General features: G+C 37.5%; 6 protein-coding genes, 1 non-coding gene and 9 pseudogenes across 9 annotated transcripts in view; 9 read left to right on the forward strand and 7 right to left on the reverse strand.

Moving 5' to 3' along the window:
• Positions 1-8,990: 8,990 nt before the first annotated feature.
• Positions 8,991-11,804, reverse strand: LOC126792746 (proteasome subunit beta type-5-like). Its single transcript, XM_050519213.1, has 8 exons — positions 11,657-11,804; positions 11,388-11,527; positions 11,151-11,280; positions 10,967-11,073; positions 10,274-10,408; positions 10,074-10,177; positions 9,462-9,562; positions 8,991-9,351 (listed from the first exon to the last, which is right to left on the reverse strand). The coding sequence occupies exons 2-8, from the start codon at positions 11,511-11,513 to the stop codon at positions 9,224-9,226; spliced, it is 831 nt and encodes a 276-aa protein (XP_050375170.1). The 5' UTR covers positions 11,514-11,527; positions 11,657-11,804; the 3' UTR covers positions 8,991-9,223.
• Positions 11,805-11,924: 120 nt separating this feature from the next.
• On the reverse strand, positions 11,925-12,007 carry TRNAL-UAA (transfer RNA leucine (anticodon UAA)). The gene has a single exon. It is a non-coding gene; the product is annotated as a tRNA-Leu (tRNA).
• A 7,297-nt stretch (positions 12,008-19,304) lies between these two features.
• LOC126792731 (U-box domain-containing protein 6) lies at positions 19,305-23,947 on the forward strand. Of its 3 annotated transcripts, none has more exons than XM_050519199.1 (6): positions 19,305-19,713; positions 20,007-20,100; positions 20,224-20,409; positions 20,515-20,622; positions 21,036-22,234; positions 22,953-23,947. In XM_050519199.1, the coding sequence occupies exons 2-6, from the start codon at positions 20,050-20,052 to the stop codon at positions 23,743-23,745; spliced, it is 2,337 nt and encodes a 778-aa protein (XP_050375156.1). In that variant the 5' UTR covers positions 19,305-19,713; positions 20,007-20,049; the 3' UTR covers positions 23,746-23,947. The 3 variants fall into 3 exon arrangements, with proteins under 3 accessions (XP_050375156.1, XP_050375155.1, XP_050375157.1); XM_050519198.1 differs by having other exon boundaries at positions 19,305-19,700; XM_050519200.1 differs by lacking the exon at positions 19,305-19,713 and adding an exon at positions 19,743-19,910.
• A 6,533-nt stretch (positions 23,948-30,480) lies between these two features.
• Positions 30,481-31,997, reverse strand: LOC126792741 (AAA-ATPase At3g50940-like; annotated as a pseudogene).
• Positions 31,998-33,050: 1,053 nt separating this feature from the next.
• LOC126792362 (geraniol 8-hydroxylase-like) lies at positions 33,051-34,702 on the forward strand (annotated as a pseudogene).
• A 1,111-nt stretch (positions 34,703-35,813) lies between these two features.
• Positions 35,814-37,507, forward strand: LOC126792363 (geraniol 8-hydroxylase-like). The gene is made up of 2 exons (XM_050518805.1): positions 35,814-36,707; positions 36,884-37,507. The coding sequence occupies exons 1-2, from the start codon at positions 35,814-35,816 to the stop codon at positions 37,505-37,507; spliced, it is 1,518 nt and encodes a 505-aa protein (XP_050374762.1).
• Positions 37,508-39,644: 2,137 nt separating this feature from the next.
• On the forward strand, positions 39,645-44,752 carry LOC126792364 (uncharacterized; annotated as a pseudogene).
• Positions 44,753-45,606: 854 nt separating this feature from the next.
• LOC126792734 (uncharacterized) lies at positions 45,607-47,653 on the forward strand (annotated as a pseudogene).
• Positions 47,654-51,728: 4,075 nt separating this feature from the next.
• On the forward strand, positions 51,729-55,832 carry LOC126792365 (geraniol 8-hydroxylase-like; annotated as a pseudogene).
• Positions 55,833-59,535: 3,703 nt separating this feature from the next.
• LOC126792366 (geraniol 8-hydroxylase-like) lies at positions 59,536-61,236 on the forward strand (annotated as a pseudogene).
• A 2,387-nt stretch (positions 61,237-63,623) lies between these two features.
• LOC126792752 (geraniol 8-hydroxylase-like) lies at positions 63,624-64,200 on the reverse strand. The gene is given in 2 exon segments (XM_050519220.1): positions 63,624-63,869; positions 63,871-64,200. Coding segments are annotated over 2 exon segments (561 nt in total). The 5' UTR covers positions 64,186-64,200.
• A 5,188-nt stretch (positions 64,201-69,388) lies between these two features.
• Positions 69,389-74,622, forward strand: LOC126792367 (geraniol 8-hydroxylase-like; annotated as a pseudogene).
• A 794-nt stretch (positions 74,623-75,416) lies between these two features.
• Positions 75,417-76,797, forward strand: LOC126792368 (geraniol 8-hydroxylase-like; annotated as a pseudogene).
• Positions 76,798-96,083: 19,286 nt separating this feature from the next.
• Positions 96,084-99,162, reverse strand: LOC126792738 (geraniol 8-hydroxylase-like). Its single transcript, XM_050519206.1, has 2 exons — positions 98,266-99,162; positions 96,084-96,695 (listed from the first exon to the last, which is right to left on the reverse strand). Exons 1-2 carry the CDS (start codon positions 99,160-99,162, stop codon positions 96,084-96,086), a joined length of 1,509 nt encoding a protein of 502 aa, XP_050375163.1.
• A 34,137-nt stretch (positions 99,163-133,299) lies between these two features.
• On the reverse strand, positions 133,300-136,095 carry LOC126792370 (cytochrome P450 76T24-like; annotated as a pseudogene).
• An 876-nt stretch (positions 136,096-136,971) lies between these two features.
• The window catches only part of LOC126792371 (geraniol 8-hydroxylase-like), an 8,067-nt gene continuing 859 nt past the window's right edge, over positions 136,972-144,179 (reverse strand). Inside the window, exons 2-3 of the mRNA XM_050518806.1 lie at positions 139,044-139,952; positions 136,972-137,613 (exon numbers count right to left, since the gene is read on the reverse strand). Coding sequence (XP_050374763.1) covers positions 136,972-137,613; positions 139,044-139,952 — 1,551 coding nt within the window. The remainder of the gene's footprint in view (positions 137,614-139,043; positions 139,953-144,179) is intronic.

Here is a 144,179-nt window from a genome sequence, read left to right on the forward strand (position 1 = left end):
GACATTGTTGAACCTAAGTCTTTCAGGGCTGCTGTAGGCAAATCAGAATGGGATCAAGCAATGTTAGAAGAAATTGAAGCTTTACAGAAACAAGGTACATGGTCTCTTGTCCCCTGTCCTAAAGATAGAAATATTGTGGGAAGCAAATGGATTTATAAGATTAAGAAAAATCCAGATGGTACTGTTGCTAGATATAAAGCAAGATTAGTTGCTCAGGGTTTCAGTCAGTCTAAAGGTCTTGATTATGGTGAAACCTTTAGTCCAGTGGTTAGACACAGTACTGTCAGGGTCATTCTTGCTCTTGCTGCGATGAATAGTTGGGAATTAAGACAACTAGATGTTAAAAATGCCTTTTTGCATGGAGATTTGAAAGAAGAAGTTTATATGTCTCAACCACAGGGTTATGTTGATTCTAATCATCCAGATTATGTGTGTCTTTTGAAAAAGTCCTTATATGGTTTGAAGCAAGCTCCAAGAGCATGGAATGAGAAATTCACTAGTTTTCTTCCAAGCTTAGGATTCACCTTTTCTCATTCTGATCCTAGTCTCTTCATTAGACATACTTCAAACGGATTGGTTGCATTATTGTTGTATGTAGATGACATTGTGATCACAGGTTCAGATACCAAAGGTATTGATGAAGTCATTTCTGAGTTGAGCATGGTCTTTGACATGAAAGATTTAGGACAGTTATCATATTTTCTTGGTCTGGAAGTTGTAAATGTTCAGAAAGGGTTGTTTATTAGTCAAACCAAGTATGCCAAAGATTTGCTTCTCAAGACAGGCATGGACACTATTAACTCATGTAACTCTCCTTGTTTGCCTCACTATCAAATGACCAAGGATGAAGGTACTCCTCTGAAGGATCCCTCTATGTACAGGAGTATTGTTGGAGCTCTTCAGTACTTGACGTTCACAAGGCCAGACATAGCCTATGCTGTTAATACTGTATGCCAGTTTATGACACAACCCTCAGATGTACATTTTGCAGCAGTAAAGAGAATATTGCGATACTTGAAAGGATCATTACATAAAGGGTTATTCTACAGTTCATCTGGTGCAAATCAAAACAGTGTTGATGTGAAAGCATTCTGTGATGCAGATTGGGCCGGCGAGGTGATTCAAAAGCGCTCGACTACTGGTTTTGTTGTCTTTATCGGAATGTGCCCAGTTTCCTGGCAATCCAAGAAGCAAGGGTCAGTGTCTAGAAGTTCAACAGAATCAGAATATAGAAGTCTTGCAAACACTGCAGCTGAAGTAAGTTGGATTAGGCATCTTTTATGTGATCTGAAAATTACTATTCCTCATGCTCCAGTTCTCAAATGTGATAATCTCTCAGCCTTGGCCTTAGCATCTAATCCTGTTTTCCATTCAAAGATTAAACATCTGGATAATGATTTTCACTTTGTTCGTGAAAGAGTACAGCGGAATGATCTTTCCCTTCAGTATGTTCCTACCACAGAGCAAACAGCAGATGTTCTAACCAAAGGCTTAGCTTCTCCAATCTTTAAGACTCACTGTATCAATCTCAGGCTAGTAACCCTAGCTGAGATTGAGGAGGGGTGAAAGCAGTACAATACTTTCTGAAATTTTACTAGTTACTGTTAGTTTCTTTTATTTCTACTGTTAGTTCTTGCCAGGTGTACTCTTGTAGAAGAGTTAGCTAGAGCTCAGCTTTCTTTCTTTCGATATAGAGTATATATAGGAAACTATGCTCTCTGTTTTGTTGCTCTGGATAATTGATCAATACAAGTGTTTTCCTCATTACTTTTCTCATCTTCTTCGCTGCAAACCCTAGCCTATCTCTGATGCCATGGCTATCAGGAAATGCCGGTCCATCGGCACGGCGAGGCGTCAGAGTCGCTCCAGTCGGAGAAGGCGGAGGTGGACCGGTCGACGGCGGATTTGAGGGAGAGGAGGGAGAGGCCGTCGGGGGTTAGAGACGTTAAGAGGTCAATGAAGCATGAGAGGAAGAAGAGTAAGAAGAAAAGAGATTGCTTCATTATTGAAATGGGAAGAAGAAGAAGAGTGAATTGAATGAGGGAAAATGAAGGTTTAGGTTGTTTTAATGAGACGCCATTGGGTACAGGTAGTTGGGGTTTTGCTGGTGGAGGAGTGGTATTTATGAGAAAGAGACTACGAGGTTTTTTGATTGGTGGGGTCCATTTCCCGCCAAAAAGAGAGAGGGAGAGGGAGAGGGAGAGGGAGAGGGGAGTGAGAGAAAAGCAATGTTGTATTGAGAAGACTAGGATCCCATCTAGGTGATGGTCTCTGATGAATCATGACATTCCCTTATTTTCTGGACTCTAGCTTGGAACCAACTCTAGAGTCTAGACATGTAACAAGAAGTCAAGAACTGGTTACTTGGAGATGGTGGTGATCGGTTTTATCTTAGTATTTGTCATTTTCACTTATGCGGTACATATTCATGATTTGAACCGCCTATTTCCGAGAGCCAATTTCGAAATATTCTTTAGGCTCGCGGTTTAATATTGAACTGACCGATTCTGAAAGATTCTTTAGGGAAGTGATAATTAAATCGATAACATGTAGGCTATATCGATCACTAGCCAATTTGATTTCATTTTTAGTCGGTATGAGAGAGTTAATATTTCATTACCCATTTACCCCTCCCAAACTAAAAATTATATTGGTACAAAGGGGCATTTACTGGTTAATAGAATATTCATGATTTTTCCAGTTTTTTTTTTTGTAATTACAACGGGGTCTAAAGGACCCAAGAGAGGAGTAATAACAAATTAAGAATCGTAACAAGAGCCAACTCGATCTCCTAGCTCTAGTAGGAGCACACAGATCATCAACGACTCTTTGAGCAGCATGCTCAGTGACGAAATTAGTTTGACTTTAGAGAGCAGGAGGTTGGATGGATGATAAGTTTAAGTGTTTAACTAATACCTAGATTGAAGTCATTGAACCTTCTGGTGACTTTGTGTTTTGGGATTTCTGGTGAATGTCTGCTATAAATTCGTGATCTGATACAATAGTTTAAAGTTGATCAGAAGATATATTGTTTATAGAATGGAGACTTTGTCTGGTACTGTGGTTATATGACTACCACGTAATAGGAATTTTTTGAAACTTAAGTAACTACATTATTAGATCTGGAGCAGAAATAATATATAAAGACAGTCACAGAGTCACTATATATAGCTACTTTGATTTGATTGGTCATCCAAACAGCAGCAACAGGCAGTGTTTTCTTTTACGCTGAAAGCAACAGAGCAGTGGTTACAGTTGAAGCAAGCCACTAGATTAGATTTTATCGGAACTTAATTATTAATTAAATATATTTTTTTATTTAAACTGTTTTTAGTCGTATATAAATATAAGTAGATTATTTATACAAATTATAAATTATTTTAATAGTAATTAAGGTATTAAAAGGAAATAAATTAATGAACTTACTAAAATTATCAAACATAAATAGTTCAAGTTCATAATAAATAAATAACATTTCTAAATATCTTAATAATTTTCAATTTGAACAAAAAATTACAAAATTTATCTACTCATATATATCTACAAACTAAACAGTCAAAATCTGAATATAAGATCAAAAAATTGGTGAATCTCTTTTGGTTTCATTGGAAAAGCTTCCTTTATGGTTTTATAGTCTTGCTGATTTAGTAGGAGTTTCTATGAGTATTGCAATAGGGGTTTCTATGAGTTATAGGAGCAATTGTGGTGCTAAAAACACATTTAATTAACTACATATGTAAAAACGAAATAGCAATTGCACGTTATGTGCTTGTACAATAATAATTTCTACTATTGAAATGCCGTACTCTCGAAGAGGCCCTCAGATTCTGGTTATAGTTATTAGTCAATGTCATGAGCTATAAATTATCAATCAAGGCTTAAGAATTGACAGCAGCCAAACAGAGATAGAGAATTTTACTATCACATAATGAAGAGGAAGCTTAATCACAGTTGTTAGTGCTCAGAATCATGTTTGATTTAACCTAGTGCTGTAAGTCACGTTGATATAGTTTAAGAACTTTATTCCAATTTATAATTTTTGGATGTGAAGAAGGGTGGAGGATCAAAGATGATATATTTTTCTTCATTGGTATGAAATTACTCGGCAGGAACTGGTTCTTTTCCAAGGCATTTCATTCATGCAAATCATGAAAGTCTAATTATTTAAATGTTTAGTGGAAGTTCGTATAATGATTATAACTCATTCTCAAATCTCCATCATGAAAACATGCTTAGAAGCTAACAAAGCAAAAAAAAAAAAAAAAGAGAGATAAATGGAACATGTTTTCTCCAGCTTGTAAATATCGTTCAACTCCCATCTTGTTTCGGTATAGCATCATTTCCAATCCAATGGAATACGTGACGTATTAGAAGTGATTAAGATAATTAAGATGATAATCATAGTTAGTCTATCAATTAATTTTCCAAAACTGGGAGCTCTCAATTAGTCCCTCAGTAGCTTATAATCTTGATGAAGAAGACATCTGGATTCAAGTTATAACCAGGAACATAATTGCTAGGACGGCACAACGGGACAAATCATTTGTTATACAGGATAAACAAATTAAATTGGAACCCAATGCTTTTATTGCTTTGTACTCAAGGGATATTATGTATTGTGCATATAATTGTAAACCCAACCTAATTAGCCTTGGTTGTTCAGTATCGCTCATTATAAGTTCAGAACTGAGGAAAGAGTAGGAAACTAGGACCCATATTCCACAAATTAAAAACTTTATGCCCTCTCGCTCGATTACGTTCTAAAAAAAAACAGCTAGGACAAGCAAACTCGCTTCAAGGACATATATGAAATGCAGAAATACCCAAAGTATTGGCTTCAACGACCTCCCATACTCATGATACTATGATCCTTCTTCTCTTCCATGTTTGGCTTAAATCATATTTCCTCAACCCATGAAGCTACGTAATAGTCTACGGGGTCTAGCAAACCAATGACCTTTCCACTCACCATAGAAGCTTGTTCTGAAGCTTAGACCAATGAAGTATGAAGCTTACACAAATACCAGAAGTTGATCAATGAGGTTCCTCGCGTGTCTGATTTCAGAGACTTTTATATATAATTCCAGTTCCTGGTTTTGGTTGGCGTCAAATCAGCAGCCGTTTAAGTTTCAGCAATGTACTCAACACTCAAAACTAACCATTAGTATCAAAATAAAATTGTTAAATAGCGACAAGTGTTTGCTTATTGTACCGATATTGTCTCAACTTAGTCACCTCACATGTGTTGGGTTTTAATCACAAAAGGCCTCGGTACAATTGGGTATTATCCACCCACTTATAATAATTATTTTATTTGTCACTTCTTACATGTGTTGGGTTTTAATCATAAAAAGCCTCACGTGCAACCTAATTTTTAGATCTGCACGTGACAGATTTACATCTCACACATTAAGACAAAATAAACCAATGTCAAGTAACTAACGACACTTGGTGACCATCCAATCGGAAAACCCTCCGATGACATGATAATGACATTCATCATGGGCTCATGACAAAGTGACACCTAACTCAAACACATGACAGATTGGAATCACGACTGGAGAGGGACTCGCTATGATACCATGTTAAATAGTGACAAAACGTGGCCCGTGGACCAACTATACCGATACTGTCTCAACTTAACCACCTCATAGGTGTTGGGTTTTAATCACAAAATACCTCGATACAATTGGGTATTATCCACCCACTTATAATTTCTCTTTTATTTGTCATTTCTTAGATGTGAGATCTCTCATCTCCAACAAAAATAGCTCGTTTTACAACAAAACAACTAATCCTCATTCAATAAACTCATTCATTACCATCAGTCTGCAGCTCAAGAATCCACCCAACCATTGCTACATTAAACTACTCTGGTTGCTAATCATGCTACATTCCTCACATAAACTACATACTTCAGTAACAAATCAACCAAGCAACACATCACATCACATGACTACAAAAAAATGCTTATAATTAATCTTACTTATGCACCCCCAAATGGTACATATTCTCAGCCTCCTCAAACTTCTTATTCTTCTCATAGTAAAGAGCATACGCCTGGTAGAACAAAGCGTGCTTCGTGCCGATCCCATTCGCCTCCATCGCCCTCAGAAGCTATCTCGGATCCTCCACAAAATCAAACTACTCCCCCAACAAAACACACCAAATTAAATCTAACGGCTAAAAATCATCAATGTGTGTCATTACAATCATGAAATCAACGTGACTATATTTACCAGCTTTAACCAGACTCGGAGGTAACGGGGCTCGTTGTGGTAGCGCTCGTCAGACAAGAAGGTCTGGGCGCATTTCTGCAGGAAGCGGGGGAGCTTTTCTTCTAAAAGCTTCTGCGGGAGTGAGTCTTGAACTCTTGAAGTCTTTGAATCCCTCTGCATCTAACATTTTGGTTTAGAAGTGTTGGATAGAGATAATGGGAAGAACATGAGGGTACCTTAGCCAAGGGAGAAGTGGGTCCTCACCGGAGTAGGATTTGATGTCGGAGATTAATGATGTGAAGAGATCGGTGCTGGCCATCGCGGCGGCGGTGGTGGCGGAAGAGGTGGAGTGAGGTTTTGCTGATTTGAATTTGAATCAGAGGAGCATACAGTCTATTTCAGAGTGAAATACCATAAGCGACGATAAACGCAAGACCGAGGTATCCAAACTGTCTTACAAAAGGGTAGATATGTCTTTTCCTTCATATCAAAAACGTATTTGATTGTTTGTGACTCGGATCGGGACATTTTCGGCGCGGTTCCGAACGTTTCTCTTGGTTGGGAGATATCACACTGTCAAAATAATATCGCTCAAATAGGAGTTGAATAAGATCAGTGACGTTTGTAGAAAGACTATTGTACCCTTGCATTTTTTTATGATGTTGTAGCCACCATGGGGAGCTCTTTGTGGTAATGCGGCCTGCAACCGGCTACTGTTTAATTAGGGTAGAGGTAAATTCTTCTATCTAATTGTTTGACAAAATATGCAACCACTACAAGTGATCTAGTAGTTGTTACGATGGTACCAATATTCGAAATGAGTGTTCTTAAGTCAAAACTTAGGTGCAAAATCACGAAAAAATATTTTTTTTTAAATGAGTAGAGGCTTGTAATATTTGGAATATTGACATCAATACATAATATACTACATGTCTCTTAAGTTTTAACTTATTAGGTATTGATGATGCAAACAACTTTTATTAGACTTTCTATGAGCTCGCTAGAAACACTAAGTGAGTTTCTATTCATACCTCCAAAAACTATATTTAGACATACTTACTCAGTAGATCTTCATTTTGCTTTTTTATATATACTTAAAATATTGTTTAGAACTTCACAGTTTTCCTAAAATGCCCACTATCTATTAATTTATTTCCTACTCTATTTCAAATTCATTTATTATATACAACTCGAAAAATGCATAATAATCACACAAACTATCATTTCGAATTAATTCGATCACTCTTCCACTCGTTTTCTAAATTCATAATAAATTGGTAAACTATATTTTTCATTCATTGATAGTAACATCAACGTATATGAAGGATTTTAACCTTTATTAACGAGGTTTGTTCATCAACGTATATGAAATATTCTAATCTTTAATAAATGAGTTTTATTTTTTTACTCAAATCGAAGTTTATAAGAAATTATAAATAGTTATATAGTTTATACATTAAATCGTCCACATTCAATTTGATGTTTATCAACCACATTAAATGGTTTACTAATGATGTTTATCAAAAAAGAAGGTAATCAATTAAATCATTTAATGTAATTTGATATCCCATTTTAGATTGTTTAGCAATAAATATAAAGGATAATTATCTACATTTGAAATTTATAATAGATAAGTAAAGAATTATTTCCCTTCTTTTATTTTTATTGTTATATGTTTTTTGGTAATTTCATATGCATTGACTAAGTCAAAACTATCTAGGAAAAAGATAGAGGTCCAAGTGTCATTTTGGGAGATATGAATAGAAGCTCCCAAACACTAATTCTTTGAATTTGATAAAAAAAAATTCGAACATCTTAGACCGTTTGTGCACATTTGGTACTCAGAACTACATCAGACCTCTTTATTTTCAAAAACTGTCTCAAACTAATATGGATTGTCTTAAGTTATATTGATATCAACCCATACTAGAAATTGCAAGGGATTAGAGAGCAGTTTGCTTTGCCTATGTTTAGAAGCAATGTGTTATCTAATGATGATAAGTTGAAATACCCACCAGAACACCATCCAAAAAGACCAAGATGAAAATTTGAAGAAGTTATGTAAGCTCATTCAATTTTGTATCTAGTAACACCAAACATGGTAGCAACCAAACTTAAATCCATCAATAATGTATGTTGGGACGAAAATTTATCGATAACGATTGATGATATTGTAGTAAACTAGTAATATAGAAATCCAAATATAAAAACTACATTATTTCCAAAAGAAAATAAATTCACACAAGAAATACAAGCCCAAGAGATGTGCGTGGAGTTCACACAAAGCTAACAGTAAGACTCACAGTGTTAACAGTTAAAAAGTAAAACCCGGCACTGCAGCCTAATCAAAAGTTCAAAACCCACCCTTCTCTCTCCTCCTCCCTATCGCACTCTCTACCATGGCCGATTCCGAAGACCTAAACCCCAAAACCGACCCTGAACACCAACCCTCCTCCAATTCCAACCACAACGGCCACCACGAACCCGACCCGGAGGACCTCAATGACGACGAATTCAAAGACGAGGACGAACCGCCGCCATCGGAGGAGCGCGTGCATACTGCAAAGGCCAGGGTGGAGGGAGTGGTGGCGGATTACCTATAAATCTAATCATTTTGGCTCTGTAAGATTTTCTTGCTTGATTGAATAAAGAGCAATTATCAAACACAAATGTCTCACAAAAAATTATACGGATTGATGGCAGAATAAAAGATAACTTCGTCAACGGGATAAACATGTGAAGTCTCACATGAACACCAACTTTGCGCCATGGTTCAGAAAGCCTATATCCATAAGTGAACATTGCAGTTCCAAGCAAGAGTACAGAAAGGGAACATAATATTTCATGAGACCGAAACAGGATGTAATATTACAAGACGAGCAAATCTAATAACATCATCATCATCATGCTAATTCAGTTGAATAATGAGAAAAATAGCATCCCACTGCCTATGCCTTGCTTTCCTCATATCCCTCAATGGCCGTCGCTTCCATAAGCTAGTCCTCTTAGGCTCCACCTACTTCCACCATTTCTTGTTCCACGGTCTCTGGGGTTACAGGATAGTATGTGTAGTGAAGTTCACCAACATCATCTCCAGAAAGCTTTTTCCACCCATTTGGACCGACATGGTAAACTGATTATGGAGCACAAATTACAAACAGTGAACAGTTGGGTCATGAATGTGCATAGGTGATATATAAACATATAATATATCAAGAAACAGAACATGAATTAAGGGATTACCGCTGGCAACTCCACCACTAGCTCCATCACGGAATGTTGCATGATATATGGCTCTCCTGGCTAACTCAGCAGCTTCTTCAACTGACATATCATAGCGGTACCTGGCATATGCAACCACGGTCAGTAGACATATCATTGGAACTTATTGAGAACATAAACACAATACCAGTAATCAGTTATGATTGATAAAAGCAAACAATGTTACAAAGACGAATGTAAATACAACATCAAGGAAGGGTACATGAATCAATTCATAATCTAGTCAAAGATCCATAAGGCCTCACCTAGAAGCTGAAAAAGGAATCATGACAAGCATATGAAGAAAACCAATCACAAAAGAAATATAGCTTTAGATTCTATTCAAATATCTTCCCAGGGCATCTAAAGTACAGAACTGAATTTCTTTTCCACAAACTTGTAAGACCTTCTCTTACTTAATCATTAGCACTTTGTGTACTTGTTTTTGTTCTTTTTTATGACAAAAAAATTGCTTGTGATTGTACAAATGGACCATTAGGAAGTAAAAATTTGCATTTGCAGAATGTCAATCAATGCAAAAAAAATCCAAATTAAAACAAGAATAAGTAAAAAGAGGGGGTGAGAAATGCACACCCATTATCCAGAACACCATAAGCATATGGTGAACCAGATCCAACTGAAAACCGCATCCCTTTCAACCTTCCTCCCTCACTGTCCACATAATAAAGTCCAGGACCCTGCATCAATAAAGCATACATAATAATTAGATAAATGACTGATTCAGATCAATATAAATGCTTGCAATACTATTTGACAAGATTCAGATCCATTACCGTTTCATCCCACCCAGCTATCATGGTTCCAACAGACAGACCCATGCCACGGTAAGAGTACAGAATGTTGGCCAAGAGCTTAGATGCCCCTGTAACTGAAATTCTACGCTTGTTTGCCAATTCGTGAAGTCGGCACTGAATTATATCAAACAATTGATTATCAGTAATCTATTCAAGAGTAAGAAAACACCAAAATAATCTATTTTACACATTATACTAAACAAAAGTTGAAAGTTGAAATAAATTCTTTGGTAGGTGAACCAAATAGGATGCTTACGAATGCCTATCAGAGAAAGAATGATGTATCGGACATGGCAACCGATGGCTTTTGAAACAATATGATACGAAAAATATCACGATAAAATCACAATATGAAGAAAGTGCAGTGCCTATCAATCTTAAGGAAAAGATACTGCATAGTTATGATCTGATTGCATGCTCCGCTGATACACTCATAATGGTTTAAGCATAACAAAGTAAACAAAGATATGATGCCACCTCAATCATGGGAAACAAAACATGTTTCTACGTGTAACAGGTTGTCACTAGGCCAATAACAAGCAACAGCCATAATAACCATTGTCCGTGTAATAGCAACATTTATGTATATCATCTTCAATTCAACATCAATCCTATCAGAAAATTCTCAAACAAAAACTAATATGTAAATAGAACACAATTTAGGTATAATACCTTAATTCCCAAATTCCTATGCCAAAACTGGCAGTCAGCAGCACCTCCAGCCATAGTTCCAAGCATGTAAGGATTGATCTCGATAATCTTCTTCACAGACTGAGATGCTGCAAAACATAATAACAAACATTACTACATTCACATTCCACATCCCGAAAAATAACCAAAACGCTAAGAGCATTACATATATATCCTCCCATGCTAGCTCGAGAATCGGCAGCCACCATGACGCCGTCCTTGAAGATAAAGGCAAGCGTGGTAGTCCCCTTCTTCGACTTCACCATGTCTCTAGCTTCCTTCTGAAAGCCATCAAACTGAAACAGTACAACAAAACCTCACAATCAGCCAACAAATACCTAAACCAACACCAAACACTAAAAGCCCTAAAATCAAAGCTTCGACCAAGCACAGGGAAACTCACATCATCAGTAATAGGGACCTCGAACGATGGCGGAGCTGAAAACTCGCCGGGAAAACCACCGGAAAACCCACTGCTGTCGCCGAGCAACGGCGCGGTGGTTTGAAGACTACTGAAGTCGAGCTTCATTATCGTAATAGCCTCTGAAAAATCAAGGTAAAAAAATGAAACCCTAGAAAATCAAAATTTACAGTTCGATCTGTTCTATTTCGTAAATGCGTTCGCAAAATCGAAAAGGAATTGAAGTAAAATCGTGAGGTTTGTGAGAGTACCTTGGCGATTGTTTAGCTGCGGAAAACGAAAAGTCGAAAACGATGAGGAACGCAGAGTCTCTTCAAGATCGAGAAGGGGAATTAGAGTGTGGTGTTTTTGTTATGTCTGTTTTTTGGTCCGACTGGTTATGTAGTCTGGGTTGTGTTAACTTGTTCAGGAGGAAAGGGGAGACCAAGTAATGGAGTTGGGCTTTGATTTTGGGTTCTAAAAGTAATTGTATAGCAAAGCCCAATGAGAATTTGAGGAATGAAAAAAAAATGAATAATTTGCTGGCTATGGGGTTCGAACCCATGCGCACTTATGTGCAGCAGATCTTAAGTCTGCCCCCTTAACCTCTCGGGCAAACCAGCTGTTGTTGTCAAATGAGATATGTAATAATATATAAACGTTGTATATGTCATGATGCCGTTGACGGCACGCTGGCTTTAGAACGCCATTGATTGTTGTAGTTTTCATGCAAAGAACGTGGACGTTGCGAACACTTTGAAGCTCACATGCAATTTATGACCCACCAATACATACAATAGATTGGTAACCATGTCTAATATGAAGTAGATTAAAGTTCATATATTATACGAAATTACTCTACCTCATGAGTCCATATAAATATATAATACGAATAAGATTGTTTGATGAGATGGTTATTTCCCACGACTAGGAAACTTGGTTTCGATCGTTTCATGACTTTCATATTCTTCGTAATAGAGTAAGAATCAATGAATAACGAATAGGATTTACATAAGTACACAACATGCATGTAAGATGTTTTAACTTTTCCCAAAACACTTGAGTCTCACATCAATAGCCAAAACAGTTCGCACGAAATGATGTTTAAAACATAATAGTGCGCTAAGAACCCACTTTCTCATTCGAAATGCATGGCATACATGATTACACTTGCTTCAAATTTCAAATCATCGATCACCTTTATATCTAAACATGAACGACGTCATTTCTTGTCAATATCAGGAAAAGTATTGCACCGAAATTAAAGATAAGCTCAATTATGGCAAAAATGAATGCGTGGATGTTCGTGTAGCAAGACACCAGCTGGGTAGCTAGCATGGTTTCGAAATGAATATATAAGCGAATGTGGTCAACCCAATGATCAATCATGTATATATGAATGGGGCATGATATCATTAGGCTGGTCCTGTATCCTAGTGATGATGATGTCTTAATAAGCTGGATATATGATCGATATAAAAGACGTGTGTGGTTTGTGATGATGCGTAGTTTGCACATCTATTCCATCAATCCATGCGCATCCAGCTAGCTCTTAGTACTCGATCTCTTACTGGGTTATAATAAACACCCTTTCATTCTCCCCCTCTAAGTTTCTAACCCTACACACATGTTTCAATTCCGATAGCATTTTACTACCTATGTATCGTCCTAATCACGCGTACATATCGACCTCTGTTTCAATTCTAATATCGGCTATGCATTCCGGATCGGAGTTTGTTCTCAGCTTCACGAAGATGGTATAAGACACCACTATTATGCTTGATATCATGTCGGGGTTTCAACTTTAATTTGATGTACTTAATTATCACTTGAAATCCTTGGGAGTTTTAGCTCGCTAACACGTTTTTCTTGGAGGAAAAACAAGAAAAAGAACCTTCGCATGTTAACGTTTTTATTCTTAGCGCATATTTGAGGTCGTTCATATTACCTCGCAGGGTAAACGAAGTAATAATTAGTCAATAATGATCGCGACAATGATGATCAAAAGCCATAATTATTTTCTGAGTCTGACTAGCAGGGATATGGCATGCATGGCTTAGCTTGGAGGCTTGGTCTTCGTAACAGTTTTGACCCCCAAATTTAGAAGATCGCCCATGCCATGCATATGCCCATAACGGAGGGCAGTATCATTTCGAGGATCTTCCTCAAATTGTCCAATGCTATTTATGTATTCAAGTCCAAAAATATGCAGCCTTGCAGTATTGACCATTTTGATGATACGACCTTGTAGTATTGACTATATATACATATTACTTTCTTCGACAAGATATACATATCATATAGTTCTTGTACATCATATCGCTACATGTAAAAGTCAGCCCTTTAGACGTTCAACATTTCAACATAATGCAGTACATTGTCCATGAACTTCAACCGGCGCATCCCATTCCCATATAGAATAGCTTGGAAAGAATCGACGGAAAATAATTGAAAGTCAAAACAGTGCATGCATATGTATAATTATGTAATGGATACAAGAAAGTTAGATACGTTTATAAAAGTATTGCATATTAATTCTTCATAACGTTATAGAACTGAAACTTTGAATATAAAGTAAGGAAATGCATTGTCCGGCTAATTGATTAGTTCGTTTCTTAAAAATATATTTTGTGAAAGTTTTTCTTGTAATTTTGGGTTGTTTTCATCACCTGCTGAATCTCTCAGCTCTATGATATATATATATATATACACACACACGGAGCTTTTCAGGTAAGGAGGCTCTTATCTTAGTTTAAGTTACAGATTTTCATTTTTGACCAATTTGTCGATCGAGTTTTCACATCTCCACCGTCCAATATCTAGGCTATAACGTATAGATCATCACCACAAAATTTCAACCGATTCCATCACCGTTAAGGTACTCATAACTTCGATTTTCTACTCAAAATATGAACGGTTCAGGTTCAGCAAATTCAATACGTCCATTGGTTTTGATTAGTTTGATACCTTAACTATCATGAAATCGGCTGAAATTTTGTGGATGTGATCTATACATTATAAACTATATATATATATATATATATATATATATATACGGAACTTTTCATGTACGGACCTATATATATATGTGTGTGTATCAATTATTCAATTTTCCAACATCAAAGTATGCTGAATATTCTAAACGAATATCACTCTAATAATAGAGATTGCATCAATGATGTATGTTGTTGGATATGAACCAAAAAAAGACTGAATTATAATGGTGATTCACGGGAAACAAGAACATGTGCTCTCATTTCAGCTCCAACATGCTCAAACCGACCATTTCCTATAGCTCGATCTAAGCATAAATTGAAAACCTTGGACTATATTAACCAGGAAAAAAGAAAATGTTGAATTTTAGCAGAGAAATTCAAACTATATAGATATTATAGGACTATCATGCATGTGCCAGATACAGGGAAGAATTAATGTCAAAGCTACACCCTACATGGTTTGCCCAGCGTATGTACGTACGCTCCTATGTATGTATTCCAGTGCACGGAAGCCCGATTGTATGTATTAAATACTATATATACTACAATATGATACGATCAAGCACGAGTTGGTCTATAATCGTAGAAAGGTGATGTGTTGTACATCATAGGAAGTAAGTACATATATACAAGTGGTTCCACTTGACAAACTGGTAGGGCTATAGCCGAGCCGAAAATCGCTTTCAAATATTACCTAATACATGTGTTAATCATATTGAAGTTTGAGTTGGCAGAGATGGCTAAAGGCCAAGTGTAATTGGGCTGGTTTTGGGTTTAATTCTCACCTTCTTATTTTTGTTTGTTTTTTTTCATTCATATTTATTTCTCCTCCTTCCCAATTATCTCTTTTATATTTTTTAATATATTCATATACTTTACAACTCTGTCTACTATTTTCTATTCATAATTTTATATTTATTTATACTCTCTCCCCATTTTCTTACTATTTTTCTTTAGAATTAATTTAAGTTTACCTCCTTAAACTTTACACCTAAAATCAGTTAACTCCTTAAACTTTTATTTTAATAAGTTCACCTCCTATACTTTCAAAAAAAAAATTCAGATTTTCTTAGTTAAAATCCGATCAAAAACTATCAAGAGAAGGTTTCAAATCATGTATGTAAGACCAAAACAAAATTCCTAATAATTTTACAACAACACTGAAGCTTTAAAATTAGGTCTCATAGCGTAATTATCAATATAATACATATAAAAATCTGAATTTTGTCATTCTTTAATGTCATTTGAAAGTATAGGGGGTTGAACTAATTAAAATAAAAGTTGAAGGGGTGAACTGATTTTAGGTGTAAAGTTTAGAGCATCTCCAACAATTTTGGTATTTTGGAGAAAAAGAGAAATTTTGGAGGATAATGAGTTTAGTTCACTCCAACACATTATGCATCTCATTTTCCAAAATAGATAAATTGATGAGAGAGAATGAGAAATTCTCTAAATTTGCAGTAATCTACAAAATTTTACATAAGCAAAAATATTAAATGCAACACTTTTTCTAATAACTCAACTTATAATAACAACCAATCAAAACAATAAAAAAATTTAAATCATTTATTTCTAACGAGCAAATTAAATAGATCAAATAATTTATGGTTATAAAAATAAGATTATATAATATTTTATTTACTTGTAATAAATGTATAAATACGTAAAATGAAAAAAACTATTGGAGTTTAAGCATATTTTTTTTTAGAGATTTTGGTATTTGTTTATTTATTTTAGATAAATTTTGCTAAAACAGTTGAAGATGCTCTTATGAGAATAAACTGAAATTAATTATTTTATTTAATTATAACATATTCTTTACAAAATTATATAGATATTTAATTTTTTATAAAAAAATGTATGCATAAAACCAGCTTTACCCATTTTTTATTCATGTTTCCGCCACTACGTATATATGTACATCACGATTTTAAGAAACTATGAACATGCAAGCAGAGACGAACAATAAGTTTTCTTTAGTATAACAAACCGTGCTCAACAAAGTATACTATAAAGCTGTTCCAAAATCATGAGATTATATATATTGATATATGATCTATATATGTACTCAATTAATTTGCATCAACCAGATGATCGATATAATAGATTAATTATTAGGTACATATGAGTAACGATTCCTTTTATTGAAGAACTTGAGCACTAAGTTTTGGATTAATTGTGCATATTATTGTACGTAAGAACTGTTCAAGAATTGTTTATGGTTTTCTTCCTATATAATCATAATTTTGATGCCACAATCCTTCTCCTCCTTTGAAAACCTATGTACGTGTACCATTTTTTGGTCAATTGTATTCTTGTAGTTTTTTATATATAGCCTCAAATGTGAAAAAAAAAATATATCAAAAATTCATTATATTATATTTGACTGTTATTTAATTTTAGATCTGGTCAAATACCTAAATTGTTTCATCACAAACATAAAGAAAACCAAAGGCTGTCATATAACTACAGGTCCTTTCAGAAGAAAAAGCAGGAAGACAAATTCTAGTTAGAGGTCAAACAAGAACTACGTACACCACTACACCCTAATTCTTATTCCATTTTATAATTCATGATTAGATTAAGACAACACGATCGTGAAAAAAGAAGGTCTGGTGTGATCTTACAACAAATGACACTGATACTTCTTATCACATACATAATCGATACATTTGACTTCGAAAGATTGTGATATTTCCCATATATCGACGTGTGATCCTCAAAAGGTTTGTTTATCGCTAATTACTCTCAATCAAGGATTCCACGAACAACACGTACATAACTTCATATGATCTGAATCTTAATGCATATTATTAAACAATTGAAGTGATCTGGTGCCAACAATATGCAAAACTATGCTCATTTAACCAAACGGATCCACGTGGTTTTAAATTCATGTATGTCCAGCTTCAAATTTTCAAAAGTTTTTTCAAGAGAGAATTTTCAAAGTTGTTAGTGTGGAGTGTTTGTTCATGCTAAATTTTGCTAGTGAACTATGAAAGTTGAATTCGTTCCATCTAGCTAGGTAAATTGATTTAGATGTATGTACCATACAATACGTTGTCTATAACTACTATAACTATATATATAGTTGATTAGGTAAGCATATAAATTTACCATAGTCTGTCGAACAAAACTACAACAATGAATCACAAAATGTTCATTCTGCACTATTGATTTACTTGTCGCTTTTTTTGGAGTGAGCTTAAGTACAAGTCTAATGTCTTTACGGCTTTACGCCTTCACGGTATAAACTTATACTGTAGCGACTCATTATGGTTTTTTTTTAGCTAGATTATCTGGTCAATCTTTAACGCGAGTCGTGTCAAAATGTGAAAATACGAGATACATGTATTCAGAAAAATAACCCACTGTATGTATTCTTGTGGAATTGTTGGAGAAACTTTTATATGCTACTATAGTATCACGTGACAATGCATAGTAGTTCTCCTTATATGTTATATTTCGACACATGAATTTATTACACTAAAATTATTATGTAACATATTTTTATTATTTGTGAAATTACTTTCATAGGTATTAATGATTTTAAACTTGAATTTCGAGTTTAGAGTTTAGAGTTTAGTATTTAGGGTGTATGGTTTTAGGGTTATGATTTAAAGTTTAGGGTATTAACGTGTAAAGTGTCGGGTGTAGGGTATAAGATTTTAGAAAAAAACTCAAAATAATTTTTAATAAAATAATTTAAATATAATTATTTAATTAAATTTTACGTGTTAAATTGTGATTGAATTAAATTGTGATTGAAACGATAAATACACTGATAATATTAACACATAATGTATAAGAGTTGTGAAAAATTTATCGAATTGTTGATCAAGTAGCCTTGGAGATACCTTTTAAACCCATTTTTACCGCCAATATGGCAATACTAGGCGGAAACCAACTAAATTAGCGCGAATGACGGATCAAACGCAAGAGACAGTTAAATTGGTTGGTGAAAAACAGCACCACGTGGAAAGATTCCAAGCCTACATTGTTTTTATAATCACGCACACTCCCCCTTTCTTGTTCCCGTACTCCTGCACGGAGACATACGCTGCCAATGCGATCACCTCAAGCTCTATTTACGTAACTAACCCCAAACTTCAGGTGGATTATTCACTCTGCCATCCTTGTTAGTGACTAGTGGTTTGATTAAAGTTTCATTTTCAGGGTGCTTAGCTTAATTAGTGTGGAATATGAGTGATTCAATTGCTATCAGATAATTTTTTTTTCCTGAATTATGGGACCAGCAATAATTCAAAACTTTTGGAAGCAGCTAAAGTGCCTATCAATTTTACTGCTAAACACCTTTTTGAAGATAGAAAAGATCAACATGTTATTGTGTTAAACTATTTAGTCTTCGTTGCATGAATATTGATGAACTAATTTGAATTATATAAATAAATTAAACCTATCAGTCATCGATTAAATTCACTGATATTTTGACAAAAAAATTAACTTAATTTCTCACACTGATTTAAATTAAAATTTTGTTTACTCTTTAAAAGGGAATATATTTTATGCAACATCATACTAGATTTAATCAAAGGTGCCAAATGGATATGGATATAAAGTATGCTTACAGTTGTTGGAATGTCATGAAATTGCAACAAGAGAGGAAAAGAAACCTCTTAAAAACCATTTAGTGCTAAGTACACAACAACAGTACAAAACCCGGCACCAAGAAAATTCAAACCCGGTGGCAGCGGGCAATTTCGTCATTCCACCGCATTTTATGACAGATCTGCTTACCGACAAACGGGGAGGTCGGCAACTGTCGGCCGGCGAACCGGGGAGACAAACGCGGCGATAAAAGAAAAACAATAAACAATTCCAAAATATCAGAAAACAATTAAAAAAATCAAAAAAGAAAAACAAATAGGTCTCGATATTTAGCTCGTTAAACAATTTCTTCCTATTACACTCCCCACAAAAATCGGGTCCTATATTCGAAATCCGTAAATGAAATGGGAAAGTACAGATCACCGCAGAAACCCTAGCTCCTCCCTTTCGCGTTGTCGGAAATTCTCGTTTATGAAACCTCCCTAAAAAGTAAAAAGCTTCCACCCAACCCTAATTCACAAGCTTTCCAAATCCGTTACCATTTTCCGTTTCAAAATCGAGCTGTGAAAATAGTCTTGTTTGTTTCGAAAGGGCGAGCAGTTGGAAAACGTCCTTGTTAGTGTGCACGGGGAAGGCTTTTTTGGGGGGTTCTATAATTGCGAGCATCGGTTTTCTATTCACTCGTGGAGCTGGATTTTCCGGGTTCTTGTTTCCCCGACAATGTCATTTTCCGGTGGCGTTTTGTTTTGAGGTTGATATTTGAGGTGTGGATTGTTTTGTTTGATTTAAAATTGGGTGAAATGTCCTAATCGGAGACATGTTTGTTTCTGTTAATCGACATGCTTGAAATGTCGAGATCATGCCGTCTATTTCGTTACGATTGATATTGTATGGTTTGGATCAAGCGTGCTTGACTCATTCAGAAGCTGTGGGAATTGGAGAGAGGCGGTTTTCGATTCCGGTTGATGAGTCAAAACTTGATATGCTGTTGTGTTTTTTGTGTGGAGTTTGTGTTTGCGTTTGCTGATGTTATTTTTAATGTGTTTTCGAAATGCAGGTGTAAAACTTGAGTTGTAGAGTTCCCAAGCCAGCTTGAATCCATGGATATTACGGAGGTCGAAGAGAACTTGTTTGCTGCAAGCGATGCCAAGGTATGGAATTTGTGACTTCTGGTTCTTTGTTTGATGAATTTGTATTCGAACGAGTTCTTGTTCTTGTAGATTGTTGACGAGGGGAGTTGATAGTTGGTTGATTCTGTGTGTTTTCTTGTGTAGTTGCATGGAGAAATGTGCAAGACGCTCTCTGCAATTTATTGCAAAGTAATGTCAATCTTTCCTTCTTTGGAAGCGGCTCGGCCTAGGAGCAAATCCGGCATCCAAGCTTTGTGTTCATTGCATGTAGGGCTTGAAAAGGCTAAGAATGTGCTTCAACACTGCTCAGAATGCAGTAAACTTTACCTGGTAGGTTATCCTCAATATTTTGTAACAACTGTTACTCCCACTCTAAACAGTTATAGCATATGTGCTGTAGTGTGTAGAGTTGCTAAGTTTCTTTTTATGTTTCAGGCTATAACTGGGGATTCTGTGCTTTCAAAATTTGAGAAGGCGAGAATTGCCCTCATGGATAGTCTCAGGCGTGTTGAAGATATTGTCCCTCAATCTATTGGTTGTCAGGTAATTGTTCTTTGAGTTCCATATCATCCGAATTGCAGTCTAGCGCTATGTTTAATTTGAAAATCAGTCAGTAATGTAAATATATATATGGAATTTTTTCATGCCAAACGTCAATAACCTTGGTCTAAACAGTCAAGCTGTTCAACTGACTGTAATGTTATTCTTCTTTGTCAAGCTGTTCAACTAAATTCTTCCTACCATACATACATATACATTGAAATACTTGTTTCTTCTTTATTCATCCATATCATTTGTCTCTTTACTTGTTGGTGGTGTTAGTTTACTTTAAATTTGCTTGAAATTAAGTGGGTGATGCTATCATTGACGGTTTTTTGATTAGTGGATTTCTCTTACTCCTTCCTCTGTGAATATTACTTGGAGGTTCTAATTCTACTATTCTGAACTTGTTCCAGATTCAAGAGGTTATCAGTGAACTTGAGTGTACTGTCTTCTCACTTGACCCCTTAGAGAAGCAAGTTGGTGATGATATAATCACACTGCTCCAGCAAGGGAGAAAATTTGACAATTGCAGTGACATTAACGAGCTAGAATCTTTTCATCAGGCCGCTATCAAGCTTGGTGTAACCTCTTCTACAGCAGCTCTTAGAGAGAGAAGAGCTCTGAAGAAACTTATTCAGAGAGCTCGTGCTGAGGAAGATAAGCGGAAAGAGTCAATCGTGGCTTATTTATTGCATCTTATGAGAAAGTACTCGAAGTTGTTTAGAAGTGATTTCTCAGATGATAATGATTCACAGGGTTCTGCTCCTTGTTCTCCCACTGTACAAGGTTCTAATGAGGATACTGGGTCTGGGGGTAACGGCCAAGCATTTGACAGACAACTGTCAAAAGTTAGTTCATTTAATTTCAAGACTTCTTTTAGTTACAAGTCGAACACTAGAAGATCAGGTCAGATGGCTCTTCCACCTGAAGAATTGAGGTGTCCAATATCATTGCAGCTAATGTATGACCCGGTGATAATTTCTTCTGGTCAAACCTATGAAAGGATCTGCATTGAAAAATGGTTTAGCGATGGGCATAATACCTGCCCAAAGACTCAACAAAAGCTGAGTCATCTTTGTTTAACTCCCAATTACTGTGTTAAGGGTCTCATTTCTAGTTGGTGTGAACAGAATGGAATCACAATTCCTGATGGGCCCCCAGAGTCACTTGACCTCAACTATTGGAGGCTGGCATTTTCTGAGTCTGAGTCTGAGTCTACTAATTCGAAATCTATGGGTAGCATTGGCTCTTGCAAGGTGAAGGGTGCTAAAGTGGTTCCTATAGAGGAGAGTGGTACAATAGAGGAGGCTGTTGGAAATGAAACAGAAGAGGTCTCTCCAGCATCGGAAGAGTCAGAGCCTGATGCTTTTGAGAGTTACCAGGACCTTTTGACTGTCCTGAATGAAAGCGAGGACTTCAGGAAGAAGTGCAAGGTGGTGGAGCAAATAAGGCTCCTGTTGAAGGATGATGAGGAGGCCAGGATGTACATGGGGGCAAATGGGTTTGTTGAAGCACTTCTGCACTTTCTGAACTCAGCTGTGCGTGAAGCAAATGTTTTCGCTCAAGAAAGTGGAGCTATGGCTCTATTCAATCTTGCAGTCAATAATAACAGGTACTGTTTTCAAATTGTGTTGATTTTAAAAGAACCTAAATGTGACTACCCTTGGATGGTGCATTAGTTGAAATTAAAAATTATTTATATAGCAGGGTTACTGTATGCTTGAAATATGAGAGATAACATTGTTAGAAAGAAAGCTTCATCCTGAGGGGGAAATAGTTTTCTATGTATATTGATATAATCGAATCATGGGGGGAGAGAATAATGCATTGTCCTTCAATTTAAAAGGGACTTAGTTTACTTATTTCATGCCATATTTCTTGGCTTTACATGGTTTTTTATTTCCAGAGAAGATTGAATACTTTTCTTCTTATATATGGGGGATCAAATCAGCTGTAAATGGTTTTCTGATTATCAGTTTAGTGGGAAGTGTATGCTACCTTTTCAGTAGGATTGAAATCAGTGATAATATGTGCTTTTAGAATATGCTATGGACGAATGGTGATAAATTCTAGATTAATCAATCTTAATGAGTGCTGAGAGCCTGAGACTATAGCAAAGGCATAGCCTGAATTTTTATTATCTTGGTTGACTTCTTTAGAGTTATTCCTGAACGTTTTTGCAAGGCTGACTTTTGGTTCTCGTTTTAGACTTTGAATTTTTCGATGCTGTGCCGATTTACTGTGACATCCGTGTCTCATTCTTTTTGGTTCAATTTCATGCTTCTCCAATCTAGGGGAATCAATAGTTATGAGATGTTTTTTTGTTTCAGAAATAAGGAGACAATGCTGGGGTCAGGGGTAATGTCATTACTGGAGGAAATGATCTCTTATCCAAGTTCTCATGGACCTGCGACAGCCCTTTATCTGAATCTCTCCTGCCTCGAAGAAGCCAAATCTGTAATCGGTTCAAGTGCTGCTGTGCCTTTCTTAACTCAACTTCTTCAGGACAATGCTGAAACCCAATGCAAGCTTGATGCGCTCCATGCCCTATACAACCTCTCTAGCATTCCCTCGAACATTCCAAATCTTCTTTCAGCCAGTATCATTAGTGGTTTGCAATCCCTTCTTGCAGACTCTGGTGAACATTCATGGACAGAAAAATGTATAGCTGTCCTGATAAATTTGGCTTTAAGTGATTCAGCAAAAGAGGAAATTATTTCAAATACCAAGCTTATTAGTGCACTAGCAGCACTTCTGGAGGCTGAGCAACCCATTGAGCAGGAACAAGCTGTCTCATGTCTCTATATGTTGTGTAATGGGAATGAGAAATGCAGTCAGATGGTCCTGCAAGAAGGGGTGATTCCTGCATTGGTTTCGATGTCTGTCAATGGAACATCAAGGGGAAAAGAGAAAGCTCAGAAGCTATTAATGTTGTTCCGTGAGCAGAGACAAAGAGACCAACCACTTCCAGAGGAGAAGGTGCAACTCTGTGAACCAAATGACAACCATCCCATGCCGCCCCCAGAATCGAAGCCGCTTTGCAAATCCATATCAAGAAGAAAGATGGGCAAAGCTTTTAGCTTCTTATGGAAGAGCAAAAGCTATTCTGTTTACCAATGTTGAGTCCCACGGTGCTGTAAATGTCTGTTGTATCATCTTTTATTTCTTCCGCCTCTTCTTATTCCTAGTTATTCTTTTTCTTTTTCAAAGAGCAGAATGTACAGGCCCCGTGTAATCTATGGATTTTGGTTTTTGCACTTTTCTTTCGGCTAGGAATACATGTATTATGTATGAAGTAATATAATCGAAGTGGTTAGTTATTATAGAGTAAAATTTATAGCTCTTCCAACTCTTCTGATAGGAGCACTTTGTGCGACGTTTTTAACATGTTTTTACCTCAATTTGTACTTTGCTTAGCCCTTATTGTTGTACTATTAAGTCATTGAGTCGTAATAAGAGTCTTGAGCGGTATTGGATGCATTTTTGTGCTTACATGAGTTAAAACGCATAATTGGTTTAGAGTCCTAGTTTGACTAGGAATCCTTATTAGGTTTTGAAACTAATTATCTCTTACTTATGATTTTATTTTCTTATTTTCAGATTGGATTGAAGAGATAATTAAAGAAAAAAAGATGGAGCTAAGTCATGCAACAATTAAATAGAAGATGATCATTAAAGGCATAAAACATGGCATGTTTTAGGGATTAAAACATGACATGTTTTAGGGAATAAAACTTTCCATGTTTTATTCATTAAAGCATGTCATGTTTTAGGGAATAAAACTTTCCATGTTTTAGGGATTAAAGCATGACATGTTTATAGGAAGAAAGAAGCAATTTCAAACCCTCCATCTTTCCTCTATATATACATGGCCTCACCTCTCAAATATCATCACTTCTCATTAGCATTCAAGAGCCAAAACTCTACCAAAACACCACCATAAACTTCCCTCACAAATTAGCCAAGCCGTCCACCCCAAAACCATCATCATCTCCACCGAGTTTCACCATTGAAGACACACCTCCAAGGTTCCTACAACGTGTGATTCTCGCAACTCATCTCCATGGCTTCGTCTATTTGTGTTAATCTACAATTCTTTGTCTATGAAGATTGTAAGTTGTTGTTTATGTGGAAATATTGGTTTTGTATTTGTTTTAAATTTCAGTTGTATTTGATATTTTTTTGAGACTATGCCAAATCTATGTTCTTATAATTAATGAGTTTGTATTTCTATTGTTGTGTTCTAATCATCTTTCTCATATTTTTAGATAATTTTCAGATATGTGCATATGAATTTAGTGGTTGGATGCAATCCCTAAGATTGTGTTTGAGTGCTAAATTCATCAACCATATTGACACAAATCGAATCATGCCCTAAGTAGGTTCGGTTTGTGTTGATTAAAAGTGGTAAAAATTCTGGAAATTTGCATGTGAAACCATGGTGGGTGACGCCACACATGAAACATGTCTCCAACAAAGATTTGGTGCTTAAATGTAATCTTGTTTGATTTCTACTCTAAGTGTTATTGAATTCGATTGCATGCAAATTTAGATTAGGCCCTAAGTCAATCTAAATGTTAATTGAAATCTTGCATGATTAGATGATCCCCTAAGGCTCTAATTGTATTGGTGTCTAAAAAGTATGTAATTGGTCGAATTAGAATGCATGATAGGTTCGAACTTGTAATTATGTGGTGTAATGGTAAATTTGGTTTAAGTTTGTTAAAGAGAAGTTGATCATGTAAATAGTAATTTAGGTTTTATTTTAGTAGTTAATAATCAATCTCAAACCCCCCATTATTTGTTAACACTAAAAGTTTAGAGTTCCCTTCAATTCCCCGGAAAGAACGATCCCTGCTTATTCTATACTAACGATGATGTTTTACAGGGTTTATTATAGACGTTTTAACCAACGCTCTATCATTTTGGCGCCGTTGCCGGGGAATTGAGAAAATCTCAATTCTTTGAAGTGTTAATTTTGTACTATATTGTATATTTATAAAAATAAATTCATGTGAATAGTACGGTGAATAGTAACACTAGTAAAAACAATTACAAGTTTTTTTTACATCTAAAAAAAAAGTAAATCTCTGTAAATTTTTTTTTATTTTTTTTTAAGTGTAAAAATGTAAAAATACTTATAAATTGTAAAAATAAAAAGTAAAAAAAAACTTTATCTTTGTAAAAATAAATTTTGTGTACAGTAAATAGTAAATTTAAAAAAATTAAAAAATAAATGTATGTGAACAGTACTAGATAACAGTAAAATACGCACAGTAAAAATTAAACTTTAAAAAAAAATTTTGTGATAAATGTTTTAATTTTGTTGTAGTATGCATATAGGATACTTGTTACACTTAGATAATTTTTAAGGAAACTAAATGTTTATTTATGCTTAGTTTATTGTAAGTTATAAAGTGAACGGAATAAGTAAAGTCCATTTTGTTAATATTAGCCTTAACCCTCCATTTGTACCTTGTTAAGGTCACTTGGGGTTGAGGGCGGCTTTTATTAACACTTTGCGAGCAGTCTAACACACAAATTTATTCCGAGCTGAGTAAGGGGCATGTTATTTTCATTACCCTGGTTCAAGGTTTACAAAATTGGATCTCAGAGACCCATAGACTGACATACATCTCGGTGATGGAGTCGATAGTGGAAACATCCTTTCGAGGGTGTAGCCTCCGTGGTGTCCAACAAATGAGTCATGCCTTGCGACTATCTCTGAATCTAGCTATCCAGCCTTCTGAAACAAAAGAATAAGTTTGTGTCTAGACAACATACTTAGGCCGCATGTCCACCTCGCTTTATAACTTAGAAAATAACTTTGTATAAATAAATGTATATAGTTTCAAAAGAAAATGATATTCTAACTTTTAAGGTATATCAAATAAAACATGACCCTTACATGTGGTTGTTTCAGTCCATTGCACAGTTAGCTCCTCTGCTCCACGTACCTTAAATGTTAGGATTGTGTGTGAATAAAATCAATTAGACTTAGTAATACTTTATGTAGATTTCGTAACATTAAAAATAAAATAAAATAAAAATTAAAAAATTAAAAAAGAATTAAAAAAACAAAAAAAATGAAAAATAATAACAAAAAAAATGATTAGAGGAAAGAAGTTCCAAGTGGGCCAGAAAGTTCTGTTATTCCATTCGAGGCTTATGTTGTTTCTAGTGAAACTTCGTTCGCGTTGGGTTAGCCCATTTGTTGTTACTAACATGTTTGCTGATGGTGCAGTTGAGATTCAAAATGATAAAACAGGGAAGACATTCAACGTGAATGAGCATCGACTTAAGCCCTACTATGAGCCATATGAGGAGCACACGCATGAGGAGATAATTGTGAGAGATGCGCCTAAATGAGAATGAACATGAGAAAGTCTAGGCTGAGAGACTATAAAACTCAAGCGCTGCATGGGAGGCAACCCATTTCAACCGTATATGTGGAGGAGTCGTCTACGGGAGTTTGAATTTTCTAATCCCTTCACTCTTATGTTTGACTTGTATATGTGTTGATATGCGATTTTATTCTATGCTTGTGAATTACATTCTTACTATTGAGTTTACATTGAGGACAATGTAATTTTCTAAGTGTGGGGTAGGGTTGCAAGTTCATTGATTGTTTGTGTCATGATATAAAAAAAATCCAAAAAAAAAAATTGCTTTATTGAGTCTTAGGATGCCCCTAAAGTCTAGGATGATTATGTCTCTAAAATACATAGATGATGGTTTTGCATTTCATACGAATTGAATTGTAAGTTTCATTGATGATGTGGATTTGGTATGAACATGTGAGATTTAGATTGATTGATTATGACATACATGTTTTGGTCAGTTTAAAGTCCATAACAACCTGTGAGTTTTTGAGCCTATATGTACTTTTTTTTCATGAGATGTAATTTAAAATTTCGTGATTATTCATGAACCTCACTATTCTTTGCATATTCAATAACTATGTGTCATAGATTTTAATGGACTCTAGAATTTACTAGAACTCACTTTTGTGATTGTTGAAACATTTAAGTCATAAAATGCTCTGATTTTGAAAATGATTTATGGATCATTTCTAGGAATACCACCACTTTAGCCAAATAACCATGTATCCGTATATGTACCCTGTTTGGGACCCCTTAGTTGAACCACATTTGAGCCTACATTGAGCCTTTTATTCATCACCTATGTTATCACCATGCTTAGTATAGTTACCTCTACCTTGTCCTATAGATTTGGCAGAATTCTTATTGAGATGATGTTGTGATGATACATGAAATAAGTGTGGGGTGGAAGACATTTGAAAAAAAAAATCAACAAGCTTTTAAGCAAGCATTGCCGAAAAAAAACAAGAAAAAGAAAGAAAAAAGATAATGATGAACTCGGCAAGAAAAGAAAAAATGTTATGTTGTCTTTCATTTGTGATTTGGAGTTGAGTTGTAATTGAAGGTCTAAAAATTTTTACTTGACCTTTGTCCATGTTCACTTTGTGGTTAGAATGATGATTGTGCCCAACTTGTTATATTCGGTCCCTGATGGTGTGTGGTGTCATAAGGATTATGTTTACTCTGCTGAGTCTATAGGATTACCTTTGTGATTCCTTGATATTCCATGCCTTTAGCTACGCCTAAACATTTACCTTATCTAATGATCCTAATGATTCTTAAAATGAGCAAATCTTGGTTTGTGGAGATGATCACAAGAGTTGAGCATATGGTTTTGGTCCATTTGTGCACTTAGTTGTTAAATGAGGTTTTCCTATGTTATTCACAAAGTGCTTTCATTTTTTGAAATATGCAAGTTATTTGATGTCTTAATATCTTTTCTCTTGCATATACTTATGTGTGAATGATAACCATGAATTTGAGTGAAAAGAAGAGAGTATGCCTTGTGAGGAGGATTGGATTGACTAAACATGTTAAATGTTTATTGTCTCGTATCTGACTTATTCATATTATGAAGCATGTTTATGAAACTTGGAATTTATGTGCTTACATTCAAATGCTTAAACTTGAAAACTATGTGTTTTGAGATTCTGAGACAATCATTTAGGGGCAATAGTGTATCATTTAGTTTTATTTTGCTAAGGGACTAGCAAAAGCCAAGTGTGGGGTAGTTGATAGGAGCACTTTGTGCGACGTTTTTAACATGTTTTTACCTCAATTTGTACTTTGCTTAGCCCTTATTGTTGTACTATTAAGTCATTGAGTCGTAATAAGAGTCTTGAGCGGTATTGGATGCATTTTTGTGCTTACATGAGTTAAAACGCATAATTGGTTTAGAGTCCTAGTTTGACTAGGAATCCTTATTAGGTTTTGAAACTAATTATCTCTTACTTATGATTTTATTTTCTTATTTTCAGATTGGATTGAAGAGATAATTAAAGAAAAAAAGATGGAGCTAAGTCATGCAACAATTAAATAGAAGATGATCATTAAAGGCATAAAACATGGCATGTTTTAGGGATTAAAACATGACATGTTTTAGGGAATAAAACTTTCCATGTTTTATTCATTAAAGCATGTCATGTTTTAGGGAATAAAACTTTCCATGTTTTAGGGATTAAAGCATGACATGTTTATAGGAAGAAAGAAGCAATTTCAAACCCTCCATCTTTCCTCTATATATACATGGCCTCACCTCTCAAATATCATCACTTCTCATTAGCATTCAAGAGCCAAAACTCTACCAAAACACCACCATAAACTTCCCTCACAAATTAGCCAAGCCGTCCACCCCAAAACCATCATCATCTCCACCGAGTTTCACCATTGAAGACACACCTCCAAGGTTCCTACAACGTGTGATTCTCGCAACTCATCTCCATGGCTTCGTCTATTTGTGTTAATCTACAATTCTTTGTCTATGAAGATTGTAAGTTGTTGTTTATGTGGAAATATTGGTTTTGTATTTGTTTTAAATTTCAGTTGTATTTGATATTTTTTTGAGACTATGCCAAATCTATGTTCTTATAATTAATGAGTTTGTATTTCTATTGTTGTGTTCTAATCATCTTTCTCATATTTTTAGATAATTTTCAGATATGTGCATATGAATTTAGTGGTTGGATGCAATCCCTAAGATTGTGTTTGAGTGCTAAATTCATCAACCATATTGACACAAATCGAATCATGCCCTAAGTAGGTTCGGTTTGTGTTGATTAAAAGTGGTAAAAATTCTGGAAATTTGCATGTGAAACCATGGTGGGTGACGCCACACATGAAACATGTCTCCAACAAAGATTTGGTGCTTAAATGTAATCTTGTTTGATTTCTACTCTAAGTGTTATTGAATTCGATTGCATGCAAATTTAGATTAGGCCCTAAGTCAATCTAAATGTTAATTGAAATCTTGCATGATTAGATGATCCCCTAAGGCTCTAATTGTATTGGTGTCTAAAAAGTATGTAATTGGTCGAATTAGAATGCATGATAGGTTCGAACTTGTAATTATGTGGTGTAATGGTAAATTTGGTTTAAGTTTGTTAAAGAGAAGTTGATCATGTAAATAGTAATTTAGGTTTTATTTTAGTAGTTAATAATCAATCTCAAACCCCCCATTATTTGTTAACACTAAAAGTTTAGAGTTCCCTTCAATTCCCCGGAAAGAACGATCCCTGCTTATTCTATACTAACGATGATGTTTTACAGGGTTTATTATAGACGTTTTAACCAACGCTCTATCATCTTCTCAAATAATAACTTTGTTGTAGTGTAAACAAGGGACTGACTATGCAGAGCAAATGGAAAAGTAGACGGGTGGTAACTGCAAATTCACAGTAGTCACTGGCAGAAATGAAGTTATGCATTATTGAACTGACCAATAAGGTTGGTTCCAATTCTCTCTTATATTCTTACCACATTATTCCTCTAGTTCATTGTTTTCTTTTGTTTCTTCAGCATTGTCTCCCACACTGCAGTTCATCTTTTTCTTCTTTTTCAGAAATGCAACAAGTCCTTCCAGCGCTATATCCGTGTGTTCAGTTTTCATGAGTTCTTCTGCAATCTCTGCTGGAGTCGTATCAACCTCCTTTATGAATTCTTCAATTTCATTGAAGAGATGATGAGTTTTTACTTTGAGGTAGTTATGAGCAAGGAGTCTGAATCCACATGGTGTGCAGTAGGACATGTGAACATGCATATCCATCCTGCCTGGTCTCAGCAATGCAGGATCTAGCTTGTCCTTGTAGTTGGTGGTAAACACGATTATCCTCTCATCTCCACAGCTCGACCATAAACCATCAATGATATTAAGCAATCCAGATAGTGTTAACTGCAAAAATAAGATTCATTCATACATCTTCATACTTACATTTCTGCTTATTAATAGATGTTGCTAGGTATAATGCTATCGAGTAGACTTACCTGGTTGTCACTGGGGTTGGTTCCTCCAACTTCCCTGTCCTTCAGTTGAATGCTGCAGTCGATATCCTCAATCACTATGATTGATCAATTAGCAGTGGAGACTAACAGTCTCCTAAGCTCAGAGTTGCTGTGCATAAATGTAAGCTCCAAATCATAGACATCAAACTCGAGGTAATTAGCCATGGCTGCAATCAAGCTCGACTTTCCAGTGCCAGGAGGACCATACAACAAGTACCCTCGTTTCCATGCCTTGCCTACTCTGCCGTAAAACTCCTTCCTCTCCACGAACATGTCCAAGTCAGCAATCAATTCCTTCTTCACCATTGGGTCCGTTGCTAATGTGTCAAATGTTGATGGATGTTTGAAGATGACTGAACCCCAGGGACCGAAAGAATCTCCACCAAAGTGTCCAAGCGCATGCAGCTTCACCACCTTGTTTTCCTCTTCTATTGCTTTTGATTTTTGCAGTACATATGGCAGGTACGTGCGTAATAACTTTTTCTGTATTGCTTATGGAAACTGAGCTGAATTGACTTATGCTGAACTACTTCTGTTGATGCGCTGTAGCTTTCATAATCCATACTCATCTGTTTAGAGTTTCAGAACAACAGAATTCCCACCTCAACTGCATTCCTTCAAATTCATCAACCAGCTTCTCGCCTTTTTTTTATGCTAACAGACAAGTTGTTTTTGCCTCGGGGACTTAAATACCTTAAGTTGATCAATGGAGGTAGTGATCCTTGTGCTTTAGTAGAGTTCTGAAGCCTGGTAAACTTCATTGATTGAGAGGCCATTATTTTCATCAATAATAAGGGCCATATGAGAATTAGTGTGATTACCGAATAGGCCTGCGAGTGTGGCAATGAATTTGTCTTGGAGTTTTTGAGGTATGAACTGGCCAACTATCGTCTGGACCTCACTGATCACTGTCCTGATCAACATTGCTCCCGCAGCAAATGCGGTGTAGGTTGACAGAACTGATGTTGTTGAAGGCATGCCTGTTAGAGAAAACATCTTCAACTAGCATAAAAAATCCATTCTGTAATTTTGGTTTGGGGTAGTGAAGGAAGCTTTGTGTGTAGCTTTGGCTTCTTGAGATGGATTACAAATGCAATTCTAGGTAGAGTTTTATAGGACAGAAATGGGAACTGTAGCTTCATCTAGAAGTAGTTTGAACTTTGAACAAGTATGCTAAGCTCTACTGATGACTATAATCTTAAAAAGCTTCTCCCATACTTTTTAGGCCTAGTCAACCATTGTAAGAGAATAGTCTGTGAGTATAATCTTCTCAAGCAATCTTCACCAGAGCAACGCAGGACCCGTTTGAGTTTGGGCTTATGGATTCATATTTAGATTTAGTTTTAGATCAAGTTTACATTGTTGATATCTGTGTAACCTTCAGTATCAGTTATTCAACCATCACTCCTGTACATTAGTTTTTTGTTTAACTATTCGACAATGCTAGTCGTTCTTGAGTCATATTAGTGGCCTCGCACCTACAAGTTAAAGTACGAGTGTTATGACACTAATGCAGTAAATTTTCTTGGCTACTTTGATGATTTCCCAAGTGTTAACAAATGGGTGCTCATTCTTAGAGAATGGTGAGTTTCCCGCAGCTCCTGCCTAACAATTTGGAATACTAGTTGTTGGTTCTGTTAGCAAGCTAAAGCTGTTGGTTGGTAACCGATAGGTATTCCTCAAACGTTTTTAACACTTCTGTGTTTTCAATCATTCGATCCAGATTTTACTGCGTATCAAAACACAAAATCCAGGTTTTACTGTGTCTGTCAGACATGATGGAAGCCCAATCCAATCAGCTGTGAGAGACAATATTGCAATCTTTTATCATAGTTGGATGATTGAGGACTGCTAGTACATTTTAATATTCAGATATCTTAACACAAAAATAAAGACGTACAAATAATGCCGCTAATAGAAACGATATTAAACGAAGCTGTACCTTTAAACTATATAACACGTGAAATGTCAGTTAATAATTCATGAACTAGCTCAACTCATCCTATAAGACAAGCTCATGGGGAGTTGGAGTTGCGAATCAGTGAAAAGATGGACTTGTTGTCTAGTATACTGTTGATGTGTCTGTGCTTCATATCCTTGTTCTCAATCCATGCCCTCCATAGAGGAACCAGAGTTGGGCTTCCACCAGGACCAAAGCCATTTCCATTGATTGGAAATCTGTTTTGAGCTTGGAGACAAACCTCATGTCTCTTACCAAGCTTTCACAACGCTATTGATCCATAATGTCTTTGAAACTAGACCAGATTACCACTACCGAACAATCCCTTGTGCACTCGAGACATAGAAGACTACAGCTTGCCTTGGATCCCAATAGCAGGCTAGCGGCAAGGTGGAGAAATCTTCGAAAAATATGCACCTCCCAGCTCTTTGCCACCAAAGTTCTTGATGCCAACCAAGAAAACCGAAGAGCGAAAGTGCTAGTCTGCTAGAGCTCATAGCTAGTGTCAATGACAGCATGGTAAAGGGTTTGGCAGTCGATATTGGAAAGGCTGCTTTCGATACTACATTCAATCTGATATCAAGAACTACTTTCTCGGTGGATTGGGCTGATGATTCGAGTAGTAGTAGCGAGAGGACCAGAGAGCTGAAGAAAATTGTTCATGGTGTACTGGACGAGGCTGGGAAGCCAAATGTTGGGGACTTTATTCCTGTGCTTAGGACGATTGATCCCCAAGGCATAACTCGGCGCTTTACGAATCAATACAACAAGATGCTAGGCTTGATCAAATCAGTGATCAGTGAGAGGCAGGAACGTAGAAAAGGAGATGATTATGTCACAAGTAATGATATGTTGGATACTCTTATAAATCTCAGTGAAGAGAAAGGTGGGGGAAGATTTGATAAACTCTGAAGTTGTTGAACATTTGTTTTTGGTTAGTCTCTACTCTCTATCTACTACTTACTCTTCTTCTTGACTGCTTGGATAAGGCTAGACATAATTTTACTATTAATTTTGTTCACTAAGTGGTGAGATATATAACCATATAAGAATTCATATGCAGTGCAGTGTTACTTTCTAAACAGGTTGACAATGTGTATTGTGTAGGCTCTGTTTATTGCGGGCACAGACACAACTTCGTCCACATTGGAATGCGCAATGGCGGAGCTGCTACACGACCCAAAGAGCCTTTCTAAAGCTCAAGAAGAGCTAATCAAGTGATAGGAAAGAGAAAACCAATTGAGGAATCCGACATTGCTAGACTCCCTTACTTACAAGCAATAATCAAGGAAGCCTTCCGCATGCACCCACCGGTTCCATTACTACTGCCACGAAAAGCTGAAGCAGATGTAGAAGTTGGGGGCTACAAGTTCTAGTCAATGCTTGGGCTATTGGTAGAGACCCTGGCACTTGGGACAATCCAAACTCTTTTATGCCGGAGAGGTTTTTTGGATTAGACAGTAACCAATTTGATGTTATGGGAAAAACCTTTGAGCTTATTCCGTTTGGTGCTGGGAGGAGAGTCTGTCTAGGTTTGCCTTTGGCAATGAGAATATTGCACTTGATGTTGGGTTCTCTCATTAACTGCTTTGATTGGAGGCTTAAAGATGGAGTTATACCTGAGACTATGGACTTGGAAGACAAGTTTGGCCTCACGTTACAAATGGCTTATCCTCTCAAAGCTGTACCGATGGCTTCTACTCTGAATTTAATGACATTATGTAAATTAAATGTGGTCTGAATCTGGTAAGTTTCATATGTATTTCTATGAAGGTTTAGTGATTCTTCTTTTCTGCAAAAAATAAAATTTCTGAATGACATTAGCTTAAACTTATATTTTGTCTGTGTCTTGTTGCCGTTAGTACTTAAATACTCTTCTTCATATGTTGAGTTGTACAAAGGAACCACATATCATTACTTCTACAGAATGCCATGCATGATTTTTACCTTCGTAGTCAACTAGTCATAGACTTGAAGTATGGCTGATCTGCCCTACTCAGAAACCCATCATCAGCATTGCCACGTCTATGGCTAATTTGCTTCTTCTTACAAGGGAGTGCAAGGCTTGCGACACAGAAAAATTGAATTACAACACAGTTCTCTGTTATCAAGCAAAAGCTGTTGGTTGCTTGATCTGCAGGTCTTCCTCACAACTGTTTAATACCTCTGTTTTCAATCCACCTTTTGTTTGAGAAAAATAATGGAATTTGTTTGATTGAAGTATATATTTTTATATTACAAAGGATAACACAAGATAAAAATGAAAAGAAATTCCATTGAGTGTAGTATATTTTTGATTACAAATGATGACACAGGTATCTTCTCCAGGTTTGCCTCGGCTTGTAGCATAGGAATGAACCTTATAGTCAGGTTCCCATTGGCATGCTTCTGCAGTTCTGCTTCAGTTTCATATATGGTCCATTGCATTGTTTGTATGATAGCTAGAATTGCTGGTATCCTGATATCAGTTTTAAATATCCTAAATTAGGATTGTGATGTTTTCAAAGAAACAAAAATCGATTAATTAGGATTGTCCGCAATAAGAAGAACCAACCTCCATTCAAGCTGTAAGCGACAAGATAGCACCTTTTTTCATAGCTGCATGACTGGGGATTTTCAGCCTCTCAGTTCATTTTCATAACCAAAGAGAGGCACCAAAAGCAATACCTTCCATACACAAATTTAAGAACACGTCGTTAGTAAACAGAAACTAAATGAAGCTGTACCTATCACATTTATAACACTTGAACGAGAGCCAATCATTCATAAACTAGCTCAACTCATATAAGTTAAGCTCAACGGGATCTGGAGTTGGAGTTGTGATTGAAGCTCATTTGTTTAGTGAAAGATCGATGGACTTCTTGTCTAGCATACTGTTGCTGTGTCTGTGCTTTATCTCCTGGTTCTTAATCCAAGCCCTCCATAGAAGAACCAGAATTAGGCTCCCACCAGGACCAAAGCCACTTCCATTGATTGGAAATCTGTTCGAGCTTGGAGACAGACCTCATCGATCTTTGACCAAGCTTTCACAACGCTATGGCCCCTTAATCAGTCTGCAGCTAGGGCAAGTAACAACTGTTGTAGCTTCTTCACCAGCCATGGCCAAAGAAATCCTCCGAAACCACGACCAGTTGTTTTGCAACAGAACAATTGCTGACGCGATGCGAGTTGTGGCAGACAGCTTGCCCTTTATGCCAGTATCGCCAACGTGGAGATATCACCGGAAACTATGCACCTCCAATCTCTTTGCCACAAAAGTTCTTGATGCCAACCATGAAAATAGGAAAGCGAAAGTGCAAGAGCTCATAGTTAATGTCAATGACAGCATGTTAAAGGGTTTGGCAGTAGATATCGGAAAGGCTGCTTTCAGAACTACACTGAATTTGCTGTCGAGAACTATTTTCTCACTGGATTTGGCTGATGACTCAAGCAGTAGCAGCGAGATGACTAGAGAGTTTAAGAATATCATTCATGGTATGATGGATGAGGCTGGGAAACCAAATTTGGTGGACTATTTTCCTGTGCTTAGGAAGCTTGATCCCCAAGGCAGAAGGCGGCGCTTCACAAGTTACTACAAAAAAATGATTGGCTGTTTTGAATCAGTGATCAACCAAAGGTTGGAATCTAGAAAAAGGGATGATTATGTAACTAGTAATGATATGTTGGATACTCTTATAGGCCTCCGTGAAGATGAAATTAGTGAGGAGGATCTGAAGAAGCCTAAAGTTGTCGAACATTTGCTCCTGGTTAGTCTCTACTCAGCCACGCTATTTACTATGTCTGTTCTTGAATACTTACTTTAATAGTGCTTAATTTACAAACAAATTGTTCTCTAAATGAAGAGATATTGATTGAATTTATATTCAAAGTGCAATGCAATGCAGTGTTGCTTTCTAAACAGCTAGTCAATTTGAATGCGTAGGCTCTCTTTGTTGCGGGCACAGATACAACTTCAGTCACATTGGAATGGGCAATGGCCGAGCTACTACACGACCCAAAGACCCTTTCTAAAGCTCAAGAAGAGCTTGATCAAATGATTGGAAAAGAAAAACCAATCGACGAATCCGATGTTGCTAAGCTCCCTTACTTACAAGCAATTATCAAGGAAACCTTACGTTTGCATCCAGTTGGTACATTTCTACTGCCACGAAAAGCTGAAACAGATGTAGAAATCGGAGACTACATTGTTCCGAAGGGTGCACAAGTTCTAGTTAATGTTTGGGCCATAGGCAGAGACCCCAGTATATGGGACAGTCCAGACTCTTTTATGCCGGAGAGGTTTTTAGGATTAGACAGTAATCAATTTGATGTAATGGGAAAAAACTTTGAGCTCATTCCTTTTGGTGGTGGGAGGAGAATATGTCCAGGTTTGCCATTGGCAATGAGGATGTTGCACTTGATGTTGGGTTCCCTTATTAACTGCTTTGATTGGAAGCTTGAAGTTGGAGTTGTACCTGAGACTATGAACTTGGAAGACAAGTTTAGTCTCTCTTTACAGATGGCTCAGCCACTTCGAGCTGTGCCCATGCCAAGAAGTTCTAATTAGTTCCTGAACTGAATTGTAATGTCAATTAATAACGTGTCAGGATATGAGAACTTGCCAAAGACCAAACTTACTTGTCCATGTATTTTTTATTTTATTTTTAGTATAGATAATGTGCAATCTTTATTTTTCTGAAAACTTCTGATGTTCAAAGTCACCAGTTTAGTGAATTTTGATCATCCATCACTTGCCACCCTATTAGCAAATAGTCATGGAGAACGTGTCACATTAATTCATCAGGAGACACAAACTTGGTTTAAATTAGAACATAAATTTTCATATGTACAATTCCTTTTTAAATTAGGAATCCAAATTGTTTCCCAGTGACATGAACATGAAATATATATTCCTAAGCGAGATGGGAAAAACCTTTGAGCTTATTCCGTTTCGTGCTGGGAGGAGAATCTGTCCAGGCTTGCCATTGGCAATGAGAATATTGCACTTGATGTTGGGTTCTCTCATTAACTGCTTTGAGTGGAAGCTTGAAGATGGAGTTGTATCTGAGACTATGAACTTGGAAGACAAGTTTGGCCTCTCTTTACAAATGGCTCACCCTCTCAAAGCTGTAGTACTGATGTCATCATTGGCTTCTACTCTGAATTTTAATGACATTATGTAAATTAAATGTGGTCTGATTCTGGTCATTTTCATATGTATTTCCATGAAGTTTAGTGATTCTTCTTTTCTGCAAAAATTAAAATATCTGAATGACGTATATAGTTGGCCATGAATTAATCTAGATTTAAGGCATCCTAGCTTAAACTAAAACTTTGCATGCGTCTTGTTGCCGTCAGTATTTGCACAAAAGGACCACTTATCATTACTTCTACATAATGCCATGCATAATTGGCATCAGATGGCTAATTTGCTTCTTCTTGACTGGGGATTTTCAGCCTCTCAGTTCATTTTCGTAACCAAACAGGGGCACCAAAAGTTTGACCCTCCCCTACACAAATTTAAGAACACGGCGTTTAATAACGGATGCTAAACGAAGCTGTACCTATCACATTTATAACACGTAAAAGAGAGCCAATAATTTATAAACTAGCTCAACTCATCATTATTTATAAATCATCTAAGTTAAGCTCAAGGGGATCGGGAGTTGGAGTTGTGATTGAAGCTAATTTGTTTAGTGAAAGATCGATGGACTTCTTGTCTAGCATACTGTTGCTGTGTCTGTGATTTATCTCCTGGTTCTTAATCCAAGCCCTCCATAGAAGAACCAGAATTATGCTCCCACCAGGACAAAGCCACTGTTAGCCATATCAATTCAAGCTCTGCTAATCCGGAATTGAATGCAGCAAATCAAGCTCAAATCAAGACTGATTCCAGTATTTCCTAATCTATATAATCACCTCTCTGTAATAGCTATTATCATGCAGTAGATTGATCCAATAGTTATGTATATTCCAAAACTACATGATCTAGATTGTTCTTTGCTCTGTATAAATTGTGTAAGACTTGTGAATGGAAATCAATCAAGTTTACCTCTTTATCTGAAATCTTTCATGGTATCCAGAGCCATAGTCTAAACGACGCCTTGCTTATCAATCCCTCCTCTTCCTTCCCAAATGGCTGATGCTCCCATCCCTCCTCCATCCCCAGCCAGTTCTACCACTATTAATCCTCCACCCTCACCAGCCACTCACACCACCACAAACACTACCATCTCCAATTTCCTCACAATCCGCCTTGATCGTACCGACTATGCTTTGTGGCTCGCCCAAATGACCCATTTCCTTCATAGTCGCAATCTTATGAGCTATGTTGAAGGCACAAAATCCTGCCCACATGCTTTCCTCTGCAATGCTGTCGGTCAAATGACTGACCAAGTCAATCCACTTTATGAGGAGTGGATTACAATTGACTAGATGATCCTCGGCTGGATCAATGGCTCTCTCACACCCTCAGTTCTGGCGACTGTCTCTCAATCCGGGTCTCCCACTCTACCTGGACATCTCTTGCCCGCCGATATGCCTCTCAAAATCACAATCACATCCTCCAATTGCGTAGCCGCCTCCTCTGAACCACTCGTGGGGATCGTTCTATCTCTGATTATCTTGATAAGGTGAATGAGGTTGCTGACACTTGAGCCCTTGCTGGTCATCCAGTTGATGAAGCCGATCTCATCTCTATCATTATGAACAATGTTGGGCCGTTGTATGAGAACACTGTCACCTCAGCCCAAGCTCGTGATACTCCCATCACCTATGATGCCCTTGAAGCCTTGCTTCTCAGTGCTAAAAGCCGGATGCGTGATCATAACCAAGCTGAATTGGATGCGCCTCCCACTGCACTGGTTACTCAAATGCTGCGCACCTCCATTGGTGGATCTCGGGGACGTGGTAACAACCCCTCTCGGGGCCGGCCAAATCAAGTCTCTTGGCCTTCATTCTCTGACCCCTCCACTTATGCTCGTGGTTCTAGCTCCCATCCCCAATCCCGTGGAGCTTCCATTCTTGGTCCAACACCCCAAAACGGATCTGAGTTCCGAGGTTCGTGCCAAATTTGCTTCAGATCCGGGCATACGACTATTGATTGTTATCATCTTATGAATATGTCCTATGAGGGCCGCACCCCCACCCAGCGCCTCTCTGCTATGGCTGCCGGCACCACCTCTCCCTCATCTGCTTGGTTGCTTGACACTGGGTCTAATACACATATCACAAATGATCCTCACGTTCTTACTGATCAAAGGACTTATAATGAGAACGATACAGTTGGTGGTGTAGTCCGTAGCCAAGGTTTGCCTATCTCTAGTATTGGAACAGTTTTTTTCCCCTCTACTTCCCTCTTCTCTTATTTTACAAGATGCCCTTTATTGTCCTAATTCTTCCGCAAATATATTATCCGCCCATAAATTACTCTCTGATCACTCATGCTATATTCTAATGTTTCCTCATGTTTTCTATGTAAAAGACCTCAAATTCGGGAAGACGCTTTTGACGGGGCGGAGTAGCAATGGGTTCTATCCAATTCAGCCGGGTCCAATATCACCTAATAAATCGAGTCTTAATAAATCAAGTTATTTTTCTTTCCATAGTGTACGTGTCCCTGCCGAGGTGTGGCATACTCGTTTAGGTCATCCCTCCTTCCAAGTCTTTAGTCGTCTTGTATCTCAACTTTCTCAAATTGATAATAAATTTTCCATGTGTCATACTTGTTCGTTGGGAAAATCTCGGAGATTACCATTCCATTTATCAGAGTCTATTACTACAATCCCTAAAATAATCCATAGTGATGTTTGGTCATCTCCTACTATTTCTCTTCAAGGTTACCAATTCTATGTCATCTTCATTGATAATTTCTCTAGATACTCGTGGATATTCCCTATGAAACAAAAATCTGAGGTTTTACTCGCATTTATCGGTTGTGCATGCTTTCCGTTTCTTCGCCCATATACAAAAAACAAGCTCGATTTTCGCTCCACCAGATGTGTTTTTCTTGGGTATTCGCTTCATCACAAGGGCTATAGGTTCTTAGATATGTCTACGGGTCGTGTATATCTCTCCTATCACGTTCTCTTTGATGAGTCCAGTTTTCCTTTTCGAGACCCTATTGCTGCTCCTCCCTCAACGGTGGTTTCCTCTCATTCACTTAGTATAGTTACCACCACTTCTACATATCCAGTACCCAGTACAGCCCAAACACAAGGCCCGAACCCCTCATCTCCTTCACATGCAGCATCACACCCTCCTTCCCCGACCACACAGACCAACCCCGCACCTCCTCTCACCACTGCCCCTACCCGACCCATAATCACCTATCAAAAGCGTCGTCCTCAGTCCTCCGTGCCTCCAACCTCTTTCACTCTCACCGAATCCCCTAGATCGGCCTTGCTGCCTCCCTCCTCTGCTCCACCCTCCACTTTACCCACCCATCCTGTTACTAGAGGCCAAAACAAAATCACAAAACCTAATCCTAAATATGCTATGGTGGTGAGCTCTAAAACTCATACTATTGAACCCACATCTTATACGCAAGCCGCCAATCACGAAGAATGGTGTAATGCCATGAGTGTTGAATTCAATGCCTTGCTTCATGCTGGTACATGGGAGCTTATTCCTAGATCCTCTAATATGAATGTGTTGCCGAATAAGTGGGTATACAGAATCAAAAAGCGTCCCGATGGATCAATTGAGCGATATAAGGCTCGTTTGGTTGCGAAGGGTTTCCGACAACAAGAGGGTTTGGATTATGGTGAGACTTTTAGCTATTGTTGTATCATATGGTTGGCCTATACGTCAGTTGGATGTTCAGAATGCATTTTTACATGGTTATTTGTCAGAGGATGTCTATATGCAGCAACCACAAGGTTTTATTGATAAAGAGTATCTACATCATGAATGCAAGCTTCACAGATCGTTATATGGGTTGAAACAGGCCCCCCGAGCTTGGTTTTCTTGTTTCTCTGCCTATTTGGAGGAATTAGGCTTCATTGCTTCTCAAGCTGACTCCTCTCTCTTTGTTTATCAGTCTGACTGTTTTCCATGAAGGACTTAGGCTCCTTACATTATTTTTTGGTCATTGAGGCTGAGAGGACTCCTACAGGCTTGACACTTACTCAAACCAAGTATACATTGGATTTGTTGCACCGTACCAATATGCTTGATGCATATCCAGTCAGTACTCTGTGCAGCAGCAAACGTTTGAGTATCACTGATGGCACTTCTCTTTCTGATGGTACTGAATACCGAAGTGTTGTGGGTGCTCTTCAATACTTAACCCTTACCAGGCCAGATATTTCATATGTTGTGAATCAGGTGTGTCAGTTTCTACATTCTCCCACCACTGTTCATTGGGTTGCAGTCAAGCGTATATTATGTTACTTGAAGGGTACTCCCACACATGGTCTCTATTATACTCCTACTAAGCTCACATTGACAGGATTTAGTGATTCAGACTACGCTGGAGATCTACACACTCGAGTTTCAACTGGAGGCACTTGTATCTACTTGAGTTCCAATATAGTCTCATGGAGTTCAAAGAAACATGGAGGGGTTTCTCGCTCCAGCACGGAAGCTGAGTATCGACAAATGGCATACACTGCAGCTCATCTCTCCTGGTTTCGCATACTTTTCAAAGATATGGGCCTTCCACTGCATCCTCCACAGTTGTGGTGTGACAATATCAGTGCCATCTCTTTTGCTTCCAACCCGGTGTTTCATACTCGCACCCGTCATGTTGAGGTCGACTACTATTATATTCAAGAGAAGGTTACTTGTCAGGAAATCCAAGTTGGCTATGTTTCCTCTCAAGATCAACTGGCTGATATCTTTACTAAAGGGCTCTCTACTGCTCGCTTTCGGTACATTGTGTCCAAGCTTCCTGTCCGGCCTCGGACCATCAGCTTGGTTGGGGGGGGGGTGTTAACCATATCAATTCAAGCTCTGCTAATCCGGAATTGAATGCAGCAAATCAAGCTCAAATCAAGGCTGATTCCAGTATTTCCTAATCTATATAATCACCTCTCTGTAATAGCTAGTAGCATGCAGTAGATTGATCCAATAATTATGTATATTCCAAAACTACATGATCTAGATTGTTCCTTGCTCTGTATAAATTGTGTAAGACTTGTGAATGGAAATCAATCAAGTTTACCTCTCCATTCTGAAATCTTTCAGCCACTTCCACTGATTGGAAATCTGTTCGAGCTTGGAGACAAGCCTCATCGCTCTTTGACCAAGCTTTCACAACGCTATGGCCCCTTAATCGGTCTGCAGCTAGGGCAAGTAACAACTGTTGTAGCTTCTTCACCAGCCATGGCCAAAGAAATCCTCCGAAACCACGACCAGTTGTTTTGCAACAGAACAATTGCAGACGCGATGCAAGTTGTGGCAGACAGCATGCCCTTCATGCCAATATCGCAAGAATGGAGAAGTCATCGGAAACTATGCACCTCCAATATCTTTGCCACCAAAGCTCTTGATGCCAACCAAGAAAACAGGAGAGTGAAAGTGCAAGAGCTCATAGCTAGTGTCAATGATAGCATGGTAATGGGTTTGGCAATAGATATAGGTAAGGCTGCTTTCAGAACTACACTAATTTTTTTTTTTGGACAAGGAACTACACTAAATTTGCTGTCGAAAACTATTTTTTCTCTGGATTTGACTGATGACTCAAGCAGTAGCAGCGAGATGACTAGAGATTTTAAGAACATCATTCATGGTATTATGGATGAGGCTGGAAAACCAAATTTGGCGGACTATTTTCCTGTTCTTAGGAAGCTTGATCCCCAAGGCAGAAAGCGGCTGTTAGGTGCAAACAGCGGCGCTTCACAAGTTACTACAAAAAAACGATAAACTGTTTTGAATCAATGATCGGCCAAAGGTTGGAATCTAGAAAAAGGGATGATTATGCAACAAGTAATGATATGTTGGATACTCTTATAGGCCTCCGTGCAGAGGAAAGTGAGGAGGAATTGAATAGCCTAAAGTTGTCGAACATTTGTTTATGGTAAGTCCGTAAGTCTCTACTCAACTGCTCTTAAATACTCACTTCAATCGTCCTCTCATTATAAACAATTTGTTCTCTAAATGAAGAGTTATTGATTGATTAAGATTCAAAGTGCAATGCAATGCAGTGTTAACGTTGCTTTCTAAACAGCTAGTCAATTTGAATGTATAGGCTCTCTTTGTTGCGGGCACAGATACAACTTCAGTCACATTGGAATGGGCAATGGCCGAGCTACTACACAACCCAAAGAGCCTTTCTAAAGCTCAAGAAGAGCTTGATCAGATGATCGGAAAAGGAAAACCAATCGAGGAATCCGATATTGCAATAATCAAGCTCCCTTACTTACAAGCAATAATCAAGGAAACCTTTTGATTGCATCCAGGTGGTCCATTTCTACTGCCACGAAAAGCTGAAACAGATGTAGAAATCGGAGACTACATTGTTCCGAAGGGTGCACAAGTTCTAGTTAATGTTTGGGCCATAGGCAGAGACCCCAGTATATGGGACAGTCCCGAGTCTTTTATGCCGGAGAGGTTCTTAGGATTAGACAGTAACCAATTTGATGTAATGGGAAATAACTTTGAGCTCATTCCTTTTAGTGGTGGGAGGAGAATATGTCCAGGTTTGCCATTGGCAATGAGAATGTTGCACTTGATGTTGGGTTCCCTCATTAACTGCTTTGATTGGAAGCTTGAAGATGGAGTTGGATCTGAGACTATGAACTTGGAAGACAAGATTGGCCTCTCTTTACAGATGGCTCAGCCATTTCGAGCTGTGCCCAAGAAGTTCTAATTAGTGTCTGAACTGAATTGTAATAACCATTTATTTTTAAAATAAGGGGTAATTCATTATACACTCAAAAATCAACACCCATTTTAAAATAAACCCATTTCAAAAATCAAGAAAGTCATAATGTAATTGATAATGATGCATTTAAATCGAGCTAAATTTTAATTTAGCATTCAAAATTCAAACTTATGTTGAAATTGAAAAAATACTAAATTTTGTTTTAGTTAATTTGAAGGGCAAAATGGTGAAGACATAAAGAAATGAATAAAAATAACAATAATAAATGTTTAGTATATATATGAATTGGGTCTAAATCTAAAGAAAAATAGGATATGGGTTTATTTTTAAAAAGGGGCTCTAAAATTGGGTTTATCTCTAATTTTCTCTTAAAATAAAGATAACTTGTCAGTATATGAGAACTTGTCAAAGACCAAACAAGTAACTCATCAAGTCCATGTATTTTGTTTATTTTATTTTTAGTATTAAAATTGTGTAATTTTTATTTTATTTTTCTGAAAGTCTCTAATGTTCAAAGTGACCAGTGTAGTGAATTTTGCTCATCCATCACTTGCCAGCCTATATGCTGAGGTGTCATGGAGAACGTGTCACCTTAATTCATCAGGAGACACGAACTTGGTTTAAATTAGGAATATTTTCATATCTAAAATTCCCATTTTAATAAGGAATCCTAATTATTTCCCAGTGAACAGGAAATTTCCATTCTTATTCCTAATGCAGTGAGGATGGCGTTAACTACTAGGGGTACTATAAAAGGCAGATGCTGGGAGTACTCTTATTTCATTGTTTGACTGCTCTAAGGTTAGTGGATTCACTCATACAAAGATTGAAGAGAAGCAATGAATGCAAAAAAGAAAGGTTCGTCGAGGAGTTCTGAGGACTCTGAAGAATTAGGACATGTTCCCCTGCAGGCCGTACTCTTAGCTGATAGTTTTAGTACTGAGTTCTACCCCATCACCCTTTAACGTCCTAATGTGCTTTTACCATTATTGAATGTTCCCACGATAAGCTACATGTTGGCTTGGCTCAAGTCCGCTGGCGTCAAGGAGGTCTTTGTTCTCTGCTGCGCTCACTCCAAGCAGGTGATCGAGTATATGGAGACTTCTGGGTGGTTTTCTCAACCAAGCTCCTTCGCCATCACCACAATAGAGTCACGTTCTTCGCTAGTGCTGGAGATGCTCTGCGTGTGATATACGAGCGCAACGTGATCCATGGAGATTTTATCCTCATAACTGGGGATACTGTATGCGACTTTTCGCTTACACAAGTGCTGCAAGACCATAAAGAGAGAAGAAAGAAGGATAATAATGCTGTTACGACAATTGTTATCAAACCTTCTCCGATCACGACCCACCAGTCTCGATTACTCGGCACTGATGAGCTGTTTATGGCCATAGATCCTAACACAAAGCAGCTTTTGTGTTACCAGGACAAGGCAGAGGAGAGAGAGGAAGCGATATTTTGTCTTGATAAGTCATTGCTTGTTGGTAAATCTTCCATTTCCCTACATAATGACAGAGGATTGCTATATTGACATCTGCTCTGCTGAAGTTCTTATCCTTCTCGCAGACAATTTCGATTACCAAGATCTTCGTCGAGATTTATTAAGCGGACTGCTTGACCATGATGTTATGGGATACAAGCTATTTACACACGAAATTGACTCTGGTTATGGTGCTAAGGTTGACAACTTCCGCAGCTACGATACAGTTAGCAAGGACATAATTCAGAGAGGATAATACCCATCGATGCCAGATATTAAGTCTACATAAATCGGACAGGGCACACAGATTGGGGAGAATACCGAAGTTTCAAGTTCTGGTATTGGGAAAGAGTGTTCCATTGGGTCAAATGTTTCCATAGAAGGTTCTAATATATGGTCACCATTGAAGATGGATGCAAGCTAAAGCATGCTGTAGTTTGTGATGGAGTGGTCATCAAGTCGGGGGCAGTTTTGGAGCCTGGAGTAGTTTTGTCTTTCCAGGTTGTTCTAGACTTCTAGGAGAACAATGCACCGTTCCTCATACTCAAAGGTATCCTTACTTCAGCAACCAACAGAGCAAGATAGTGATGATGAGGAGCTGGAGTCTGCTGACGATTATAGCAATGGAATTGCTGAAATTTCACCACCTATTAAGCGTAATGTGGATAAACAGAATGAGCTTGGTACTGGTGGGTCTGGTTATATTTGGTCAGTTTGTGATGAAGACTGGAGAAGCTAATTTGCTCCCATTTCCGCAGAGAAACTTGCTGAGCTGACACGTGCCGCAGAGGAGGAGGATCATGAGTACTATGCATGGATCATGAGTATTATGCATAAAATGACAGCAGTCTCACGCCTCCTGGAGTCCTGCAACTAGAATCTAGTGATTCTGAAGACAACTGGGATGCAGATGATTTTGACTTTGAGAATGAGGTTGAAGCAACTTTTCTATGAGCAGTACATGAAAATATAAAACTAGAGCACCTTGTCTTGGAAGTAAACTCGCTGAGATTGTCATCCAACAAGCAAACTGCAGATTGTGCTGGAGCTATCTTTTACTCCGTGATGAAACTGGCAATGGAAGCTCCACAAGATTCAGCAAGCGAATTGGTGGCAGCCGCGACTAAGGTTATTTCAGAATGGAAACGCCTACTCAAGAATACCTTTCAGACATAGATGAGGAGATAGAAGTAATAATGAAGTTTGAAGAAATGTGCTTGGAGTCCCCAGTGTTTGAGAAGATACTGTATCAAATTTATGACCAAGAAGTTATCCAAGAAGAAGCTATTCTGAGGTGGGTTGAAGAAAAGAAGGATGCAGATGAATCTGACAAATATTTTTTCAGGCAAGCCGAAACTTTTGTCCGATGGTTGAGAGAGGCAGAAGAGGATGACGAAGAGTAGGCCAAAACTTTGCGATTATTATTTTCGTTTAGAAATTTAGACTTTTACGTCTTCATTGTTCTCTTTTTCTTGCGTTTTCATATTATTTCGTTTACGAAATGCATTTCACTACTGTAATAGTATGGCTGACGATTAAAGCTGAAGAATTGAAGGAATCAAATTCATATGGTGCATTCATTTTTGCAAAGGAATAGACTAGACCATAGAGTATTCAGCAAGTTATCTCAAAAAATTAAATGACCAGAAAGTTATAGAATTTGTACATAAAAGGTTTGTGGATTAGATCGACTGTCTATAGGAATCTATGTGGTAGAGTGGTTAACACACAATGGGAGTAAGATGTCACGTCAATTTCCAGGACAAAACAAAAGACTAATAGAAATCAAGATTCAAAGTTCTTTTTAACTTGAATAAGTAAGAGTTGTTACATACCTTAAGCACAATTTCCATTCTGTATCACAGATTGGATAATCAGTGGGGATACAATGAATGAGGTCCTCACAACAGACACCAAAGTTGTCACAACATGCCCACGAAAGATATGTTCCACGAAACGGCATGCCACAACAGCAGGTTTCTGATCCATTACAGTGCCACAAAGCATCACGATTCACAGGACTTTAGGGTGAAGGAGAATTTGCACCAGTCTTTGTTGAATTAAAACACGCCTGTTTACCTAAAGTGCAAACTCACATTAGCAAGTAAGAAATCAAAGCATGTAAGAAATGTTAAGTAAAGTATGAAGTAACCAAGGGTGGCGGCTGCCGGATGTGAAAGAAGTGGTCAAGTATATACCTTTTTCTCATTGCAGTCCGTATCCCAAGCTTCATAAGGGTGATCCATATCAGTGTCAATTCCATTGGTTTTTATGACAAATTGAAATCAACTGCTTACTTGACCACCGCGGCAGCCTTCAGTTGTAGGACCATTGTTATGGATTATCTGGTCGCAATCTTGTTGATACCTTTGATGGCACCAAAATAGCCAGGAACGCCAAGAAAAACCTACACGGTCCAATACAAGAATTGCTTTGAACTATTAGTTAAGAGAGACACTGATTCAAGAAGACAGTTATTCTGACCGGAGCTCCAACCTCCAAGAATGACAAACAAAGCAAGTAATCCCATTGATGGGTTGATGGTTTAATGCAACCATCCCGGCCTCCACAATATCACGAGGGTAACTTAAACTCTTAAAGTAATGCAATGAAACCAACCACAGCGGGCAATCAAATCTAATGCCGTGGCTCACTAATTTGCCTCAACCTCTCAATTCTTGGTGCTAAAATAAGCTAACTGGGTTGTGCAAGAAGCCAATTATTAAAAAACCAAAAAGGAACTGTAAAATCTCCAATATCATTAACAAACCCAAAAAAACCATCAAGAAACAAGAAAAAACAAAGCAAAAAAGCTAACAAAGACAACATGTTTAGCCACATACACAATACACAATCAAGAACTGAAATTATATATAGAAATGAGAACAAGTACTAACAAAATACAAAACCCTTGATCTCAAACGCTAGTCACAGCCACTGGGTTCCTTCTCTGTATTTTGACATCCTAAGCGAGATGAGAGTCAAGAAAAGTAGGGAGGAGTTCATTGTGGAGGCTTTTGTGGTTTTGGTTCAGCCGGAAATCATGAAGAAAGAAGCAAACTTTAGATCGCACGGACAGTTTTAGATGAACTGGAGAAGAAGACACAGTGAGATTCCCCACCGATTCCAGTGCCGCAAAAGGAGCCGTCTTCAGAAACAGTTCTGGTCTCATATTTATTCACAAGGACCCATTTGCCGACGATACATGGTCGCGTGATGCCTCCCCAATTTTAATAGAATTTTTTTTACAAATAGTACATCAATTCCCCTATTAATGGAAAATTCGAGTATACATCAATGTATAATATAAAGAGTTTTTTTCATCAACAGTCCCTCAACTCTGGTGTACCTACCAATGTGATACCTCAACTCTTAATCGTACCAATGTGATACCCAGACTCTAGTATTGCTATCATTGAAGTACTTCCGTTAGTTTTTTTTAACTTTTCCGTTATCTTGGTGACGTGGCAGGTACGTGAGGCCCACAAAGAGGGTTAAAAGACAAAATTAACCTCATCTGAGAGGAGCAATGTTTTTCCCGCCCTTTACCTTGAGAAAGACACCCAACAATTCCAATTTTGGCGCCAATTTTCACTCCATACTCCTTAATTTGTGTCTAATATCTAAACTAAAGAACTACCGCCAACCAGTCGACCACAATCTGATAAAACGTAGATCAATCTCATTTTCTATTTTTACCCTAGCACTTGTTAAACTAACAGAATAAATATATAAATTTATATGGAACATCTCATTTCCACAATCTCATAAGAATATAGAAACACATAACTTAACGAAATTCAACTACATGTACCATTAGTTCTTACAAGAAAAAATCATGGCAGATCAACATAAAAGGTGGCAACTAATGGTACTTAAACATGTATTTGAATTTCATTAAGTTATGTGTTTTTATATTCTTATGAGATTGTGGAAATGAGATGTTCCATATAAATTTATATATTTATTCTGTTAGTTTAACAAGTGCTAGGGTAAAAATAGAAAATGAGATTGATCTACGTTTTATCAGATTGTGGTCGACTGGTTGGCGGTAGTTCTTTAGTTTAGATAAGAGACATAAATTAAGGAGTAGAGAGGGAAAATTGACGCCAAAATTGGAATTTTTGGGTGTTTTTCTCAAGGTAAAGGGCGGGAAAAACATTGTTCCTCTCAGATGAGGTTAATTTTGTCTTTTAACCCTCTTTGTGGGCCTCACGTACCTGCCACGTCACCAAGATAACGGAAAAGTTAAAAAAAACTAACGGAAGTACTTCAATGATAGCAATACTAGAGTCTGGGTATCACATTGGTACGATTAAGAGTTGAGGTATCACATTGGTAGGTACACCAGAGTTGAGGGACTGTTGGTGAAAAAAACTCTAATATAAATCCCACATCCTATTTTTTATAATTAAAGTGAGAAAAATAATATGAAATGTATAACTTAATTTATATACATCAAAATCCAAATCGAGCACTTTGGTTATCAAACTATGACGACTAACCTAGCATCTATACATAACGTTAGTTAAGCCGTTAATTTGCCGTGTAGTTTTGGTTTCTTCATGTTTGTACCCAAAGCACCCATCTTCTTCCTCCCCCAGTTTCCTCTGATAAAAGAAAACTCATGGGCACCAATCTCTCTTCGGCTCTTCCCCTCCAAATCGTTATCATCACATCTTGGCGTTATTGAGTTCATCAAGATTGAACAGATCAGTTGGCTAAGTTGAAGGAACCCACTGTACGAAAATAAGAGACGAAGGAGATGGAGGCGAGCAATTCTCATTTCTCAGACCCAGTCCAGCACTCTGTATGTCGAAGACGACGAGATGGATGTGGTAAATAATATTCTAAATAAGTCACCGGAGGTGGTGATGGGTGTTGTGTTGGTGAGGGTTATCAATGGTGGATGGTGATGGGTGTTGGGACCTGAGTATGGGAAGACTGGAGACAGAGAGAGAGATTTGTCATCTGTCGTACAAGTTTATTTGCCAAAAGAAATGAGAGAGTATTACCAAATTGTTCTTTGCAATTGGAATATTTACTTGAGAGCTAACGTTGGTGTTAACGTCATGTACATATAGTGGGTGAAGCTTATAATTTCATGTACTAAAATGCTCTTTTTAGACTTTGATGTATATAAATTATTAGCGACCTTTAGTTTGTGTCAAAATTTTCCCATTTTAATAAGAAGAAAAAGGGCACCAAGGGTCCAAGGCCAAGTGTTAATTTTCGGGTGTCGGGTCGGGGGCCCAAAGCTAAGTGTCATTCAATTGTAGTTTTAACTAAATCCAACTATCATAACAGGCAGTTAAGAGCCCTCGCCCACAGGTATTAATCACAAGTCCACCAGTGTGCGCAGAACAGAGCAAGCTAGAATAGATCTTATTATTCCTGAACGATTACTTCGTCTACTCTAGTCTCAACTTGGATTCTACAAAGCAAATTGTTGTAATCTTCTTCAAGAAAGTGAGAGATATGGAGTTTGTCCTGGGTTGCATACTCTTGTCTCTGTGCTTTGCAGCCTACTGGTTTTTGATCCAAGCCCTTCATGGAAGAACCAGAGCCAGGCTTCCACCAGGGCCAAAGCCATTTCCACTTGTTGGAAATCTGTTTGAGCTTGGAGACAAACCTCATATGTCTTTAGCCAAGCTCTCGCAACGCTATGGTCCCCCATAATCAGTCTGCAACTCGGGCAAGTAACTGTTGTAGCTTCTTCGTCAGCGATGGCCAAAGAAATCCTCCGAAACCATGACCAATTGTTCTGCAACCGGAAAGTCCCGGTTGTGCTGCGAGCTTTTGAAGACAACAGTTTGCCTTGGCTTGCAGTATCACCGAGGTGGAGAAACCTTCGCAAAATATGCAGCTCTCAATTGTTTGCCACTAAGGTTCTTGATGCCAACCAAGAGAGTCGGCGAATCAAAGTGCAAGAGCTCATAGCAAGTGTCAATGTAAGTATGGTACGCGGTATGGCAGTAGATATTGGAGAAGCCGCATTCAAAACCACTCTAAATTTGCTATCAAGGACTTGTTTCACCATTGATTTTGCTGACACGGGCACGGCGAGTAGTGAAACGGCTAGACAGTTCAAGGAGATTGTTCGGGGCCTAATGGAAGAGGTTGGCAAGCCAAATTTAGGGGACTATTTTCCTGTGCTTAGCAAGCTTGACCCCCAAGGCATAACTGGACGATTTACCAATTACTACACCAGGATGTTAGGCTTCATTGGATCTATGATCAGTAACAGATTTGACTCCAGAAACTCCCATGATTATGTCCTATGATGCACGAGTACGGGTACGAGATACGGATACGGCATGACACGGGATACGTTATTTTCTGAAATGTAGTGTTTTAAATACGTTTTGTAAAATAATATTTAACATATATATTATATATATAAATTCTAAAATTTGATCAAACAAGCAATTAAAACATCTAAATTCCATCAATTTTATAATAAACATAAGTTTATGAATTAAACACTTAATAAGTTCAAGCATAATAAAAGATACAACAATGGAATGAGCTATTAGACTCTCCACCTAATTGTAATTAGTAGTTTAGTACTATAGTTGATTTGAGTTTTTAATGTGCCAATGACAATTATACCCTAAAACGTATCTAAAATATATTTTAACCGTATATGGTGAGTTGACTATACAATACATATTGTGAATGTGTATTTTCAGCCAATGATATATAAATGTAGCGTATCCATACCGTACCCGTATCCGATATGAGCATTTAATTTTTCCCACAAATTCGTGCATCACAGGTTATGTCACAAATAATGATATGTTGGATACCATTATGAACATAGGGGAAGAGAAGAATGAGCAGGATATGAACGACTCCCAAGTTGTTCAAAGTCTATTTGTGGTTAGTTTCTACTCTGGTCTCCGCGCGCTGTTCATGTAATGCTATGCTTATTATAGTTTTTGTTCAGTACATGTACATGTTGATTTACACAATTAAGTTCTAGGAAAGCTTTTTCTTATTAAATTTTACATGGGGTTTTTATAGGCTCTTATTGAAGATATTGGATGTGTGTGTGAATTGAAGAATCAATTGGTCCATATCTGTGTGCTGCTTAGTCCACATCTTCAACACTGCTTAGAGTTTCAACTCAATTGTATTTCTCTTGATATATTTCATGAGTTACGCAAAGCTACAACTACTGATATATATATACACAATACGAGAATTAATGCCTAGAATTACTCCAAGACAAGAACACACAAATGTGGATTAAGCAGCACACAGATGTAGACTAAGCAGCACACAGATGTGGACTAAGCAGCACACAGATGTGGACCAATTGATTCTTCAATTCACACACACATCCAATATCTTCAATAATCCCCCTTAAGCGAAGGCTGAAAAGAAAACGACAGCCAAGCTTGACCAACAATCTCCAAATATGGCTAAAGAAGTTATGGATGAGAGGATGGATGGGAATAAGAGAAACAAATTTTGGCAGCTTTGTCCGTTCACTTTGGATGGCTCCCATTTTCTGCTTAGACAACCTGAGAGCATGAGCCACATATGCCAAGAAAGCTATATGTGTCTAATTTATGTACCTTTTTACATAATTGGATTCAGAGGTCGGAGTCAATCCTAGTTTTGGTTTTAGTGCAGCAAGTTCAATCCAGAAAAATAGAGCAATTGTTTGCTCAAGTGGTTGATTGCTCAAAATTGCTCCCCCTGAAGCCAATTCGGGATATGACCCTGGCTTTCTTACAGGAATGGAACAAATCTGATTGGAACCAACATATATATATATATATATAACTCTGATAGTCCAACATCAGAAATGATGAGGTTAAAACAAAACCTCTAAACAGATCTCTCCTCCAAATGAAAGATGAAGAAATAAGATCTTGACCATGGATAGTAAATCTCTTCAAAATGAAACAAGAAATAATAAATTGTCCAAGGAGAAATGAAATGAGAAGTTATGAACTCTAAACCGATCTCTCCTCTAAAATGGAATGAGATGGAAATATCATAACTTGATTTCTCTTCAAAATGAAAAGAGGAAATCATGAAATGACAATGAACAAATGAGGAGTCTTATATGGAAGAACTCCAACATATTTATCTCCTAATGACAGAAGAAGAAATCAGATAATGAGGCCGACTTGGATCTACTCCTTATCAGAAATGATTTGAGGTATGACCTCCCAACCGATCTCTTCTCCAAAGGAAGGATGAAGAAATCAGAATGACAAAAGAGACAGCAACTTTGTTTCTGTGTAGGGTCTGCAACACTGCTTGCATCCCCTACATAACCATCCAGCTCATAAATACCTTAATGCTTTAATTCTCCCCCTCAAGCTAGATCGAGGGAACCGCAGAACCAAACTTGAACTAAATGTGATAAAACTGAGTTAGCGCAAAGGAGAACACTAGCGTCAAGAATGGAAAATATGGATTGATCAGCCGAGCCCCATTGGCAAGGAAATAGGAGGGGTCAGACTCAAATATATTTGTCGACCAAAGAGAAAATAAATTGGGAAATGACCCAAGCGAATCGGAAATGACGAGATTACAATGTAATCTCATATCAGATCTTCCTCTAAAATAAGATGAAGATGAAGTTTTGCGGAAGCAAGATTGCAAAAACTGATCCTATGAGGAACCCTGCTTTGATCCAAGATGCAGAGTAAAAGAGATAGGCCATGAAACCTGCTCTGCGTACCATGTTGAAATATGAGATGAAACAAGAAAACGAAAGTTTAGAGTTTTAACTCAATTGTATTTCTCTTGATATATTTCATGAGTTAAGCAAAGATACAACTAACGATATATATATATATATATATATACACAAAATGAGAATTAATGCCTAGAATTACTCCTAGACAAGAGCACACAGATGTGGACTAAGCAGCACACATATGTGGACTAAGCAGCACACAGATGTGGACCAATTGATTCTTCAATTCACACACACATCCAATATCTTCAATAGCTCTATTTGGTGCGGGGACAGATACAACTTCGGCCACATTAGAATGGGCAATAGCTGAGCTACTACACAACCCGAAAAGCCTTTCTAAATCTCAAGAAGAGTTGGATCAAGTGATGGGAAAAGGAAACCTATAGAGGAATCTGACATTGCTAGACTTCCTTACTTACAAGCAATAATCAAGGAAACCTTGTGCTTGCACCCGGCGGCTCCATTGCTACTGCAACGAAAGGCTGAAACAAATATAGAATTTGGGGGCTACATTGTTCCGAAGGGTGCACAAGTTCTAGTCAATGTTTGGGCCATAGGCAGAGACCCCGACATTTGGGACAATCCAAACTCTTTCATGCCGAAGAGGTTCTTAGGATTAGAGAACCAAATTGATGTTATGGGGAAAAACTTTGAGCTTATTCCGTTTGGCGGTGGCAATGAGAATGTTGCACTTGATGTTGGGTTCACTCGTTAACTGCTTTAATTTGAAGCTTGAAGATGGAGTTGTACCTGAAACTATGAACATGGAAGAAAAGTTTGGCCTCACGTTACAAAAGGCTCAGCCTCTCATAGCTCAACCTCTCACAGGTTCTCATAGCGCTGCTCAACCATCGTAAGTTATGGGCCTACGGCACATATGGGCAATGTTTTAAAAGGCTAAGACGCAACCAAGACGTTTTCGGGAGAGCCTTATCAAGGCGTAAGCCTTAAGACAAAAGACGTAAGACTTATGTATAAAACACATATATGTTCATAAGCCTCCCACTCTCACTTGTCCATTTCTAAACATGAGTTACCTTGATTTTATTTGAACTAGAACTCATTGTTGCATGCAAGTCTACATTCCAGTCACTCAAATATACTATTATACCTATTAGTTGCGAGTTCACCGATTATAAAGAATCAAAAATTAAGAATCCATACATGTCAACATTTAAAACATGGCAGCCATCAATTCAGTTATCAACAATCTAGCATTCTACCATCACCAATTCACCATTAAGCATCTCTGATTAGTGTACTTATTGACTTGAATGCATTCAATTATTTGAGACAGAACATCAGTATAGTTATCAACAAGAATCATTCTAAAAATGGCCATGGAAATTCATCAATTTAAAACAGAGCATTTGATCATGGACAATAACAACAAACTACAAATATCAATCATTCTATGTTATTATATCATAACAATTCCAAATCGAGAAAAGAAAGCTTGATTAAAACATCAATTTTATCAAAATTGCATACCTTAAACTCTTCAAAAGTTCAAATGGAACTGCAACTCTCAAAATGAGAAAATTTCTTACCCTAGTTTTGCAGACAGCCTCCTTTACATCAAAATCCTTGAGAAAACCAATGGGCTATTGATGATTTCATCGAAATTGATGTTTGGGAATTTGGATTCAAGAGGTCTGAGTCGGGGAGGAGGTTGAAGGAAGTTGAAAACAATTGGCTTCTTCAACTTGAAACCAAAGAGGGGTTTGAATCCTTTTGGTCTGACAACGATAAAAAAAAAAGAAAAAAAAAGCAAAATGCAGAGCGTTCGCATTAAACGCCCCGAGTCGCTTTTTTGCACCTTCGGACTTCGGTGCCTTTGAAAACCGCCTTCAACACCTCGTCGCCTCACCCGTAAAGCACATGCGTTTCCAGCCGCGCCTCGCGCCTTTTGAGCCTCAAGGTGCGCCTGACGCGCGCTTTTTTAAAACCTTGCATATGGGTGACATAGTGATGCTCGAACCAGTTTTCTGAAAAGAGTGACCGTGCCAATTTGGGCGTGGTCATCAAATGGAATTTTGAGGTACGTTAACTAATAAATTTCTTATTCCTCTAGAGAATAATACCTCCTTCAAAATAAAAAAAAAGGAAACGGATACAGCTTATCTGTTCTAGGCTTGAGCCTTATTTACATTAGCAAATGCTTAGAGGTTGTTATAGTTAATTGTTTCAGCTGCTTGTATTTTGATGTTAGTTATATATCAAGATTGATTTTATTGGTGACAAGATATGGTAGCTAATAACTAAGAGCAAACTTGGATAAATCCGCAATAACTCCATAAAAGTTATTTCATTTCTGATACATCAGCATGTTTTACGTTTTCCTGGATATGTATGATGATACAATGCAAGTATGAGAATTGAGCCTCCGATCGACCCTAAACTCCGTCCTAACTTTTCGTTAAAAAGAAAAAAGTGTTGTAGGATGAAAATTGTGTATTATTGAATGATATGGGGGCTTATATAGATAGACATTACATTACCTGAATCCTGCAGAATTCAGAGTCCTAATCTATTACAGAGATGCAAATCTATCTCTAACAAGAAACCTAATAAGGCTAAGATACACACAATGGTAGAATGTCTAGGTTGTATGGTGCACACATCGTTGCCTCGGTAAAAACCTTGTCAAGCAAAATAAAAACCGTTTGGGTCAAAAAAAAAGTTTGATCGAAGGGAAAAAGAGCAAAACGCACCGCTTACATTTGATAGCATCATATGAGGTAGACTCCCCCTTAATTCTACGAAAAAACTCTCCTGATTAGTGTCATACTCATGGAGTACAAAGAACATCGTATACAACGTTCATTACATACTTCTCAAACGTAGTCTTGGGCCAATGATTAATCATTAATCTAGCAACACATCCTTAGATCATACATGTTATACTTAGATCTTAGGAAACAAGATTGCATAATAGCAGGTACACATGTATAAGTGATATGTGGTAATGAGAATGAATTTTGAATTCTCTTAAATGTGATGGGCTAAAGAGGGGCAAAAAAGTAAAAAAATCATATGACATATTGACATTTGGCAACTTATTATTATGTTGTTTTTATTTGTAATTTTTTGTCATAATTTGCTCTATTAAATTAGGAAATGAGTTTTTTTGTAAACTAAATTGTTGTCTGATACTTATCAGTAATTTATTATAAATTAAATGTAGAGTACGGAAACAAAAATGTCTCATACTTATTCACAAGGACCCATTTGCGACGAAAAGCTCGTCGCCTGATCCCTCCCCAAATTTTACGGAACCGTGGGCTAGGGGGACCACCAAGGCCGGCTAATGCGGTTGTCAAAATCGTGGTAATTTTCGGGTGACGGGTCGGGGGCAAAAACGAGTGTTTGTACTATTTACATTCCAAGAAAAGTCAGCGCCATTTTCACCTCCAACCTTCCTTTGAACGCCAGCGAGTCGGCGACCTCCTCAGTTCTCCTCATGGCTCACCGAGCTGTCTTTCCAGAAGATTGTTGGCGAGCGTGGATTGCAGACATAGTCTCTCCCAGACCTTCCCTAGTACCAGAAGCGACACCAGAGCTTACATCAAATAGCCGACTACGACAAGGCCCGCCGTCGCCAAGTCGCCGAGCACGTGGATTAAATTCATCGGGTCAGTTTGATGTATGTCTCTGGTCTCCCTGTTGGTTTTGTGATTGTCTTACTGTTGGTGGCATGTCAGGTTAGGGTTTTGTGTTCACTTTGTTAAAACTTAGGTTTGCACCTAATTTGAGATTACGTGAATCTAAACCTTGACGTTTGAGTATATGTAATGCACTTTGAAAATGGATAAAAAGTGGACATTGCCGTCAGTCTCTTCCTATTTGTTTTAGTCTCCCAGATTTTATTTGACTTGTCTTGCTCGATCATGGAGGTTTTGAAAACAGAGTTGATCACATTTGACAAAAACATATGTATAGTTGAAGCAAGTACGTGCTTTATATATATTTTGAAGGGGTTGAAGAACATTAGTTGATGAAGCCGGCCCGGACAATTTGTTAAGGTTGAAATCTTGGTTATAGCTGCAGAGTTTTAGTTCTGGTTCCTAGAGCATTTGAATTGTGAACACATATGTTAACGGCAAATATCTCTTTACACATTTGTTTGTATTTTTAGTCCTCTCACTTTAGACATGAATTTTATCAGCATTGAATACAGGAGACGCTCTCCGTTCAAAGGATGGTTCCTCTGTCTACTTGTAATCTCACCTATCTTTGTCTAGTTGATTTTGGTTGGCAAGCAAGAGCTGGCAATTGCTGCACCAAGGCTTGCATTAATTATCTACATCAATTTTCATTTTTCCACAGTGTACGAACCCTAATCCCTACCATCTCTATTTTCATTCAATTTTAGCTTTGACCATATCCAACTATCATAACAGGCAGTTAAGAGTCCTCACCCACATATACTAACCACAAGTGTGCGTAGAACAGAGCAAGCTTTCTTATCATTCCTGAACGAATATATCGTGTACTCTCGTCTCAACTTGGATTCTACAAAGTAATTGTTGTAATCTTCTTTAATTAAGAGAGTGAGAGATGGAATTTGTCTTGAGTTGCATACTCCTGTCTCTGTGCTTTGCAGCCTACTGGTTCTTGAGTCAAGCCCTTCATGGAAGAATCAGAGCCAGGCTTCCACCAGGGCCAAAGCCATTTCCACTGGTTGGAAATATGTTTGAGCTTGGAGACAAACCTCATATATCTTTGGCCAAGCTCTCGCAACGCTATGGCCCCATAATCAGTCTGCAACTCGGGCAAGTAACAACTGTTGTAGTTTCTTCATCAGCAATGGCCAAAGAAATTTAGAAATCCTCCGAAACCATGACCAATATTTCTGCAACCGGAAAGTCCCTGATGCGCTGCAAGCTTTTGAAGACAACACCTTGCCTTGGCTTGCAGTATCACCACGGTGGAGAAACCTTCGGATAATATGCAACTCCCAATTGTTTGCCACTAAAGTTCTTGATGCCAGCCAAGAGAGTCGGCGAATCAAAGTGCAAGAGCTCATAGCAAGTGTCAATGAAAGTATGGTACGCGGTATGGCAGTAGATATTGGAGAAGCTGCATTCAAAACCACTCTAAATTTGCTATCAAGGACTTGTTTCTCCATTGATTTAGCTGACACTGGCTCGTCAAGTAGTGAAACGGCTAAACAGTTCAAGGAGATTGTTTGGGGTCTAATGGAAGAGGCTGGCAAGCCAAATTTAGGGGACTATTTTCCTGTGCTTAGCAAGCTTGACCCCCAAGGCATAAGGCGGCGCTTTACCAATAAGTACATCAGGATGTTAGGCTTCATTGGATCCATGATTAATAACAGGTTTCTCTCCAGAAAATCCGATGATTATGTCACGAGTAATGATATACTGGATACCATTATGAACATAGGGGAAGAAAAAAATGAGCAGGACATGAACGACCCCAAAGTTGTTCAAAATCTATTCTTGGTTAAACTCTGGTCTTCGCTGTTCATATAGTGGCTATGCTTTGATATTTTTTGTTCAGAACATGTACATGATAAATTTAACAGAATTAAACCAGATTCAAACTGATCTAGGGAAGATTTTACGTATTAAAGTTTACACGGTGTTTATATAGGCTCTATTTGCTGCGGGGACAGATACAACTTCGGCCACAATGGAATGGGCAATGACTGAACTACTGCATAACCCGAAAAGCCTTTCTAAAGCTCAAGAAGAGCTGGATCAAGAGATAGGAAAAGGAAAACCTATAGAGGAATCTGACATTGCTAGACTTCCTTACTTACAAGCAATTATCAAGGAAACCTTCCGCAGGTACCCGGCGGTTCCATTACTACTGCCACGAAAAGCTGAAACAGATGTAGAAGTTGGGGGCTAAATTGTTTCGAAGGGTGCGCAAGTTTTAGTCAATGCTTGGGCCATATGAAGAGACCCCAGAATTTGGGACAATCCAGACTCTTTTATGCCGGAGAGGTTCTTAGGATTAGAGAACCAAATTGATGTTATGGGAAAAAACTTTGAGCTTATTCCGTTTGGCGGTGGGAGGAGGATCTGCCCAGGTTTGCCATTGGCAATGAGAATGTTGCACTTGATGTTAGGCTCACTCATTAATTGCTTTGATTGGAAGCTTGAAGATGGAGTTGTACCTGAGAAAATGAACTCGGAAGACAAGTTTGGCCTCACGTTACAAAAGGCTCAGCCTCTCATTGCTCATCCCCTCACAGGTTCTCAGGCATCCGAAGTTATGACATATAAGGGGTGAGATATAGCGATGTTCGACCCAATTTCCCGAAAAGAATAACCTTGCCAGTTTGACAGTGGCCATCAAATAAAATTTTCAGATACGTTACCAGCATAAACCTCCATCAAAATAATACTGATCTGTTTTAGGCTGCTTTTATTTTGATTATGGGTGGGTATAAAATACCGAAATTCCGACTCCGTCCCGAAATTCATAAGGATGAGATGAGATGGAGGTCTAAGAAAGTCAGTCTTGTCCGGATCCCGTCCCGATTCATAATAATATGACGGGACGTGAGACGAATAATTTATATTCCGCTTCGTCCCGTTTTAAATTTTATTTGAATTTCAACCATCAAATATTTCATCATCATCATACATTTATAATTTATGAGAACACTTTAGATGTATTTGATAAGAAAATGACTAATTTCAAAGCATAAATCTTGGATTTTGGTTCATTTCCTAAAGATAAATAAGTCCGGATTAATTTTCTCATTAATATATTATTCGAATTATATGATATAAATAAAGACGATTTGTATATTACAAATTTTTATGAAATTAGCAAATAAAACCTATATAATCTTATATACAATAAATATTTATATATGTTTCTATTATATGATAATACTAGAATTTTTATGTACAATATCTATAACGCTATAATTCGAATGATTAATTTAATTTTATAATAATTAAATTCATGGTATCGAAGTAGATGATCAAGGAAATTTGGAAAAATCTATATGTTTTTTCTATTACAATAATTTGTACTAATATTTTATTTATAGTAAATTAAGTATTTATTATTTAAAATCCGAGAATGTGGGATAAGCCCGGTTCCATCTCGATCCCGACAATATTGATTTCGGGTGGGACAAACTTTTAAAAACACAAATCTCATCCCGAATTTAATGAGTTTGACAGGACGCGAGATTAACCTCATCCCATCTTATGCCCACCCCTAATTTTGATGTTTGTTATCTATACCATTTTCAATGGGCCAAAACTTAACTGTAATATTGCGTAGTAAGGAAGTGATAAAATTTTCTCTCATTTGAAGCAAAGAGAAACTAGAGGTACCTAATTACCTATAATAGTTCTTGGGAGTTCACAACATTCTATTCCCTGCAATAAAAATAAAGTAGAAACTATAAGAACATAAAATCTCAAATGAGACACTAATGAAAATATTACTCCGTAGAAAGATAATGTTTGTGACAATATCATTTATCAAGTTTTTTTAAATTAAGAAGTCGATAAATTATATTCAGTTAGCAGAATCAAGATAACACACATTTAAGGGTTGACAAAAAGAGTTATTTCTTGACCCTAAAGTGTAGATAAAATTAGCCAATATGACCACGACTCACATACAGTTCCAGCACCATTTATAGCACTTTAAATAACAAGTCTAAACTAATATAGAAGACGATGAAAATGTATTAACCGCACTAACTTAGACGTACCATCAAATTCATAAAGACTAATCAAGATCAGCATAGATAAGTTTTATCTCCACCTGTTGCACCTTTAACATCGTCCAATCAAAATCTTAGGCCCAGATCCAGAAGGCTAAAGATAAGAAGGCAAAACAGAGCCCAAATGGCCCACACCCAAACCCAGCTCCAAATTCAAGGATCATAGCCCAACATGAAACTCGCTGCTCCGACGACTGCCTCGCAATGTCCCACGCCACATGCGTAGCATCACCAGGTCGAAGAACCACATTCAGCACCTTTGCCGATCCAGCCGGCGACGATGACATCTCAGATCCCAGAACCCGACTTAAATCGGATTCAAGGACCTGCAGTGTCCCAGAACTCATCGATCTCGCCGCCTCCAAACCCAACGGCTCCATGATCCAACGTCGCTCCATCCAAGGAGATCTCCGTCGTGCAAAGATCACTCCCAATAAAGACTTCTTAAGCCATTGTTTCTCTTCCCTACAACAAGACGATGGAAGAGGGAGAGAGGATGTAGGCGTCGAAGCAAATCCCAATGCCACAGATAAACTCCATCGGAGATGGAGATCAATACAGAGACGTCGCAGGTGGCGGCCTCCCAACCCTAACAGAGCGATAGGCATTTTTAACTCAAAATGCATCAGTTAACTTTCCCTGCTGTACTTATCAAGTTGAGAGTTTTGAATATATTCAACTCAATGACACACATTAGAATTTTTACAGTATAATTTGAGAGGGACTGAATCTGATACGTACCATTAGGCTTCATGTATGTGTTTGTCTGATACAGTATACACGATTTAGGATCATTAAATTTCTCATCGTATATATTCATTTTTACAAGGAAGCATGACTTCATCACTTTTAAGTTTTAACTAGTAAATATTACAGAGACCAATTTATTCAAAGAAAAAAGATACTAACTGATAGGCACTGTTCTCTATGACTTCTTGGGCACAGCCCTCAGAGGCTGAGCCTTTTGCAGGGTTAGGCCAAACTTCTCTTCCATGTTCATGGTATCGGGGACGACTCCATCTTCAAGCTTCCACTCAAAGTTGTTGAGTAGTGAACCCAACATCAACTGTAACATTCTTATTGCCAATGGCAATCCAGGACATACTCTCCTCCCACCTCCAAATGGAATAAGCTCAAAGTATCTTCCGGTAACATCAATTTGGTTCTCTAAATCCTAAGAACCTCTCCGGCTTGAACAAGTTTGGGTTCTCCCATGTAAGGGGATCTCTGCCAATGGCACAAACACTGATTAGAACTTGTGCATCCTTTGGGATAATACACCCGCCGATTTCTATGTTAGCTCCTGCTTTACGGGGGAGTAGCATCGGAAATGTTGGGTGAAGCCGACATGTTTCTTTGATTACTGCTTGTAAGTAAGGGAGGCGAACAATCTCTGATTCCTCAACTAGCTTTCCTTTTCCAATCACTTGCTCGAGTTCAGATTGAGCTTTCGAGAGGACTTCTTGGTTGCACAGTAGCTTGGCCATTGCCCATTCCGTTGTCGATGAAGTTGTCTCTGTGCCGGCAGCAAACAAGTCCTATATATATATATAGTGTTATAGACCATATATATTGTAATTATAAGATCAATAATTATAATGAATGACAATGTAGTCCAATATATATATACAACCTAATATTACAGCAATTAAAAAAATGAAAATTAGAGATAAACCCGATTTTAGAACCACTTTTTAAAACTAAACCCGTACCCTATTTTTCGTTTGATTTAGACCCAATTCATATGTATAATAAGCATTTATTATTGTTATTTTTATTTATCTTTTTCTGTCTTCACATTTTTGCCCTTCAGATTGACTAAAGCAAAATTTGGTATTTTCTTAATTTCAACATAAGTTTGAATTTTGAATATTAAACTAAAATTTAGCTCGATTTGAATGCATCATAATAAATTACATTATGACTTTCTTGATTTTGTACCTTAAGTAGTTGTGTGTATGTGTGTATATATACATATACTTCTGATAGATTTTTATTTCCCAATGTGTAGGTAATTTGTTTACAGATAAAATATCAGATTTTACCTAGAGTTTAGAGTCTCATTTCATATGAATCATGAGAAGAATTTTCACTTGCTTTAAAGAAATTAGGGGAAGAAGACAAGCATCGATAGTTTTTCTTACATGTGACTCAACATGCTAATTGATAATCGGAGAACTACTCTAAAATAAAAGACAGGGTTGAAGAAACATAAGAAATGACTCACATGAGAGTAACAATTTTGCATATTCACTTTTAAACTCATATTTGATGTCTTTTTACATGCACGAATGATATCCGATTATAAGGTACATAGTGATCTTGTTCTTTGTTAACTTTTTTTTTAGATATATTATTATGATCGAGAGAGTTTTTTACTCGTAGTTATTTGCATTTCTAATTTACCTATTATGTAGGGCTTGAGTAATATAACCTTCAAACTAATGAAGAGGTATAATAAAAAATTGGGGTCTAATACATAGGTATCAAATGAAAAGAAATATAAAAATAAGTTTCCTACACACGAGATGATTTTCAAAACCTCAAGTTAACTACAAAAAGTATCGAATTAGATATCTTATGCATATAGGCAAAAACTACCTATATATACATATCTTCTATAAATCGAAATTCATTTTCACCTAACTTTTTCTTAAGTTTTATCAAAAAGTTCTATGATTTTGTCAATAATTATGAAATTAATTCAAATAAATAATTCATAATTAAGGCAATTAAGACATAAAGTCAATTAAGAACAACGTAAATTAAGACTAGTAATTATAATTTTGTGATTAAAATATTTATATAGTAAGCTTAATTTATGGAATTTGGTACTTAATTTATGCAACATGAATTGGGTGGAAGCTATAATTAAGCGATTTAAAAACATTGATTGTTATTTGTATTAGTGGCAAGAAAAGTAATTTTGATCAAAAGCAGGTTTGATTTCTTATATCAAATAATTTATTTTTCTTTTTTCATTCAACCTAATTGAAAGAGTTGTAGAGGTGGGTTTATTTTAAAATGAGTGTTGATTTTTGAGTGTATAATGAATTACCCCAAACAACAACTCTTCTCAAAATTTCAAATTGTAATTTCAAGTAAAAAAAAGGAAGAGTGTTGAGTTGGAGGCAATAAATATAGGAAGGGTTGCTTTCACAACCACGCTCAATATGATGCTGCATGCTATCTTCTATGAGGATTTTGCTGACCCGCGAAGTTTGACATCTAAATTTTTCAAGAAGATAGTTTGGAGAATGATGTATTTTGATGTAGAGTAAAGATTCACTTTGAAAATTATATATAATGTGAATTCAAAGCTTTTTATTTGGAAATTTAAATTATGAGAGGCTTTAGTTGCACTTCTGAAATTGCTATGTATACCTCCCATCATTTGTTATTTATATATGACATTTTCAACTTATATGAAAAGATAGAAAGGACTAATAAATAAATATTAGAGAAAAACATTTTTCATCTACTCTTACTACCTCACAACTAATCTCTTGTATTTCTTTTCACTGGAGTGATATGCAAATCTATCGAATGGAAAGTATGGTCTCCAAAGATGATTACTATATTAACGAAAATAAAAACTAATTTTGAGTTTTAGCGTAATCAACATTCATGTTAACAAGCTCCCTATCGAAATTTCCTTCAAGAGAGATCGATCTGCATCTCTCTGCAATACAACCGCACTCGCTCTAACTATTGGTGAAGTGCCCAATTGATATTTGAAGACCGGATTTCCTAAACAAAGATGGTGATTGGGTTCTTTTCTGTTTACCACTAGTGATTATAATAATATTGTTAAAAATTACCCATATTAAACACTCTTCGTGAGAGTTCGATTTCGACATTGGAGGCCACACTTTCCATTTCATTTCATCATCAAACATTTAAATTTCAGCTTAGACCACTCAAATCATTTGATTGTGATTTGTGAACAACCACAGATTGTTCATTTGATAAATGAAGGGTGCATTGGTAAACATGAGGAGGGATATTTAGGTACTTAAATAGTTAAAAAGTAAAAATAAGGTACAATAAGTAACGAAAGTACACATAGTAATTTTAGAGGTTACAACTAGCTAGATTCTCCCTTATATTATGTGTTTGACTAATTGTCGAGAGTATCATTCGTTTTAATTTTACTTATGTATATGCATGTGTTGTATTAACCTAAGGTCCTAAACTGTATGTGTGAAAACAAAATTAATTGGTCAAGTCAACACATGTATGCATGCTCTTACGTACGTACTAGCTACTTAATTGATTATGTTATTCAACGACCACCACTCCTTAATGCTCTGATAACCATCTGATAACTAAGAGCATCATTGGGCGGGGTTTAATTCAAGCATGAGGGGCAAATGGGGTTGAAAATATGGGGTTGTACTCTGCTATATGTACGCTGACGAGGAAAGGATATAGTCATATAGAGAAAGAGCGAGATAATCAAATTTTTCTTTGACATCAGAACTTGTCAATACATGCCTCTTTCGTAAAGTTTCGAATGCATTCTCACTTGGCACTAGCAAATCCTGGAATTACTCGCCGTCCATTATCAGAAATGATATTCAAGAGGTGTATTGTATATAGATATATGTTGATTTATTTTAATTGACAGACTTTTTGAAAAGTCTACAGACTTTTTAAAAAGTACACATACTTTCATAGAATTGTTAAAATCACCGATTTCAACCACAGACTTTTGGTTAATTTATACAGACTTTTATTGATTCATAAAAATCCACATAATTCATATTGATTGACTTCTATAGATTTCTTAGTATTCATAATGATATGTGCATACCATGTAATAACCCTAATTTTCAAAACAATATTTGGTTTGATTTGAATTCTATAAAGTTGTGAAATTCAATTAAAACGAATGTGATTGTTGCGATGTTACGAAACAAAAAACGGAAACGTTTAATTAGAAAAACGTTACGTTTCCGAACGAATTTATCGACTTTTATTCCGTCGCTCAGTTGCGAAAACTTTCTTCACGAAAGTTGTAGGGCTCGTCGATACGAGTTCGTGGGTATGTGACGCGTTCTCATCGGACGATGTATGTAAAAGTTATTAATGATAGAAGTTAGTTTCCGATTTTGAAAACGAGTATAAATAGGATATTTTTATGTTTAGGGTTTCCATTTCAGGAAACCCATTCTCTCTCTTCCTCTCCGCCTCCCTCCCTCTTTCTCCCTCCCCGAAAGCAACTCTCTCCCTCCTCAGAAATCATCTTCGTCGATCCGTCGCCTCCCGACCGACGTGTCCCTCACCGCCGACACCAGTAGCCTCGCAAGCTCGACGCAGCCCCCCTCCAAGCAAGCCACGGTCTCCAGTGCCAACGTGAAGCTTCGAGCGACTCGCAAGAACCGAACCCAGTCGGTCCAAACTCTCCGACGAGCTCCGGCGCTCCCAAGGCCGGAATAGGTGAGGTTTCCATCAAATTGGATGTTGTGATGCTTGTTGTGTGAATTTGTGTTGTTTTTGGTTGGATTGATGGAGTTTTGGAGGAGATCGGAGGGGGAGGGATTTGGGGGAGATGCCGCCGCTATGGGTGGCGCGTATGGGTGCGTGCAGGAGGTAGGGACGGCGGGAAGCCGTGGGGAGGAAGAGGGAAGGAAGAGGGAGGTTTTGGAGGCGGCGGTGGCGTGCTACGTGCCGGTCCTAGGCTTGGCGCATGTGCCCCACGCGCTGCCATAGTGAGTGGCGCGTGTACCCTACGCGCGTCCTGCCGGAGGTGGCGCGTGTACCCCACGCGCCGCCACGTGCGTCAGCGTAAACAGTGTTTCCGGAAGGGTAATTTTGTAATTTATTTACGTACGGTAAATGTAAATGTAAATTTTATTTACGTACGGTAAATATAAATTTTATTTACGTACGGTAATTGTAAATGTAAATTACTTTTAGTAAAGGTAAAAAGTAATTTTTGAAGGGTAATTCGGTAATTATTATTTACTGAGACAGTACGTACATTTGAATAGTATTTATACGTACAGAAATACGTAAACAGTATGTACTTGTACATAGATACGTATTAGATGTGCATTTGTACAGTAATACACAAATAGTAAATACGTGAACAGTGAATAGTAACAGTGAACAGTAAATTCGTAAAACCGAAAATTGCTGAACAGTAACCGATTATTACTGTTTCGGCATTTAAAGGTTTACGAAACGTTTCTAAATTCTTTTCTTATCTTTTCAAGGTGATCGATAAATCAAGGAAATGAATTATCTTCGGAAATTGTGGAATTACGCTCGAGTCGATAAGGTGAGTAAAACCTCACATATTTACGAATCTACCCTTGCGGTGATTCCAAGATTTTTGCAAGAGTTTTAAATATTGAAATACGACCTGTACACAATATAGTGGATTATATATATATATATATATTGTATAAATGGTAATAAGTACATATATATAGTTTGCTATATTATATACTGTTATGAATTCATCTGAAATAGGTCATTTCGATGTCGAGCATGAGATTTTAATATGGAGTTTTGTTAAACGTTTTGTCGTCGGACGTGTTTATAAAATTATAACATGTATAAGATATAGTGGATTATATATATATTGTATAAATGGTAAATAAACACATATGTATATAGTTTGCTATATAATATACTGTTATGATTTTTATTGTGATGATGTCATTTTAATGACAAGATTTTATCGAGCATGTGATTTTGATTTGTACAATATGATGTGAGATTATTGTACGTGATTTTAACATGGAGATTGTTAAAATGTGATTTGTCTTCGGACTTGATTTTTGGTACAATATGATGTGAAATTATTGTACGTGTTTGGCAAGTCGGAACCTAGCCTTTGGCCGGGCGAAAGTTACGATACAGTTAGAGCTCTAGTCTGTCTGCCAGAGTCCTACATGTGAGGTAACGGGTGGTTATCTGCTCATGAGTACTCATATTTTTGGATATTGGGTAGCAGGTGGTTGCCCAATATCGGCGGTGTATTACGAGAGGGGTAACAGATGTGTACTAGCGTTCTTGGTACCCGTATTATAAATGCATTTGGGTAACCAGAAGGGTTACTTAATTTCTCATGAGCATTTCATTTCATATTTCTTTGGGACAACCAGATGTGCCGTCCATTGACTCATGAGTGCATTTATATTTGTTTGATTTCTGGATTTTTGTATATATTGATATGCGAGTTATATTTTCATTTTACTCATACGAGCTGTAAAGCTTACCGGGTTTGTGTTTACAATCCCGGTGCACCAATTCAATAGTGTAGGGGATACTTTCACAGGTGTTGACTAGTGGGGATTGGGAGACGACTCCGGTGACTCGAAGTTGTTCGTTACCCTGCTTGTGGTGAGATTTCTAGAGTGGATTTGTGAGTGAGAATTTGTGAGCATTTATTTGTGAGTTTGGTGAGAGATTGTGAGAATTATTACATTTCTATTTTTATGTATGGATTACAAATTTGGGTTGTAATAATTGGTTTGTCTGAGTTGTATTGAGAACTCAGTAATGATCCGCTGTGACATTTTAAATGATTTCGATTTCATTGAGATTGTTTGGTGTTTAACAACTTTAAAATTTTGAGTTTTTAAGCTTGAAATTTTGGGGTTGTTACATACAATGTCTCTCAACTACAAGTCTACGGTTACGTGATAATTTGCTTCACTCCTAACTGTGCCTTAAGCATCTAGGTTGGTCTTATGGGTTCTCTAACGCCTTGTGGATGTTATTGGATGAGGATTTAGTGCATGTTAAGAAAAAAATTCAACAGAACAATTTTTTGTTCTATGCAAATTTATTGGTTGTATAACTTGTATCTATTACAAAAAAAATTAGAAAATCTCGTTTATTTATAAGAAAATAAAATAAAACCTTCAAATTTAATATATCAATTAGTAGGTACCAAAGAAATTGAAGTAAATAAATTATTCCAAAAGTTTTAAGCTAAATAAGTCGGTGTTTATGAAACATTTATATGATTATTATTCTCATTTCTTCTTACGTACTTCTTTCATCGTCATTGTTTTTATTATTAGCATTGGGCATGTGTCCACATATGAGAATGTGATTTTTAATGAGTATAAAGATACAAAGTAAGAACATAACATAAAGAAGAAGAAAACAATCATGAGATCATAGGTTAAATAAACATGTTAGGTTAGACAAAAAAGAGTTAGTAAAGAAAAAACAAAAAGAAAAAAAATGGTGGAGAAAATACAATACAATAAGAAAGTCCACGGAAAAGTCCATGAAAATCTTTGGTCTAAAGGATAGACAATTTTTAAATTGTGGCTTGTATAATTAATATTATAAAGTCAATGAGATTCTATGAGTTTATAATTTCAGAAGTATGAATGATATTTTGAGTATCCACAAACTTCTATTCATTTTAAAAAGTCATGATTGAATATTCTCTCACTTTCATGGATTCCATAATGATTTTTTAAAATCCTAATTGAATACACCTAGACTTGTATGGATAATTTAAAATATGATTAAATACTTGTGACACTTTATATTTTAGGTGTAAAAATATTTTTGTCATTCTACTTTCAAATTTAATATGTATATCCTTTAACTCTTATTTTTTAACAGTTTTGTCCATTCCGTTAGTTGACCGTAAAAAAAATTCCGTTAAGCTGTTAAAATATCTAGAATACCCCCAATTCAAATCAGATTTTTTTCTTTCTTTTCTTATGCCTTTTTATTTTCTCTTTTGATTCTTTTTTTTATTTTTCTTGTTTTAAAATTTAATTAATCATATGTGTTATCAAATATATATAATTGTAATCAACACAAATTATCAAATTAATTGTAAACATCTTATAATCAATTGGATAATGCCTAAAATGACATGTGAGTGCCAGTACTCAAATCCAGTTAGAAACTTCATTTATATTATGATGCTCTACAAACATATTTTGATTATTTTCTATAATTCTAAGACAAGAAAGACTTCTACTATCATAACCATACTTTGATGCAAAAATAGTTTCAAATTATTTATTTCCAACTTGATGTTAAGCAGTTGTCATTAATTCTCCTCTTACTGCACAAGTAATTTAACAAAATTTCCAACAATGAGCTTGGGTGATCTGACCAAAGGAATAAAAAAGGTTAAAAAGTAATGCTCGGAACTAAACCTCTTGTCGTACGACAATGATTAGATTATAATTAGAAACATAGTGCAATTACTAGTAATAAAGTTTTCAAGCAATGCATTCACTATCATTCACTCTAAGTTTGAGTTTTGAAGCACACCTACGTGAGGAGAGCCATTCCATTTTACTTGTTTTACATCTGCTCCAAGTTCTCGCAAGCGTTTAACAAAATTACAGATAACTTGATAGGGAGCAAGATCGTCATTCTCTTGTTTACAATTAATTTGATAATTTGTGTTGATTACAATTATATGTAATTGATAGCACATATGATGAATTAAATTAAAAAACAAGAAAAACCAAAAGAGAAAATAAAAAAGGCATAAGAAAAGAAAAAAAAATCTGATTTGAATTGGGGGTATTCTAGACATTTTAACGGCTTAACGAAATTTTTTGATGGTCAACTAACGGAATGAAGAAAACAGTTAAAAAATAAGAGTTAAAAGATATACAGATTAAATTTGAAACTAGAAAGACAAAACTGTTAAAAAATAAGAGTTAAAGGATATACAAATTAAATTTGAAAGTAGAATAACAAAACTGTTTTAACACTTAAAATATAAGGTGTCATAAATATTTAATCTTTTAAAATATGTATTAAATACACATAAACATTTAAATTTTATAGATTTTTATAAAACTCATATTAAATTCATATACAATACACCTCCCTAAGTTTCTTCCCTGTCCATACATGCATTCGCAAAATCAAACTGTCAAAGTATAGTAGGACGGTACGTAGCAAGAGAACATCTATCTCCTCGAAAGGTCTTAGACGATCAAAGCTGTCGTTGCAATCGCACTCGGTCACTCATTGCCTAATTAAAGTTTAATTAGCTGACGTTAATAATAATCGTTGAAAGAAATTAAGAAAAATAGTAGTGCCATCGCACTCGGTCACTATAATATGTTATATACGTACCACATATATATAGGTCGACATCGAATCGCAGGCAAATCATTTGCTAATTGGCTACCATCATTATCAAATTCTCTGTCAAGATTGATACATATATCTGTTCAGACACAGAGATATCGACTACAAGAATTAAGTCATCCGAATTTCAAGTTTCTTTGCCATAACCAGTCCAGAACCTAGCACCTTTTTTTTTCCTCTTCTTTCTTTTTCCTCTGCATCTTCGACTTCTTTAGCTCTAGTTACAACAGTTACGGATATATTCAATTGTGTAATAGGTATTTGTATTGCATGGATCGTCATCCAAGCCTTCTGTCTTCTTTCAAGAAGAAGCAAATCCATACCCAGAGAGCTTCTTCCACCAGGACCAAAGCCATATCCACTTGTTGGGAATCTGTTTGAGCTTGGAGACAAACCCCATGTCACTCTTACGAAGCTTTCCCTATGCTACGGTCCAAATCATTAGTTTGCAACTAGGCGAATTAACCACAATCGTAGTTTCTTCGCCGACTTTGGCCAAAGAAATCCTCCAAACATATGATCAAGTCTTCTGCAACCGACCCCTACCAGATGCAGTTCACGCCTGCAAACACAGCGAGTACAGCTTGGCTTGGCTTCCTGTAGCAGCAAGATGGAGAAATCTTTGTACAATATGCAACTTACAATTTTTGCACCCAAAGTTCTTGATGCCAACTACTCCAACCGGCGCGTAAAGGTCCAGAAGCTTAGAGATGATGCCAATGAAAGCATGAGGGCTAGGGAGGCAATAGATATAAGAAAGGCAGCTTTGGCAACCACGCTCAATCTGTTATCGCAGAATATCTTCTCTTTGGATTTAGCTCAACCAAGTAGTGAGACATCTAGGGAGTTCAAGAAGACTATTTGGGGTATAATGGAAGAGTTAGGGAAACCAAACCTAGCAGACTATTTCCCTCTGCTTAAGAAGCTCGCAATCGACCCCCAAGGCATAAGGAGGCGATCGACCTATAACTTCCCGAAAACATTAGGCATTTTCGATCGAATGATCTATCAAAGGTTGGAATTAAGAAGAGGAGAAAGTTATATCACAACCAATGATAACCCAACATTTGTTCGTGGTTAGTGATAACTATTATTTGGTTGATTTTGTTATTGAAGAATGCACAAAATTAATTAGTACAATTAACTACAATTTTTGTTCTGTTTTATCATGACAAAATTGTGATTCTAATTAATTACCTACTTCTTTGTACATATGGAATATTTAGGATTTGTTTGGTGTTAGCACGGATACAAGTTCAGCCACATTAGAATGGGCAATGGCCGAGTTACTACACCACCCAAGATTGTTTCAAAAGCTCAAGCGAAACTGGGGCAAGTGATTGGAAAAGGGAAACTAGTTGAGGAATCAGAGGTTGCTCGACTGCCTTTACTTACAAGCAGTACTCAAAGAAACATTTCGCCTTCATCCTACGGTTTTGTTTCTACTTCCCCAGAGAGCAGGAGCTGATGTAAAAATTGGCGGGTACATAATCCCCAAGGATGTTCAAGTTTTAAATAATGTTTGGGCCATAGGCAAAGACCCCATCACTTGGGAAGACCCAAACTTGTTTATCCCATAGAGGTTCGTGAGATTAAACAACCAAATTGATGTCAAAAGGAAAATTTGAGCTCATTCCGTTTGGTGGTGGGAGAAGAATGTGCCCTGAATGTTACACTTGATGCTGGGTTCACTTCTAAACTGTTTTGATTGGAAACTTGAAGATGGAGCTGTCCCCGAGACTATGAACATGGAAGAGAAGTTTGGCCTCACCCTACAAATGGCTCAGCCTCTGAGAGCTGTCCCCAAGAAGCCATCTTAAGATTTGCTGCTTTGTTACGTACGATCGACGTCAATCTTGCCTGTCTACAAGCTAGGACTCTAGTTTTCCTATGTGTTTTTTTTTTTTTTTCGTTTGAAGGTTAGGACGGAGTCTTGGCCGGGTAAGGTAGATCAGAGGCTTAATCCCCACCCTTGTGTAATCTAAATACTTTTGCATGATTAAGATATGAAAAATGTTAGGGCGTCATAATATGACGTCAAATCTGACGCCGCAATCTTACGTGGCATGCCACGTCACATTATTATGTTAGCAATTATAATAATTACAAAATATAATTATCCTTGTTAATCCAACAGTTCTAAAATTATTATAATTTTTTTTATCATTTTTTTCATCACAGTAATGCTTCTAAAATATAATTACAACATGCGATATATACGATATTTAATTTACTCATTATGATTATTAAATTTAAAAATATTTTCGTTTCTCTTAAAGAAATATTTTAATAGAGATATATAATTCGGATACCTTATTTATTTATTTTTAAATTTCAAATGATTTAGTTACCTTACAACATTTATTTAGATGAACACTTTTGGTAAGATTCTTTTAGTTTTGTTTTTCTGAAATAAATATTCATTTATTAGGGTATAATCGATTTAAGGAGATATGTAAGGTAACAAATGTTATTTTTCCTATATTATACATATCTTAATTAAAATCATACTTACGATTCATGACTTTCTAATATATAACTTGCCACCCATTATAGCTGGACAATGACAATCATATTTCATGATTCTACAAGCTAGTTAGACATACAAAAAGATATGGATCTTTGGAGTTGCATCATATGGCTTTCTTTTGCCTGGATCACAATCCAAGCCTTGTATCTCTTTGCAAAAAGGAGCAAACAAATTTCAAGAACTCGGCTTCCTCCAGGACCAAAGCCATTTCCATTGATTAGTAATCTGTTTGAAGTTGGAGACAAACCGCATGTCTCTCTTACCAATCTTTCCCAACGCTATGGTCCCATTATTAGTTTGCAACTAGGCCAATTAACCACAGTCGTAGTTTCTTCACCAGATCTCGCCCAAGAAATCCTCCGAACCCATGATCAAGTGTTCTGCAATCGAACCCTCCCGGACGAAATCCACGCCGGCAAGCACGCAGACTACAGTTTGGCATGGCTTCCTGTGTCAGCAAGATGGAGAAATCTTCGCACAATATGCAACTTGAAATTGTTTGCACCCAAAGTTCTTGATGCCTACCACTCCAACCGGCCCGTCAAGGTGCAAAAGCTCATAGATAATGTCAATGAAAGCATAAGGGGCGGTGAGGTAGTCGATGTCGGAAGGGCTGCTTTCACAACCGCGCTTAATCCGATTTCGTAGACTATCTTCTCTGTGGATCTAGCTGACCCCAGCAGTCAGACAGCTAGGGAGTTCAAGGAGACTGTTTGGGGTATGATGGAAGAGGTAGGAAAACCAAACTTGGTGGACTATTTTCCTTTGCTGAGGAAGCTTGACCCACAAGGCATAAAACGGTGCAGAACCAACTACTTCCGGAAGACGATGGTCTTCTTCGATCGAATGATACATCAAAGGTTGAAATCAAGAAAAGAGGACAGTTATATTACAACCAATGATATGTTGGATACACTTTTGAACATCAGTGAAGTGAAAAAGGAGGATATGGACCTTACGGAAACTCAACATTTGTTTCTGGTTAGTTACGTACTCCTCACTTGTTGTTTAGAGAGCGCGCACAGTACAACTCTGGTTCAATTCGGTGATTTTCTTTCATTCTTCGGCCAGCGGGGGTTTAGATGCTATGTCCCTCCAAACGCAAAACTCAATATTAAAATGAAGCCGGGTGTGAGAGGATGAGTCTCTCAGAGAAGAACAAAAACAAAACTTTTCAACACCTCCCACATCTCAAAACCATGAAACATAATGCCCGCCCAACCAGCCCATAAAAAGCTTAAGGCCGACATGTGATACAATTTTACATGAACATAGACAAACAAATTGGATTAGGAGAACCAGCCCATCCTCTTGCATGGTCTCCTTTCTCATAGCAACTTAAACATTTCTCTAATCGCGATTTTCACAAATATTTCAGATTTTCAGTCTCAAGAACCAGTCAGCGGTCCCATTTTTCTCCGCAAAATCTACCGCTGATGAGCTTATATATTTCTTTTACCGCTAAACATAGGTAGGATTCCCAGCTTCTACATTTCTTACTATAATATTCACTTGGATATCTCTATTCTCCAAATTTTGATGACTGATTAGTTTCTCTGTTTCTCTTGTAATTGCGTTCCCGAACACTGTTCGAGCTGGGGAAACAGATATTCCTCAGAGAACAATCAGCAAGCCCCGGTGTCGAACCCTAGACGGTTCGACCCTTCGTTCTCTATTGTTGCCGGCGTGCTAGTACCTTTGAGTTAGGTACAACTGTTGCTTTGTTTGACGATGATGGCGCTCACGTACTGTCTTCGTATCAAACGATTGCTCCGCAGTTGCTGATAAACTGCTGAAGTTCGAATGACCTATACACAACCGGAGTTGCTAGGTACCTTTCACTCCACCTCCAGTAGATGGCCGATCTTACTTTAGACCGCTTGGGGAAAAGCAGAGCTTATAATGCGTCGTTGATAGCATGACTTTCTCGCTGTAAGGAAATTGCTGACTAGTGTAGGCTTTTGTGTTTGCTAGAAGCTAGGCTAGCGACTCGATGGACTTGACTCTAGTTGCCGAGGTTAATAGGACTTGTTTTCTACATGCAGCGCAAGGCGTACATCTGGGTAGCTCCGCTCCGGTGGGAGACTTGGTTGCCGAAGCTAATCGGACTTTTGCTCCGTGGGGAGGCTTGACTATGCGATTGCGCGATAGTTTGTTTTGACGTTGCGTGTGTTATTCTGCACATTCGACCTCCTTATATAGAGAACACAAATTGTTCTTTCTTGCGAATCAAGTCTTGAGAACCTCTTAGTTGATTTAGATTCACCTTCCTTAATCAACTCAGATTCTATACAGCGATAGTCCCCTAAATCTATTCCAATATGGCAGGTAATCTTGCTCTGTGATATATTTTCCCCAAATAACCGGTCCACGAGCCTGAATAATCTAGATAATACCGGAGTATTATTTTAGGCCCAAACATTGCCCCCCAGGCCTTGAAATTGAAGACCCCGCGAAATTGAAAAGGGTTAGAAGAAAAACCCCAAACGGTTATCTTTTTAAAATAATCTGAAACGCTTTACGTTCCCCCGTTGCCAACTGACGCGCGACTTCACCTCAAACCACTACAACCTTTCGAGCTGAAGTACGCGAGAAACACTTACTGTTTCACAAACTCAAACCAGTTTAAATTGAGCAGACGCGACTCCTCCCCGAACCCGGTCAGTTTCAATTTCAGAAACCCGTTCAGTTCCTATATAAATCGCGATCTCGAACCCTACAAGTCCATCAAACCTGATTGCTCTATCATCAGAAAACCCAGAAAGCCCTCTTTTGAAATTCTTAACCTCTGACAACAATGGCACCAAGACCCAACCAACGTGATGCCCAGGAAGGTGCAAGGCCTCTTCTAGGCTACCCAAACAACGAACCCACCAATCGCACCACCATCGGAGTGATTGACGACAACACTGTGTACTTGGGCCCTTCTCTTGTCGTAATCCAAGAGCACATCAACGCCGACTATCACCACCGCTTACAAACTCCTCTGCTTGCCTTTCGGAACACCCCAGCCACCTTCAGGGGATGGCAATTGCACAGTCATCACGAGTCCCCCGTCGGAGCATGGCCCATTGTTTCCGAAGCCATGCGAACATGGTATGAAGGTCGCCGCTTGATCGATCGCGACATTTGGGAAGCAGCAGGAATCTTAGAAAGTATCGACCTCTCCTTCAACCTGACTCAAGATGGAGGCAACAGATGTGCCATCATAACCGCTGCTTGCTTCTGGAATTCCGCAAGTAATACCTTCGACTTTCAATTTGGTCAAATGGGTATATCTCTGCTAGACATATATGCTATCGTAGGTCTACCAGTTGGTACCAGGCCCTATATAGATCGGGATTATTTTGATGTTGAGTGCCCGGTCACCGCCACCCGCGAGGTTGGTATCTATCAATCGTATGGCTCCTGGCTTTCCAGTTTTGATCGCAACCATACTGTCAATGCTGTAATCGCCTTCTTGGAATTTTGGCTCTCAAAGTTCATGTTTTGCTCCAACTCCAAGAAGATGACTGGGCACCACCTGCAACTCGCGACCTTTCTCTACAATGGCCACAGTGTGGGTCTAGCACAAATAGTTCTGGCAGAACTCTACCATATGCTGCGCGTGCTTACTATGGAACCCCTCAATTATCATAAGCTTTTAGGGCCTATGTGGATTCTAGACCTTTGGATCCAGGTCTACTTTGTGCAATTGCGGAATGAAAATACAAGGGACTTCCGTCTAACTAAAGTGTTGGGAGAAGTATTTGTCGGTTTGGAGCCCAACTTTACTCTTCGCTACGCCACATGCTTCGAGTACTGCTATACCCTGGATGCCTCGGTTCTTGACTCCGCACGACTGCTCCTAGACTGCACTCACCCTGATGCCATCCGCTGAGGCTTTCTAATCCTCAGAGGCTATGACGGGGAGAGTCGGCATCTGTTTGAACATGCTGTTTCGATGGCAGACTTACCCCGACATCCCTGCAATGGAGTAGAACTCTATGCCCCCCATCTCTTCACGAGGCAGTTAGGCATGACTCAAATGGTTCCATTCCCTCCCATTGAGAGTCTGAACCTGTTTTCATCATGGCGACGCCCCATGATTCCCGTCACTGACACCAATCCGGGACACCAGCCCCAGTCTCAGTTGCAACCTACCCCCTTTCCTGTGATATCAAGTGGGAGTATCTTTCGCTGCTTTCGTGTTGACAAAGCTTATCCCCAATGGTGGAAAAAGATCAATTCTGGCCAATAGGAGCAACAATCGCGAGTAATCTTTCAATACATCTTCCAGACGGGGCTCAGAAGATACTTGCAGGAAGATCTCGAGGTTCCCGCGGATGAGGATTTGCTGCGAACAGTTATTCCAAATGCTGTCAGAATTGTTCCCTCAAGGGTAAAATCCCAACGCTTCTTCGAACTCCTATAGTCCTTATTCCAACACTGATTAAAAACCACTAACTGGTTTATGTTGCAGGTTTTTGAGGATACAGCTGGTGCTTCCTCCTCCCTAGGCCGTAAATGAGAGAGGACAATCCCTAGTGCTGACAACGACGAGGATGATCCTGACGCCATATACTTTAATCCTGTAAGTCCTCACCCCTATTTGATTTTCTTAAAGGTTGTTGCCACCTTCGCCAGTAACCAATGTCTGTGACCCTCAGCTGATTCAGAGGAGAAGAATAGCTGCCTCAAGCACCTCTGCCCCGCTCGCGATTGCTGTAATACCGTGGGCATCACCTAACCAGGTCAATCTTGAGCCAGCGACTGGGACCAGCAACCCAGAGACAACAATTGAGGTAAAAAGAACACCCTATTTGTTCCAACTGGCGATCCATTCATGAACCACTTTGACTGATTCTTATCTGATTTGTAGGTTCGCGAGAACCCAACTTCACCAACTCTGTGTACCTCTCTAGCTGCTGCCACCACGATGGAAGACATTACTGTAAGTAGTTAAACACACTGTTGCCCCCCAAGTAACACTTTGTTGTTCGCTAAGATGTAATTCCTTTACCCTATGTTGATCGTCTGTGAATCAATGATATCCTTCATGGTCTCTAATACAGGTTCATGTTGACGCTCAGTCACCTACTATAGAAGTCGCGACTGCTATCCAACAGGCGGTGGTCGTGTACAGAGAACCCATTCAAGCTACTCCTCCTATCACGGTGGCGAGCACTCGGACCTTGGAGCCACAAACATTAATCAACCCAATGGCAGTACTCTCCCACTCCTCTTCAACTCAAATTCTGGAGCCTGAGGGAGGAGATGAAGAATGTGTGACCAGCTCTCACCAAGAAGGTGAAAATGTGCAGCATCCCCTAGCGAATGCGGCCCCAGCGAGCCTTGATGTTACACTACAACCCCTTCCCGGAAACAATGTCCCTTCTTCTCAATCTGATGGGGTAAAACCCTTAACCACCTCCTGGTTTATATGTTTATGTTCCCCTTTACAAACACTTAACTGTCTTATTAATTGTTCTTTACTCTCTGTAGGTTGTGGCCATCGCGACTACTTCTAGCCTGCCAATTGTACTAACTGTTGGAACCTCTGGATCCACACCAGCTGTTGATCCATCAGAGAATCGTCCTAGTCCATCTCTGGAAGATCTTCTAGATGATATGCTGGGTCCTGCCAGCCCCTTAATATCCCTAGAGTCTCAAGAACTTGTCCAGGCCCGGGCACAACTTGCGGAACTATCTTCTGAAAATCTAACTGATCCAGCTCGCCTGGCTAAGGTGAAATATGCCTTTCGCTACCTCAAGCTACACTCACATGATCCCAGCCTAGTCACGAAGGCTGAAGGCACTAAGCACCATTCTATGCCTCCTGGAAGAATGCCAAACTTTGAGGAACCAATCTCAGAGTATGTCGCAACACAACGCTGATGCTAGACACTTTATTGCGCAAAGCCCTGCCCAACTTAAGACCAAGCTTTAGCATGCCAAGACTAGCCGTTCGCAACAAATCAGTGCATTGCGGCAACAAATAGCAGAGCTTGAAGCTGAGCAAGCTAGGGAACTCAAAGCTGTGGAGGAAGAGATAAGAAGTACTGTACCCCAGATACAGGAGCTCAAAAGGCAACTGGCGGCTTCTGAGGCTGAAGAAAGGAGGATTAACAACCTGATATGCGACAAAGCCAATGATACTGGAAAACTTGTCCTAGATATCTGCCTTTTTGGACATAGAATGTAACTTGAACATCAAAGTATTTTAGTAGTAAGAATTGCAATTTATCTCTGTTTGCTCACCCTACTTGAATCTCCTTGACCCGTCAAGAACCCAAATAAAGGCCCACGGCCAGAGCCCAACTCAATTCACCACCGTCCAAGTTTGCATGCAAACTCTCGAAAATAGGAGCAATCAATACTGGGCAATGCACCAATCGTTTCAGTTTGACCACTATTGCTGCAATAAATCCCGGGCGCGATCTCCAAATCTGTATCTCCAATCTCAGCCCTTGAATCCAAGTTTCTTCTGCTATAAAACGAAACCCTAAGGAAAGAACACACAACACTCTCTTCCTCAGCCTCCAACCATGTCTGTTCCATTTCTTCCTTCGAAACCCCTTAGGTTTCTTAAGTTTCATCCCCCAGACTTGCAAACTCAGTAGCAATCTTCTGAGAGTCTTATTCTACCCTCAAATGTGAGGTGGGAGTCTTATTCCAGCCTCACATCCTCCCTTCTTTGTAGTTCAGCACTAGAGATCTGCCCTGCATTAAGGGTTGTTCCTAGTGAAGGATTACAAGTGAGAGAGGAAATGACAGCCCTTCCTGCGGCCTATTCATCATGATTTAATCGCCGAGCATCAGGAAGCATGCTGCCAAATTCAGGACCAGAGCCAATAGGTACTTCATGCTCGTCACGTACCTCTTTTGATACGCGATGCGAGCTGTTGTATCTCCTATGTGTAATATCCTCCAATATCCCTTCTTTGAAGGAACATCAGGAGAAGTGTACAAATCAAGGCTCTGAATCCCTCATGCTACCACAAGTTTTCCAATTAGAACCTATGTTTGGCATCAAGCTGGTTCCAATCGGCCTTCAACTGGTGCAGCTTAATCCCGAGTTTCTCGCGGTGGTGAGATGATTAGGAGGAATAGGGAAGACCTTTCCACCTAGTATAGATAGTATCAGAGCTTGTTAAAGCTCACCTGTAATGGCATAGGTCTTGTATAAAGTTTCTGCCCACAAAGCCATATAAATAAAACACAACTTGTTTTAAAAACACTTGTATTGTTTCATTGCTGCGTAACAAAAGTTACAACCAATTATGGACCACAAGTATTGGTCCAATGTGTATACAAAAATGCCAGAGCATGATTAAGAAACTCATAAAGTTTCAGAAGCTCGAAATTTTAGTTTCCAAAATTTCCTAGGTTCGAGATCGTAAATAACACACGCGACCATAAGTGCTAAAATTTTTTGGGTTCGAGATCGTAAATAACACTCGCGACCATAAGTGCTAAAATGTTCTGGTTTCGCGACCGTTAAGTACAAGTACTGATTATCCATGGTATTGGCCCCATGTTTACTTGGTTGAAAGGATGGAAACCAAGGAAACACTAAGTCCGAACACTAGTTACTGGGATTGCACTGCTGCCGGTGGATCTTCATACTCCCAAACACTAGGAAAGTACTTCTTAAAATGGCGACTGTTCATGGAATTTCTGTGAACATTCCCATCAGTGTCGCGAAGGTAGTAAGCACCTTTGCCCATTACTCGATCAATTACAAAAGGACCTTCCCACTTAGCCGACCATTTACCACGACCATCAACTCGCTCGCTGTAGGGCAAATAAGCTTTCCACACTAAGTCCCCAACTCCAAAGCTGCGTCCTCTCGTGCGCTTGTCATATAGCCGTGCTATCTTCTGCTTTTCGGCCATAAGGTTGTCGAGAGCTTCCTTCCGTCGAGAATCTAAATCCTCATACTCTTGATACATAGCTTGGACATAAATCCTCGCCAATCAGCTGGTGCTGCTCGCGAACCCTCAACGACTGAACATTAAGCTCAATAGGAAGCACTGCATCATGTCCATACATCAAGGCATAAGGTGTAGTACCAGTTGGAGTGCGTTTGGAAGTTCGATAATCCCATAACGTGTGATCCAACTCTGTATGCCAAGATCGCAGATTTGTATCCAACATTCGTTTGAGTATAGACATAATGACGCTGTTGCTAGCTTCTGCTTGGCCATTCACTTGAGCATAATAAGGACTGGAATGCATAAACTTGATCCCATAGCCAGCTAAAAACTTCTGAGTCTTTTCAGCCATGAAACCTGCCCCCCGGTCGGCGACCAAACACTCTGGAATGCCATACCTGGTGGGCTGGTGATAATATATTTGAAGATAAAGTCAGTGATCACCTCTAAAGATGTCGTCCTGATTGGTATAGCTTCGACCCACATGGTGAAGAAATATGTAGCCAGTAGAATGTGCTTGTGCTGTAAGGAAGAATTGGGATGAATCTCCCCAATAAAGTCCAAAGCCCATCCGCGACCTGTCCAAGGTTTAATTATTGGTTGCAAAGGAACGTCAGGCACATGCTGGACTGGTCTATGCATTTGACATTCGATGCAACCCTGCGCGAAGCTGATGCAGTCCTTGAGCATGGTAGGCCAATAGAAACCATAGCGACGAATGAGCCATCTCATCTTTGGACCAGCTTGGTGAGAACCACAATTGCCACAATGAACGTCTCGTAAGCACCTCTTAGCCTCAGCTCCATAGATGCATCGCAGGTACAAACCATCTTCTGCCCTGCGCAATAGTTCACCGCCTCGAAGGACGTAGTTAGTAACAAAATATCTAACCCTCTTGTCCACCGGTACAGAAGGATCAGTGAGGTACTGGATAAACGGTTGCCGCCAATCTACATCAATAGTGTCAATAACAGCTACCAACCATTCATCGTTAACCTCTTTCCTTACCATAAAGGAAGGTAATGTGCGTCTCTGAACCTTCACAATCCTCTTGCGAACGCCATCTGCCAAACGAATGCCCATAGCCAACTGTGCTAATTCATTGGCAGCGAAATTTCGTTCTCGAGGAATATAGTCAAGCACCACGTCTGCAAATTGATCTAACAATTCCGATGCTCGCTCCCAAAAAGGGAGTAATGTAAAATTGTTACACTTGTAGACACCCTTGAGCTGGTTAATAACTATGAGTGAATCACCTAATACCTCCACCTCGGTGACTTCCAGATCAAGCAACAGCTCCAGGCCAATGATGATGGCCTCATATTCTGCCTGATTGTTAGTGCACTTTCATTCTAACTGAAAAGAGTAAAATGTCTGACTCCGGAAGGATTAACCAATGCAACACCCGCTCCAGATAAATGATCACTGCTGCTACCATCAAAATACAGAACCCAAGGCTGAGTGTGAACAAAGGAGACAACCACGTTATGGTCTTCGACGTCCTCCATAATAAGATGGTGCAACAAAAAGTCGGACACTGCCTGTCAAGTGAGCGCCTTTAAAGGTGTATACTGTAAAGAAAACTCTGATAACGCCAAGATCCACTTACCAATCCGATCCCTAAGCATAGGTCTGGTAAGCATATACTTCACTAAATCGGTTTGTGCCACCACCACTGTAGTGAAGGACAACATGTAATGGCAGAGCTTAGTACCAACAAAGTACAAAGCTAAACACAACCTTTCAATTGGCGAGTATCTAGTTTCAGCGTCTAATAAGGTGCGGTTCAGGTAATAAACCGCATGCTCAATCTTCTTGCCCCCTTCTCCATCACCATCTTGTGCTAAGAGTCTTGGGGGTTGAAGCTGAGATGTATAGCTTCAACGGTATGCCAGGCCGTGGGGGTTGAAGAACAGGTGGATGAGTAAGGTATTCTTTGATTTTATCAAAAGCTGCCTGTTGTACAGGTCCCCACTGAAACTCTTGATCCACTTTAAGCTTCAGCAAAGGAGAAAAGACTGCGGTTTTGCCAGCGAAATTAGAAATAAAGCGTCGAAGGAAGTTTATTTTCCCAAGCAAACTCTGAAGCTCCTTCTTGTTCCTAGGTGCCGGCGTATCTAGAACCGCTTTTGCTTTGTCCTCCGCGACTTCAATACCTCTTTCGTGCACTATGAAACCCAAGAAGTCTCCTGCTCGAACCCCAAAAATGCATTTAGCTAGGTTCATCCTGAGCTTGTGCTTCCTCATCCTGGTAAACACTGTTCGTAAATTCTCGATATGATCTTCTTTCTTCTTAGACTTGACCACCACATCATCTATATATACTTCAAGAATGCCCCCCAGCACATCATGGAAAATCAGGTTCATCGCTCGCTGGTACGTAGCCCCTGCATTGGTCAGCCCAAATGGCATATTGTTATACTCAAACACTCCCGTGAACCCTCGGCATCTAAATGCTGTTTTATGCCTATCCGGTTCGTAAACAGGGATCTGGTGATAACCAGCTGTGCCATCCATAAAAGACAGTAGCTCGTGTCCTGTGACTGCATCTACCAACATATCCGCCACAGGCATGGGATATACATCTTTTGGTGTTGCAGCATTCAGATTCCTGTAGTCCACACACACGCGAATTTTGTCATTCTTCTTCCGCACTGGTACTATGTTCGACAACCACTGGGAATATTTAGCTGGTCGGATAATGCCGGCTTGAAACATGTTTTGAACCTTTTTCTTGACAGCTGCTGCTGTGTCTGCACTCATTCGCCGTGGGATTTGTTGCACAGTTGCCGGAGGAGGGAGATCCGACGAGTTGAAGTTCGGCGAAATATGCATTTCCGGGGGAACTTCCGTGCTTCACCGCTCCCAAACGACGGAGAGATGGTGGGTGGCACTGCCACTAATGGACAGGGGAAGCAACAACCTTTCAAAAATGACTGGTGCGCTGCTCTATGGTGGCCGGACGACGGAGATCTTGCGGCCTAAAGTCGGCAGCTCGGGGAGAGAAATTTTGGATTTTTTTGGTTGTGAACAGTACACATGAACAGTACCGATTCGAATTTCTGATTTTTCTTCCCAATTTCTCTTTAATTCTCCTTATTTATACTATTTTCCAAAAATGTCTAAATACATTTTGATTCGTAACTTATTCATACAAACTCCGATGTAGACGTACCACGTGTCCACGAATTCGTATTGATGAACTCTACGACTTCTATGAATGAAGTTTTCTGAGATTTCTAACGGATAAAAAGGCAATCCTTAACCCATCACGGTAACGTGTTCGTGTATAAATATATCAAACACTTTCATTTTCTCCCTCGTACTATATACTCGAATCTAAATATCTCCAAACAATAATTAGTAAATAATTATAAATTTTCAAGATATTACAATGGAATCCCTACGAGAACTTTCTTTGAGCAGGACAAAGCTAGTTACAGTGCCCATGTCATCATTCGTGTCTATGACGGGAATCATTTCACTTGACGTCAGTTGTTGTCATCGCCTTGTCAGTCTCCCAACATACATTTGTAAGTGGAAATCTCTTGAGTGGCTTGATCTCTCTGCTTGCTATAGTTTGGTTAAATTTCCGGGTATTCTGGAACCCAACATCTGCAACATCTTGGTTTAAGCAGCACGAAAATTCAAGAGCTACCATAATCGGATCAGAATCTTATTGGGCTTAAGACCTTAAGTTTAAGCAACTCTTGTACAAGTTAAAGCTCCTCGAGTCGTTTTCGCTTAGTGGCTGTATAAAACTACACAAATTGCGTCGCCAGTTCATTTTGTACTCTCTAGAAGATCTGGACCTCGGAGGCTGCACATTTCTAGAGGAAATTCCCGATTGCTTTACTAGCTTTCCCGCATTGCAAGTCTTAATCTAAGTGGAACCATGATTGTGACAATACCTCCGAGCATCAGACAGATTTCAAAACTCAAGCATCTGTTATTGAATGGTTGCACGCGACTTGAATCTTTGCTAGTGCTCCCATGTCTTCTAGAAAAGTTGGATGCAACAGAGTGCAGGAGACTTGAGACTGTCACTTTCAGTGACTGCACATAAACAAAGTTTCGATCGAATAGTTTATGGGAAGTGGACAGAGGGACATACCTTTCTAGGTTGCGATGATTTGAATGAATCTGGAAGGAGCAACATAATGGATGAAGCGGTTGGCAACTGCTTGTAACCTTGTATCTATCCCTCTCCCTCTCCCTCTCCCTCTCTCTCTCTTTTATTAGACAGTGTTGTATTTCACTAACAGAAATACACAAGTATGTAATCTGTTACAGAAATACAACACTGTCTAATATCTTCTATCTCTCTATATATATATATATATATATATATTTTTTTTTTACCATGCATGACGTTTTTTATTTTGGGAAATTACATGCATGACGTTTATAAATGGTCTGAACCTGCAGAAACGTATATCATCTGGTTTAGTCAAATTAATGTGTCCGGGAAATGAAATTCCGAAAATGGTTTAGATGTCAAACGGAGGGATCTTCAATGGATATAAGACTTCCTCTACATTGGTCTGATGGTTCAAATTTCTTGGGTATTGTTCTCTGCTCTGTTTCTTCTATCCTTACTGGTACTCTTGATTCTCTTGGGTATCATCAATGTGTGATGACTCTCAAAACCAACAATGGTGAAAAATATAAAGTCGATATGGGAAATACAAAGCACTTCAGGATTGATCTTCTGGCTGACGCTGATCACGTTTTCATGTGGTATGATACAGCCCATAAAATTCTGGGTGAAGCAAAATGGTGTATCGAAGCTTCATTTGACTTCTATACAGTAATCAACGGTAGACGGAGGATTAATGTAAATGTGAAAAAAAAATGTGGGGTCTACCTTATGTATGCCCAAGGCCAGGAATCCCAGCAGGTTGATGGTGCTCTAGAATTCCAAGGCATTCGTTCACAACAAGTTACTACGACTAGGAAACGCCGCTGTGCAGAGGATGAAGATAGTGGAAGTAGTCAAATGGGGAGACACCAATTGGTGTCAAATGTGGTGTCACACCATGGGCGCCGCTTTGAGGGTGAAACTAGTGGAAGTCGATTGTTAATAGAACAATGCTCGGAATTTTGAAGTCAGTCGAGTCACTGTTACAAGAACCACAACGAGAAATACTAAGGTTATATCCTTTATTTTATTTTTTATATTTGTATTATTTATTTATTTGTCTATCTACACTATTATTATAAAGAGAAGAGGTCTTGCTAGCTAAAATGGTATTCCTTGTGACATATACAAATTCATTGTAAACTGATTAGATGCTATAAAACCCCTCTCTGTTTATCTTGTATTTTTCACATTTGATCCTGTGAAACCTTGAATATAAATGTCATATGACAAAGATATTAGATTGGATCAGCAAACGGAGAATGTTACGACTAGTGCTGCCTTTTTTATTACACTGTTAATTGCTTGAATATGATCAGAAATGATATGAAGGAAACTGATATCCAATTTATAAAAACAAATCAAGTTATTTCACGGAATAACACTATATATTGAGCTCGTAATGGCACCTTGCAATTCAAAATATCTCAAGAAAGAGGATGTTCTTCGACCATCATAGAAACATATACAGATAGGGTCGACGACGGAACAAACAACCAAACTTTACGAGAGCTTTTCCGTAAACGTTCACTTGCATCACGTTTACAAGTGCTCTCAGAGTATATTATGCACAGTACATGGCTTAATGGATGGAAGCAACTCTTCTCTTGGCAATATCTTTCATTGAAAAGAATACAATTCACACATAAAGTCAACAACGTTAAACAACAACAAGTCTGGGTTCTGGGTACAACTCCATTAAGCTTGGGATCCAATCTCAAGAGAAAATACAACCACGAACCATGCAGGTTGAATACATAGATAGGTAATTAGATATACCTTCTTCTATAACTTCTTGTCCATGGCCCATGGGCACAGCTCTCAGAGCCTGAGCCATTTCTAGGGGAAGTCTAAACTTCCCTGCTTGAGCCATCTTCAAGTTTCTAATCAAAGAGACATTATGTTGTGCGACCAACGCACCAACTGACATATACGACCAGCCAATCCCGTAATGACACGTGTACATATTAATCCACCTCATCATAGCTTAAACTATGTAACAAATGGAAAATCGAAAAAGTTGATATTCCGATCAAACTAAAACCACGCAGGTCCTCTCCTCCTCTCCCACAGCCACCTCCAAGCTTCACCGACCCATTTGCATTGCCGGCACCACCAAATCCCATCCCGCTTCCTTCTATGATGCCCCCACTCATTGAAGTCTTCTTTGTTCTTGGGGAAGATGCAAATGGGTTGTTGGATCTGGGGGACTGCTAAAAGAGCAGCTTTGTTTCCAGCCATAAGATTTTCAGCATTAGGGATGATCTGAGACATTTGTAGCAACATAAATGGAATACTTGATGCACCAGAGAACTTTGCTGTCCATGAATCCCATTGCTCAAAACTCTCACTAGTTTTCAATTCCACTGTGTTGAGGATATTTGTGTCATTAGTGTTGAATCCTAGCTTTTAGGGGTTTAGTGACCAAATCCTAGTTGATTTAGTATTTCTGTTAGAATAATGTCCTAGTCTCTAGGGTTTGAGATTGCTTTTGAATTCTTCAATTCAGTTATTAGCATGTTGGTTGCCTGTAACCACAATGTGAGGATGATTTCTAGCCTTTCTGTTATGTTTTAAGGCTTTATATAGCCTAGTCTTTCAATGAATAAACTCAGAGTGTTGAGTGCCATTTTATTGTGTTAAAGCTTATTGCGTTCAAGTCTTTGATTCCAATAAACTGGTATCAGAGCCCTGCTAAAGGAGCCTTATCAAGTGTGAGTGCAGAACAAAAGAGTGAAACATGAGAGAGAGAGAGAGAGAGAGTCGATGGGTGACAGTAGTGCTGTGCAAATGAAATTGCTAGCTGAAGGCAGTTCATCTCTTGTGTCCATACCTATCTTTGATGGGTACTATGATTATTGGTCTATGTTGATGGAGAACTTCCTGCGTCAAGGGAAGCTATGGAGGCTTGTGGATGAAGGCATCCCTACCACAACACAGGTGAATCAACCAATGATCTAGACTCGATGACTTTGGATGAGCTGCAAAGTAGTCTTTTGGTGCATGAATAAAGATTGAATCGTAGCAATGGATTTTCAAGGGAAGAGCAAGCTTTAAAGATCACGAATGGAGAGGGAAGCAGTACAAGAAGAGGGAATAAAGGCAGAGGTCGAGGAGGTCAAATGGGGAGAGGAAGATGCAGACAATGTTTGAATTGAGCAATTATTGAGTGTTTCAAGTGTCATAACTTGGACATTTTTAATATGAATGTCCTGCATGGAATAAAGAAGCCAATTACGCGGAGTTAGATGAAGAAGAATAGATGCTCTTAATGGCTTATGTGGGAGATTCAAAAAGGAGTAATGCATGGTTTCTGGATTTGGGATGTTCGAATCACATGTGTGGTGACAAAGGTTTGTTCACAAGTTTAAATACAAATTTTCAACATTTTGTTAAACTTGGGAATAACTCAAAGATGTGTGTCACCGGCGAATGCAACATTAAGCTCACCTTCAGTAGCTTGAGGTATGTAATTGAGGATGTGTACTATGCTCTTGATTTGCGTAATAACTTATTGAGCATAGGTCAATTGCAAGAGAAGGGGCTTGTTGTGTTATTTCTAGGAGGAACATGCAACATTTATCATCCACAAAGAAGCCTTATTGCTCAACCTACAATTAGTTTGAATAGAATGTTCATTCTCGTGTCAGACAACTCGACTTTCTCCAACCAACAGCCTGAACAATGCTTGCAAACTGCCTCCTCCGACCTAACCTAGCTTTGGCACCAAAGATATGGACACTTGAGCTATAAGGGTTTGAGAACTCTTCAGTACAAGAAAATGGTGAAAGGGTTGCCACAATTTGGAGCTTCGAAAGTAGTGTGTGGAGACTGTTTAATTGGGAAGCAAGCAAAGGACTTGTACCAAAGAAGAGCCTATGGAGAGCCAAGAAAGTCCTTGACTTGATTCATGCTGACATATGTGGTCCAATCTCTCCAAAATCTAGCAACGGTAAGAGGTATGTACTGTGTTTTATTGATGATTTCAGTCGTAAAGCATGGGCATACCTTTTGTGTGAGAAGTATGAGTCTTTTAATTACTTTAAAGATTTCAATAAAATTGTAGAGAAAGGAGCAGGAGAGTTCATCAAGTGCTTAAGAACTGATAGAGGTGAAGAATTTACTTCACATGCATTTAACAATTTTTGTAGGGAGTAAGGCATCAGGAGACAGCTCACCAATGCTTACACACCACATCAAAATGGTGTAGCCGAGAGGAAGAATAGAACGGTGATGAATCTAGTTTGGCCAAAGTTGTATGAAAAGCACATACCAAGGAGTTTTTGGCCGGAAGCAGTTATGTGGAAATTCTATGTGCTTAAATGTTCTCCTACATTAGCTGTGAAAGACATTACACCTCAGGAAGCTTGGAGTTGTGTAAAACCCTCGGTGGATCATTTCCGAGTATGGGGCTGCATAGCACATATGTACATTCCAGAAGAGAAGAGAGGTAAGCTTGATAATAGAAGCTTTACATGCATACTTTTGGGTGTGAGTGAAGAGTCGAAAGGGTATAGACTTTATGATCCTAAACCAAAGAAAGTTGTTTATAGTAAGGATGTTGTGTTTGAAAAAAGATAGGGAATGAGATTAGGGAAAAGATTATGAGCGTCAAATAAATGTAAAGTTGGCATGGGGGGATAGTATAGATGGAGTTGAGTTTAAGGGAGAGAATGAAGGTGAAGGAAATAGAGAAGACAATGAGGGTGATGAAGGTGAGGGAGAGGGAAACAATGAAAGTGAAGAAGCTACAAACCCTAACCTTTCAAACCCAAACAATGATATCACAAACTCTAATCCATCTAACCCAAACCCTACTTGTGAAACTTTGAACACAAGAAACACCACTACAAATTCTAATCCTACCCGTGAAACCCTAAGCACTCTTTCCCGTAGAGAAGTTGTTTCAAATACAAGAAGAGAAAAGAGAATGCCAACTTGGAGAGAGGATTATGTGAGTGGTGATGAATTGAGTGAAGAAGAGGTTTTGATGATGGAGGATGTGAACTGCCAAGATGGAGATCCTGTGTACTTTGATGATGCCATGAAGGAGGAGAAGTGGAAGGAAGCTATGGATGCTGAAATTAAAGCTATCCAACAGAACAAAACTTGGTCCCTAGTCGAGCTTCCTTCTGATGCAATAAAAGTTGGTGTCAAGTGGATTTTCAAGACAAAGCATGATGAGAAGGGTGATTTGATCAAGCATAAGGCTCGACTTGTTGTAAAAGGGTATAGATAAAGACATGGCATCGAATATTCAAAGGTCTTTGCTCCAGTTACACGTCTTGACACAGTGAGAACAATAATCTCCCTTGCAGCTCAATCAAAGTGGAAGTATTTCATCTAGATGTAAAGTTTGCCTTCCTTCATGGAAATCTGACAGAAAAAGTTTTTGTCGAGCAACCTCAAGGCTATGTGAAGAAGAACAAGGAGTATTTGGTGTATGAGCTACACAAGGCTTTGTATGGACTAAAGCACCTCGTGCATGATTTAGTCGAATTGAGAGTTACTTTGTTGACAAGGGTTTTCAGCGTTGTGAGAATCAACAAACATTGTTCACAAGGAGGAGCAAAGCAGGACAAATCATCATTGTAAGTCTATATGTAGATGATTTAATTTTTACTGGTGATAATGATGGTTTGTTACTCGATTTTAAGTGTACCATGATGAAAGAATTTGATATGACTGATGTGGGGAGTCTGAGGTATTTTCTTGGACTTGAAGTTTCACAAAGGCGACAAGGTTTATTCATTTGTCAGAAGAAGTATGCAGTTGAAGTGTTAAAGAAGTTTGGCATGTTTGAGAGTATCAACTCCAATTGTACCAGGAACGAAAGTTTCAAAGGATGAAGAAGGCATAGCAATTGATGAGACTTTCTACAAACAGCTAATTAGTAGCGTGATGTACCTGACACCTCAACTCGTCCAGACCTAATGTTTGTAACAAGCTTACTTAACCAGTACATGTCTAAACCCACTGAGTTACATCTACAAGTTGCAAAGAGAGCATTGAGGTATTTAAAGGGGATTATTAACTATGGCATCTATTACAAGAATAATGGAGAAGATGGTGAGCTCCTAGGCTACATAAATAGTGACTATGCCGGCGACAATGTTGATAAGAGAAGCACCAGTGGATATGCATTCATGTTAAGCTATGGTGCTGTGTCTTGGAGTTTAAAGAAGCAACCTGTAGTAACATTGTCCACCACCGAAGCTGAATTTGTAGATGCTGCAACCTGTGCATGTCAAGCTATATGGTTAAAGTGAATTTTGAAAGAACTTGGACATGAAGACAAGCCTTGCACGAGTATCATGTGTGATAACAGCTCAACAATCGAGTTGTCAAAGAACCATATCGAAATCTAAAGTAATAAATATAAGAAGTAGACAATTAGCGGGAGGAGCGACGGTGGCCTTGGCTGTAAATTGATAGCATGAATTGATTTCTCAATAAATTTAAAATTCTGAGTTCTCTCAAGGAGCCTCCGTTGATCGGAGATGGTGCTTCAGTTTGCCACGTGGGTTTATAGCACACGTGTCAACATAAGAGTGGCTGGTCACACCAAGCACGTGGTGCGTTCACTGCACGCAAAAATGTATCTTAATCAAACTAGTTAAGTAGCGAACCCAACATCTATTAAGCCTAGAGGTAAATGGTGAAGCTGTGATCATTTTTAGTGAGCATGAGGACTGTGACAATGAGAAAGAAGGTACAAAAGTTAGCAAAAGGTAGTCTCTGGATATATGTGCTGACGAGTATGGGACAATACCTAAGAATGAAGGAAAGACAAGGACCAATGGCTCTAGTAATGGACCTAGAGAAGGACAGTAGTGTGCGTCTTCCCTAGCCCTTACGTTTTTCTACAAGCTGACTATGAATTCTTATCCAAGAGAGAGACGTTAGTGTACATGTGATGTTAATCTCAACCGCTTCATGTGTGCAAATGTCATCATCTTATTTATCATTCTTCATACCAGCTACCCCATTCACAAAAAAACCCTATGCTATATATAGTCTGTCATTGTTATTTCCTTTTCATCCATTCTCGTACAATTATAACAAGTAATACAAGCTTTCTGCAAGGTCCTTTTCGTACCATTTAGTCTTCTCTTTGTTTTTAACACACATAATAGCATATAGTTTGATTGCGACTCTATAGTACTTAACATCATCAGTTGTAATATTCTTATTGCTAACGGAAGTTGAGGGCACATTCTTCTTCTACCACCAAACGGAATTGTAAGCTCAAAGTTTTTCCCCGTAAGATCAATATGGTCATCTGATCCCGAGAACCTCTCCGGCATAAATAACTTTGGGTTTTCCCAAGTTTTGGGGTCTTTGCCTATGTCCCAAAAATTGATTAAAACTTGAGCACCCTTGGGCATCAATATTATGTACCCGCCAGTTTCTATATTATCTGCTTTTGCTTTTCGGGGAAGTAGCAATGGAACAACTATAGAATGAAGCTGAAAATGTTTCTTTGAGTATCGCTTGGAAGTAAGCCAGGGAGTTATTTCCTCTACTAGTTTTTCTTTTCTAATCACTTGCTCGAGTTCCGCTTGAGCTTTTGAAAGAATTTATGGGTTGCGTACAAGCTCAATCGGGCATTGCCCATTCTAATGTGACTTAACTAGTGTCCGTGCTAGAAACCATTAGATCTTAACCAAGGACTAAAATTTCGGCGAGAACGGAAATATCGAGGATCCGAAAATTGTAAATTTCAAAGAAAATTTCAGAAAAATTTCGATTTAAAAAAATAATTGAATAAATTGATGAAAATTTATATAAAACATGGAAATTTGAATGAATTTTTTAAAGATGTTTATTTGATCAATTATATATTATATGTCATAAGAAATTATTATATAACTATTAGTTTATAATTAGTTATAATAATTTGATGTGAAATAATCATCGAGAATTATTAAAAATCTATTTAAAAAAATATTTTTTTATAACTGTGAATCCAAAAAGAGACTAGGTCATCACACTTTATTTACATATGATATATTAATATGAAATTACATAAGTGATTTAGAACCACATAGAGGGTATATGAGGTACAAAAATTTCACTATCTTCATCATATCCTTGAGTAGAGCTCTGAGTATATTGTGAAGAATGATCATTAAATGATACATCTCCTTTATAATTTTGCATGTACTGGCTTATATGTCAACCATAAGAGTCATGTGTGATTGACTGTGGTTGTGATACTAGTAGTTTCTGTTCGGATCAAGCATTTCTCGATATTGACTATAACCAAAGGGTTGGGATAAGTTGGTGGGGTAGCTAGACATGGGGCCTAGTTTTTAAAATTGCTTTACGTCTTCCTGAAATGAAATACAAGCTAGCTTTGGATGGTTAATCACTTAATCCAATCAAAACAAATACTATATCTTTTCATTCAACTAAGGTAAAACTCCAAATATATATGCACTTATTCAATTAGCTCGTTTACTTTTTGCCATGCATATATGAACCAAGTATATAGATTTTCATAGATCACAACAAATCATTGCAGTAGGAGTACCAACAAAAATGAATTACATATAAATTTTTCAGGCCATATAAGACTTCTGGGATTTGGGGCAACTTATTTATGTAACTAGTGAATTACCATGTATCTTTATTCAAACAATCTCTATCTACCGACCTAGTATCTCAACGGCCGGTCCGGTAATGCTTATCCTACGATTTCTCGGGGACAGCTCTCAGAGACTGAGCCATATTTAGGGTGACGCCAAACTTCTCTGCCATGTTCATAGTCTCGGGGACTACTCCATCTTCAAGTTTCCAGTCAAAACAGTTGAGCAGTGAACCCAACATCAAGTGTACCATTCTTATTCCCAACGGAAGTCCAGGGCACATTCTTCTCCCACCACCAAACGGAATAAGCTCACAGTTTTTCCCTGTGACTTCAATTTGGTTGTCTAATCCCAAGAACCTCTCCGGCATAAACAAGTTTGGGTTTTCCCAAGTGTTGGGGTCTTTGCCTATGGCCCAAGCGTTGATTAAAACTTGAGCACCTTTGGGGATTATGTACCCCCCAATTTCTATTTTTGCTCCTGCACTACGGGGAAGTAGTAACGGAGCTGTAGGATGAAGCCGAAATGTTTCTTTGAGTATTGCTTGTAAGTAAGGGAGTCGAGCAACGTCTGATTCCTCAACTAGTTTCCTTTTTCCAATCACTTGCTCCAGTTCCGCTTGAGCTTTTAAAAGAATTTCTGGGTTGTGTAGTAGCTCGGCCATTGCCCATTCTACTGTGGCTGAACTTGTTTCTGTGCCACCAATAATCAGATCCTAAACATTCCATATCACTTACAAATAAGTAGGTGATTAATTTATCGGACAATTCACAATTGTGTCATAAACTCATCATGATGAACCGAACCATATCTTTAAAAAAAAAATCCAAAACAAAAAGAACAACTAGCTCCAAGTACTTGAGAAAATTAGAGAAACCCTCAAAGTAAGAGATCTATTTTAAGGTAAACTCACATTTTTAATTTACACCAAATTCATAATTTTAACCTTCCATAAAAACTATATGTTTGTAATTAATATTTTTACCAAGTCTAATTTTCCCTTCACCATCTTTTTATTTGAATTTGAAATTTTTAACTAAACTTAAATCTTATTAACTCTATTTTCATCCATTCCATCCATTAATTTATCATAATTTGGTGACTTGAGAGCGTATATATATACTCATTATACAAAACTATTTCATTTGTAACAAAAGTTTGTAGTTCTTGTCTATTTAGTAGGTATATTCCTTCTAATATTGTAAAGCTGAGAGTTTTGATATTAAGGCGGAGATATGCTTTGAAGAAATGATGAGGTTGACTATGTATATAGTACTTTCCACCATTTCTCCGAGTGATAGTTGAGGACTTGAGAAAAGTTTTTGAATAATAAGATAGTGTATGGATTCCACGAAGGTGTTTACAGTTTGTGTTTTTTTTCATAAGGTACATATATTGTTATTAGATTATTTTGTCTAATATTTAGGTATATATTGTCATCTCTTAAATAAATCTCTAGTATAGGTTACTAATTATAAATCACACAACTATGGGTTCTGAACTAATTAACATTTTGACAAGATATTGAGAAAAACCTAAAGGATTAGAGTTATCTTTTCAATAGATAACTTACTAATTTAATAAAGTAAAATATAACATACATACATGGATGACCAACTTCATTTACGAAGTTGGAATAACTTATTTTCAAAAATAACTTACCTACTAATTAAATAACTTATCTATATGGTAGGACTAATTAAATAATATACTTATATGGCATAATTAAATAACTTATCTATAGAGTAGGTTTAATTAAAAAATATACATATATGGTAAAATTAAATAACTTACCTATATAGTAGGTTTAATTAATATACCTATATAGTAGGTTTAGTTAAATAATATAAATATTTTTAAACACAAAAGAAATATATAAAAGAAACATCTCATTTAACTTTGGTTTCTAAATTTAGATTGCATGACTTTGCCACAATGAATCATTACATTAAGACTACGAATAAACTTAGATTGTGAAATAGATTAAGTTAATTATTAGTAAATTAGGTAGGTTACGAATTTAACTTGAGTGACAACTTTTGTAATTTTGAGAGAATACATGTTTTAATATTAATCATATATGACAACTTTTTGGGTGTAAATTAAAATGAAAAAAATGGGTTTAATCAAAAATCTCTTCTTCAAATTGGGTGTAAACTGAATTGCCCCTTAATAATACCACTTAATTTTCAAAGAAAAGTTATGCTTCAAATTGTCATTAACTAAATTGTAGCCCAATCATTAATTGGTAAATAAACACCAAGTATCAATTAGTGATCACTAACCATGAACAAGTTTTGAGTTTCGCGCATGTCCATATCCTCCATTTTCTCTTCACTGATGTTGAGAAGTGAATCTAACATATCATTGGTTGTGATATAATTGTCCCCTCTTCTTAATTCCAACCTTTGATGGATCATTCGATCCAAAATGCTATATATTTTCTCGAAGTAGTAGGCCGTGCGCCTTGTTATGCCTTGGGGGTCGAGCTTCTTAAGCAACGGGAAATAGTCCGCCAAGTTTGGTTTCCCTACCTCTTCCATTATACCCCAAATAGTCTTCTTGAACTCCCTAGCTGTCTCACTACTTGGTTGAGCTAAATCCACAGAGAAGATAGTCTGCGACAACAGATTGAGTGATGTTGAGAAAACAGCCTTTCCCACATCCATTGCCTCCCCAGCCCTCATGCTTTCATTGACATCATCTATAAGCTTTTGGACCTTTACACGCCGATTGGAGTAGTTGGAATCAAGAACTTTGGGTGCAAACAATTGTGAGTTGCATATTGTTCGAAGTTTTCTCCATCTTGCTACTACAGGAAGCCAAGCCATGCTGTACTCGTTGTATTTGCACGCGTGAACTGCATCTGGTTGGTTTCGGTTGCAGAAGATTTGGTCATGAGTTCGGAGAATTTCTTTGGCGAGAATCGGCGAAGAAACTACGACTGTGGTTAATTGGCCTAGTTGCAAACTGATAATTGGGCCGTAGCGTTGGGAGAGCTTAGTGAGAGAGACATGGGGTTTGTCTCCAAGCTCAAACAGATTCCCAACCAGTGGATATGGCTTTGGTCCTGGTGGAAGAAGCTCTCTGGGCATGGCTTTGCTTCTTCTTGCAAGAAGACAGAAGGCTTGGATGGTGATCCCGGCAATACAAAGACCTATTACACAATTGATGATATCCATAACTTTGTGTTGTAACTAGAGATAGGTTCTGGACTCAGACAAAAAAAAAAGAGCTAGGTTCTGGACTATGTAGGTGTTACCACTACGAAAGAAATTTGAAATTGGGATCTCTATTTATGGCACTGACATCTTTCATTTTTATACGTAAGATAATAACGACTAAACGGGGCTGATTATTATGATGGTGACCTAATTAGGCAAGGTAACAGCCGGAAGTAATTGACTGGAATTGCAACGGAAGCTGTACGTGACTAAGACGGTAAGACCTTTTGATGAGACGTTGTCGATCTCTTGCCACCATCCTAACCAGGGCTGGCCTAAGGCCAAGGGAACCAAGGCAACAAACTTAGGCCTCAACTTGGAAAAGGCCTCCATTTTTCTATGATTGTTCATTACATATATTCTTTAAAATTAGGTGAAAGTTATATTTATGGATAGATTTGAAGATTAACCAAACAATAGAACTATAATGTAAGTCTTTTAGATATTTTTAACAAACTTCCTATTATAGTCTTTTTTCACGTTTTACTTTACATTTAAGAAATACAGTAGAGTCTCGTTAAATTAATATTCGATTAATTAATAATCTCGCTAAAATAATATGTTTTGTCGGTCTCGACTCGGGGCTAACGTTTTAAATTAATATTTCACTAAATTTGTAAGATAATAAAAATTTGAGAATTCATATAAACCCGATTGAATATATAAATTAATAATGACATATAATAAAGTGTACATTTAAGAGGATTTCATTGAAGAATTTAGTTGATTTCATTATCATCAAATAAAATAATACAATACATCGGACAATATAATATTTTGAACAACGATATATGTGATAGATCTAACAATATGGTGCATAAATAAAAAGTAAAAAAATTTCGTTGAAAAGATAAAAAAAATATTTATTATACCTTGATAAATTAATAAATTATTAATTAATCGATTTTATCAATATAGTAATATCCCTAGCTTATTAATTTATAGAGTTTTACTGTAGCTAACTAAAAATCGAACATTAAGAACCTCGACTTTCATAATTTAATTGCTAACACATGACCTTATAACTACAATTAGAATTTATCTTACAAAATTATTAATTAATAATTAAGATGGCCTCAATTTACATTGGGACGGCTCTAGTCCTAAATATTCTAGAAAATTGTAGCACGTCAATTATGGCATCCCGCATAGCAATTCAAGGCCACTACAACAGGAATTTAGAGAGCTGGAAGTTGGAACCTTAATTTCTTATAAAGTACCCGAGGGATGAAGCATGCATGTATTGACTAGCTAGATTGATGTACACAACTCGATCACAACTTCGCAAGAAAGAAAAATTCGATTCTCTGGCTAGTTCTCTTATCCAAGGTTGCTTATGTATATAGTTAAACCAAGTTTTTCCACCCCATTATATTTTCCCCTAATGCTCTTGAATTATACCCAATAATGATTGCTTATATAGTTATCATATTTCAAAATATGGTAGGGACAAGTAAACTTTAAGGAGTACGTATAACCATGCATATGTAGACTTGATCAATCACATGCATGTAATGATATAGAGAGTAATTATTATGTGTACCTAGAACACCACGTGACACTATCATGTGGTGTACTCAGCCAATTATATGGCGTGGTAAATATCTCGTGTTGAAAAGAGAAAAGATTATTTAAATATGAGTAACTAACCATAAACAAATACAGTAACAAATATACCAATAACATTAAAAGATACGCCACGTAGACTATGTACCGGATACATATAATAATTTTTCGTGAGTCGGATCAACACTTAACGATAATTAAACACATCCTGGTTTGTAAGAAATAGTTTAGATTAAAAAAAAACAAGTGAAACAAATTCATTTGGTGAAAAGCCGCTTCTAGCACGAGGCTCATTGATGTCCACAAGACTTAGGCATAAACGGTGATGGGCCACCTCATGCAGGCACTAACACTAGGCACTAAATCGAAAAAACAAAATCTAAAAGTTTAAAAACTAAAATGCAAAATTCGAAAACTAAATGCATCTAAAACAATGGACATAACCAAAGTTCTGAAAATAAAGACATAAAACCAATAACTCTTCATTCCTTATACAACAAGGAGAACCAAGTCACATGAGGAAATAAGAGGATCTTTCCTAGCTAGGCTAGGAAATCACTCCCCAATTGCCTCAACCTCCTCATGGGCTCGGACCTCTTGCCCATGTTCCGAATCCACACCAAAGCCTTGCACACTGACCCGGTCCATATCTGTCTTCTTGGTCAACAGCTCTGCCAGAGTCAACCCTATCCAGCGGCGGAACTGTGTTAAAGCTTGGGGTGGTCCGGACCCCATGGGTTTTCCATAGAGAGAGTTATACTAGGTGTTAATTTACATTAATTGGTGTACTCTACATGTCTTTATCACTAGTGGACCCCCCGGTTAAAATTCTCCTCAATCCCCCACCCCAATAGTCCACCACGTTTTCATCTTCCACTTAAAATTAGTTAATTTAAAGTAGTAATACAATAAAGCAAAATAAAAGTCAAACTACCATTTAATTAAAGGATTTGTTTTACGAAAGGGATTAGGATTTTCCTACCTTTTTCACATATTTATTGGGAGTGTTTAGATAATAAAAAAAAACCTACAAAAGCCTATAACAATACCGAGGCAACAAACATAGGATTTTCCGATAGTAAGGTATGATGAGATGTTTTCTTCTACTGTATCTTAATAATCTTATATACTTTTTCACTTATTTTTTTCATTACTATGATTTTGTATCTATAATTTTTTTTATTTGTAGATGATGAAACAACACACTATTGATAACTGGTTTACACACAAAAGAAAAATACCTGATATTTCTGAACCAAGCGCCGCCATACCGCAATCTAATGTTGAGCCTCAAGAGTCTGAACCAAGCACCAACGTACAACAATCTAATGTTGAGCCTCAAGAGCCTGAAAGTCGTGCGAAGATTTCGATAACTGTAATAAGTGAAATTCAACTTGATTCACTAGAACGTGAGTACTAATGAAAAATTACAATTGGCTTTGGTAGCAGCATCCAGGGGAGTTATTCCTATATAAACGTTTTACACTAAATTGACTTTTATTGTCAACATTAGTGGTGCTTCGTGTTAAGCGCCATGATGAATTTCAAGTTGCTCAAGCAGAAGAGATTTAGTATTTGACTTCTATTCATGAACTCGAGACTAGAAAAGGACTTAACCAAATTGGAACTTTTCAGTGTGCTGGAGTTACTCGTTGGAGTTCTCACTATATATACATTTCTAGTGTAAGAATGAAATTTAGCTCAGTTTGTCAAGTTCTTCTCAAGATAATTGATGAAGGAAAAAATGCTCAGGCAAGAGATGCAGATGCAGCTTATTCATTGACAACATATGAGTTTGTCTTCATCTTACATCTCATGGAAGAAATTATGGAGAACACTAATGAACCTTGTCGAGCTCTGCATAGTAAATCACAAGACATTTTGAACGCTATGGGGCTTGTTTCAACTACTAAAGACTTCATTCAAAAGATGAGAGATGACATATTTGATTGTTTATTGATCAATGTAAATTTGTTTTCTGAGAAACGTAACATAGAGATCTCAGATATGTATGTTCCTTATGTTGAAAGTGGAAGTCATGCTCATCACCAAGAAGACTGGATAGTTCTACGTTATTACCACGTAGATATATTTAATGCAATCAATGGCAGGAGTTGAATTACTGGTTTAGTGAACGTTCTGTTGAACTACTTATTTTGAGTTCAGCTTTAGATCCTAGTGAAATAAGAAGTTCATTCAAGATTGATAGCGTATATCAGTTAGTCGAGAAATTCTATCCACAAGACTTTGCAAATCATGAGAAGCTACAACTCAAGAAGCAACTTGAATTTTTTGAGTATGATGCAGTCCAAGATGAAGAGTTTAAAAGTTTTTCAACTATTTCTGACATATCTCAGTGGTTAGTAAAAACTACAAGATCAACAACGTATTCACTTGTTCATAGAGTGATTATGCTTGTGCTTACTCTTCCAGTTTCTACAGCAACTACATAGCGATCGTTTTCTGCTATGCATATAGACAAGACAAGGCTTCATAACCGAATGGATAATGATTTTCTTACAAACTCCTTATTGATGTACATTGAGAAAGTAATTGCAGAAAAGTTCGACATTGACTCAATAATAGATGACCTTCGAGACATGCAAGAACGTCGAGTTTTTGTTTTGATATATGGGTAATTTGATATTGTATTTTATTGAACTTAATAAGTTTGGAATTTACTTTATTTTTAATTGTTGGATTATTAGTTATCGAATATAGTTTTAACATATTGTTATATTAGTGCTTTTGATTTTCAACTTATGATCGTTGATTCGATGCATTATATTTTGAAATCTCCCAAGATTAAATCTTGGTTCCGCCTGACCCTAGCTCCGGATTTAGCCACCGTGCTGCCACTGTCTTGTTCTTGTTCCTCATGCCACGTGGGCGGCCACGTTTCACATCTAGCTTCGTAATGGTCAGATTAACTACGACCAAAGAAAGCTCATGTCTGCTACGCTTTCCTCTCGCCGAAGCTTCCTCCTCACGGCCGCCCAAGGTCCTCAAGACTTTCCTCGCCATTAGAGCTGTTTCTAGGGTTTGCATCCTCTGTTTCTATTTTGTTGGAGGAGGCTCAGAAGTTGCAGGAACCAGACTTTTGGTTCCTTAAAACACCATAGGCGGTGCACTAGGGTTCGGGATAACTAGTTGGGGATCTGGAGGCGCATCTTTCTCCTTTGACTCAACCAAGACCTTTTGAGGACAATTCAGGCCACCGTGGTTGATCACGATAAGTCCTACACCTACGAACCAGGCGCTTGTACTTGTACTCCACTCCAACAACTTCCTCTGGAGTATGTAAGGGTAGGGTAACCCTAACCCTAACCCTAAAACACCACGAATCAGTCCGGCCTCATTAACTTGCAAAACATGACAACCATTGACATTGTCGGAACTATTGTTAGCGTCGGCGCTAGTCCTCTTACTTCAACCCAGATCCAAACAAATTAAGTCCAATGGGACTGCCATGAGATCAAAGAATCCATCATAATCATTGATGAGGATCATGGCATGTTGAAATGCCCATGACCTTCCCTTCTTCACACGTTCCTTGTCTTTCTCCTTCTTGAAGGTGAATAGGTAATGATCCCCTCGCTTGCACTTCCATTGGCACATTCAACTTCCATATTGAACGCACAACATAGTGAAATTGGTCAAAGGGCGCAACCCTAGTCGTGTTTAACTTGCATACTAGGTAAAACCTAAGAGCAATAAAGCCTCCATTTTTCTTCTTGAGGTTGTCGAGATCGACAATCTCAACATCATTTTTGGATAGCGAGAGCTTAGAAGCCAAGCAAGAAGTCATGCAGGCAACGGTAGCAACCATGGAGAGAGATGGACGCCGCAAAAATGAGTTTTCTCACAAACCCTAACCCTTACAAGCGAGAGCGACTTGGAGAGGGAGAGAGAAATATCTGCGGTATTGAATTATTCAAGTAAGAAATAGTTTAGGTTTGTTATTCAAGTAAGAAATAGTTTAGGTTTGTTATTCAAGTACGAAATAGTGGTGTCACACCATGGGCACCGCTTTGAGGGTGAAACTAGCGGAAGCCAATTGTTGATACACCGCGGCCAAGACGATGATGCTCGGAATTTGAAGTCACTATGTTACAAGAACCGGTACCACAACGAAAAAATAACGAGGTTATATCCTTTATTTTATTTTATTTTTATGTTTGTATTATTTATTTATTTGTCTATCTACACTATTATTATTACGAGAAGAGGTCTTGCTAGCTAAAATGGTGCTCCTTGTATCATATACAAATTCATTGTAAACTGATTAGATGCTAAATACACCCCACTATTTTGGGTAGTGCGATCAAGATACTCTCATTTTTCTGTAAGTTCTCATTTCTCGGAAGAAATGAATCAGATTTGTAGTTGCTAAGGAGTTGGGAAAGTAACGAGACCAGCTTCAGTAATCCATATTTAGAGAGCTTAAATTCTAAGATTATCGCCACAAACAAATAAAGACACAACTCTTACTGATACCAATATCCAAATGATGGTGCTCTCAGTTCCGTCAATGCTTGCCTATGGTACGCAAGTCACTCATGAAATTGGGGATTCACGATCAAAAGCTTGACCAATCCTACAAAAGATACAAGCGATTACCAAGAACAACATGAACCAATTCTAATCAAATCTTACAAAATAAGTGCCACAACAATAGAAATAAGCCTTAAAAATTAATACTAAATAAATAAATAATTAACACAAGAATTTTCCATTAAGCCACGAATAGAGATACAATTTTTCCAAAAAAAAAAAGTTTAGTTATTCTTGGAAATTAAGCTATATTATAAATTAATCACTATCTTCATCACTTTTTTTCTCATCACCATCTTCTGGATCATCATCTCCTCCTCCTCTTCTTCTTCTTCTTCTTCTTCTTCTTCTTCTTCTTCTTCTTCTTCTTCTTCTTCTTCTTCTTCTTCTTCTATGTCGTGACTTATGAAGTTCTCGTCCCTATCATCATTCACCACATATGAAGCAATAACTTCCGGCTTAATATCGTGAAAATGTAATTCAGGAGTTTGAAGACCCTCTTCTTGAACAACCCACTGAACATCATTAAACTCATCTTGCTAATACACATTGATTGTCACTACATCAACATCATCCTCATCTATCTCTTCATTGGTATCTTCAACCTCCGGGACATCCCATACATGTCTCAGTTGTACCTTATGTATAACTTTCTAGTGAGAACCCAATTTATAGTCATCAAGATAAAATACTTGTTGGGCTTTCGTGGCAAGTATGAATGGTTCATCATCATACCACGTTGAGCTTGTAATAATGGTAGTGAGATTATAATCAAACCATATCATTCTTCTCTTTTCGTCTCTACTTGATAAGTCCGTGTTGAACCATTTACACTTAGTAAAATACCATAATAATAATGACTTCCACCGGTGAAAACTCCTGGAACATATACCCCACTATTTTGGGTAGTGCGATGATCGTCGAGATCTTTTGTATGAAATCAAACTCCATCAACAATACAACCAGTGTACGTATGAACACATATATCCAGCTTACAAGCCAGACTATATAGCTAATCATTTGCATCCACCCATCCATTTTCTCTCATGCTAGTCATCTATGAATTCCAGTGAAAGTATTTAGTTATTGATGTAAATATAATATACTAACTATTAATATTGAGTTGAATAACTTATCTGTGTTTGAAACCAATTAGGAAACTCCTTTACTTGTATTATATACAAGTCGGCACTACTTCTTTGCATCAACTCATACTTATGTTCTCTACATATGTAAATTAGATAATTAAATACATTAGAACATGCATGCATCCACGTACTAATGATCATGATGCACAAAAAGTTCTACACTTGTTTTTTCAAACATGCTACAAATCAAATTTGATGAAATTTAATTTGAAAAACATTATTGAACTTAATAAACACAAATGCAAAAAATGGCACTTAATTGAGATAAGGTTGTACCTCATCACAGTTATATAGCACATACCAATGAGCTTTATCCACCTCCTTCCGGTTTAGTAATTTATACGTTTTCCCCCTAAATGGACGAACTTTTTGAGAGAACACTAATAAACCAACACCTACTTGGTTATGTTCTACATCAACATTGCATTATGCTCGATTGAAACGGGTTTCAATCTCACAAAAGTACATAGAACAGAACGTAATTTCTTCATTCACAATATATGCTTCTACAATAAAACCTTCAGGTTTAGCTTTATTTGTAACATACATTTTATATATCCCCAGATTTCTCTCAATTGGATGCATCCATTGATAGGTAACCAGACCACTAAGTATAGCTTCACGAGGTAAGTGAACTACCAAGTGAACCATTACATCAAAAAAGGTTGGCGGAAAAATCATCTCCAACTTACATAGTATTATAACAATATCTTTCTCCATTCTTTCTAAGTCTAAAACTTTCAAAGTTTTTGCACATAACTATTGGAAGAAAATTGCCAACTCAATAATTGCAGTGCACACATCCTTGTCCAAATACGGACGAATACCAACATGGATGAGACGTTGAAGTAAAACATGGCCATCATGACTTTAAACCTTGTATCTTCCCATCGACAATGTTCACATTTCTAGGATTGCCCTGGGCCAAGCATGCTTAACTTCAGAGTTCTCCTCTCCTCCGAAGCCGTTGAGCCCCAAAAACGAAACCAGTTATTGGATTGTTTTTAGAATTTATTAAGTTTGTAAAATTTATTAAACGCGTTTGTTTCGTTTTACGACGTTGGAAATCGGAAACGGAATCGTTATCGGAAATCTTTGTTAAAAAAATGTTACGTTTCCGCGACGCGAGAATCGACTTTTACACCATCGCTTGTTGGTGAAAACTTCCTTCATGAATGTTGTAGAGCTCGTCGATACGATTTCGTGGACACATCACGCGTTCTAATCAGACGTCGTACGTGAAAGTTATTAACGACGAAAGTTAGTTTCCGATTTTGGAAGTGGGTATAAAAAGAAAATTTTCAGAAGTAGGGTTTCCATTTTCGGAAACCCTTTCTCTCTCTCTCACCCACCTCCCTCTCTTCTCTCTCTCCCAGACCTCTCTCTCTCTCCCTCTCTCGAATCTCCACTGGCGATCCACCCCCTCCGGCCTCTGTGGCTCTCACAGCCACTGCCCCAACCTTCGCAAGCCTCACCGCAGCGACCCTCGAGCTCGACGCACCTCACCTCGCCGCCGTGAGCATCCGCGCGACATCCCGCAGCTCCGTGACTTCTTCCGCCATCCAAGCACATCGCCGGCAAAACCAGGGCACGGAGACCACACCACCATCACCTCTCCTCACCCCCGGTGCCACCTGCGACAAGATCAGCGATCGAATTCGCGTTTCGCACCGCCGCTGCTCAACTTCGAATTCGTCGGCATCTCGAGCTTCTCCGGCGACGATCCCACTGTCCCGAGGTCTGATCGAGGTGAGGGTTAGCTTAGTGTGATTATTGTAATTGTTTGTGGTTGGATTTTGGTGAAGATCGGAGGAGGAAGAGAGGAGGGAGGTACTGCCGCCTAGGGCGGCGCGTGAGGGGAGGTGAGGAGTGCATTGGGCGGCCTTGGACCGTGGAGGGGAAGAAGAGAGGAAATGGAGGGGTTTGGGGGGCGGCGGTGGCGAGCTACGCGTCGATTTTAGGAGAGGCGCGTGGGACCCACGTGCTGCCACAATGAGTGGCGCGTGAACCCCACGCACCGCCACGTGCGGCGGCGCGTGAACAGTGATTTTAAACAGTAATTTTTGTAAAATTATTTTTACGTACGATGAATGTAAAAAGTAATTTACGTACAGTAAATGTGAATTTATTTTACGTACGGTAAATGTAATAAATTACGTACAGTAAGTGTAAAAGTAATTTCTGAAGGGTAAATCGGTAATTAGTATTTACTGAATAGTACATGGATGTACATAAATACGTAAGTAGTATGTACTCATACAGGAATACGTAATTAATATATATTTGTACAGTAATATGTGAATAGTAACTACGTGAACAGTAATTTCGTAAAATATTATTACTGTTTCAACATTTAAGGTTTTACATAACGATTCTAAATTCACTTATTATCTATTCTAGGTGATTAACACAACAAGTAAAGGATTCGAGTTCGGAATCGTGGAATTTACGCTCAGGAATATAAAGTGAGTAAAATCTCACAGTGACGAATCTACCCTTGCGGAGATTCATGATTACAGTAAATTTAAAAGAATGAACTAGAATATGTATATGATATAGTGGATTGTGTATGTGTAAAAATGGTAAAGAGGTGCATATATATGGTTTGCTATATTATATACTGTCGTAATTTCCATTTGCGGATGAGTTCATTTTAGTGTTGATATCTATTTGTTTTGAGGATGTCGATTGATTTGTACAAAATTCATGTGATGATTGTTTGTACGTGGTTTTAACTTGAGTTATGTTAAAACGTTTGTGTGGTCTGTGGACCTGTCTGTGGACCTGTCTTCGGACGTGTTTGCATGTCGAAACTTAGCCTTGGCCGGACGACAGTTACGATTAAGTTAAAGCTCTAGTCTGTCTGCCGGGGTATTGCATGAGAGGTAACAGATGGGTTATCGGCTTATGAGTACCCATATTTTGGATATTGGGTAGCAAGTGGTTGCCCAATGTTGGCGGCGTACTCACATGAGGGGTAACATATGTGTACCAGCGCTCATGAGTACCCGTATTATAAATGTATTTGGGGTAAACAGAGGGGTTGTCTAATTTCTCATGAGAACATATATTTTCATATTATTGGACAACCAGATGGGCCGTCTAATGACTCATGAGTGCATTTATGATTGATGCTTTATGTATTTTCTTTTGCATTTATATGCGAGTGATATTTTTGTTTTACTCATACGAGCTGCAAAGCTTACCGGGTTTGTGTTTACAATCCCGGTGCACCTATTCGATAGTGTATGGGATAATTCCGCAAGTGTGGATTAGCGGAATCGACGGACAACGCCGAAGACTTTGAAGTTGTTTTTCATTTATCTTGTGGTGAGGATTGAGAGGATTTTACATTTCCATTTGATATAATGCTTGAATTATAAATTTGGTTTGTAATAATCAATTTGACTGAGTTGTACTATGAACTCAGTAATGATCTGATAGGAGCACTTTGTGCGACGTTCTTAACATGTTTTTACCTCCATTTGTACTTTACTTAGCCTTTATTATTGTAGTGTTGAGTCATTGAGTCGAGTTAGGAGTCTTTGGTGGCATTAGTTGCTTTTGGTGCTAAAACGGGTGTAAAATGCAGAAATTGTCGAGAGTACATAGAGTAGTATTCCTTATCAAACTAGGAAACCTAGTTGGGTTAGGATTTTTATTATTCGGCATTTCTGTAACATTTGTGATTTATATTTATTATTTTCTTTCTTTATTTCAGAATTAAATAAGAGATAATGGCTTGGAAATTAAGGAAAGAAAGAGGAGGAGAAGGAAACAAAAGGAGAAAAATGAAAGAAGTAATTTAGTTTCTGAATGGAATGAAAAGGAAGAAGAATGTAGCCTTAAAGGAGGGAAGGTTCATCCGGCAATTAAAAGGAAAGAAGAAGAAAAGAAGGAAAAAAAAAAGAAATAGAGAATCAGCCCATCAAAACCCTAGCAGCCCCTCCTCTTCTCCTTCCTCTATAAAAGGCACGGCCTCCCTCACAATTCACCATCTCCGTTCTCTCACAAACAAAGCCGAATTGCTGCTCAAAAACATCCAGAAAATTGAAGCCAAAAACCTTCATCCATCATCACCAAGCCGTGCTCATCTTCCTCCTCCACCAATTCGAATTCATCCTTGCTTCATCCTAGAAGGTTTCTAATGTGTGATTCATCCATGGCTTGTAATCTTTCTTTTTATTTGCTGCAAATTTCGAATTCATTGTATGAATCATTGGATGTTATTTTCGGTTTCATATATGAAGAACATAAATTCAGACTTCTTTGGTTTTATGTTTTGATTGCATGAACTCATGAAATATGTGTGTATGTCGTGTGTAGGATCTATGGGCAGTAGGTTTTCGATTTCTATTTAGGTTTTATTTTAATTTATTCCTTGAATTTGTGCATCTAAATCAATGCTTGAGGAAGCCAAGGCCATGGTTCTCCTAGGGTTGCGATTTCATTCAACAAAGTAGTATTTGATCGAGTTATGCGCTTCGTGTCTCAATTATTGCTACTCATATAGGGCTGTGATAGTTCTAGGAATTTGCATGTTTAATCAAGATGAGTGACGCCATGCTTGCTTACATGTCTTCAATTCGACTTAATGTGCTTATGTGCTACTTTGTTATTTAACTAGAACGCTTCGTTATGTTGAACTCTTTGTAGCATATGTTTAGGATTGAACGCTTCGTTGATTCTAAATAATTAAGAAGTCTTAACGATTAGATGAACCGCTTCGGACTCTAATTATAATTGGAATTGAAATTGACTTAGATATAATCGAAATAAGTCGCTGCCTATATGTTGTTCTATGCGTGTCATACATGTTTCTTGAGTTGAATTCGTGTTTTGGTTATGTGATGAATGGTTGATCAATTGTATATAAGTAATTTAGGATTTATTTTAAGTAGTAGTTTTAGAATCCAACTCAAATTCCCCAATAACATGATAAGTGTTGAGGCCCTTTTGATTCCCCGGACTGAATGATCCCTGCTTATTCTATACTAATGATGATGTTTTTCAGGGTATTTTATAGACGTTCTAACAAAACGCTCTATCATGATCCGCTGTGACATTAAAATGATTCGATTTATTTGGAATTGTTTTAGAGTTTTTATGGCTTCGAAATTTTAGTTTCAAACTCGAAATTTCGGGGTCATGACATTTCTGGTGTTATTTGTTTTCAGTTTGATATCCAACAAAGTTTTAATAAGACAATCAGTAATATTATTTTCGGCATGTATCACATTAATACTATTTTTTCAACTTGCGGTTGGACCAGTACTCTAACTCATAAAAAATACTTTTTTGTCCAATTAAGCTCATGACACACGTTTGCGCTTTAAATCAAGATTATTATGATGCTTACCCGGTTTAGCTTTATGAACACGATCTAGCTGGGCCAAAATATCATCCCCAAAAAAAAAATTCTATGAGGACGATTTTAAGCTAAACCGTTAAAATCTTTACTCCTTCTTCACTCATGATCATGAGGCAAAAATCGCCAATGACCCATATAGCATATTTTTCCTCTCAATCCCTTTGTTGTTATATCTTTGTTGCAAGCAGGACAAGCTTTACACCCTTTGGTGCTCCACCCAGATAAATTTTCATAAGTTGGAAAGTCACTTGTAATCCACAATACGCATGCCCACATGTTAAAATTCCGTCCAGCATAAACATCAAAAGTTTCAACTCCAACCTCCCAATGGATGGAGATACATATCAATGTCTTTTTCAGGTGCTCGAGGACCTGGTATAAGTAATGACATTATAGTAAATAATCCTTTCATGCATTTCCAAGGAGAAATTGTATGGCATTACCGTAACCAACCACATACTTTACCGTTTGTAGCAAGATCTAATCTAACATTTTGACAATCCGCAGCAAAGTCAGGATACTCCTCATCGAAGTTTATCCATTCTTGGGAATCACCTGGATATCGAAGAAACCCCTCTTCATTTTGTCTTCTAACTTTATGTCATTTCATATCAGTCGTCGTATGTCTCGCCATAAATAACCTCTGAAGTCTCGGCTTCGATAGAAAATAATGAAAAAATTTATGTGGTATTTTCTTACCTTTTTCATCATTAGACTTTATCAAGGTTCCTTACACTCTCGACATTTATCAAGGTTCTCATTCTCTTTCCCTCCAAAACAATGTACAATCATTCTTCTATGGATGTATTTTTTCATACCCCAAACCCATTTCTCGAGGCATATGTTTTGCTTCATAATTCGAGGCTGGCATCGAGGCATCTTCTAGATGCGAGTCTTTTAAAAGCTTAAGCAACATGTCAAAACTTTTATTGCTCCAATGTCCAAGTACTTTGGCATGCATTAACTTCAAAATAAAAGATAATACAGAGAACTTTGTGCAGCCTAGGTACAATTCTTGTTGACCCTCATTAAACAAATAGTCAAACTTGTTAAAAGGAGCATTACTGTCATTACTTGATGACTCATCCTCCATCTCCATAATTGTAGGCCCTTGAACATCATTTAACATGTCATACACCATAGCATTGTCTCTTTCCCTTCAGTTTCCTCATCAACATCAATAAAATCTTCTCCGTGCTTAGTGCATGTAGTATAGTATTGTGCAAACTCATTTATTATTAAATGTTTTCCTATCTCTTGCAAGGAATGAGTTGGCAGTGCGTTATGACATTTGCAGCAGAGGCAACGCGTTTTATTATCATGATCCAAATGTTGTTCTGTTGTCATAGCCCCAAAATTCGAATAATAAAAATTTAATTCAGAGCCATGAAAAACTCTAAAATAATCTCAAATAGATTGAAATCTTCTTACAACAACAATGTATTGAAACTGAGTTCAAGTACGACTCAGCCGACTTGAATAATACATCACCAATTTATATACACAAGTATTAATACAATTGGACAATGTAGTACCCACTCAATACTCACCAAAATCAAAAGAGGGGATCACTCTACAATCTTCCACGTCGACTCCCAAGCCTGCTAGTGCCCGCCTGCAAGATATCCCCTACATCATTGGTTGGTGCCACTACTTCTAATCGATGCGGCCTCGCCGTGCGGTTCTAACGACTCTGGCGGTGTCGAACACAGCAGTCGGAGGAAGGAGATTGACGGATAAATTGATTAGAAGGCGATTTGAACAGTAACGTCGGGGAGAGAGAAGAAAAAGCGGTGTGTTTGGTTTTCTGATTTTATGAAATTAAGGTTTCTAAAAATGCCATTTTTATACTCTTTCTAAAAACGGAAACCAAACTTCAGTTGCTAACAACTTTCACATACGATGTCCAATTTAAGAGTGCCGCATGTCTATGATCTCGTATCGACGATCTCTACAATTTTCATGAATGAAGTTTTCAGAGATGAGGGATGGATTAAAAGTGAACTATTGAGTCAAAGGAACTTAACGTTTTTCGACTTTAAAAATCCGAAAACACTCCCATTTCGCAAAGTCAATTATCGAGAAGGCGTAGAATGTGAATTTACTCAAAACACCATTTTAATAAATTACATGAATTTACAAAAATGGATAACGAAAATTTGGGTTATTACATCCGTTGCATTCATAATTGTTTTTTCAGACCCTTGATAAATTCTGGGTGTCAAAACTTGTCTCGTACGAACATCCAACTTCTGTCCATCCTAAAAAGAATTAAAGTATTGTTCAGCAATTTATATAAAGTAAATAGCATCCGATCACCATTTACGCTAACCTAAGCGCATGTCAGGAATGTATTTAGGGTTCCTTTACATTGTAACATGTGAAAATATATATATATATATATATATATATATATATATATATATATAATTAGAAAGAACCTCTCACCCGAACAATTCAAAAAAAAATAGAATGGTCTTCCTTTCCCGTGCTCCTCCAAAGTGTGTAAGATAATAATCCACTACTCTGTTTGGCATAACAGATAATTATATTTCCTTTAGAGTATTGTAAAATTGCTTTGATAAACTGTTTAAATTGACATGTATAAAAGGGGAACTCGTTCCAGAAGAGTACATAGGAATACAAGATCAATAAAAAAAATAACTATAGTAAAACAGATGCTCTGCACATAAAGTAAAATCACACTAACTAAACTAGCAATCTGGAACTAAAACAAGAGAGAGACTTGTAGCAAAGCCATAATAAACCCAACGTAATTTGAGAATGCAATTTTACCTTGTCGATTAGAACCCAACCAATACTCAGTTGAAGCCTTCTTCTGTTTTCGTAAAAAGAAAACAAATCAACTCAAAGTTTATCAAGAGGACAAATAATCAAAATCCAAAATAATAGGGCAATTGAAATTAACTCAAATCATATAAAGGATGGTGATTCGGACTTTGTCAAAAAAAAAAAAGGGATGTTGATGCCGAAAGAGTGAGCCTCAAAGATGTCTATGAGACCATAAAGGTAATTTGATCGGAGGACTTACTTGATCATTACACAGAGAAGAATGGGGTTAACATCAAAGAAGATACTATGACTGCTAAACCTCTGCTTTTATCTAGTATTAAAGATATCGGTCTGATGTTAGCTAAAAGTAGCTTCTTGTATTTGATTCTATTTGAGCCGTTTGGCTTCTTCTCGGATTGTCCTACTGAAGCTTTCATTACCAAAACAAAATAAGGACGGCTATGAGATCCGGTGATGCAAATATACTATGTTATTCTCCTGCAAAATAATAGTTTACTCCATGTTCACTAACGAAAGAAACTAGATCTACTATGAGGGAAAAGGGTATTAAAACTAGATAAACTATGACAGTGTCTAATTAATATAGCTCGATGCTCGATCAAGTGGAATTTTTTTAGCTAATATTGATATCTAGGTTAGGAGTAATCTCCACAAAGATAAGTGATATGGGTGAGGAGTATTTAAAAAGAGTTATGACTAGAATCTAAGTGAGGAGCAATCTCTAAACTAAATTTGTGTGAGAAGTACTTCAATACATGATTCGATCAAGTAAGGAGTACTAAAACCATGGTGAGGATCAATCCTATCAAAGCTAATCTTCTTGAGAGGTATTGCGAAAGAAATTCGAATGAGTAGAATGTAACGCCCCGTACCCGAGAAAAATATTTTCCTTAATTTAAGGACTTTGGGCGGTCGTATTTTGGTTCGTCGCATTATTAAAGTAGCATTTTCACTTTGACTTCTCACCTAAGCGTCGACAAAGATTGACATTTATTCGTCGACATTTTGAGAAACTTACTTTCATTAAAGATGGAGAGAACCTTAAACTGAGTTCGTAGACACGTGACACGTCTAGTTTAGGCATCATATGTGAAATTTATGATCTATTGAAGTTTAGACGTCGAATTTGGATTTAAGTTTCCGCAAGGACAAGATCGTATTTTCACAATAACACCCTAAGCCATTCATTTGTTCTCTCTCCTCTCTTAGCCGCACACACTCTTTTCTTTTCTTCTTCCTTCTTCTTTTCTTCTTTCTTCTTCCTTCTTATCTCTCCCTGAGCTCTCCTTCTTCTCCCCCTCTGTCGACCCTGACAGGGCCTCATCTGGCCACCACCTCACCAAATCATCATCACCATTCGAATCCCCATGCTGCTCTAACAAAAACCCCACTGAGTATGAAAATGCAGGCCGCCATCCTTACACCTCAATCTTACCAGAAGCCACCCTATCCATTTCTGACGACTCGTCGCCACCACGTTGCCGTCACGCAGCCTTAGGATGATGGAGGGCGCACCCAAAATGACTAGGTATCCACTGAGGCTGGCAGATCGCGCCAGCAACGCAGTCGAGCTCTAAGCTCTATCGTTCGAGTTCTCCCATTTCCGGCGACAATCCGGCCTAACCACCACCAAAACCGGAGTCAGAAGCCCCTAATTATTCAAACCCCTATCTCTGACCTTCGATTGGTCCAGCTCCGCCACCCACGGTGGCTAGGGTTTTGAGAAACGATTTCTGATAGGTAACTCTTGTTTCTTTCTCGTTTTGGAGCCTATGTTTATGTTGGAATGACTTCTAATACAATTTTTTGAATTTTTGGGTAAATTGGGCGCATGTGGTTTCTGAAATTGGAGAATCTTATGACGTTGTGTAAATTTTTGGGTTTGGAGCTTGCATTCTGGGTATGAAGGGAATGCAAAACTACTTTCTAATAAGTATGGATTAAGGTAAGGACAGTAGCAATTATGTTTAAGGGATTCATAAGCAATTAAGGGTTGGTGTTGATGTTGTTGTTGCGTGTCAGGTATTGAACTTGTCCGAGGACAGCAACAATAAGAGGCTAAATTGAATGGAAATGAGGACATGGTAAGGGCCTTGGTGATCTTGGCATTTTACGATGTAAATTGGGATTTGTTTGTGAATCATCAATGATCATAGCATGTTGTAAGAAATGGGAAATGTTTGATTATATAGCTTGTTTTGGTTTATGATCCCTTGAGCTACGGTTGATATTAGGGCTTTGAAGGAGTGGGTGAATTGTTAATGCCTACAATGTTTCCAGTTCAATGAAATGTAATTATAGAATGTGTTGGAGAACTAAACGTGATTAAGGTGACCTATTTCATATTACAAGTTGAAATGTTCAACCGATTTTAATGAGTTGTTGTGAACGAAACTAAAAGATTAAATGTAGTTGTCGTAGCTTCATCATATCCCAAATGAATTTAAGAATGAAAGTGGAATGTTGAATAGTGTGAGTTTCTTGTTAAAGTTGGTAAAGTAAAGTGAGTTATCAAGTTTAAGTATGACAATTTCCTATATGGTTAAAGTATAAAGACATTTGGATTAATTAAGAAATAATAACATGATATTGAGCAAGAATTAATGGTAAATATTATGGTAATTTCGCAGTAAGTGATCATTTTTAAAGAAAGAAAGACCATTGTCATAGGTCAAGTTCATTATAATTGTTTAAAGATTGAGAATGGTTGTTTTATCTTTAAATCAGTTAATTATCGAGATAAGTGTTTGAGAGTCGGGATCAAACTAGTATGACTGTCCATAGTAAATATGAATGAGTAATTTAGTTTTTTTATTGAGAAATGGAAATCAGTAATTAGAACCATTTGTTGTTCTGTTTGGAAAGAAGTGAGTACGATTGGGTGCCCTTAGTAACTTGGGCATACTTTGTATAATCGTGGAATTCATCAAAAGCATGATTATCTTTGATTGGTAAATTCTTGGAATAGACGATTTATTATTCATTGTGAATGTTTAAACATAGCAACAATTTATTAATTGTTTCAGGATGAAATAATTGTGTATTATTGAATGATATGGGGGCCTATATATAGGCATTACAAAACCACAATCTCGTAGGATTCAGAGTCCTAATCTATTACGGAGATGCTAATCTATCTCTTAACATGAAACCTATTAGGCTAAGACACACACAAGGGTAGAATATTAATTCTCCCGGAACACTCCCCCTTGTGTCGCATGCCTAGGTTGCATGGTGCATATATCGTTGCCTCGGTAAAAACCTTGCAAAGCAAAATAAAAACCTCTTGGGTAAAAAAAAAAGCTTGATCGAAGGGAAAAAGAGCATAACGTACCATCTACATTGATAGCATCATGTGAGGTAAACTCCCCCTGAAGTCTACGAAATATCTCCCCCTGATTAATGCCATAATCATGGAGTACAAAGACCAATATATACAACGTTCATTACATGCTTCTCAAACGTAGTCTTGGGCTAATGATTAATAATTAATCTAGCTACACATCCTTAGATCATTCATGCTATACTTAGCCAAACTTAGATCTTAGGAAACAAGATTGCATAACAACTCAAAACAAGAGTTTGTAATGAAAATCAGATTCTCGGGTAGAATAACTTTCACTCACTTAAACGGCCATAACTTCTTCGTCAAAATAGGTATCAGTGAACTGTAAAATGTTCTGGAAAGTAAACACCCGTGGCTTTCCAATGACATAAAGCTCACAACCTAATCCAATCGGAGCAGTTCACAATGCTCTGTCGAAGTTGACTGACTTGCAAATTTCCGGACAGAACTGTCCTACTTTGCTAAAATGGCCATAACTAACTCATTATGATAGCTATGAACAAATGGTTAGTGTCCCTGGAAAGTAGACACATAGGCCTTTCCAACGGTACCAATTTCACCATATTTCATCAAGCGAGCTGTATTGTAGGTTTCGTTGAAGTTGACCTACAAAACTGGACAGATTTTGATTTGTCACATTCAACGTGTCTTTCGCAAAAAGAATGGGGGAATGGACAAATGAATGACTGATTTTGGTCCGAAGCAGAACCGTACGTATCCTTTACGCTACCAGTGTCGACTGCTACACCAAGGCATACGTTGATGTTGCTGGAGCTGCTGGCGGCGTTGGTGTGGATAGGATTTGTGTTGGTTGACTAAGTGTAGAACTAAACCCATGTCAAAGAGCAATGCAAGTCCAACGATAATGCATAGGCGCAGAGTTAATCACGTCATAGTGAAAGCAATAATGTCCCAACAACACTTACATATATGAACGTATAGCTCATTGAATCTCTTCATCATCTATACTTAGACGGAATAGAGAATCAAGAATCAGCTTTCATATGAACACATATGGGTATGAGTTCTTGCAATCGATTGTACTACGTTCTCTCGAACGTCGCAATCTGAATACATAAGCTCTCCGTGGTCTGGAGGCATTTAAAGTCCCTCAGGCACTCTCATATCTGCGTCAAGATCCATTTATAGATATTCTATGACCACTATCATATGCTACAAATCAGTTTTCATGGACACTACTACTGATCAAGTAGCGGAAAACAATTATGTCCATAACGAGAGAATATAACTCATCATAGTCAATACTAGGATAATGAGACAATCTTTGCGCCATAAGTCCTGCATATATCGCATGACTTCATCTTTCTTATTACACGTACAAATAACGACCAACATAACAAGTCTAGTGTAGCATGTATTGATTCTTTCCACTTCGCTCAAGTTGCTCATCGTTGATACTTTACAACGGAATAAGAGCATAAGCGAATACATCATCAATCATGGGAGATCAATCCATTAAACACACGCGCGCGCTGTAGACGATCAATTTGTGAGAATTCTATTCTTCTCTAACATCAACAAAAGGAGTCTGTAGCGTCCCATAGAAACTTAGTTGATACACATGTTTAGAGAATATCTCTTGATGATGGGCAAAATACTTGTCCTACGCACTTCGCTTCTTTCTGGTTTTGATTCCAGAGAATAATGGTCACCCCCTCATCTAGGTAGGAGCCAAGACCGAAGCTATGACCCTTATTAGTCTATCTTTGCGTTTGCCACCCTTGTTTTATGGTGCAATACCACGGGCGCCGACAACACCACAGCGTACGATGGTGCCATCGCCGGCTTCCTTCCCACTGTCAGGGATGGTGCCAACAGTGCTAGGACCAGGTCATATGAAATTCTATGATATTCTGAGAGTTCCAACCTTACGGCACATCACAGCATTTATGTGCGATCTTGTCACTTTCGCAATATCGGTAAAGTCATTGAGCATCGAATCTTTGACTTTTTGGAGGTAGATAATGCGTTGCACATTTGCTCACTTTGAGTAGTGCGAGATCTTAATGAGACATAGTACCACACCACGTCAATTCCTGGCGTTAAAACCGGAATGGGAGCATTCCATATCTCCCCCTAACGACGGGAAATATGTCTCATCAAAGTGACCGTCTGCTAAAATCGCAGGATAGAGATCAACGGTTGTAGATTGGAAATAGCGGACAAGTGTTGGTAATTCATAAATCATGACCAACTAGAATACTTAATCGTTTCAAGTAGACCCATTGAGATAATTACAATAGAGGCTTATAAACAACTTTAACCAAATAGGCGTTTAATGAAAAGAACGTTGGGATCGTATCCAGTAACCATCAGGTACGCACTAAACGCTTGGCAAGTTGTGGGACTAAAACGAAAAAGTGTCGCTGCATGCAACATCATTACATATCCCCATACAAAAATCGGCAGGTTAGTACCCATAACCAAGTCCGAGCTCTGCTAGATCGTACAGTGAATGAACATGAGGAATAATATGTTCAACGACGATTCCAGTAGACATGCAAAATGAAATCATCAAAAATTGTGGAGGTGAACTCTCCAACAGTATCCAATCAAATAGATTTGAGAGGATGGGAAGGGTAGTGAGCCTTTAGTATGATGATCATAGCTAAAAAAACTTAGCAAATGCAGCATTTCATGTGGAAAGCAAAGCAACGTGTGACCAACGCGTTGATGCTTTTAACCTATACCATAAAAATACCGAAAAATGTTCGCATTCGGTTGGATAGGGTCTACTAATGTCACCTTAAATACTTTGTAAGAATTGAATGTTCTCGGTTGGAGCCTTAGCAAATAATGACTTCCTTAAAATCTAGCAAAAGAACAAGCTTTGCAAAATGAGCGATGAACATCAGAGATTGTCATGGAGGCATTAAAAAACACGGGACGCATCACAAGCTCATGTGAAGGAGGGGATGCCGCCACCGAAGGCCTGAATGCCATGGAGCCACCGAGAGGGGCAGGCTCGGCCTCACCGTGTGGAGCACGGGTGAGGTGATCCTCCAATCGCTTCGTGAACATGAAAAATAGATGATCATGTGAATTTCAAAGAACTCGAATCATCATATCTCGTTCAAAATGACCAAAAAATGATCATGTCAAAACCGAGGAGACAGCAAAACCGAACTCATGACTCAAAGAATCTTGAGTTACATAAAGCTACTGTTGCAGGCAAGCAAAGCTACGTCCACAGGCTAACAAAGCTACTGTCTAAGCTTGAAAAAGCTATTGTCAATGAAATCTGACAGATTTATTCCTCTCCATTCTTAACACAAATATCAAGATGAAAATTCATCATTGGCATATATGGCCTATAAAACTTAGCAAGGCACAAAGATATAGAACACAATCTCCGCACGAGATCCGTAAAATAACTGCCTGCGCCGTAGGACAGTGTGGGCGGTTACGCAATTAGCAAGACACTTGATTTCACGGCGGGACATTCTCAAAATGAAGATTAAGAGAGTGAACGACGCGGTGAACTTCACTAGACAATACGCCGTAGGATATTGTAAGAGGGGGGATTGAAACAAATGTGCAATCCCATCGAGTGTATCACATGGGAATAGAACTACATTCTTCAACTTAAGAGTTGGAAAAACATGGTATTGGAGCAGTTGAATACCAAACCATTTGGGTGGTAAAAACAATCCAATTGGTGCGGGTGGTCACCAATAATAATAAAATCGTTTGAGCTATGAAACGACTTAGAGAAAACTGGAAAATTAACCGGAAAATCATGTCAAAATAACTCAAAACGGGTAAAATTTGGACTAAGAAAACGTGGCAGCAAGGACTGCTGAAATATGCCGGAAAAATGACGAGAAACGACGAAACAATTGTCAGAAAAACTCGCCGGAAGCCAGCGGCACCGATTGCCAGAAATCCGGCTGGGGGCGACCGAAGCTGGCCGGTATGGAGGTCCGACAGGGAACGCCGCAGGAACCGGATGGCGGTGCCGGAAACGCCGGCAAATGGCCGGAAAGCGGCGAATACGCCGGAAAATGTTTCCGGAAACACCGGAACAGTAACCGGGGAAAACGACGTCAATTTTGACGTTCCGAGGTCCGTTTTCCAAATTTTAAGGTTCAAAATCACAATGTAGTGCTATTAGGGTCCCATGTAACCCAAAAGCGGCCAATTTAAAAACCACGTGAGTTGCAAACGTTGACCATGCATGCTAAGCCAAGGCAAATAAAATACTTACGAGTCCATCTTGTAAACAAGAAATACGAGAAATTTTATAGAATATGTCAATATTTAATACAACACAACCAAACTTCCAATTCTAATATACGACTTAAGCTAAAGTCGAGCAAGAAACATGGTAATGCCAACGTCATACTTGAAAAATAGTAAGCAGAAAACATAGTCAAAATAAATTGACTAATCAAAAGTCCGTAGCAACCAAATCTTGCATATCGGATCGGGCGGAGCCTTAGCCTGAGGCTCCAAAATGTGCTTACTTGAGAATGGAAGAATGTTACATTTCCATCTCCAAAATTCCCTTAAGAAATAGATACAGGTGCCAAAAATGGCATGCGTTTCTTGGATGTGGAGTATGCATCAAGGTCAATTTTGATAATACAACGTCATAGACGTTCATTAAATCACTTGAAGTGTGTTCCATAGAATTAGTTTTTTTTTTGGATCTTTTGTCAACAAATAGATTGCTTCAAAGTAATGAATTTCAACTCAAATAAATGAGTACGTAGACCTTGGGATTATCGTTTATAGACATGAGTTTAAAAAAACTCAAACATTCAAATAACAGCCGCGATGGCGATGCATGCATAAGAAACGAGGGTTCTATAAGTTTCGAATAATCAAAACTATTCAAGTATGTAACCGGAATTAGAAGGGTTGTGATGTAGGTCACAAAATAATCGATGCATATCGGCAATAATCATGATCGCACCCAAAACAGCGGTGTACTCAGACAACCACACGAAATCGATTTCTTCCCTTTAAATAATAACGTGACTCTCCCAAGACCGTCACACGAAAACCGTCGACCAAGAGGGGAATCATATCCCTCTTTGGTCTCATCGGTGTTATAAGAAAGCCGAAAAAGAGACATGAAGAAGGCTAATAGCGCCCGATAATTTATATATATATATGTTCAAAAGCAGCAACTTTAAGAAAAACATACTTGTTGGTCTGCCAAATAGACCGCATATAATTAAATTATTCTGCAAATCGATTGTCATGTATGAAGTTGCTTGATGAATTCCTTTTCGATCTTCGTCCGATGACATAAAGATCTTGGGAGGATACGATCGAAATCGTATGTAGATGACAAAAGTATCGTCCATCTCGGCATGAATGTCATCACCATAGTACGACGAGCAATGATTTTACCTATACGAGCACGTGAAATATCGTTAGAAATAAAAACGTCCCAATGAATATTTAAATAATGAAATAGGAAAAAGGAAAAGAAAATATAGTATGAAACCCAAAGGGCTATTGTGCTCGGCAGGCCATAGGCCCAAAAGGGTAGACAAGACGGGGGTAGCTTCTCTTGAGCGAAGAGTTTGCTTGTGCATTTGGCGTTTCAATCCTTTGATGCGGGGTCTTGCGGGGCAAAAAGATGTTTTTCCGGAACGAATGCGGAAGAGATCCTACGGGGCTGCGGAAGCTGCGTGCAGGGGCTGCGGGGGCTGCATGCAAGGGCAGCAGGGGGGTCGCAGGGGCTGCATGGCAGAATCTGTGTGCGGGGCTGCAGGGGTGCGTGCAGGGGTGTTGCAGGGGCAGCGTGCGGGGCTGCGGGCGTAGCAGCGGGGGGGGGGGGAGGGGCTGCAGCGACGACGAGCAGGGGATTCGCCGACGAGAAGATGCCGGAGGCCGGAGACGACGGCGGCCGGCGGTGGAGAAGAGAAAAAATTTCTAGGGCTCTAAAAGTTCAGGGTTTTAGGCCAAAGTGCGTGATAACGTGTTTCAGGATGAAATAATTGTGTATTATGGAATGCTATGGGGGCCTATATATAGGCATTACAAAACCACAATCCCGTAGGATTCGGAGTCCTAATCTATTACGGAGATGCTAATCTATCTCCTAACAGGAAACCTATTAGGCTAAAACACACGCAAGGGTAGAATAGTAATTCTCCCGGAACATTAATGACATTTATGCCGGACTAAAGACTCTAGTTACCGAGAAATAGAAGTTTCGTCACCCTCGGAATACGTGAGGAATATATTCGGGCTTCGTCAGGCTTAGTAAGTTATGTATATCTCAAAAAGCAAATAAGGTTTTCAGTGCTTTAATGAGTTCTTATTATTCGATCAATCATCCTTTAAGTTTTATTGAGCTTTCTCATAAATACAATAATCATATTTATAAGGAAATTTTATAGATATAAATGTTATAAGAATTTTACGTTACGAGATAGTTATCATTAAAGGAGAGAAAATAGATTTTGTTTTAATATTATGTTGGTTATTTATTTTTTCTCAACCAAACCCTAGTAACTCGACATTTCATTAGAATCAACGAGGCTTATGCAAGCCTTATCAACTCGACTATTCCATTGGAATCAATAAGGAATAGGCAATATATTCAGAGGAAAAAAAATATTACTGTTCTAATTACCTTACGAGTACCCGACCCCAACAGTACAGCAATATAGTGACCCAGATTCTCCTGTTACGTGCACATATACTGACACGTCCCGCCCCAAAATATACCCTAATATCGAGGCAGATCATGCAGGGACCACTGGGTCAAAGGATATATGCTAAAAATTTCGGCATAGTCTCTCCTCAAAGTAACCAACCCAACCTGCACAAAAAGATGCTTCTAATATCTCAAATTCAACCCAAATACCTGGAGCCACAATGCTCCCCAACATTTCCAACTCCACAGCCACAATTCATAAATGTAATTCAAAATGCATGAAGAAGTAGGCAATATTCGTTATAGGCTATAAAATGTAACCGTCTTATACCGCAACCGCCCAACCCACTAAGACGATGGGGTCAATAACAACCATACAATATTCTATAAACACCGAACCGTATAATTTTATATTTAAAATAACGTCCATTCGGGAAGTAAATACAAGACCACACGACACTCGGCTAGTCACCAGTTCTCTCTTTTATAAACCTCTATCGGGAGTCGACTAGGACATCCCCTCTCTTCTAGCGACTCAGTAACATCCACACAGCTTCCTATTCATCCCCTCTCTTCTGATTTTGTACTCATTGTATTGCCGGTTCATCCCTTATCTCTCGGTTATGCAATCTGAGAGACCACTAGTTCATCCTATATCTCCTAGTATCTTCATAATTTGTCGGTTCATCTCCTCTCTTTTGGTTTAATACACTCACCTCAAAGTATCCATCACAAGCCCCATAACATAACCCCGAGTCTCACTTGTAAACCAATATACAACCACCTTTCCGAACGTAATATAAAACAACCACCATGCCAGAACTGACAAAATAAACCATAACATCTCATTCATGAACACAGATAAACTAACCGCTATCTAATCTAAAACAATAGTGGCTGCACCCAAACCTCAGTCGAACTGCCTACGTACTCTTTTGAAAATGAATCAAGCCACTCGTAGTTCAGCTTCCGAAAATCTCATTCCCGAATATTTATCATCATCCCAAGTATGGCATCAAAATATCATATCGTGAAATTCAGAATCCCTGTTCCTATGCCTATGGATTCTAATAGAATGACCGAGTTGATAAGGCTTAATGAAGAACAAGCAAATTACCAACAAATCGCTCTAGTCAATTAATATCACAACCCTACCATGAGTATGCAACCTAACTCCAGAACCAACATAAATATTCAACATCATACCTACCATCAGTCGATACAAACACATAGCAACCAACATTAAATGAACTCAATGCTTATGGTAATAACACATTATTTCAACCAACGATAATCTAATTCCACAACTTCATACGATAACCAAATTCAACAATTGAGACATCAATAAGTTCATATTGACGTATGTTACTCGATGGAGTGACTTTATGCCCAAAAAATGACAGCACGCCCCACCCTAGGCGCGGCCGCAGTGGTGTGGGCCCCACGCGCCACCATCTCCAATCACTTCGAATCGACTCGACTCCAACATGAAAGTTATAGATCACACAAAAATATACATTTTCATACCTCCCTGAAGTCCAGTTCGGTCGGGCAGTAGCCGGAAAACGGTTAAGATGGTGATGGTGTCTTGAATCGTGAAACTCGATCTTGCAGCTCGATTCGATCTTCTAGGTACTTAAAATTGAAACCAGAGGGAGGGAAATAAAGGGGTGAAAGTGGTCCCGAGCTCTTGGGGTAGCCGGAGACGCGGTGTCGGCGACAACCGTTACAACTCCATACACAGTGGTCGGCTCGGCTGGGGGCCTAGCTTAAACGAAAAGCGACGTCGTTCTAGCTATTTTAATAGGTTGCCGCGCCGTGGCGTCGCCGGAAGGCGGAGATCGCCGGGAGAGAAGATCTGACTGGGTTTTTGGGTGAACAGTACCCGCCCCAAAAATTTCTCAATTTTCTCTCCCTTTCTCTTTAATTCCCCTATTTTTACTATTCTATAAAAATGCCCTTAAGCGTTCCGCGTGTCTACAAACTCGTATCAACGAGTTCAACATCTTTTGTGAAGTAAGTTTTCCCGAAAAACTTACTCATCGCAAAGTCAACTCTTATAGTCGCTCCATTTAGTATGACTCTCAACATGAAAAAAAAAAAGTGAAAAAATTCGGGTCGTTATAGGTGTACAGGTGTATCGGCGAACGCAAGTGCATGACCAGTTACCCTCGCTCTACCTGATGCTTACAGGTGTATGACCAGCTATCCCTCACCCCTGCTTTGCTTATGTTGAGTACGAACTCAACATAAGTGCACGACCAGTAGTCCGCCACACTCAGTCATTTTAGGTGCATGACCAGTTTAGTTTCGGGTACAAGTTTGGTAAAACATTTCATATTTTTCAGAGATCCAGTTTTTTAGGAAGTATTACATATATCTTCAGCATCATCCTCCATAAGAGATTTCTATATCATATATTTACTATGAGTGTACCATGTATTACAGTTCTTCAAGACTTGAAGTATTTCACCTGTTTTATATATTTGTGATTCATTTCTTAGGTAAGGTTTCAGAAATTGTATGCAAAACAGTTTGTGAAAGAGAAATGTTTTAAAGAAATCAAGATTTATGAGGAATAGTTTTACTATTAATGTTTTTTCCTTTCACTGAGTTTACATCACGTTTTCTTGAGGCTCTTTGGTTTTTCTATTTTTCCCAAGTTAGGGTTGCTGAGGTCGGTGCAGTACTCATCCAGCGTGCTTGTAGGTTGCTTAATTGAGTTATAGATTATTTAATGTTGCATTGTGATTTTGATGAAGGGATAGCAGATATATTGTATTCTTTATGTGTATCCCTTGAAATGTGCTCCAATTTCTCTCACACTCGGATGAGCTTGTGGTTGCATTGAAAAATCAAAATGACATAGTCTCCTTAAAAAAAATCACCGAAAAAAAAGTAACCGAAAAAAAAATCAACAAAAAAAGTCACCGAAAAAAAAAGGTTCACCGAAAAAAAAATTCCACCAAAAAACAAAAAGTCCACCGAAATATCGGGTCAAACCGATATATCGCATGTTGACCCGATATTTTGAGTTGACCGATATATTGAGGCGATATGGCATTTATCCTATCGGCTTCTAAATATCACCGATATTTAGAACACTGGTCCTAAGGGGGACCCATTACCAAGATGCAAATGCAAAAAATTGTTTACATATTTGAAATCACCTAATTTTTGTCATTGATCGTGCGTAGTCACAACGAGGAGACCCATTTAGAAGAGCCTCAGTCAATGGGGTTTTATTATGTCAAAACGCCTCTTTTTTTGTTAACCGTAGGTACGGATAGTCAAATCATGTTCAAAACGGATGAAATTTTTACAGGGTTCCTAAATATATATATCGATTACATCTACTGGTGTCGATCGACAATATTTCGAAACTAGAATTTATTTGTGACTTTTTTTTAGAATGTTTTTTAATAATTCTTTTATTTTTTTCAAACCCTTAAATTAGAGTATTATGTTTTTTGTTTCTAATACATGCCTACAAAGCACGCCTTGTAAAAGCCCGCAAGGCCCGGCCCGCAAAAGCCCGCAAGACCCGCTTTAGGTGAGCGGGTTTGGATTTTCATATTTGTGAAAATACCCGGCCCGTCCCGTCACTTATTTAAATTTACTAAGATCCGGCATGTTGACGAGCCCTAGGTTGCACCATTTAAACCCATGTCCCACTGAATGTGGAAAAATTGAGTAAGGTTACTAAATTTAATGTGGATAACTTGATCAAAAGGATACAGGTTAGTAATGTTTACATTATTATTGTTTAAATTTGTTCTATTAGATATTTTGTTTGACATTAAACTATTTTGGCAGAACAAGTCACTGTAACACAGTATTTTATAATTTGTGTTATTAGTTAAAGATTTGAGAAATTTTTAACAATGGAGGACGCAATGGAAAACAAACACGAAGATGTCAAGAATCGGGAAGAATGAGAGTTTCTTTGCGGGCATTTTTCTAGTGAAAAGTTTCAAGTATAATATTGTTTATTTCTTTATTATTTTTTACTAGAAATATCTTTATGTCATATGATTTTTCTTTTCATTTGAATTTTAGAATAACTATTTTATTTGCCACAATAATTTCATATTTGTTCCGAAAAGAATGGGTTAATAGGTCAAAGTTGATACATTATCACAAAGTCATTCATGTCTCACCAAGAGTAAATTGTAAAATTTTTATAAATGTTGTTAATAAATATGTACATGTTAAAATAATTTGTTTGAATGTAACTGGGAGTAAAAGCAAAGTGGTGAGTAATATATTAATGACTTGCATAAAATTATGTGTTATTTTTTTTATTGAGAAGTTACACATCGTATATAACTCTCAATATTTTTTATTTCTACTTTTCTAGAATGAAATTATACATATACGAAATGAGACGACTCAACTTAATGGGACTCGACAATGAAATATGATGAAATTTGTGCCAAAGTTCTTAGAGTCAAACCAAGCTACATTAAGGGTTGTGGTTTTGGCCCTAGGCCTCCACCATCAAGGTTATCTCATTCATCAATTAACGAAATATCTGGAAGAAAAAAAAAAGAGGTGCAAGAACAACTTCAAGAGACCCAACAGTTTGTAGGAACTCAACAAGAAAAGATTGATGCACAAAATAAGGTGATTCAAAGATTGGAGGAGCAAGCCAAAAGGTTTGTGGAGTTTATGGCTAATTTTCCGGGCAACGTCCATCTACTTGAGCATATTTATTTGTGAAATTAAACATGAAGAAATTTTTTAGAACATCTTGAATTTATTATTGGTTTAGATTATTTTGCTACTAGTTATCATAGACAATATTTTGATTATTATTTTCAATTGGATTTTATTTATTTTGATTAGTTTTCAATATTTTGAATATAACAATTAATGGAATTTTTACAATTTCCTCGTAATAGTAGTTAATTGTGATAAAATATAATTTTATCGCTATAGGCTATAAAATGTATAACGACCATAATAAATTTCATCATTGTACATTACACAACTTGTAACGACGAAAATAAATTTCCTCGTTATAGATTATTAGATGTACGACGAGAAAAGTGAGTTTGATGGTTGTACATTACAACGACAATTAAATTTTCTCATTATAGAGTATAACTTGTATGGCAAGGAAAGCAAGTTTATCGTTGTAGGTAATACAACTTAAAATGACAAAAAAAAACTTCCTCGATATTTTGTAGTATGTAGCACGACGAAAGTGAATTTTCTCGTTCTAAGTCACACACCTTACGACATCCTCGCTATACTGAGTATAACCTGCAACAACAAATGAAACGTTCCTTATTATTGAGTATTCTTTTGGTGAGGAAAACCCATATGACCTATATTGACGAATTTAAATTTCCTCGTTTTAGATTACTTATGGCAATGATAGATTTCCTCTCTAAAAGATACTTACACTGACGAAAATGACTTTTTAAAACTTTTTTAAGAAATTATTTATTATTATTTTCGTATCATTAGCGAGGAAATAACAATTTAGTGATGAAATTTATTTTATCGAGCAATGTATTTTACGATAGTTTTATAGCCTGTGAAAAATTTTACCAAGGAAATAAATGAGATTAGGCGATGAAAAAATTTGTGCCTGAAGAATAACAATGAGAAAAAGTAGGGGTGGGCACGGGACGGAATGGGATGGGACGGGGCTCATCTCACGTCCCGTCACACTCTTTTGAATCGGGACGGGATCGGGATGGAACGAGGGTTTTTAAGAATGCATCTCACTCGGGACTAATCCCGGTTGGGACGGGACGGGATCGGGATCGGGATCAGGACGGAACGGGACAAATCTCACATTCCTATGAAGTTAAATAAAAACCTATACTTTTACTTTTTCATTAACAAAGTAACATTCAATAATGAAATTTTAACAAAAAAAATGCATATTATGTTCAAAATATTATAATATACCATTATTATTTGAGTTGATATAATTTTGGAGTTAATAAGAACATAAATTAGTTTCATTTTGATACAAATATATAAGAATTTTTAAGTTTTCATTAAAGGTGGGACGAGATGGGACGAAGAGGGATCTAAATTATTCGTCCCACGTCTCATCCCACTATTATAAAACGGGGCGGGGTCGGGACGGGACAAACGTTTTTAGACCTCCGTCCCATCCCGTCCCTATGAATTTCGGGACGGGATCGGGATTTCCGTTTTTTATGCCCACCCCTAAGAAAAAGGGATATTCATCGCAAAAATGATTTCATGAAGAAATATTATTGTCTTCGCATAAAGAGTTCTTGACCACACTGCTGCGAGGAACTAGTGACCAAAATACTTTCCTCGTGAAATCACTATAGCGAGGAAATCTCAGTTTTTAGCGACTAATTTAATTCCTCACTAAATAGGCTTTATGTTGTACAAACAACAAAACTTTACGAGAGCTTTTTTGTAAACATTCACTTGCATCACATTTACAAGCACATTTACAAGTAGTGTTCTAAATATCGAATATATCAACCGATATATTGGCGATATTTTGAAACCGATAGGCCCCATATCGGTTAATTTTATCGGTTAATGGTCAAATGTCGGTCAAACTTTTATATATTGGGTCAACATCGGGTTGTCTTGATTTTTTAAAATTTTTCCTTTTTTTTTGGAAAATTTACGTATATATAATTATTCATTTTTCACATATAATTATAGTTTTTTAATTTAATTTATTTTTTTCATACATATGAAGAATTACAAGCCTAACTGATTATTATTATACACATTTTTTATAATTATATGGTGTTGTTTAAGTATTTTAATTGTCAACAAAATTAACTAATTTTTCTTTAGTTTATTTGATACCATCCTCTTAACTTATTTGGTACCATTTGAAGTATAAGTTTATAAATACAGTATCTTTTTAAAAATATAAACAGATCTGATAAATTCGATCTATATCAATATATCGTTTTATTTCTCGACTGGTACGATCCTGATAAGTGATATTTAGACTATAATTTACAAGTTTTCTCACAATATAATATGCACAGTATGTGGGTTAATGGATGGAAACAACTCTCTTCTCTTTGCAATATCTTTTGAAAAAAATATATATGCTATCGTAATACTACGTGGCAATACCTAGCGGTATTCCATACCTGTTATATTTCGATACGTGGATTTATTACATTAAAATTATAATTTGACATATTTTTATTATTTGTGAAATGACCTTCATGGGTATTGATGATTTTGACGTCGAATTCAGAGTTTAGAGTTTAGGGTATAGGGTATAGGGTATAAGGTATAGGGTTTAAGGTTTTAGGGTTTAGAGTTTAGGGTTTAGGGTTTTAGAAAGAAACCTAAAATAGTATTTGACAAAATAGCTAAAATATAATTGGCAAAATTGCTAAAATACATCCCAAACTTAGTCTTAATTGTCAATTTGCACCCCGAACTTGCATTTCAGTCAATTTACCTCCTAAACTTGGTAAACATTGCCGATTTACACCCCGAACTTGTATTTGAGTCAGTTTACCTCCTAAACTTGGTAAAAATTGTCGATTTGCACCTCATCTGTTAAATTAACTGTTTCTATCCAATTTTGCATTACATGTCATGCACATGAGGGGTAATGTTGTCATTCTCTATTTATATTTTTCTTAAAAACAAATAAAAATATTATTTAAAATGAGGATTATTTTGTTAATCAAATTATTTATTTACATCTTTTTTCTACATACTTAACCCTACTTTGAATTATATATTCAACATATCCACCCATTCAAATATAGTGTGTTGTGTATAAATATATTTTTATATGTACACATTGTTGGAGGAGGAACAAAACGATAATAATAACGACGTAATAGAACATAACGTAACTGCTTATTGATTGATAATGAGGCCAATATATAGGCATTACATAACCATAATCCCGTAGGATTCGGAGTACTAATCTATTACAGAGATGTGAATCTATCTCTAACAGGAAACCTAATAAGGCTAAGACACACACAATGGTAGAATAGTAATTCTCTCGGAACACACATTTATTTTTAATTTTCAATGTATTTATTTATTTATATTTTTCTAATATCTTTTAACATACCATATCACATAAAATAAAAAATATATAAATCAATAACATGTTTCGAAAAAACAAACATTGTAGCAAGTGTTCCTCTTAAGTAATTTTATTAATTTATTTCATTATTAAATATGAATAAATATATAATGACAATACTGCCCCTTAAATGCATGACATGTGACTTAAAATTGGATTGAAAACATTAAATTTAACGGATAGGGTGCAAATCAGCAATTTTTACCAAGTTTAGGAGGTAAATTGACTCAAATGCAAGTTCGGGGTGTAAATCGGCAATTTTTACCAAATTTAGGAGGTAAATTGACTCAAATGCAAGTTCGGGGTGCAAATTGACAATTAAGACCGAGTTTGGGGTGCAAATCGGCATTTTTGCCAATATAATTTATCTGATTAAATCTTGAATATCAAATTGTGATTAGAATGGTATACCACTAGCCCACTAGGCATTGCCATGTGGTGCTACGGTAACACTGAAAAATTTCTCATATCTTTCATTGAAAAGAATACAATTCACACATAAAGTCAACAAAATTAAACAACAATAAACGTAGGTTCCGGATACAACTCCATCAAATGTGGGATCCGATCTCAAGAGAAAATACAACCATGTATGCCGAATACATAGGTAGTTAGTAAACCTTCTCCTATAACTTCTTGACCATGGCCCATGGGCACAAGTCTCATAGGAGTTGAGCCATTTCTAGGGGGAGGCCAAACATCTCTGCCATGTTCATGGTGTCTGGTACAACTCAATCTCCAAGCTTCTAATCAAAACAGTTAAGTAGCAAACCCAACATTTGTTTTAAGCCTAGAGGTAAGAATGATGAAGCTGTAATCATTTCTAGTGAGCATGAGGACTGTGAAAATGAGGAAGAAGGTATAAAAGTCAGCAAAACGCGGTCTCTGGATGTATGTACGTGTTGACGAGTATAGGACAGTACCTAGCTACATAGCACGGAAGCTTGCCTTGACGACCAATTCCCACTTCGGAAGCGAAAGCGGGAGCGGAAGTGCGGGGAAGCGTGAGGAAGCGCGATGGAAACGCGATTCTAGAAAAAGAGGGTTTGGGAGCACGGCGGAAGCGTTGGCTTCCAAACTGAAAGCGCGGTGGAAGCGTTGGCTTCCTACTTGGAAGCGCGATTCCTTCCCTTCCTCTCTTTCATCAATCAATGTCTTGAGTCTATTCTTGTCGTCTCATCTTCTTTCAATTTCTTCAAGCGGTTAAAGATGAATAACATTAATTGATCTAATGTGTTAGAGAAAAGAGAAAGAGCTGGGGAGATATATGAAGAAAATCTTGACGAGACAGAGAGAAGGTGAACTTTTTTTTAATTCAATTTCATCTAGTGATGTCTCTTTGACTTGCACGTAGCCAATAACTTCACACTATACTGTACCTTATTTTGTTTGAATTTTGAAAGGATTCTTTAATATTGCTATAACCAAGGATAATCATAGTTTAAAAAAGAAATTATTAATAGTTATTAAGTTATTTTAAAACTGGATAAAATAATTAAAAAATAAAAGATAAAAATAGTATATAATATATATTTATTATTTTGACGCTTCCAGAACACACCCACTTTCTTAATTTTTGAAAAAAAATCGCTTCTGCATTTCTACATACCCACACCCGATTCCATACATCTTAAGTACTTAGGAGACAAGGACCAATGGCTCTAGCAAGGGACCTAGAGAAGGACATTAGTGTGCGCTATCCTGACCTGTTTCTACGAGCTAAGTATGAATTCTTATCCAAGAGAGAGACGTTGATGTGCTTTATGTCTGCAACGTGTCATCATCTTATTTATCATTCTGGATTCTTCGTACCAGCTACCCCATTCACCTGCTATGAATAGTTTGTCACTGTTCTTCCCTTTTCATGCATTCTTAGCTAAGCTGTATGAAATCAGGTGCGTATAGAAATGTTGAAGCGTTTTTTTGAATTATTTTAGAAACGGGTATGTTTTGGAAGCGTCATAATAAAATAATACATATTTATATCTAAAAATATATTATATAAAATAGAAAATTAATTATTAACATTATAGAATAACAATATAATAGAAAAAGAGCTCAATAAATATTTTATTATGGCCTAAAATAAACAACACAAACACTTCAATAACTAACATGATACTAGTAGTATAGCTAACCACAAATGATGCGCATCACTTCTCACTCAATCCATCATACACTTAGTGATCTCTTTAATCACACTGACCAAGTATGTGGAATGAAAATCATATGTATCTACATTTTACAATGAGCAGCGTGCCCCAAAGCTGAATGACTTTGCTCTCTCTCTCTGGGCTTCATCCTAATCTAGCCCCAAAATCCACAACACTAATTTTTCACTCATCTATTTTCAATGAGTATCTTGCTCTAAATCAAACTCATCTATAATCTTTATGTCCTTGTTGTCTCACACAAAACTAAAAGCTTAAACAAATCCTCAAATCTAATTCAACCTGCTTGAACGAGGCTTCAACTATATGTTTTCTGGGTATTCATTCAATTCTAGATTTGGATTTTATCTTCATAAATTATCGAGTCCTTAGAATATGGATATTTTAAGAGGGATTAATATTAGAGCCGGAAAAGAGAGAAGAAAATTATAAAAACCCAACAACTCTCGTGCTACCACGACGCTTCCAATTTAGAAGCTTGCGCTTCCGCGACGCTTCCAAAACCTTATTTTTCGGGAGCGCGCTTCTGAGTGTTTCTGCTTCTGATTTAAATTCCGAAGCGGGAATCGGACCTCCGCTTTGGTGCATCATAGATTCTTAGTACAATTATAAGTTTATAACAATCAATACAAGCTTTCTATAAGGGCTTTTTTCATAACATTTTAGTCTTCTCTTTAATACAGTGTGATTGTGACTATAATACTTAACAACATCAAGTGTAATATTCTTATTGCTAATGGAAGTCTCGGGCACATTCTTCTTCCACCATTAAACGGAATTATAAACTCAAAGTTTTTCCCCGTAAGATCAATTTGGTCGTCTAATCCCAATAACCTCTCCAGCATAAATAACTTTGGGTTTTCCTGAGTGTAGTGTTGAGGTCTTGCCTATGTCCCAAACATTGATCAAAGCTTGAGCACCCTTGGGGATCAATATTATGTACCCGCCAATTTCTATATTATCTACTTCTGCTTTTTGGGGAAGTAGCAATGGAACTGTAGGATGAAGCCGAAATATTTCTTTGAGTATCGCTTGTAAGTAAGCTAGGGAGTCAAATTCTTCAACTAGTTTCTCTTTTCTAATCACTTGCTCGAGTTCCGCTTGAGCTTTTGAAAGAATTTATGGGTTGCATAAAAGCTGGATCGGCCATTGCCCATTCTAATGTGACTGAACTAGCGTCTATGCCATCAACCATTAGATCCTAACTATTCCTTTATGTCCAAATAAGTAGGTAATTAATTTTAGAAACTACAATTGTGTCATTATAAAAAAAACCCAATTATTGTGATAGCACTAAATATCTTGCATGCATGGTTGAACTAGATATCTTCAAAGCGAATCTTCACATCATACTTGAAACAATCTTCTTGAAAACCGTAGCTGTCGAACTACACGGGTTAGCGGAATCCACAGAGAAGATAGACTGCGACATCATATTGAGCATGGTTGTGAAAGCAACCAATCCTATTTCTATTGCCTCCAACTCAACACTCTTCCTAGCCTTTTTTTTTTTTTTTCAATTTGAGATTTTGAGAAGAGTTGCTGTTTGGAGAGTGCGCACATTACTACTATGGGTTCAATTAGGCGGATTTCTTTCATTCTTTGGCCAGAGCGGACGAGCAAAACTACAACTGTGGTCACTTGCCCTAGTTGAAAATTGATTATGGGGCCGTAGGGTTGGGATAAGTTGGTGAGGTAGCTAGACATGGGGCCTAGTTTTTAAAATTACTTTGCGTCTTCCGGAAATGAAATAGAAGCTTTGGATGGTTAATCACTTAATCCAATCAAAACAAATACTATATAACTCAATCGATCCATATCTTTTCATTCAACGAAGGAAAAAGTCAATATATGTATGCACTTATCCAATTAGCTCGTTTACTTTTCGCCATGAATGTATGAACCAAGTATATAGATTTTCATCACAACAAATCATTGCAGTATGTATAAAAGTACCAACAAAAATGAAATACATATAAATTTGCCAGATAAGACTAGCTACTTGGGCGACTTATTTACTTAACTAGTGAATTAATGTGCATCTTTTTTCAAACAGTGTCTATCTACCGACCTAGTCTCTCAACAACCGGTAATGCTTTTCCAACGATTTTCTTGGGACAGCTCTCAGAGGCTGAGCCATGTGTAGGGTGATGCCAAACTTCTCTGCCATATTCAAAGTCTCGGGGACGACTCCATCTTCAAGCTTCCAGTCAAAACAATGAAGTAGTGAACCTAGCATCAAATGTAACATTCTTGTTGCCAACGGAAGTCCAGGGCACATTCTTCTCCCACCACCAAACGGAATAAGCTCACAGTTTTTTCCTGTAACATCAATTTGGTTGTCTAATCCCAAGAACCTCTCCGGCATAAACATTTTTGGGTTTTCCCAAGTGTTGGGATCTTTGCCTATGGCCCAAGCATTGATTAAAACTTGAGCACCCTTGGGGATTATGTACCCCCCAATTTCTACTTCTGCTCCTGCACTCCGGGGAAGTAGTAACGGAGCTGTAGGATGAAGCCGAAATGTTTCTTTGAGTATTGCTTGTAAGAAAGGGAGTCGAGCAATGTCTGATTCCTCAACTAGTTTCCTTTTTCCAATCACTTGCTCAAGTTCTGCTTGAGCTTTTGAAAGAATTTCTGGGTTGCGTAGTAACTCGGCCATTGCCCATTCTAGTGTGGCTGAACTTGTTTCCGTGCCAGCAACAATCAACTCCTAAACATTCCATATCAATTACAAATAAGTAGGTGATTAATTTATCGGACAATTCACAATTGTGTCATAAACTCATCATGATGAACCAAAACAAATCTTAAAAAAGCAAAAGAGAAAATTAGATATAAGCCCAATATTGAAGCCCCCTCTTTATAATACATCCACACCCAATTTTTCTTTTAATCTATACCCAATTTTTTTTATTATCAATATTTCTTCCTTTTATAAATATATGATTTTCCCTTTAGATATATAAAAAGTTAGATTAGATTATTTCCTTAATTTTAGGTTTTTACATCTATTTGAATGTGAAATTAATGAATTTCGTCCATAATTATTTCATTATTTTAAATTCATATTAATAACTTCAATCTATATATGTACTCATCACTGAGCTGTTTAGTTTTACAAAATTTTCATAGCTTTTATTGTTGTTCTTCCATCAATCAATTCAATTTTGTAAAGTTTTACATAATTTTTGTTTTCAAGAAATAAGAGCTAGTGAAACGGAGATTATATGAGAAATTCTTATTGTACGGTACGTACACATCTTTATTCTTGAATGACATTTTATTTTCATCATATTAGGTATATTATAACATAAAAATCCAATGTAAGAGATATAATAGTGTTTTTTTGGAACGAGAAGCATATGTATATATATACATTACATAATCTAATAAAGAGGTATATTAACATAAAATTTATAAAATTTCCCTATGTCATTACATTTTTTTTTGAAGTGAAGCTTCTAACCAAATGCTTCTAATCCTTAGGTTAAAATTAAAAGAACTATCTATTAACTAGGTTGTCTCGTACCTATTATTAAGGTTAATAATTTTAATTTATACTTTTATGTCAGGTTATAAAGAAATGAATGAATACAGAAAAATTTGTGTTGCAATTATATCAACCTACAAATTTTCAAGTTTCAACATAAAAATTTACTTTTAACAAAAATAATTTAAATTACCAAAACATAAGTATTACATTCCATATCTACCTTAAATTGAATTAAAATTATAAATAGATTTTCTATAATTTTAGCAATAATAATGAGGTAAAAGAAATCACAAGCAATCTATAATTAAGTACTTTAAAAGAGAATTTAATTTCATAGTTGACTAATCATATTTAAATAGTGGCAACCTGTGTAATTCCTGTTAAAATGAAAGACAATTTATAATCTTAATTGAAAATATTTGAGAGAAAATTAAAATTAAATGATATGTGGGTTTATTTTAAAAACATGTTAAAAAAATAGGTTTAAAACAAAATACCCCTAAAAAAATTAAGAAAAAAACTAGTTTCAAGTACTTTAATAATACTACTTGATTTTCAAGGAAAAGTTATGCTTCAAATCGTCATTAACTAAATTGTAGCCCAATCATTGGTAAAGAAACGCTAAGTATCAATTAGTGATCACTAACCAGGATCAAGATTTGAGTTTCGCGCAAGTCCATATCCTCCATTTTCTCTTCACTGATGTTGAGAAGCGTATCTAACATATCATTGGTTGTGATATAATTGTCCCCTCTTCTTAATTCCAACCTTTGATGGATCATTCGATCCAGAATGCCTAATATTTTATGGAAGTAATAGGTTGTGCGCCTCCTTATACCTTGGGGGTCAAGCTTCCTAAGCAAAGGGAAATAGTCCGCCAAGTTTGGTTTCCCTACCTCTTCCATTATACCCCCAAAAGTCTTCTTGAACTCCCTAGCTGTCTCACTATTCGGTTGACCTAAATCTATGGAGAATATAGTCTGCGACAACAGATTGAGGGATGTTGTGAAAGCTGCCTTTCCCACATCTATTGCCTCCCCCACCCTCATACTTTCGTTGACATCATCTATAAGCTTTTGGAGCTTTACGCGCCGATTGGAGTAGTTGGCATCAAGAACTTTGGGTGCAAACAATTGTAAGTTGCATATTGTACGAAGTTTTCTCCATCTTTCTTGTACAGGAAGCCAAGCGATGGTGTACTCGTTGTATTTGCATGCGCGAACTGCATCTGGTAGGTTTCGGTTGCAGAAGACTTGGTCATGAGTTCGAAGGATTTCTTTGGCGAGAGTCGGCGAAGAAACTACGACTGTGGTTAATTGGCCTAGTTGCAAACTGATAATTGGGCCGTAGCGTTGGGAAAGCTTAGTGAGGGAGACATGGGGTTTGTCTCCAAGCTCAAACAGATTCCCTACCAGTGGATATGGCTTTGGTCCTGGTGGAAGAAGCTGTCTGGGTATGGCATTGTTTCTTCTTGCAAGAAGACAGAAGGCTTGGATGGTGGTCCAGGCAATGCAAAGACCTATTACACAATTGAAGATATCATAACTTTGTTGTAACTAGAGCTAGGCTCTGGACTATGTAGGTGTTACCACTAGCAACGAAACTTGAAATTGGGATCTCTAAGTATGGCACTAACATCTTTCATTTTTTATACGTAAGATGGTAACGACTTAGCGGGGTTAATTATTATATATGAGGGTGACTTGCCGAAGTAATTGACTAAAACTGCAACGGAAGCTGTACGTGTCGTACTAAGACAGTAAGACCTTTGATGAGATGTTGATCTCTTGCTACCATCCTACTCAGAAAATTGTAGCACGTTAACCATGGCAACACGCATAGATATTCAAGGCCATTACAACTGGAATTTAAGTGCATCTCCGGCCATTACTTCTTCTAGATTATAATATAAATGAAAACGCTACTGTTGTGCTATATTTGACACCTCAGCTCAATGACTCTTATTTGACATTGTAAAATCCCTCCGATCCATTATGCAATTACACGTGTATTTGACATTACTTGTTCTTATGTCAAATTTGACATAGCTCAAGGCTTATACCAATTTTTTTTTTATTCACAGACTCTTTCGTTGCACGTCTCTCTTTTTCACATCCTCTCCCACTCCACAACTAACAAAAGCCCACTCATAACCCAGAAAATCATTAAACAAAACCTATTCCCTTTTGATTCGATGACTGGCGTTGCCCTCGGTTATAAGCGATAAGCTTGACCTGACTGGTTATAAGCGTCTCAACGCGGCGCTACCACTCCCTCAAGTTAGAGTAGGGCCGCAGGTTGGAGAGGATGATGGAGACGAACCAAAAATAAATCTACAATTTGAGTAGTAGTGCTTGAAGGCGAAGTAAGCTTGATCGGAGGTGCGAAGATATTGGATTAAGGACTCAAAAATCGATATTTTCGCTGAAAATTTCATTTTTTTCGGCCAAAGATATATCCATCAGATACCAACGTAATTTCGTCTGATATTTTAGAAATTTCCCGTATTATTCAAAAATATTGCAATATCTCCACAATCAGCATGCGTAGAACCTCCTTCCACCACGTGTCGCCACCACAAATTAAAATTCAAATACGTATTTGAGGGGAATCGAACCCATGAACTACCCTTTGTAAGCAAAGAGGTGTAGCCAACTCTACTACACAAACTTGCCTATATGTCTCTTTTTAATTTATATTTCATTCAATGTCTTAACAGTCACCTAAAATATTAATAAAACTCAACTAGTTGTGGAGGGGAACCGAACCATGCTCTTTACATATTTAATCACTTAGCCAACTCTACTAAGTCAGTTAATGTTATATTTTGACAATTTATAATATATATTGTATGTCTAATAAATTTGATAAATAAAAAGATTGATTATACGTCTCATCTCAACTAACTTTATCATATTATTTACCTACAATTATTTACCTACAATTCAATTTAAACTGCTTTTCAAATTAAAGTTTAAAAAACTATAAATACATTAGGATGTGCATTGTTGCACATTTGCACCACTACTCAGCTCATTTCTTTTTCCAGTTCTAATTATATTAGTATAAAGTTCCAAATATATTAGTGAGTGAGATTTTGTTGATATTCTTTTTTCTTCCTTGGTGGTAAGTATATTAATATTATTAAGTTGTAATTTATATTTTATTTTAGTCAATTACCCATGACCCCTATGGTTGGCATATAAGTCAATACATGCAAAACTACAAATGAGAGATATCATTTAATGACTATTTTCACAATATACTCGGGGCTCTACTCAATGAGATGATAAATACGGTGAAAATTTTGTACCTCATAGATCCTCTATGTGATTCTAAATTACTCATGTAATTTTATGTTTAATGTATCATATGTATATAAGGCGTGATGACCTATCCTCCTTTTGGGTTTACAACCATAAAAATATATATAATATATATTTAAAGTATATTTTTAATAATTCTCGACGATTGTTTCACCTTAAATTACTACAACTCACTATAGAGTAATAGTTTTACAATAATTTCTTACGAGATATAGTAGATAATTGATCAAATAAACATCTCTCAAAATTTCATTTAAAATTCCACGTTTTTATTTAAATTTCCATCAATTTACTCAATTATTTTTTAAATCGATATCTTCCCGAAATTTCTAATTTTCGAATCCTCGATATTTCCATTCTCGCTAAAATTTTAGTCCTTGATTGGATTGGATTGGATTGAGGCAGCGCGGAAGGAGGTGGGATGGCAAGGTGGTCGAACTTATTGGAGATTCTGGGTATAGCTGGGTATATCTAAGGAAACCATCTTTGCTTTCTAAGTCCTTATTACTCATTCAACAATTTCTCTTTTTAGTTTAATGTTGATTTATGACACATATCATGATTTCTGCTTCGTGTTGTATATAGATACAATTATATAAATGCTTATCTATACGCCCTCATCATACATGGTATATGATTCCTTTAAATTGTTGGTTAATCGAACCTTTCAATTGTTGGTTAGATGAACAATGACTTGGTAAATACTAGATGTTTTACCATTGAAAAACTGCATTGAAAAACTGCTTTCTTCTATCATTTGGTATAAGGAAGTAATTTACTTGCATTTACTAATATAAAATGCAATACTAGTTATGTCATTTGTTACATGAAGTTTATGTAATCTGTAATTTTGCAGCTGGGCTCTCTTCGGCTTTAGTGTTCGATATATTGCTGCTGTAAATTTGATGTTTATAATGAGGTATGATGATAGGTGACATCCTTTTGGACCGATGATTTATATTCTTTTTATTGGTTTTAATAAGTTTGGAGATGAATTGATTCTCTATGGTTAACTTTACATACCTATGCAATGAATTCATTCTCTTTCTAATTTACCAGTGTATCTGGTTTAGTATGGAGATTAGCATAAATTTAAAAGGTATGTGTTATGGTTTGAATTAGTTTTACATGTCCATCACAATATCTCTCTATTTAATTATGTATAGGTTTTAATGCTTTTTAATGCTTGTTTAATATTCAAATTTTGACATATCCATTGGAGATGAGATTAGTCAAATTAACAAAATTTAAATTTTGTCATGTGACATATCAACTTTTGAATTTGACACAAAATTTTGGCATCTCCAAGAGAGCTGGAAGTTGGAACCTTAATTTCTTATAATGAACTGAACTTTCCGAAGGGATGAAGCATGTATTGACTAGCTAGTTTGACGTACACACCTCGATCACAACTTCACAAGAAAGAAAATTTTGATTCCCTCGCTCGTTCTCTTATCAAAGGTTGTTTAATTATGTATATAGTTAAACCAAGATTTTCAACCCCATTATATTTTCCCCTAAATCTTAAACCTTGATGCTCTTGAATTAAACCCAATAATACATGGTTAAAAAAAAATATACCGTGACCAATTTTCTATCCCCTTCTCATTGTACGCTCTTGAGCCATCGAGGGTTAGGGTTTGAAAAACCTTGTTGTTTGGCGTCCTTTTGTTGATACCAAAAAAAAAATCATGAATATGCTTTATGCATACTCCAAACACAATAAGAATATACACATGAAAAATTATATTCCGAAAAAATAAAAGATTACATATTTTATCGAACTGGCATGTCACGCACGTGGTGTGGAAAGTAACGGAAGTACATGATGCTTACTCTAGACTGTCGATTATTAACGGTTTTGGACTTGGGACCAAAATCGGAGGCCAATAATCCAAATCTTGACATGGACATGCAAAGATGAGGACCCAAACTCATAAAACCATATAGTAGATGCCTTAACCCAAACACTAATAGTCTTTCCAACCTATCAAAATAGCAGTATTTGATTTACCTCGCAGTAATCTCTCATCTCCTACGCCAAATACAATCATGATGTAAGCTTTTCCATAGGTAGCATGTAGCGTTGCAAAAGAGATATAGTTTCAACAATTCCAACACCATTATTGTAATTGTACAATATTTCTTATGAATTCAATTACACAAATAGTATTTTTCTTGAAGTCTGCCTTTCTAGCACTTCACACAAAACAATGCAATCAACCCACTAATATGTCATGTGGTTATCACCCTGTACTATAAATTGAGCTTCACCATTATACTTCTCTTTCAATATCCAAAGGTTTTATCCCATGAACCTGCATCTCAACCTCACCCACTTCAGCCTATAAATTAAGGCCCTTGCTTGTTGTAAAGATCATCATAATTTCCTCCTAGCAACACAACTTTCAGGCAGGAACCAAAACACACAACTTCCCAGCAGCAAAATACAAAACT

This window comes from Argentina anserina, chromosome 4, assembly GCF_933775445.1.
Source record: "Argentina anserina chromosome 4, drPotAnse1.1, whole genome shotgun sequence".
Taxonomy (NCBI): Eukaryota; Viridiplantae; Streptophyta; class Magnoliopsida; order Rosales; family Rosaceae; genus Argentina; species Argentina anserina.

Coding starts and splice junctions, on each gene's coding strand:
- LOC126792746 (XM_050519213.1), bottom strand. CDS start 11,513: ATGAAGCTCGACTTCAGTAGTCTTCAAACCACCGCGCCGTTGCTCGGC. Junction 11,074..11,150: donor TAGCATGGGAGGATATATAT/GTAATGCTCTTA, acceptor TATGTTTTGCAG/CATCTCAGTCTGTGAAGAAG. Junction 9,563..10,073: donor TATGGTGTTCTGGATAATGG/GTGTGCATTTCT, acceptor TGCATATGCCAG/GTACCGCTATGATATGTCAG.
- LOC126792363 (XM_050518805.1), top strand. CDS start 35,814: ATGGACTTCTTGTCTAGCATACTGTTGCTGTGTCTGTGCTTTATCTCC. Junction 36,708..36,883: donor TTGTCGAACATTTGCTCCTG/GTTAGTCTCTAC, acceptor TTGAATGCGTAG/GCTCTCTTTGTTGCGGGCAC.
- LOC126792738 (XM_050519206.1), bottom strand. CDS start 99,162: ATGGATATCATCAATTGTGTAATAGGTCTTTGTATTGCCGGGATCACC. Junction 96,696..98,265: donor AAACTCAAAACTTGTTCATG/GTTAGTGATCAC, acceptor TGGAATGTTTAG/GATCTGATTATTGGTGGCAC.
- LOC126792731 (XM_050519199.1), top strand. CDS start 20,050: ATGGATATTACGGAGGTCGAAGAGAACTTGTTTGCTGCAAGCGATGCC. Junction 20,410..20,514: donor AATGCAGTAAACTTTACCTG/GTAGGTTATCCT, acceptor TTTATGTTTCAG/GCTATAACTGGGGATTCTGT. Junction 22,235..22,952: donor CTTGCAGTCAATAATAACAG/GTACTGTTTTCA, acceptor TTTTTGTTTCAG/AAATAAGGAGACAATGCTGG.